Genomic DNA, 112,984 nt, shown 5'->3' with positions numbered 1-112,984 from the left:
GCAATGTCATGTGATCCAGTACATGGGTGTCGTTAGTGAAGAATCCTTCATCAAACATTCTCTCACCCGTGTCTGCTTCAGGAAAACATCCTTTGATGTAAGTGACTTTCCTAAGAAACCATAAGTTTCCATTTCACAAACACGGGCCTTTGCCATGGACAGTCTCTTCTCACCTTCCAACCCTAGAGGACTCAGGCAATCTGGAGGCACAGGAACCAATTAGTATGTGATAAGAAAGCAAAAGCAAGAACTACCTGGAAGAAGAAGGGAAATCACTCTGAGGGTAGGGTATTGTCTTAGGGTTTCTATTGCTTAAACACCATGACCAAATCAGGGAGGAAAAGGTTTATTTGTCAGAGCAGGAACTTAAATAAGGCAGGAACCTGAAGACAGGAGCAGATTCAGAGGTCATGGACGGGTGCAGCTTACTGGCTTGTTCCTCATGGCTTTGCTCAGACTGTTTTCTGGTAGAATCCAGAACCACCAGACCAGGGATGGCCCCACCCACAATGGGCTGGGCTTCTCAGTATCAATGACTAATTAAGAAAACACCCTACAGATTTATCTGCAGACTGATCTTATGGAGGCATTTTCTCAAATGAGGCTTTTTCCTCTCTGAAGATTCTAGCTTATGTCAGGTTGATATAAAAATGTCCAGTATATGGGGATTTTCTTAGACCCTCCAGCGGGATAATTAATGACAAGGAGGCTTCTGTTATAGTTTAAAGCTGAGGTCTTTTACTTGGGTAGTCTCCTGTCTACGCTAAACTTAACCTGACTAACTAGCCGAGGACCCACCACATGGCTAGCTCTATACCTTTCTCTGCTCCCTCCACGTCCTTCTTGAATCTCCCCCTTCTGCTTTCTCCCCCTGAACCATTCTCTCTGCCTGCAAGTTCTACCTTCCATTTTCTTCTCCAACTATTGGCTGTCAGATTTTTTATTAGAACCAATCAGCCTCAAAATAATTTCTGATACAATTCTCGTTTGCCTCTAGAATTAGGCACTTGGCACTTGGAGAAAGAACTTGGAACTTGGAGGCACTAGGAACTAGGAACTAGGGACTAGGAACTCAAGACTTGGGACTTGGAGAAAAGAAGAGAGACTGAAGAATAAATGGGATTGAATCACACTCTGTCTGGTCTCCATTCTTCGAGTCCGTCCTCACTCTCTCTCTTGCTGAACCCCAACCCGTGGACCAGAGCTGCTTGGGGCAGTGCAGGCTAACAAGTTAGTCCCCAAGGCTTTTGGCAGTGCAGGTTCCAACATTGACAGACCCCAAACGTGGGATAGAGTAGTTCACAACATTTTGGTCCCTAAACGTGGGGCAGCTCGGGCCGCAACAGTTTCTGACTATTAGAAAAAGGGTATATTTTGGAGAGTGTAGGATATTATCCTATCTTTCATGTTTACTAAACTGAGATTCTTCTTCTTTTTGAAAATTTATTCACTTTACAAATTAATATTGGCCTTTCTTCTCCTCCCAGGACCCCATCACACTAGTCCTCCCCCCATTTCATTCTACTTTCTACTTCTCTTTTGAGAAGACAAAGCCTTTCTCTGGGTGTACCCCCAGTCCCCCATACACATATCAAGTCACTGGGGGGACTAGGTTGATCCTCTCCCACTAAAGCCAGACAAGGCATCTGTTTAGGGGCATGGAATCCACAGGCAGGCAGGCAGGCAGGCAACAGGCTCAGGCAACAGCCTTTGCTCCAGTTTTGGGGGACCTGTATGAAGATCAGCTGTTCATCTACTACATATGTTCAGGGGACAAGGTCCAGCCTGTGCTTGCTCTTTGGTTGGTGGTTCAGTCTCTGAAAGTACCCGAGGGTACAGGTTAGTTGACTCTGTGGAGTTCCTGTATATTTTTGGGTCCCTCAATCTTTCTCTCTACTCTTCCGTAAGTCTCCCTGAGCTCCCTCTAACATTTGAGTGTGGGTCTCTGCATCTCTTTCCATTGGCTGCTGTGTGGAGCCTCTCAGAGGACAGTTATACTAGCTTCCGGTCTGCAAGCATAACAGAGTATCATTAATATCGTCATGGATTGGTTCTTGCCCATGGGTTGGGTCTTATGTTGGGTCAGTTATTGGTTGGGCATTCCTGCTGTCCCTGCTCCATCTTTGTTCCTGAACATCTTGTAGGCAAGACACATTTTAGGTTGAAGGTTTTGTGGATGGGTTGCTATCCTTATCCCTCTAGTGGGGGTCCTGCCTGGCTATAGGAAGTGACCCCTTCAGGATCCATATCCCTCACTGTTAGAAGTCTCAGCTAGCCGGGCGGTGGTGTTGCACGCCTTTAATCCCAGCACTTGAGAGGCAGAGGCAGGCAGATTTCTGAGTTCGAGGCCAGCCTGGTCTACAGAGTGAGTTCTAGGACAGCCAGAACTATACAGAGAAACCCTGTCTCGAAAAACCATAAAAAAAGAAAAAGAAGAAGAAGAAGAAGAAGAAGAAGAAGAAGAAGAAGAAGAAGAAGAAGAAGAAGAAGAAGAAGAAGAAGAAGAAGAAGAAGAAGAAGAAGAAGTCTCAGCTAGAGTTGCCCCCATTCGACCCTCTGGGGCTGCCCCCATCTCAGGTCTCTGACATGTTCTAAAGACTGCCCACTCCCACTGCAGATCTCTCTCCCTCGCTCTCCCTATATCTGATCTCCACCTACCACCCCTCTCCCCTTCCTATTTCCTTTTCAAACCAGTTCCCTCCTTCCATTGATGTCCAATATCTATTTTGTTTCCCCTTCTGAGAAAAAGTCAACCATCTTTCCTTGGGCCCTTCTTGTTATTTGGCTTCTTTGGGCCCATTGGTTATAGACAGCATGGTTATCCTGTACTTTATGACTAATATCCACTTATAAGTGAATACATATCATACGTTGCTGGAGCCTCCTGGCCTGGAGAGGGTAGTGGCGGAGGCACAGAGTAGGAATCTGGTGATGGCTTTAAAGTCTGAGGGTCTCAGGACATTCTAGTTCTCTAACTATACTGAAATGCTGATGATAACATCTAAAAAGTCCTAAAAAAACAAAAACAAAAACAAAAACAAAAACAAAACAACGTTCTTTCTCTTTCTGAGGATAAAAGACTGCTGGCTTAGGTGACTAACACCTGTAGCCTAACAGCAGAGGATCAAGTAATGTGGCCTTTGTTCTATCTCAGCAGGAACTGCTGGGCTCTAACTTTCAGCCTGCTAGTCAGAAGTGGCAGGAAGAAAATGGGACACTTAGAAAAATGATTACAGCGTTTATTACTAAGTTGTAAAAAGTTTCCTATGAAAGTATCTGAAGGGAAAAGTGGAAAGATCCTAAGTGGGGAAAGGGAAAAATTTCTTTATCTCTTCTCTTTGTCCTCAGTACTTATACATTTTTCAGAATACATGATCCATTATGATCTGATAAAATGCATGGGGTTATTTTAGTCTTCTTGTATTGTTGAGGCTTGCTGTGTGACCAATTAGAAAGTTAATTTTTGAGAAGGTTTCACAACATGCTGAGAAGAAGATACATTCTTTTGTGTTTGGGCGAAATGTTCTGTAGATATGTTAGGTCCATTTGAATCATAACCTTTGGTAGTTTCATTATTTCTCTGTTTACATTTTGTCTCGATGACTTGTCCATTGGTGAGAATTCTGTTGGTGATGCTTATGTTTTGTAGTTACTGTTCGCTTTCTCAGGTTTTCCACTGCCAGGATTACCTCATTTATATTTATATTTTTCACTATTGCTTCTATTTCCCTTTTCAATTCTTGGATAGTTTTATTCGTATCCTTCACCTGTTTGATTATATTTTCCCTGTATTTCTTTATATTTATTTGCTTCCTCTTTTAATGCTTCTATCTGTTTGAATGTATTTTCCTGTATTTCCTTAAGGTATTTATTCATGTCCTCTTTAAATGCCTTTATTGTCTTTATTAGATTTGTTTTAAGACCCTCTTCTTGTGCTCCAGTTTCATTAGGATATCCAGGGTCTGTTGTAGGAGGATAGCTGGTCTCTGGTGGTACCATATTGCACTGGGTCTTGTTGACTGTGTTCTTATGCTGTCCTTTAGGCATCTAGTTTTCCCTGGTGTTGGTTGAATGATCCTGGTGGCAGCAGGACTTCTCAGGAAGGTGGGGGGAGCTGTGGACCAGACCATGGAGGTCAGGGTACCTGACTCTTCTGGCTGTGTCTCAGGCATCCCCCCCCCCCCCGCACTGTGTAGGCTGAGTCCTCCGTGGACCCTACTCTGTAGGCTGTGTCCCAGTCTGATCCAACTGGCATGGTGGGTAGATCCAACTGGGATAGTGTTGGTAAAACAGGGTTCCAAGCTGGTTAGTTTTGGGGCCTCCAAAGGTTTCCACAGGAAAGCAAGGCACCCTTGTGGTTCCTCAAGGGTCCATTGGACTGAAGCGCAAGCCCAGAGCTAGACACTGGGGCTCAGGAGACTGCATGCAATTCACCTCTGGATGCTGTGTTTCCAGCAGACCAACTGGGATGGGATTCACCAGGCAGGGTTTTAAGCTGGTTAGTTTTGGGGCCCGTGAAGATTTCCATGGAGAGGAAGGATGCTTTTGGGGTCCTGCAAGGCTCCACCAGACCAAAGAGCAAGCTCAGAGATAGACAATGGAGCTCAGGGGACTTCGCACAACTCACCTCTATAGGCTGTCCCAGACGGAACAATTAGGATGGTGGGCAGCTCTTACTGGGATGGAATTGGTCAGGCAGGGTTCCAAGATGGTTAGTTTTGGGGTCCCTGAAGGTTTTCACAGGGAAGTAGGATTCTTTTGGTTTCCCATAAGACTCCTCTGGACCAAAGAGTGGGTCCAGAGCTAGACCATGTAGCTTAGGGGAACACAGGCAACTCCCTGAGATTGTTCTTTAGAGGTGAAAAGTATCAAAAGACTTTGTGTTATTGGAGAATGACTAGACACAAAGATATCACATCACATCCATCAGGTTAACTACTACCCAAACCAACCAAACAAATAGAAGATAACGTGTTGGTAAAGTTTTAGAGAAAATGGAGCACTGGTCCATTGTTAGTAACATTGTAAAATGTATAAAAATATAGAAAAAAAGTATGGAGTTTCCTTTAAAAACTTGAACATAGAACTGCCAAATGATTTAGCAATTTCACTTCTGGACATAGATCCAAAAGAGTCAGAAGCAGAACATTAAAGAAATCCCAGCATACTCTTCACTGAGACATCATTCCCAGTAGACAAGAGACTTAGTGTTCCCTACAGGCTCGGGTACTGGAATGCTTGGATGCCAGCTGGTGGGGAATGGTGCAACCCTTAAGATGTGGATCTAACTGAGGGAAACAGTCACTGGGAGAAGGGTGCAGATTGTAAAATCACTACTTGGGGAATATCAGATAGTTTAGTCTGGAGAAAAATATGATTGAACAACTTGAGAACACAGACTTAGGTTACCCCCCCCCCCCAATCACATACCAATGTGTCAACAGTTTCAAGAATTTTTATGGTAATCAAATCAAATTAAATCAGAAATTAAGGCAATTTTCCAAAATTGGTGGGAATGTTGGCTAGGTGGTTACAGCAAAATGGGGGAACCCTCTATCAGTCTCAGATGATATCAGATGACAGTCTTACCCTTTGGGTTGGTGGAAGCTAGGGAACTGTTAGTATCTTCCAAAAGGACTTTAGCTCATGTCATGGGCTACTAGGTCAAACACACAGGTGGGTGATGCATGGCTCTGAATAAGGCATAAGATACTCTAACTTTTCCCTAGACTTGGAATATTCCAGATCTTCATCACCATGGAAACTCTACCAGTCAGTCATCATTACAGAATCTTTAACACAGGTGCAGCTTTTTTCTTCCCTAGGAACTTCAGGTCACAGGACCTTACAATTTGTAGTTTAATATTATTTCCTGGTCCACTGAGATGTAAACAAGTGTCTTCATGCTTCTGCCACCAAAGTGGTGAGCTGCCCCTGAGCCATGCCTACCCTGCCATGATGCACTGTACTCTCAAGCAAAGAGGCAAAGCAAATGTGTCCTCCTTTACATTTCTTCTTGTCAGGTGTGTCACCACAGAAAACTGGCACTAGAAAGTGAGGTCCCTGATGTCATTACTTGACCAGGTGGTTTACACACATTAAGAAGACGCCTATGGAAGAAATGGCAAGAGTTGGCAGTGTAGGCTAGAGCAGCCCTAGAGTTCAATAGGCTGTTCTAGCAGGAGATTAAAGGTTGAGACTATCAACCAGGTTCAGGAAGTTTCAGAAACTCTAACGGGAACTAGAGTAGAGGTCACTTATGTTACAGTTGGCATAGAGTCTGCCTATTATACAGCCTGCATTCTAAAAATCTGAGTGAGACTGAATTTTAAAATATTTAAACTTGATTTACCTTTAAAATATTTAAAATATAAAAATAACTTGTTTAGTGAAGACAATTTCAAGACAGTGTATCACCTGGGCTATGGAATGGTTATTGCGCACTGCATTTCTCCAGATTGACAGTGAATAAAGGCGAGAAGTCAGGGGAAATTATAATTTGGAGAAAAGGGACTATAAACTGGCCAAAGCTGTGACAGGAATGTGAAACTTGATGAGCAAAGGGCCCCGAGGCTTGGGACACTGAGGACAGGGATGGGACAGGTAAAACAAATGCAACTGCTAAAAGATTTCCAACACTAAGGAGACACCTCAGACTTTGCACAAGGACAACAGGAAAGATACTTTGAGGATAAGAACCTACTGATGGAAAGCTTCAGAATATAACAATGTAAATCCATTTGAAGTGAGAGAGTGTCTAAAAGTGACAGAGCCTTAAGGGACACAGCCTGTTGAAAAGTGGCTGCCTGTCTTTTCAGTTCAGTTATGAAGTCACAGAAAGACTGTGGTAGTTGTTCAAGGGGGACAGGCTGCATCCTGAGCTGACAGCAGCTGTGCACGAACTGTCTGTATGGTACTGATGCTGCAAGGTTCAAAATGCCGGAGCAAGGGAGTCATGAAAGCTTGCAGCAAGGCTCCAGGAAGCCACTGACGCCAGGCAATGTGTAGCAGAGTGTCGTGAGCATGTTATGTCTTTCTACAACACAAGGTTTTATTGAATAATAACAAATTCACAAGCAGTGGTTTCACTGGCAGCAATCTGCCAGATAGCCCCACTTTCCTTAATGACCCTGGCCAAGACAAACAGGCGTTCTTCATTCCAACATAATTATTATCAAGTCTTAGATCACACATTAAACATGTATGTGACATATATCTCTATCCCTATATCTATATGTTACAGGCTAGCTACCAAGAGTTAAGTAGGCAAATGCCGGAGAAGCCAAAGTTGGGAGACTGCTGGACCATCATAGGAGTCTGTCGGGTGAGATAACAAAGGATCTGGAGACCTGTGGACAGGCACTGAAGTCATTGTTGGCTTTGACTGCAGGGTCATGGTTGAGCTGTAGAGTTAGGTTCCATTGCAGAGCCAAAAAGGCAAGACTAGGTCCAGATGAATGGATTAGCAGATGCATTGAACAGCAGTGCCAGATGGATCAATAAGAGGATGGTAGATGGCAACTTGAGTAATCTGGGCCAAAAGTGGGGGCCAAGCTGAATCGAAGGCCTTGGGACTTCAGGAATTCTCCACTCGTTGGTCCTTGATGCACACACTGAGTTAGATGATAGGTTGGTGGGGACCATCAGCATCACAATGCCAGATGTCCTCTTTAAAGGGCATAGATGAGGGAGCCACGTGCTTTCTCAGATTGGTGTGTCTGATATCTTGGGTCTGGTTTTCCTGATATAATTTTAATTTGCTTATATGAACCTACATACAGTCCGAGTTCACACTAATAATTTTATATAGAGGTCCTTTTCTATACCCAAGAGTAAGCAACTTATCATTTGTGTTGTGTAGGTAGTGCCAAAGAGATGGTGCTGTTCATACAGTCAGTCAGGTGCAGAGTCATCCTACATCTGCAAACGGAATCTAAAGCTGCTTATAAAACATAGCCTCTCAGCTGGGCAGTGGTGGTGCACACCTTTAATTCCAGCACAGGTGGATCTCTGAGTTCGAGGCCAGCCTAGTCTACAAAGCAAGTTCCAGGACAACTAAGGCCACATAAAGAAACCCTGTCTCAAAAACCCAGACAAACCAAAAACCAAAAAAATACCTCTCATCCCCAGAAGTCTCTAAAGGCAAGAAATATTCTGAAAACAACAACAACCATCAGGACAACAAAAAAACCCCAACACGTTCTTTTACACACTAACATCAGGTCATATTCTCTTCATGGAATATCTGAGTCTGCTGCATGTGAAGGTGTAAAGGTGAAGCCTGTATTACAATGGAGATCAGAAATCCAGGAAGTTTGCCAAGGCAAGCTGCAGTCACTGGGTGGAAATGGCCCAAGAGAGGAACTACAGTGGCTTTGGGCAACAGAGCTGGAGGGACAGAGCTAATCAAGCCCACAGGAGCACAGGTGATGTCATCATCAGTCCTAAATGTGGAACACGGAGCCGCACGGTGTTTTTGCATTTATCCTGCTGGATTTCAGTCTTAATTTGGTCTGATATTTTCTGGCCGTGTTTATTCCTTCCTTTAGTAATGGAAATGTGTGTCCTGTGCCATTGTATACTGGAAAGAAGTAAATCCTCTTTTGATTTAATAGGGGTTAACATAAGAGATTTCCTTGAGTCTCAGAAGAGGCTTTGGACCCTTTGGATAATGTTTAAACCGTTAGGATTCTGGGAATTTTAAGACTTGGGCTGAATGTATTAGCATTATCAGATGACCGTGTACCTATGGAGGCCATGACAGCATGTTATTATTTGGTTGTAAAATGTCTGCCAGTGGCTCACACCAAAGGCATTGAATGCTGGATCTCTAGTTGATAGTGGTGTTTTGGGATGTTATGGAGCCTTTGGGAGGTGAGCCCTAACTGGAGGAAGTGAGTCACTGGGGGATGAGCCTTGAGGTTTACAGGCTGGTCCCACTTCCTGTGTCTCTCTGCTTTCTTGGACCAACAAGATGGGAATAAATGGCTTCAGATTCCTACCACTGCAGCCATGGTTGGCGTCTACTACTTTCCCTTCCCTGCCTTGATTACCTTGGAACTGTGAGTCAGAATAAATCCTTCCTCTCTTAAGTTGCTTCTTGTCAAGTAGCCTGCCATATGGAAAGAAAGTAATACCAGGAGGAAATAACTCAAACATCCACCACAGGGCTGGCAAAAGAGCTCAGTGGGCAAAGGTGCTTGCTGTAAAAACCCGACAGCCCGAGTTCAGTCCTCAGAACCTACATAAAGGTAGATGGAGAGAAATGTCCTCTGATGCCCACATGAACACTGTGGTGTGTGTGTGTGTCCCCCTTAAATAAGCAGACAGCACACAGTGGAATATTATGTAGCCTTAAAGAGCAAAGAACTTCTCAGGCTGGGTATGGGCACAAACTTTCATTCCCAGTAGTGGAGAGCTAGAGACAGAGAGACAGACAGAGAGGCAGAAAGGCAGAGGCAGGTGGATCTTGGGACCTCCAGGCTGGCCTGGGCTGCATAGTGAGAACCTGTCTAAAAAATGTCAGATTCAGTCCTGAAACACTGTATGATCAAAATTGTTTTGTGAGTCCCTAAAGCCACCTGTAATTTGTGGTTTCTCGTGGAATCCTTGTCCTTAGCTTCCCCAAGTAAACCGAAGCGGTTCTGGGGATGGGAAGGTCCAGCATACATGTGTGAGCCAGCTGTGGGATGTTTAGCCTGGACCTGCTACCAGACCCAACCTGGTTAGATAAGAAATGAGACTACACAGGTCTCTTCCAGCTCACAACATAGAGTACATCTCAGCCATTTCATCACACTGGCTGATAGACTTTAAATGTGTGGCCAACAGCAAGAGACCTTTTGCCCTCTTAAGGAGCCCTTCCATTCATGTGCCTAAGCAAGACCATTGGGTTTGTTGTTCTTTGTCACTCTTAATTCTCAGATAAACTTACTTCTTCTGTTCTTGGTTGGCCCTCATGTTGCTAGTGTTTGATGACAGCCATTGAGAGCATCCCTGCCTCCCTGAAAGACTTCACTAGTTCCTTTTAGCTTACTTTGAAACCGAATTCCAGTGTTAAGAGGGACCCACAGTGCTCTCTAGTGGTAGGTAAGTGTTATGCAGTCTTGGGCAGCACTCTAGGGTTTTAACTTCTTATACAGACTAGCCATGTCTCCAGAATTTTGCCTCCGGTTTAAATTAGACATCTGTTTAAATTAGAAGGAATCCGTACCTACTTGTGACCATCTGAGGGACATACAGGAGCATGGCTTGAGGACTGGGCCATCGCTGGGTGAGTGGGTGGGAGAAGGGAACTTGCCAAGGTGATAGGGCCAGTAATTCTGTGCCCAAGGCCACCTCTGCCTTCAGGAGAAGCCTGTTCTTCTGCAACATACTCAGTGGTTTGCTCTATCGCCTAACTGCTGGACCACTTTCCTTCCCAGGTCCTTCTCCTCCTCCACATGCAAAGGATAAAATTCTTCAGGTTTCCATCCTTAGCTACAGTCTGTCCAAATGATCAGAGTCACTCTCCAGCTGCAGCTTCCATCTGTGTCCTCAGCTTCATGGCGTCTCACCTCTCCTCAGCGCCTCGTGTTCTAATGCTCAGCCACGTCTCCTCTAGGGATCCCTAGTTGCACCTCAAACTCATCCAGTTAAACTGTAACTCATCTTCCAACTGCACCGTGCTTCTCCTTTGGAACTTCCATTTTATATAACACGCTCCATACACCACCGTCCTGGGATTCCATCCTGCCTTGTCTCTTACCTCCCAAATCCATCCTCAGTCCTATGGATACTCATTTTAAATCTATTTTTTTTCTGCTCCAGTAAGGTCTACCAAATATACCAAATAGATGTATTAGACTGTTGGTCACTTAAAAAAAAATGGTCCTATATGAGGAAGTGCTAAAGGCCGCCATTCAGCTCCATGAAGATCCTTAAAGCAGGAGGGAAAAGCTGCTGTCTCGTGGAAAACATGGACCTACTTTTTTTTTCTCCTGTAAGAAGGAACCAAATTAAAGCCATTTGAGTAAAGCTTCCATATTGAATAGTGGCCAGATAAAGTTTAAGTTCCCAAGACCTCCTTGGGTAACCGACACCCTGCTTGACAGAGAGAGACATCTACATGCATAACTGACATTCTGGTTGGCAAATCGAGACATGAATGCAGGTTGTCCCGCTGCATTTGAGTAAACCAACCAATGAGAACAGGAGAAGTATTCCACAAAGTTTCTAGGAAAGTGCCCTATCCCTAAATCCTGATGGATGGAAAACGTAACTGTAACTTGGCACAGGTATGTGCAGATCTCAAGCTTAAAAGCTCTGTGACACCCTGGCTTGGGGTCACAGTTCAGCTCTAGAGTCTGTTCTGTATCCCTGATCAATCAAGAGATGCTCAATTACAATAATTTTTTTGTTATCGCCATAGACCTGGTATTTGAGTTGTGTTGGATCTAAGCAGACCCCTTAACCCTTCTCATCAAACAGAGGCTAACAAGCAATCAGCATTACTGTTAAGAAAGTGCTGACCGCCCTCCCCACCCCTCAGAACAAGAGAGTAAAGGAAAGAAATGCCTGAAAGTCTTACATCTCTATGGTGGTTAATGTTAGCTCTGTAGTCACCTAGGAGATTAACCATGAGGTACATCTGTGAGGCTTATTTAACTCAGGCCATGCCTGTGAGGGATTATGTTGATTAGTTTAATTAAGGTGGGAAGGCCTAACCTCTGAGAGCATCAGTCCCTGGGCTGGGGTCCTGTATTGAATAGAGAAGGGCTGAGCTTGAACTGATGCTCCTGCTTCCGTCTTCCATATGTTCTTCATGTCAGGAAATCAGTTTGTTTGTTTTTAAATTGGTTCTTTGCAAGTTTCTAGTTGTTTGCTCCCACTTACGAATGAGGGTCTAAGCCCCCGGCTGCAGCTCCCTCAGTGCTGGGATGGTAGGTGTGAGGTGCTGTTAGGAGCCACGTGAGCGTGACAACATTCACCATTACAAGATGGTGCGGGCATCCTGTGCTCCCACAAGTAAACAACTAACTGCGCAGGTGCAAAAGGCAAAAAACGCGCCAAAGTCACTGCCCATCCCGGGGCGTATTATGGGTAATGAGTGAACAGCCAATCAGAAGTGAACATGCCACTCTAGGGTACATATAGCAGTGCCTTTTCCGGGCTTGGGGTCTTCCGCTTCTGCTGATACAAGAATAAAGCCTCGCTGTGGTAACCACCCAAACACTGCCTCATGTGTCTCTTTTGCGGGCGAAAGGGACACCGAGGGGCTTGGAACATCTGGCATCGAAACCCGGAATCTTCAAGGCACTGCGGAAGACACCCCCCCCCCCCCGAGACTTGGGGCGGGTTAAAAGACTACAGGATCGAGGTACATCTCTGAGAGATATGTTTGGGGTGGAAGCTTTCATTGCAGGCGGATATTCACCCATTGCCGCCGCAGCAATAGTTGGCCTCTTGCTTGCATTGCTTTCGCTTTTAGCTTATTTATGTTGTAAAGATCCAGCTCGCAACACAGCTATTAGTGCAAGTCAAGAGGTTTCAGAAAAGGTCCACTCCAGAGTATCAGAAACAGGGCGTGTTAGCCGGCATCAGGCCAAAGAGCCTGGAAAGGAGAAGCAGGCAAAAAAGCCTGGGCAACAGAAGCAGGCCAAGGAGCCTGGTCATAGGAAAGAGTACTCAAAAGGAACAGGGGCCACTGCAGGGCCTGTTAAGGTTAAGGACCCTTCACCAGCTGGTGAAGAGAGAGTGGAGTTCGGGGGGACCCCCCTGTACCCCATTAAGGAGCCTGCTTCCATAGACCTTAGCAGCTCCGAGGAAGACCTAACGCAAGGAGAGGAGGAGAGCCTAGAGCAGGAAGCAGCCACCTATGCAAAAAATAGCCGTTCTGGGATAAGACTAAGAAAGACCTTGAATCCCTCGGCCCCGCCCTTGCCTCTGGCCTATACCTCGGGCAGCGCCTCTAATTCATTTCTCAGCCCAGGAGATCGGAGACAACTACAGCTTGCATTTCCGGTCTTTGAAGTGGCAGAAGGCGCTCGTGTCCATGCCCTAGTAGAGTATAGACAGGTCAAAGAATTAGCTGAGGCAGTACGTGCATATGGAATTGGGGCTAATTTTACTATATCCCAAGTGGAGAGATTTAAGTACAGCTGCTATGACGCCAGGAGACTGGCAGGACACAGTGAAGGCAGTACTTAACAATATGGGCCAATACCTAGAGTGGAAGGCCTTGTGGCACGAGGCACTACAAGCACAAGCCAGGATTAATGCAGACACCGAGGGACAACAATTATGGACTTTTGACATGCTGGCTGGAGTTGGCGTACATGCGAACGACCAGACCGCTCATCCCTGCCAGGTCTACGTACAGATAGCATCAGCTGCAATAAAGGCATGGAAGTCCCTCCCTAGGAAGGAAAGCAGTAACCTTTATTTGTCCAAGATAATTCAGACATCTAATGAGTCTTTCTCTAACTTTGTGGCCCGCATGACTGAGGCAGCTGGCAGAATCTTTGGGGAACCAGAGCAGGCAATGCCGTTGATAGAACAGATGATCTTTGAAAATGCCACAGCTGAATGCCGTGCAGCCATTGCTCCTTGGAGAGCCAAGGGGCTACAAGACTGGTTAAGAGTCTGTCACGGCTTGGGAGGTCCCCTTACTAATGCCGGACTTGCAGCAGCAAACTTAGAAATTGCTGCAGTCCTCCTTAAAGGTCAGAATCGTGGAAAATTCCCTTCAAAACATATGGCCCGATGCTTTGCCTGTGGGAAGGCGGGACATATGAAGAAAGAGTGCCCAAATAATCAAATACCATCAAAACTGTGCACCAGGTGTGGAAAGGGTTATCATCTGGCTCGAGATTGCCGCTCTGTTAGAGATATAAGAGGTCAGATCCTCCCTCCAAATCCCTCAGCCATTAAGGAAGAAAATTTTTCAAAAAATGGATATACAGGCCCAAGATCCCAGGGCCCCAAAAGATATGGGACACTGTTGAACACTCAGGGGACTCTTTTCGCTGCAGAGCCACAAGGGGTTCCACAGGAGTGGACCTCCGTTCCACCTCCCGAGTCCTACTAATGCCACACATGGGGGTGCAGCCGATCCCGGTTGATTATAGAGGCCCCCTGCTAGGGGGAAGTGTCGGCCTTATTTTAGGCCGCTCCTCTCTTACCTTAAAAGGGCTCGTGGTACACCCCGGTGTAATAGATCAGGATTATACCGGAGAACTTCAAGTTCTCTGTTCTAGCCCACAAGGTGTATTCTCCATCTCCCCTGGGGACAGGATTGCTCAATTGGTTGTCCTTCCAAGCTTGCATGACTGTTTTCCATCCACCGAGAAGCTTAGAGGTGCTCACGGGCTTGGTTCCTCAGGAACTGACTTCACTCATCTGGTGGTTGACCGTAAATCTAGACCCACCTTACAGTTAGCAATAGAGGGGAAGAACTTTACTGGAATTCTGGATTCGGGAGCGGATAAAAGTATTATTTCTTCTAATTGGTGGCCTAAGGCATGGCCTGTAAAAAGATCGTCCCACTCCCTACAAGGATTGGGATATGAGGCCAGTCCCGCAGTCAGTTCTCGCTCATTGACTTGGCAGGCACCAGAGGGTCAAACAGGAAGTTTTATTATACCTTATGTGCTTCCTCTCCCTGTCAATCTCTGGGGAAGAGAAATTTTACAAGACCTAGGGTTAGTTCTGACTAGTGAATACTCCCCACAAGCTATAAACATTATGAAGAACATGAGATTTAAAGAAGGGAAGGGTCTCGGCAGGAGCGAACAAGGAAGGTTAGATGCTGTCTCACAAGAATCAAACACAGGTAGACAAGGCCTGGGTTTTCCCTAGTTGCCATTGAGGGTTCTATGCCCATACCCTGGCTCACAGAGGAGGCCGTGTGGGTTCCTCAGTGGTCCCTATCCTCTGAAAAATTGGAAGCTGCTACAAAACTAATTAAAGAACAAGTGCAGCTCGGTCATCTAGAACCTTCTACCTCTCCCTGGAATACACCCATATTTGTCATTAAAAAGAAATCCGGAAAGTGGAGACTTTTACATGATTTAAGAGCCGTCAATGCACAGATGTGACTATTTGGCTCTGTGCAACGAGGCTTGCCTTTACTCTCTGCCTTGCCTAAGCAGTGGAAAATCATAATTATAGATATTAAAGATTGTTTTTCTCTATTCCTTTGTGTCCACAAGATAGACCAAGATTTGCATTTACACTACCTACTATTAATCATTTTGAACCTGATAAAAGATATCAGTGGAAAGTTCTGCCTCAGGGCATGGCCAACAGCCCCACTATATGTCAGCTGTATGTACAAATGGCCCTCGAGCCAATTAAGAAACAATTCCCCTCGCTGCTGCTGGCCCATTACACAGATGACATTATTATGTATCATAAGGATTTAAGTACTTTACAGACCTCATACCCCTTATTATTAAACACCTTGGAACAGTGGGGTCTACATGTTGCTACTGAGAAAGTTCAATTTTCAGAAATTGGCTCCTTTTTAGGGACGGTTATCTATCCAGAAAAGATAATTCCTCAGAAATTAGAGATTCGTAGAGACCATTTACATACTTTGAATGATTTTCAGAAATTATTAGGTGATATAAATTGGTTAAGACCATTTTTAAAAATTCCCTCGGCCAAGCTGAAACCTTTATTTGATATTTTGGAAGGGGATGCTAATATTTCCTCACCGAGGGCCTTAACACCGGCTGCGAGCCGTGCTATGCAAGTAGTAGAAAATGCTTTACAAGATGCCCAGTTAAAACGCATAGATGAAACCAAAACCTTTGACTTATGTGTTTTTAAAACTAGACACTTACCAACTGCTGTATTATGGCAGGAGGGGCCCTTGTTATGGATTCATCCAAATGCTTCTCCCGCAAAGATTATTGAAAGGTATCCAGATTCAGTCACTCAGCTTGCCCTTCATGGACTAAAAGCAGCCGTTACTCATTTTGGAAGGGAGCCTAAGGTTTTGATAGTGCCTTATATTGCCCATCAAGTCCAAATATTAACGGCGACCTCTGATGTTTGGGCAGTGCTGGTTACTTCCTTCAATGGTCAAATAGATAATCATTATCCTAAGCATCCCATCTTACAATTTGCCTTAACTCAAGCTATCATATTTCCACATATTGTGTCTCAGGAGCCACTCCCAGATGGAATGGTAGTTTATACGGACGGGTCAAAAACAGGAGTGGGTGCCTATGTGGTTAATGATAAGGTTACATCCAAACAATACCATGAAACCTCACCTCAAATTGTGGAATGCTTAGTAGTGTCAGAGGTTCTGGAAATCTTTCCAGGTCCCTTAAATATTGTTTCAGATTCCTTCTATGTGGTTAATGCAGTAAAAGCATTAGAAGTTGCTGGGTTAATTAAGACATCTAGCAGACTTGTAGAAGTTTTTCAAAAGATTCAGCTTACCCTGGCTAAGCGAAGATTCCCTGTTTTTATAACTCATATCAGGGCTCACTCAGGCTTACCGGGACCTATGTCCTGTGGAAATGACGTGGCAGATCGAGCCACAAAGTTGATTGCAATTGCCCTTTCGCCAAAATTAGATTTGGCTAAAGCCTTTCATAAAAGGTTTCATGTGACAACTGAGACACTACGATGTCGGTTTAACATCTCTAGAAAGGAGGCCAGAGATATTGTGACTCAATGCCAAAACTGCTGTCGATTCCTACCTGTTCCCCATACCGGAATTAACCCTCGGGGAATTAGGCCATTACAGATCTGGCAAATGGATGTTACTCACATCCCATCCTTTAGCAAATTACAATATTTGCATGTCTCCATTGATACCTGTTCTGGAGTTATGTTTGCCTCTCCATTGACCGGAGAAAAGGCGGCCCATGTTATTCAACATTGTCTCGAGGCTTGGAGTGCCTGGGGAAAGCCTAAAATCCTTAAAACTGACAATGGACCAGCCTACACTTCTCAAAAATTTCAACAATTTTGTCGCCATATGGAGGTGACACACCTGACGGGTCTTCCTTACAACCCTCAGGGACAGGGCATCATTGAGCGTGCTCATCGTACCCTTAAAACTTATTTGATAAAACAAAAAGGAGAAGTTGAGGAAGCTCTGCCCACGGTGCCACAAGCTACTGTTTCTCTGGCACTTTTTACCCTCAACTTTTTGAATTTGGACAGTCAGGGCAACACAGCGGCTGATTGCCATTGCCTAGAACCAACTAGGCCAAAAGAAATGATAAAATGGAAAGATGTTTTGACTGGTCAATGGAAAGGCCCAGATCCTATTTTAATAAGATCCCGGGGAGTGGTTTGTGTTTTTCCACAGGAAGAAGACAACCCATTTTGGCTGCCAGAGCAACTGACACGGCGGCTTGAGGTTCCTGAAAATGACCCCCGAAGGATCCATCTGCAGACACTCTCTGCTAACTTGTACCAATGTAACTTGCTTTATGTCCCAGTGCTGGTCTGCTCTTGTCTATAAGCAGGCCCTAATAGCCAGTATACCACTATGGATCCCTATCCTCGTTCAGACATCTGGGACCTTGACTTTATTTCAACAGAAGAGAGATTTTGATATAACTGCAGCCATTATCACTGCTATTACCATCTCTGCAGCTGCAGCTGTGACAGCCGGCACAGCCTTGGCTAATCAAGTTACAGCAGCTACTATTGTTAATCAAATTTCAGAAAGGACTTCTGAGGCTTTGACCACTCCACAGAAAGTGGATGTACACCTGGCATCAGACATTCTGTTGGTCAATCAGAGTTGATTTGCTCCAAGCCCATGTGGAGCAGCTCACGGATGTGGTTCAAATGAGCTGAGTGTCAGCAACCCCACATCTATGTATTACACCTCTGAGATTTATGAATGATACATTTATTCAAAGCTATAATCTTTCTGCTTATTTACAAGGGAAGTGGACTAGGGAGCTGGACCAGATGCAGCAGCAATTGCAGATCCGGATTTCGAGCCTTAATGGAACACGAGTGGACCCCGTTACCCCTGGCGATTTTACTTCTTGGCTTACCTCTAACTTTTCTTTCTTTCTTAAAGGGTGGGGATAGGCCTGCTTGGTGCAGCCCTATGTTGTGGATTAGTGTTCATGTTATGATTGGTCTGCAAGCTCAGAGCCCAACAAAAACGTGACAAGGTCGCTATCGCCCAAGCACTCATAGCCTTGAGCAAGCATCTTCCCCTGAAATTTGGCTATCTAGGCTAAGAAAGTAGCTGATGACTGAGACCCTCAATCGATGCACCCCAAGGGTTCAGCCCATTGCACTGGGTCGATGAGAGGTCTAAGTCTAGCCAGCCCTTGCCTGAATAACTGTGGTACCTGAATATTTAGAGGTGTTGTGAGTTTGTACTCAACAGGGAATGTTCCGAGAGTGTGGATAGATTTCCTGAAAGTATGCCTGATTGCACAAAGATTTGATGCCAAGAAACCTCCTCCCCTGGTGGCGCCCCAGGGTGGAGGCTCCCTTTCCCCCCGACAAAAGGCATTGAGATGGGTATGGGAAGTATTACTCATTGTACGACAACAAGAGAAGAAACCCATTACAATATCTCATTTTGCACAGGGGATCAGGCCTCTGCTTTCTCTCACTGAGTTGGTGCTGCGCTTGATAGGCAAAAGGCTGTTCCATCTTAATAAAATTGATAGGGGGAGATGTTAGGAGCCGCGTGAGCGTGACAACATTCGCCATTACAAGATGGCTCGGGCATCCTGTGCTCCCACAAGTAAACAACTAACTGCACAGGTGCAAAAGGCAAAAAGCGCACCAAAGAAACTGCCCATCCCGGGGCGTATTATGGGTAATGAGTGAACAGCCAATCAGAAGTGAACACGCCACTCTAGGGTACATATAGCAGTGCCTTTTCCGAGCTTGGGGTCTTTCCACTTCTGCTGATACAAGAATAAAGCCTCGCTGTGGTAACCACCCAAACACTGCCTCACGTGTCTCTTTCGCAGGTGAAGGGGACACGGAGGGGCTTGGAACAAGGTGCCAACCTGGCTTTACTCTTTTGTCTTATACAGGCACAGTCCTAGGGAATGAGGGCTCTCTCTACCTTAATGGCCTCACTATGCTCCGCTACCTCCTAAGTCTCACCTCCAAATACCACATGGTTCCCAACCTTCCTCATGCTGTGGTGACCTCCAACCATAAAACTATCTTTGTTGCTACTTCATAACTATCATTCTGCTACCACTATGAATTGTAATATAAACATCTGATGTTTCTGATGATTTTAGGTGACCCCTGAGAAAGGGTCATTTGACTCCCAAAGGGATCTCGACCCACAGGTGAGAACCACTGCCATAAATGGAATAAGCTTCTCTCCTACTAATTCATGATAGAGATTCAATTTCAACATAGATCTTGACAGGAAACATTAAGACTATAGCAATGGCTACGGAATTTTATATGTGTTTTAAAAGTTTACCCAGTACCTGTATTAATATATTTTATAATATCAATGGAATTTGGTAGCAACCGCACCCTAAGCATTCTTGATCCCAGAGTCTTTCAATCAGCACGATAAAGGGTGGTTTCCATTTTAAGTGACACTGGGGGGAAATCTTTGGTTTAAACTTTGAATGAAACTGGCCAAGGGTCAGGCCTGTCCCATGAGCAAGGAGACACAGCATTGTTTCTGCTAGAAGTTCTCATTTGAGAGGAGCTCACGGGTAGGACCATGCCTGGAGAACACACCTAAGAAGTAAGGAAAGCGGATAGTGCCACTGACAGGTGGTTACCATTTGCCCTGGATGGGGAGGGGGTGTCTGCAGAAAAAGCTTGGTTGGATCACCTTAATCACAAGCACTAAGTGTGTGTCACTGAACAATTCTTGGTGCCATGCTTGCTTCTTGCACTAAAGCCTTCTCCTTCTGACCCCTTTAGTTTATATTCATGTTAATATCAAGATATTTTTCTAAGGCACATAGATACCAACAGCTTTATCTTTACTTTCTAAGATTCATGCACTTTTTCATTGCAAGTCAGCTGTGAACAAAGGCATCGTGAGAGTGGACCCCAGTGCTGGGTCGGCTGTGATGAGTTGCTTTGCAGGAACATGAAGGTCCTCAGAGCTGGGGCACTCAGAGGCTCGAAGGCAAAGTTCAGATATGGAGAGAGGGTGAGCACACTGCAGCTGAGCATACACCAGAAGTTCATCCGCTAGGCACCCTTTTTGTGAGGTTTACTTTTGGAGGTATAGAACCAAAGTCCTTTCTGAAAGAGACGAGGTTGACAAGGAAGATTATTCTGGAAGTTTCTTCTCTTGTGGATATTGATGTTTCCCCCCTTTAGGAAATACCTGTATCTAGATATCAGACTAGGTATGAAACCTTGGTGTGGGGAGAGACATGAGTTTCCCCTAACTGCTCCCTTTTTAAGTTTTCCCTTAGTGATAAAGTAACTTTCCCCTTTACTTAAACCTAAGACCTAAGCTCTCCTTTCTCAGTCCCTTCCCTATTTTCTTTCTCTATTCTTTCTCTCCAGGTAAAACCCATACATGGCCATCCCTGTGATGTCTGAAGTTTATTTAGAAAGAAACGTTATTATAATGGGGCCAGGCACACGCCACACTGCACATATGGAGGTCAGAGGTCAACTTTGTGCAGTCAGTTTTCTCCTTCCATATTTACTTGGATCCTGGAGATAGAACTCAGGTTTCAAAGCTCGAACAGAATGCACCTTTACCCATGATGCCATATTGCTGGAGCCCCTGTTGTGGCGCCAGGGAGCCATGCAACTGGTGGAAGTGGGGAAGACCAGAATAAGAGTAAGGTCGAGGCGTATCCAAACTCCGAAAATATCATTTTGAGACCAGTAGGAATAGGACTGTTTCCTTCCTTCCCTGGGCCTGCATGTCCAGGTGCACATAGCCTTACACCTCCCCCCCCCCAACCTCTGCCAACCCCAAGGCGGCCCTTTAACTGGCAGCTAGGTTACAGGTTCAACTTCCTCTCTCCTTATAAGGTCACATCTGGCAAGCACCTGGAATTCCTCTTTATGCAAATAAGGCTTTATTGCAGAACCCCGGCCCTGGTCAATGATGTACATTCACCTCCAATGCCTCTACCCACTCCCCAGAAGTTTAAATAGCCTTTGTTCCACCCCAATTAAAGGAGCTGTCTCCTGAGCAATCTGTTTCTTGTGCTCTCACCACCAACCAAGATCCTGTATTGCATCCACCTGCCCTGGCTAAGCTTCTCTCCCTCCATTCTAACTTGGTGTGTAATAAGCCTAGATTCCAGGAGGAGAAAACACACTGGTGGCACCCTGTCATATAATGTTTTGCCTGTTATTGGGATGCTGTGTCCAGGGATTGCAACAACCTATGCCTTCTGCAACTGTTACAAGTAAGAGAGTGTCACAAGGTGTAGAGGGGAGATTGCCACAGTTGAGGTGGCTGAAAACATCTCACAGGGGCCACATGAACCCGGCTTTCAGTAAAGGCTTATCAGACTAGGGACACAAGGAATTCTTGGACTGCAGCTAGTTTCCCTCCAACCTACCTATTCAAGCTTACCAGGCCAAGCTTCTTAAATCTTACGTGACCACAAACACCTTGGCCCCCATCACTCTTAGCCCATTCTGCTTGCACTAGCTCTTCCTCAAGTGCATTTATCTGTGTTTCTTAACTTTGTCACCTACAACCTTTTCTGTTTGAACGTCCGGTTCTTTGTAAGTCATGCAGTCTACATTTCAGCTATTGAAATTCCACCCACTCTTCCAGGATATGAACCCATCACCCTTGGTCATTACAATACCTGCTCCAGAAATCTTAATGTCTTCCCAGCACAACATATAGCCCTCTTCCAGTCTTTTGACCTGGCCCTTCCCCCTTCTTTTAAAAATTCCTTTACAGTGAACCAAGCTCCTGCCTCATTCTGAATGCACTTCTTTGAGGATCCTGTAAGAAAAAGACAGGCTTTTCCAGGATCCACCCGGGTCTTCTGTGACCTTTCCACAAACCTTTGAGCCTCCCCACTTCCACCTTCCCAGCCCAAGAGGGGATGCTTCTGGGGTGGTAGCAAAAGCTCCCTCTCTCAGCTTCAGGGGACCATAATCCCTACAAGGCGTTGAGGGAGCAGGGCAGATTCTTGTAGTAAGGACAGTGTTCACTTCATAGAGCTCACAGACGGGCGGCTCATGTGGTTTCCAGATGCATCTCCATGGAAAAGTCTGGAAACTCCTTCTTGGGAAGTCTTTTCGTCATAACTTTTTTTTTTTTTTTTTTTTTTTTCTTGCAGCCTGGCTCACAGGGTCTGTTTCCTGACAAGTTTCCCAACGGGCACACTGCACACTCTTCCCTTCCAGCCCACCCATCATCCCCAGGCCAGAGCATCAGAAGGGCAGGCACTCACCTTGATTCAGTTTCTCTAGGAACAAAGTCCCTTTGGCCTTACCACAGGTGACAGAGAGTGTAGGAGACAGAAAATCCACAGTGTCATCGTCTTTGGACTTTTCTGGAACTGGGAGAACAAACACTCAGATAAATGAAGTGATCTGCACTGAGAGATGAGGTCCAATGCCCTCACCTGCCGACACAGCCCAACTCTGGATGGCTCAGGATGAGTCTGCCTATTGCATCTGCAAAGATCTGGTAGCTCAGAACCTCAGCAGGAACCTCAGGTTAAGAGTCAATCAAAAACATTTGTGAAAGGGTTTACAAATAGCTGTTGGTAGTTCCTGCTTCCTTCCCCTCCAACCTCATGGGGGAGGCAGGGAGAATTCATGCAGGGCTGTCTCTTGGAGACAGAGGAAAGTGCTGTAAATGAGTGTTGAGTTTGAGGTTGATGTAAGAGAAGAGCATTGCACCCAATTCTCTCTTACACTAACTAAAAGAGTAAAAGGATATATATATATATACACACATATATGTATATGTATATATATATATACACATATATGTGTATATATATATATATATATACACACACACACACACACACATATGGAAACAGGAAGAATGGTGTTGATATAAAGATGCTAATTACCATTACTTTGGAAAGATGGAGCCAGGAGCGTTATGCCATGGGAGGAGGAGCTTCCAGGAACTGAGGGCATGGATCTAAAGAGCCCCAAAGGATGCCCAGTTTAGGAGGAGCCAGGCTGGCATCCAGCCTAGCATGTGGAAAAAGGAAGGTGTAGACTGATTTGTCCCACCACCTGTCTCCAGCATCCTTTCAAATACGGTACAGTAGATGAGAATCCAGCCAGAGGCCGACTCTTGACTCTGCGGTTTCCTAGAAGGACCACTGAGGTTGCAATGCTGTTATCCAATTTGAGTAAGAGGTTTGCTGCTATCAGCTCCTAATTTGAGGGAGAAGCAGAGTCACAGGTAACCCTGAACTACCATTATAAACCCTGTGGGGTGGGCAGACTAGCACAGTGTGGGGATCTTCCACGGTTCTCTGTCTCCATGGAAACATCCTTGCTAATTCCCTATAGTTAGTATAACTGTAAAGAAGACAGATGTCCTGAATGTGCTTGCAACAGACGAAGGGGCAGTGGGGACTTGGGGGTGCTGTGAGAGATACATTAGCATGCAGGGCCAGGCCACGAGCATCACCCCTCTTTTGCCTGTTGCAGATACCCCTTGTATCCCAAATGCAAAGGGCTTTTAGTTCCAAGGACTTCTAAAGCCATGTACCTTACCAGCAAGGGCAGTCTTCTGGTGAGTTCTCACGAGTGCTGAGGTTGGCCTAGCCTCATTTGCCCATTTCAGTACAAGGCATTTAATGATGGAACCTGAGGGGCAGCCTGTGTGTGATCCTTCAGCATCAGCCAGCCCTAGTCTAAGGGAGCTGCAGCAGCTGGACAAGGCCCTCATTAGCGTGAGCAAACAACCGGGGGCCAGTAAGCAAGCAATTAAAGATAAAAAACAATTTCCTGGTGTGAAGAGCTTCTATGGAGGAAGCCTGATAAGAAAGGGGAGAAATGGAATGGAAAAAAACCTAATTAGCAACCCAAAGGCCAGCTCGTGGATGCTTCTAGAACACAGGGGGAACTGCTAAGGTAATGGTACACCCGAGAAGATGGAACGCCTAGGGATGACCTGTGCACTTCATGACCCGTGGACCAGGGGCCTGGGCGACGGGGAAGGGTGGAAATGGGGTGGCTGGAGATGTCCGAGACAGATCAAGAACATGAAGAATCGCATCATTCATTCCAACAAAAAGAAGGCAAGGGTCATCCACTTAACAGAAGGTGTGAATGGCTCAGGCGTGGAAACCTCGAGGAACAGTGACAATGTGTGAGAGAGCTGGCCCTGGGAAGCAGATGGGCCAGAGCTCTTTGTCATCCAAAATGTCTCAGCAAGAGGAACTTGCCAGTTGATGGGGGGTGTGGCATCTCCTAGGTTGCCCTTGCTTCCGGGGAGAGCTCCACACCCAGAATTAATTGGATTCATTGAGAATCCAATGGGGCGTGTGCTGGAAGACAGGGAGAGTTGTGGGAGAAAGAGGAAGTGGGCTTGATCAAGGCAGATTGTATATATGTTTGACTTTTTCGAGACGGGGTCTCTCTGTCCTGGAACTTACTATGTAGACTATGCTGGCCTCCAACTCAAAGAGATCCGCCTGCCTCTGCATGTATGACATCTTTAAAGGATAAAGGGACGTATGATTTTTTTTTTTTAAAGCCAAAATGGCTCAGTAGGACTCCTAATAGCACAGGCACCCTAGGCCAACCCTGAAGTTGTAGCCCAGGGTAGATGCTAAGCCAAGGGACAACAACACTCAGCATGGATCTGGGTTCCTGCTTCCTCAAGTGTTTCATAAAAAAGGCAAAAGAGGCATCTGGGAATATTAGCTTTTTCATTGAAAAGGGAAAAGCATTCAGAAGCACCTAAGTGGGTTTTAGCTCCTTTGAGTCTTTTATCTTTTACCTGAGTTCGATCATGAGGATCAAATGACAGCATGATGGACTTAGCTCGTCCAATCAAGTCTCTTTGCATAAGGTCCTGGAGAAACAATCCATACTATGTGCAGTACAAGGACATTCCAGCAGAGGGCAGCATAGGCTCTGCTATGGGCATTCATAGGGCCCTGGCTTCCTTTGTGTTCTGATTTGTTAGTTAAGTATCAACAGAGGCACGGAGGAGGAGCACAGGACAGAAAACAAGACTGATTCACCTCCGGCTCCCCCCAAACCTCCTCCCCCTGCCACTCACACATTAAACAGGAGGCACACAGACAACTAACCAAAACTCTGAAAGAGCCATGAAGAGAACTCCCTGGGAGTAAGGCACATTTGGAGACCCACGCCCCTGGCCCTGGACAGAGGACATTTCCTGGTGGAGGCGATACTTATTTCAGGTGGCTTTTATGGGTGTGGGGCAGAGAGGGAGCAGGAAGGTGGGATTTGATTTGGGTGAGTATGAGGAAGAGGTGGTGGTGGCGGGGGGGTGGGGTGGGGGAGCACACAGTGTGCTCTGCCCTCAGTGGGGATTAGTCTGCCATCTATCTTATAAAAGGACAATTATACTGTTGACTAAGAAAAACCAACCGGAAGGACTGGAATTTGCAAAGTAGTGAAGCGCTGGCTGCTATTGGGAGCTGGGAGAGTGTCCGTGTTCTATGAAGGCACAGAACACAGAAGGGAATCCCCAGTGATCTGCATAATCCCGGCTGTTCAAATAAAAATAAAAAAAAAAAATAAAGAAGAGGAGGAGGAGGAGGAGGAGGAAGACAAAGATGGAGAAGAAGACAAAGACAACAGAGGGAGGGAAAAGGGAGGAGAGAGGCTGTGTGGGAGGAAGAGAAGACTCCAGAGCTATGTAGGTACTCATTTCTTAAGGTAAGCAGTAGTTTTTGTGCACCAGAGATGTGTGGTGGGGCCAAAAGTTGGCTCCACTAGTAGTGGGTTTGCTATGTAAGCCTGGCAACCTGAATCTGATCCCAGGAGCCCAGATAAAGGTGCGATGGGAGACCAAACTCCACAAAACTCATTCTCTGACCTCCACACGCATCCTCTGGCCCACAAGTCCTTTCGTAATGGTGCAGGTTGCCTATGCATAGTGTTATGTGTGTATGTGGGTGTTTTAGCTTTGCTTACATGTATAGCTATGAACCACGATCACGCCTGGTGCTCCTGGAGGCCAGAGGAAGTCACTGGATCCCCTAGAGCTGGAGTTAAAGATAGTTCCGAGCCACCATGTGGATGCTGGCAATCAAAACATCTTAACCTCTGAGCCGTCTGTCCAGATTTCTAGAAACAATCCTGACTCAAAAGCTGGAGACTTTCAGTGTAGGGCAAACACATATTCTCAAACACAGATTCTTGGCAGCGGCGATACTATTCTCAGTGGGGGCAAACAATCTTTCAGGAGGGAAAAAGATGACCAACACCACACACACTCCGTGCATGTCTATATACTAATAGCCTTAAGTTATCATGGGAAGGTTGTGGTGAGAAAATAAAATACCCAAAGGGCTCCTTAGGGCAGTGAAAGCCTGGCTTAGAGAGTTCCGCTCTGACTGTGGGTGATGACCCGCTGGCTGCATCCTGAGACCCACGGTGCCCCATCCTCACCGTGTGTGGTTTTTCTTGCTGTTCGAGGCCTCTTCCCAGGCCTCTTCCTACGACTTCTTTTTGATGTCTCCTTGCTGATCTCTAGAAGAAACAAGAAGAAAGAAATGCTATTCCTTCCGTGTGGACGCTCCGTGGGGAGTCTCCCAACCTTGAAGGGCCTCACATACTTCAGAGCTGAGGACTGCAGACTCCGAGTCGCCTCCTCTCCCAAGGGTGGGAAACGTGGGAAGTTCAGTATAAAATACTTCTGTCCCATCTGCAAATCCCACAGTTATCCCAAGGAGAACGTGTATGTGCCTGTGTTGCTGGCTCAACACTTTCCAAATGTCTGAGACACTCTAAAGTGTTGTATGAGTAGAAGATCTGTCAGAGATGGGGAGCCAGGTGTGGAGGTTCACACGTTTAATCTGAGTACTTGGTAGGCAGAGGCAAGTGCATCTCTCTGGGTTTGAGGCCAGCTAGGATTACATAAAAACAAAACAAAACAATAACACTGTCTCAAAAAAAAAAAAGTAAGATGGCTAACATTTTTTGTTTGTTTGCCTTTGGGAGACACGTGTATGGTCTTACTATGTAGCTCTGACTGGCCTAAAACCAGGCATTATAGATGAGGCTGACCTCAAAGAGACTGGACACAAAGAGATGCACCTGCCTCTGTCTCCTACATGCTGGGATTACAGGCATGGGCTACCACACGCAACTGGCATAACAGTTTATTTTAACAGAGAACAACACTGTCAGAGAGATGGATTCAGAGTCTAGCTGACAGATAATGAGACTGGTTAAGAGCATGTAGTGCCCTTGCGGAGGACTGGAGTCCCGTGTGAGGCTACATCTTCTCCCTGTCCTCAGCCACGGCAACTCGTCAGGTGCCTGAGTTCAGAAGCAACTCTTAAGACTCTACCTGCTTCTCATGAAGCCCGACATCGCTGAGAACCGTCGGAACATGCATTGACACCTGTCTTCTAATTTTGTTTTTGCTTCAGAAATAATCTGCTCTTACACGGTTATGTGACCAAATTATTTCACTTTAAACAAAGATTTTTTAAATTATGGTTTTTAAATTGTGAATAATGGAGAAATAGGTAGGCAAAAACAACATAGTTGTAGGCCTTGGGAAATTCTTAGTAATCTTTAAGGCTGTAAAATCTAAAGGGTTGACACCCTCTGCCTTAGGTCTCAACTGAGATGACCTGTAGCTGTTTATGATAAATAAACTTCTCGGCTGCAGCAGATATTGCCTTTCTTTGCCTCTCTCCTGTTCTCTGAACATCTCTCTGCTAACAATGAGGTCATGTATCCTCCACCCCAACCCTGTGCCAGCTCTAAGAGACCCTGCCATACTGAGCCTTTCCAATGAGGTGCCACCCTCAGCCTTACCTTGCAAACCGGATGTCTGGGCACAGCTCCTCCTTGCCCTCAGAGTCCTGGTCACCTCCTTCACGTTCCTAGTTGAGTCACCCTTCCTCAGAGTCCTCTGAGCCACCACCTTGCGCTTCTCTTGAACTCCATGTCCAGGTGAGGCCGTTCCTGGTGAGACAGACTCATGAGTGGGGGTTTCTGGGACACCCTTTCCTTCCTTCACAGGCTCCCCATTCCACCCTCCCTTCCAGATTGCTGTACCTCACTTTTACTGTTTTCTCTTATGTGTACTATGCTTCCCCCCCCCCCACCAGATCTCCGAATGCTCCCACCCCAGGGAGCTCTAAGAAGAATTAACCAGCTAGCTGGGCAGTGGTGGTGCACACATTTAATCCTAGCACTTGGGAGGCAGAGGCAGGCAGATTTCTAGAGTTTTGATTTCTTGAGGCCAGCTTGGTCTACAGAGCTAGACAGCCAAGGCTACACAAAGAAACCCTGTCTTGAAAAACAAAACATAACCAAAAAAACAAAACCCAAAACAAACAAACAAACAAACGAAGAATTAACCAAATAAATAAATATGGAGGGATTGGGGTTGGGGGAGGGAGCATGCTTTCTGATTCCTGTTTTTAAGACTCATGAACCATGAGGCACAGGCCTGGGATTCTTCAGGCAGTGAGGAAAGGCCTTCCATGTAGCACCCATGTGCAGACAGGCAACAGTCAAAGGCCACCAGGCACCTCTTGGGGGTGAAATGTCCGAAAGCACAGAAGGGACAGCCCTATGCCTGCCACGAAGGCAGCTTCTGAGCATGTCACTGAAGAGGTGGCCAAGGCCCAGACGCTCTGCAGTAGACAGGATTTTTGGATTAGTGACCTTCACCGAGGAGGGGAAGACATGGCACTTTTTCCTGTTGGGGTTTTGGAAGCTGCCTCCCCCAGGACAGCCACGCTCCACTGGCATGAGAACCTCTCCAAAGTTTTTCTGGGGCTTTTCCCATGAACTGCCTCTCAAGGCTAGAACCCAGGCTCTTTTGAACTTTATCTCAAAGTAGCAAAGTTTATTTACTCTCCCTTTAGTTCAGAAGGACGGTTGCCATCCTGACATTCTCCACCCTTCACCTTGGACTGTAACCTGCCATCAGATTCTATCATGAACAGGATTCTAGCATGAACAGGATTCTAGCATGAACAGGATTCTAGCATGCTCCAGTTCACCATTTACTCAGTGGCAAAACAGGTCTGGTGACATTTGCAGCCAGTTCACTGTGCTGACCAGAATTCCTGTGTGCCTGCCGACCCAGTGGGTTCAGAACAAACCGGAGCCTCCCTCAGCATCCTCTTACCCATCATCTCATCCTGAGGGGGCTTTTTTTCCCGCCGTCTTCTTTTGGAATTTGACCAGATGCAACTTTTTCTTTTTCTCGCTTAGAAGAAAAGAAAAGAAAACAAAACAAAGTCTTTTATAGTCACACAGAGCTATCAATCTTTTTTTAATTTAAAGAATTAAATTATATTTTTGAACATTAATTGTGCGAGCACTTGCATGTGTGTATCCATCTGAGTGTGTGTGTGTGTGTGCACGCGTGTGTGTTTTAACTCTGGGTCATCTCTCTGACCTCAACCCTAACCTTTTTAAAGGATCAGCTGGGAAGGAAGGAAAGATCAGAGGTTAAACTAGAAGAAGCAAACTTCAAGGACAAGTGTTAAAATGAGAATTCTTTGAATCAGTTCTTGGGAAATTAAGCTAGGGTCAGATAATGGCAGGGCCTATGGATGGCTTTTGGACATGAGAAACCAAGAATTTGTGAAGGGAAAAAGGTAACCAGATGTGAGGAGATAAAGACTTGAGCAGTTGGAGTATTGGATGGATTGCCTGCTATCCATGATGCCATGAAGGCATCCAGGACCATGGCAAGATCTGAGGTGGGAGAAAACAGACTTGGAATGCTTCCAGGAAGCAACAGGGAAGCCAATGGATGACAGTAACAGAGAGGTCACAGTGTTTTTATCATCATCATCATCATCATCATCATCACTATCACCACCATCATCACCACATTTACTGGTATGTGGAGGTTGGGCACATGCTCCATGGTCCACATGCAGAGGTCAAGAGACAACTTGTATGAGTTGGTTCTGTTCTTCCGCCATATGAGTTTCAAGGATTGAATTCAGATCACCAGGCTTGGTGGCAGAAACCTCTAGCCAACGAACCATTTTGCTAGGTCAATAACACATTTTTACTGAATGGTGACACCTCAGAGTAGAAGATGGGAGAGCCAAAGGTGAGATGGGAGTAGGTTGCCAGGTGGACATCCAACCTGCTTGTCACCATGAAGTTTAAGTGACAGATGACAGATGTTGCCTGCACATGACTTACCAGGAAGTAGTGTTCTCCTGGGGAAAGGCTGGCGTACCAGTCACACTAAGCAGTTGTGAATAGGAGTTCAGTGAATTTGGCAATGCTTGGTTCAATATGTCTAAGTGCCTCTGGTTACCTATAATTTTTGCAAGGCCTCTGAGGAAGGCGGAGTGAGAAGAAATCGAGAAAACACTGTGTAATTGCAGAAACAATGGTTGCATCATGAAGATGCAGCAGCTAGAAGAACAGGAAGCATCACATCACATGGGAAAGGATGTCTGTACCTTTCTTGTTTGCAGGTGTGCAGGGTGGTGCTTCCTGGGGCATTTCCAGGTTATTTGGTGCTGGAGAATCATCTTGTACCACTAGCAAAAGAAACAGAATTCCCATCAGCGGTCAGAATGGACCGAAGAGAAAATGCAGAAGAAAGTCAGCCGGAGAAATCAAATAGCAGGGAGGGATCTGCCAGCCCATAGGGTTCCACCTTTATCCGATCTCCCTGTTATCATTTTTAAAGTTTTATGTCTATGGGTGTTGTGCCTGTATGTGTGTCAGTGTACCACATGTATGCCTGGCTCCTGCAAAGGCCAGAAGAGGGTGGCAGATACCTTGAGATTAGAATTACAGATGACTGTGAGCTACCATTATAGGTGGTAGGAATTGAACTCAGGTCCTCTGGAAGAGCAGCCAGTGCTCTTAGGCACTGAGCCACCTCTCCAGCCCTGACCACCTTATTATTGTTACCTCTGCATCTGGTAATAGCAAATACATTACGAAATTCTGCTTGCCTTGATGAAATAAGAAAAACAGAGGGGCTTGAAACCATAACAGATAAAAAGGTCCATCTCCTTAAGACTGTCTGTTGTTTATACAATGTTATGAAAATGGTCTTAAATTCTGGCTTCTTTAGGGTTGGGTACCTGAGCCACATTGTAAACTGCCTTCAGACTTTTGAAGTCATTTCTTTCTTTTCCTATCATTTTAATATTTTTTTTTTTACTCTGTATGATGTAGAATCGACCAGCACTGAAGGACGGTTCCCACAGGCAGGTGAAGTCAAGGAAGGAGAGCCAACCACATCAGCTACATCACCCATCACTGGGGACAAACGGGGTTTTGTTAGCCTGTCTTGTATTCTGTTGGGGCTGTCTGAGCATCACCCATTGCTGTAACTCCAGCACAGCCTCAAGGTCACACAGTCCAGCCCTGCCTTGTCCTCTGCTCTCCTGGAGCCCACTACAGTCTCTTGTGGCCGAGGAATTGTCTCTCTGTTTGTTGACACCATAATCATTTAGAGTCTAAGTCTAGTAGATGTGAGGGGACTTGGTGACGCTGTGATTGGTGGATCCAGAAGTCTACTTTTCTAGTCCTGCCTCCTTGTCCTCCCCACAACTCTACCTCCCAAGCTTGGGTGGGGGCAGAAGCTGGGCTGAGAAGGAGACAAGAGTAGAAACAACAGACAACCTCATACCAAGAGGACTCAAATGCTTTTCTTTTCGGTAGGTAAGTGGTGAGCTTAAGCTATCCCAAGCAAGACTGCTAAGAGTTAAGTCAGCCTTAACCAGTGTTACCATGCTTGGTGGCAGGGGAATGCAGAGGCTGTGCTCCTGAGTCATCTTGCTTGTTAGTCTTGGATGTTAAATTGTCTTTGACAACTGGAGGAGGAAGGAAAAGGTTGGGTTACCAGACTGTCTGTCAGGGAGGAGAGTGCATGGTGTACATGCCCAGAGAAGAAGGACACGAAGACCAGAGGCAGATTACCTGACTCAGGTCCTGAGGAACTGTGGGGCATCTCTCTAGAGTCTTCCTTATTTTCTCTCTGGTGATCTCTGGAGGACACTGAGCAGAGGGAAGAAAAAGAAATGAGGCTTTCAGGATGAGCAAGTAGTGGGCAGAGCGGTAGAGAGAACAGGGATCCTAACCAGTAAGGAAGGCAGGGGACCCGTGTATGGTAGGGTAGAGAAGGGACTGAATAGAATAGCAGGAAGATTATTTCTTCTTCCTCTTCTTCTTCCTCCTTCTCCTCCTCCTCCAACACCTCCTTCTCCTTTTCTTTTGAAAATGTAAATAATGAAATCTTCTATTGACCTTAGCTTTCCGACTATGTCAAACTTATTTGAATGACAAGTATCAGAGAAGTAGAGGAAAAGTTACTGAGTTCAGACTCCTTTATTCTCAGCCCCGGAGAGCAATGAGTCCAGAATATGTATCTTCAGCAGTATCAGTAACAGTTAATGTAACTAAACTTTATTTTTATAATGGTTTAGGGAAGGCAAGTGGCATAAGTCTGGAAGCTCAATTAGGTCCAATAGACATAGTTTTTTGATATTTTCTAATAATGTTAATAACATATGTATGTCTTTGAATCTGAGCCATCTAAAAATAAGCAAAGGGGCCGGGGGTGTAGTTCAGTGGTGGCTGCTTATTCAGCATGCAATAGGCCCTGGGTTCTACTCTTGACACACAATGGAACAGAAAGGAATGAATTAGGCTGAGACTCAGAGGCTTCTGTATTCTGTAGCCAGGGAAGAATCATCATTGTAAATGTGTAACAAGCTACGTGTCAACTCAGAACAGGAGGAGAGGGGAGGGAAAGCGAGAGATGGAGAGAGAGAGAGACAGAGAGAAACAGAGAGACAGACAGACAGACAGACACACACACACACACAGAGAGAGAGAGAGAGACAGAGAGAGAGAGAGAGAGAGAGAGAGAGAGAGAGAGAGCGCCTTGCATTTACCAGGGAAATGATCTTCCACTGAGCTACACCCCAGACCCACGCCAGCATTTCTGACTATTGGTTTGCACTGTGAGTCTAAGGATAGCCCTCTCTGCTTCTCTTCTTTCTTCTGAGGTTCCAACCACAGACTCTTGTCTGGCATGTGCATGGTCTCCCTCCACAGCCCAGTCAGTGTTACTTTGCACAGTGCCCGTGGAAGGGCTGGGCATCCTTTGCAAGTCTTCTTTCTGACCTTATCAGTTGTAGCTGTTGAATTGTTCCTGGCAGCTGAAGGAGGAGGGAAAAAAAAACCTACAGGGTCCAGGGAGGAGAGTGAATGGTCTAGAGCAGCGGTTCTCAACCTGTGGGTCCCGACTCCTTTAGCAAACCTCTGTGTCCAAAAATACATTCCGATACGTAACAGCAGTGAAATTACATTTATGAAGCAGCAACGAAAATAATTTTATGGCCGAGGGTCATCACAACATAAGGAATTGCATTGAAGTGTAGTGGCATTAGAAAGGTTGAGAACCACTGGCCTAAAGGCTCAGGAAAGGTGAAATACCAAGGGCAAGGACAGAAGCTGGAGTGTCCAGATGTAAGAAGAAGTAGTTCCGGGATCTGGGCCTCCTAGGCCACTGGCAATGCTTGTGATTTTCTTAGAAACTGCTGTATGGAGGTGGATGCATAGAAAGGAACAGATCAACAAAAGACAGGTAATCGCGGTTCTTACTGGCAGGGGGCAAACCTCCTAGGTAGGGTTACAGGTTGTAGGACAGACAGGATGGGTTTGTTTCTTACCTGAAGTGGTTGTTCCTTCCTGAATGCAGCCAGGAAGAGGCGTGGCTTGGGGAGAAGGGCTAGGTTGCTCATCCAGGATCTCAGTGATTGGCTGTGAGGTTGCTCCGGGGTTACAGACTCTCCGTGCAGAGGACAGAAGACTTGGCGATGGCTGGGGTGGGGGCGGTGGCAGCAGAGTGTGAAGGGAGCACCCTTCTGCTGGGTTGGCTGGGGCTTCAAGTAGGGTCGGTGTGGGTCTGTTTCTCCCTTCATAGGCATAGCCAACTGGAATTAGCAAAGGAGCACACATCAGGATCCTGGAGATTCAGATGTTATCTGGATTACCTAGTGCATCTTTCCCCACAGAATTGGTGGCAGAGCTACTGATTTTCCCAGGAGCACAGAACAGGTCATCACTACACGTGTCCATCTGTGGCCCCTTCTGACTTTTATTTATTCAGGCACTCAGTGCCTTTTTAGACTTCAATCCATCACCAAAAATGGGTTGACCACATAGAAACCTACTACTGTAGAAGGTCCTTAAAATATATACATATATAAATGGAATTTAAATGGAGTTATCATATAATGAAGGAGACAATGGCCTGGTAAGATACCATACGATACCAAGTACCAGGAATGTAAAATGGTCCAGCTTTTCAGGTCATTGGCCAAAGGAATCCCAGAGATTGCTCCTACTCCTAAACACTACAGGCCAATGTTATTGATTACCTTCCACAACCTGCTGGTAAAACTCTATTGCTGAGGGGGGAACAGACATGAAGTAATCAAGCTGTTGCTCAGTTAGAAGCTTCATCCCTACTGACTAGCATTCATAGTGTTGGGAGGTCCTATGTACACTACCAGAGGCGACGTTATCATCAGTATCACCCAGCTGGGAATGCTGTGGGCTACAACAGCGCCCTGCTTACCCCATGTACTCGTTAGTGCAATGCTGGCACACGTGTTATGGGAGTGACCAATCACCTTTTGATTGGATGTGAGGACTGTTTCATGAAATGGGACCCACACTCAACACTGTTAATGTGGCCAACAACAGGCGACTACATAGGTCGTGGGCTCTAGGGTAAAACCTACTACAGTTAATCTAAGTGAATGTAATGCAATGACTCCTGAGGATGATTTGCTACACCCGAGGCTCTTCTTGGTTGTCAACTTGACTACATCTGGAATTAAAAAAAAAACCCTCAAGTGGCTGGATACACCTGTGAGGGAGTTTTCTTTTCTTTTCTTTCTTTCTTTCTTTTTTTTTTTTTTGAGTTTTCTTTACTACATCATTTGAGGTGGGAAAGCCCACCCTAACTTTAGATCTTTTGAGGTAGGAGGATCCACCTTTAATCTGGGACACACTATCTGCTGGCACCATAAATAACATTCCACTCCCAACAAAGCTATTTGCAATTAATATTTGACAGGACAGGGAAAGTCCGTTTTCTTCAATGGTGTGAAGCTGGGTATATCAATCATACTCCCATGTGCAGGAATAGCTGGCCAACACAGAATGGGCTCCACCTTTCTTGTTTGGTTGGTTTCTTTTTCTGTTTTATTTGGTTTGGTTACATTTGGGTATTTTAAAGATAGAAAGACTATGAAGTGTGTGGGTAGGTCAGGAGGATCTGAGAGAAGGTGAGGGAAGGAGAGGATATGGCCAATATATGGAAAATACTTTGAAAAATGACTGCAAAAAATAAATAAATTAATGGAAAAGAGCTAATCAAAACTGGGTTTTAATACATAAAATTGGATATTTTGAACCCAGGGATTAAATTTTCTCTAATTTTGGTTTTATGGAAGTTTGTCCTGTGAAAGTTTTAATTTTTATAAAGGTCTCTATTTTTTATTATTATTTTATAATTCACTTATTTTTATTATTTTTTAGTAAATAAACATATCTCCCTGGACCAAACAAAACAAAACTTCCTTACCAGCTTCTATTGGACCTTGATCTTCTGGTTTCTGCTCACTTCTGAGGTACCATTGCACCCTAAGATCTGGCCACCTCTATCTGACTGCCCTAGAATCTTCCTCCTCATCCCCAAACCAGGCCCTTGACTTTCCACACACTGTTCCCTTGAATAGACTGTGGTTGGTTTCTACTAAGATCGGTTCTTTGTCATTTATTTCAGAGGTAAAGATACCTTGACCCACAAATAGGAACTGTCACAAATACCAACAAAGGCTCAGGGGAAAAAAAGCCACAGAACTGCACAGCCAGGGAGACACTTGAGCCCTGCAAGGGCTCAGATGAACTTAGCATATTCTTGAAGTCTGGGTTCTCCTGGCCCTGATGCAAGGCTTAGAGGTGAAGGTGCCCCTCAGCTGCTCTCTTACCCTAAGGAATCCCCTGCCCCCTGGGGAGGAGCCTCTTGGTGGTGACATGTCAATAGTGAGCCCACCAATGACAATGTCACAGTGCAGTGTGGCTGGTGTCTCTTCTTTCACTATTCTCAAGTAAACTAACTCTCTGCTGGGTCTGTGTTCTCCCATCTCAGGTGGCTTTATTGCCTGGTCCTCTTACTCTCACAGAACCCCCAGTCCTGTGGCTGCCGCTCTCTGTGCTCCTTTATCCAGTTCTGTAGTATAGATGTTGACTGTCCCCTCAAAACTTAGGTCCCCAGAGTGACACTACAGGGAGATGTGGATGACTTGAAGAGCTAGGGACAAGAGGAGGTGTTAGGTCACTAGGGAGCAGCGCTAGTGGGGAGGGCAGGATCCAAGTCTCTCCATCCTCCATTTTCAGAACACACAGTGAACACTTTTACTTGGTCACACATCCCTGCGGTGATACACTCACTGTCTTGCTACAAGCTCAAACTATATGACAGGTCAGAGCCCCCTAACATTTTCTCATGTAAGTTAATTATCATAGGCATTTCGTGACCGAGATAGAAATCTGACTAACGAAGTTCTGCATCTAAAACAAGTGACTGGGGGAGTTACCTCTGAACTTCTCTGTCAGGAGCAGCTAACAATGATGCCACAGGTGGTTTTAAGGTCAATGTGAAATGATCATATAAATTATGTGGGACACCCACACTGTCACAAAGAGATAGACGTTGAATCCATCCCTCCCCATCTTTTTTCTTCATATCAGGTCCTGACATTTCTGTTGCCTTATGTGTTCCCTGGAGATGGCCCAGTACTTTATCTTTTCAAGATGGATGTATGTGATGGCCCACTTCTGTAACACCAGCACTTGGAAATGGCTGAGACAGAATGATTACATTTTAGGCCATCCTGGGCTACATCATGAGACTCTGTCACATACAAACAGTTTTACTTGCACTAAAATTCATTGACTAGCTGAATGAAAACCACCTGCGTCCTATAGAAATTCATCTTGGGGAAACTAAGGTCAGAGTTAGTCAGGTCTACCCCTCCAGCAGCTCTTGTGAGCGAGTGTGGTCTATACCTTTACACAGGAAAAGCAAGCATTGGAATGCATAGTTCACACTGGGAACAAACCCAGACTTTTACTGTAGCAATACTACACATGTAACAAGGATTGGAGAAACTACATTACCATTTCTGAAGCTTCTGAAAATTGCCACCAGGCTGGGGTATTCCCGTAGGTTGACCTGGCTGAACAATGTCAGCAGCATGGATGGGTGGAAAGTCTGCTCCAGACTGGTGAGAACATTGTGCACCACTCTGGACAGAGGGACCAGATTTTTACAGGCTTCCAAAGATTCCTTCAAAGAGTGGAACAGAGGGTTAGTTTAAATGAGTATTCATTGAGCTGAGAGCTCTACATTAGTGGTTTTCTATTTGTAAGAAAGCTACTTTTGGGCTGCTGAGGATGGCCAAGTGGGTGCAGATATTGGCCATCAATCCTGATGACAGGAGTTTAATCCCTAGGATCCATAGGGTGGAAGGAGAGAACAGATTCTACAAGGTGTCCTTCAACCTCATCTGCACACCATGGACATGTGCACCTCACTCCCAAATAAGTAAATTATAGTACTTAAAAAATATAAAAGCCAGGCTTGGTGACACATGCCTTTAATTCCAGCTTTCAGGGGACAGGCACTCAGATCGTTGATGTTTTCTAGTTGAGGGCATCCTGGTCTACAAAGTGAGTTCCAGGACAGTCAGGGCTGTACAGAGAAATCTTGTCTTAAACCAAACCAAACCAAACAACCCCCAAATTTAAGAAATCTTTTTTTTTATTTAAGAGGAATTATAGTATAAAATGTAGAGTTAAATCTTCAGGACAGAAGCAAGAAAGAGAGAACTGGCTGCTAAATTCTCCCAACATCTCCTAAGCCTGGTTAGCTAGTCCTTGTTTTCCCACCAACAAGATGGACCCAGTGGTGGGGTGGGTGGTACCCTCCCCAGGTGGAGCCCTGTCCAAGTAGGTCCCTGCCCAGGTGGGAGTGCTACCCTGGTGAGATCCTGCCCAGGTAGAAGTGCTGCTTAGGTAGAGACCCTGCCCCAGTGGTGGAAGAAGGCATCCATCCCTGAAAAGAAAGTTAGTAAATAACCAGTTGCAACTGAGAACAGTGTCAGAGTGGAAAGCATAGCTTGTTATAAGGAAAACATGAGTCGCAGTGAGTGAGTGAGTACCCTCATTGGGCAGTGCATTGTGGGCTGCGATCTGATAAAGGAGCTGGAGCTGTGTCAGACTTGGAAAAGGCTGATGCAATTTTCTTTGTAGAGGAATTTTAATCCAGCAACAAGGCTGCTCTGGCAAGTGATCTCACATCCAAAGACCTTCTAGGTCTCTGTGATCTGGCTGGAATACAGACACACCTTTAATCCCAGGAGACAGAGGATCTCCGAGTTGAAGGTCAGCCTGGCACAGAACATGTTGTTAGTAAAGAAAAGCACAGGTCCAGGCTTGGTAGTGCTAGCCTTTAATCCCAGCACTCAGGAGACAGAGTCATGCAGGTCTCTGAGTCAGTCAGTTGAATTCGGTCAATCAGTGGAATTGAGTCAGTGAGTTAGGAGTCGGTGCAGTGGGTGCAGTGCAGTGGAGCTGAGTCAGTGAGTTGGGAGTCAGTGCAGTGGGTGCAGTGCAGTGGAACTGAGTCAATGAGTTGGGAGTCAGTGTAGTGGGTGCAGTGGAGCTGAGTCAGTGAGTTGGGAGTCAGTGCAGTGAGTGCAGTGGGTGCAGTGGAGCTGAGTCAGTGAGCTGGGAGTCAGTGCAGTGGAACTGAGTCAGTGAGTTGGGAGTCAGTGTAGTGGGTGCAGTGGAGCTGAGTCAGTGAGTTGGGAGTCAGTGCAGTGAGTGCAGTGGGTGCAGTGGAGCTGAGTCAGTGAGTTGGAAGTCAGTGCAATGAGTGCAGTGGAGCTGATTCAGTGAGTTGGGAGTCAGTGCAGTGAGTGCAGTGCCATGGAACTGAGTTCATTTGTGAATTCATGCAGTTCAGTGCAGGTCAGCAAAGGCAGTTGAAGCCAGAGAATAAGGTACCAGAAGATTAAAACAATTTACCAGAGTTAGTTTGAGGCCAAACAGAAAATTTCAGTGAGAAGCTGAGAGAAGCTAGATTGAATCAGTCAGCTTGGAGAGGAGTTTGAGCCAGAACTGCTGAGTTGAACCAGCCAGCAAGATTTTAGAAAGAACTAGAAAGGGAGAGTTTATTCAGCAGAAAGCTTCCAAGATGACAATTACATATAATTGTAAAAGTTATTGTAAATGTTACGTTTTACATTTCTGAACCTGGAATTCAAAAATCCAATAAATAAATAAATAATAAAAATAAAAAACCAAAACCCAAACTGAAAAACAACAACCAAAACACACCCAAACCATCACCAAGCATTTGTACACATAGCCATGTCTTCCAGTGCCTGCCTTACATCAGGATGAACTAGGAGCTCACAAGATGGTGCATCAGGTGCTTGCTGTCAAGTTTGATAACTAACCCAAGTTCAATCTTCAAGACCCACATGGCAGAAAGAGAAAACCAACTCCCACAAGTTCTCCTCCGACCTTTACACCCAAGCCCCGGCCGATGTGCACACACTCATACTCACACGGACGCCATCACAACAAATGTAATGTGATGTTTTGTTTTAGAATGAGCTGGGCCCCACCTGTTCTTATACAGTGGGACGATGCCTGAACACTGGGTTGAGCAGCATCTTGGTGCCAAACAACATACAACATTTGGAGGCTGTGACTGTGAACTTATTTGGAAGAAAGTCTTTGCAGATGTAATTGAGGATGCTGAGACAGGCTATCCTGGGTTAGAACAGTGCCCAAACGCAAGTGTTCTTGTCAAAGGAAGAAAGAGGAGAAGACAAAAGAGAGAAGACGACACAGAGATGGAAAGGGATTGCAGCAGACTCTTAGTCTAAGAACTCCAAGAGCTCCCAGCAGCCACCAGAAGCTGAACAGAGGCAAGAAACAGACCCATCTCCAAACTTATAGCACCTACAATATACCCTACCACTAATACAGCCTCAAGACATCCTTTCTCCCAACCATCCCTTCCTACAATAATGATCATGGTCAAGTTGGGTCTTCCATGTTCTAGGAGCCCTGATGGGTTGTGGTCAGAGATCTCAATACTGGAATGTACGTAATGACGACTGGGTTGCTCTGTGGAGGGTCCACAGGCCTCACCTTGTACATTCTCTCAGTGATGAAGGAATTGTCCCGGAGCGCTTCGAAGAAGGGGAACGGCTTGTTGATGGCATAGGCGATGTCCAGCTTCGTGTATATGAAGTGCTGGAGAAGAGCCTTTTCCAAGGCCTTGGTCAGAGTGAACATCCTATAAAAAGAGGAAGGCTGAGAAGACAGAGGCAAAAGCTCTCAGGAGCATGGGCAGTGGCTCTCTGCATAAAATGGATTCTCAAAGGCAGACATCCTAGTCTTCAAGGATTCCTTAGCAGTCTACAGAGCAGTCTTGCTGAAAGATCCGCTGGTAGAGGAATAAGCAATTACAGAGCTGAGAGGGAGGGGCATGTGATAGCAGACAACCATCCTGAAAGGGACTTTATTTTTAAAACATCTCTTATTCACTGAATATGTGCTATGTCTTTGTTCCAAGGATTCCACAGGTAGTAACTTATTGGAGTTCACGAAGCACTGTATGATGGTCACTTGTCATCACAACTACCTAACTGTGAAGAACTCTAATGCAGACAGAGGTGGAGTAAGTGAACCTCATGCTAGATTATGCAATGTATGTGGAGGGGACTGAAAACTAATCAAATCTTGACTTTCTAGTTGCACCAAACATGAACAATCACTAAAATGAACAACATGGACAATGAATGCATAATCAAGCTGGGAAAAGTCAGACAAGTGGGAAGGACCTGACGGTGCATATTCATATCTAAGTGACCAGGAGAGAAAACAATAGCCGGTGTCTGATACGGTAGAAATAAAAGTATTTCAAATTCTGTGGCTCATTTGGTAATGAGGGTCACCAGCTATAAAAGTTAAATTCCCTTGAATTTTCATGCGCAGTAATGTATTTCAGCGAAATGACGATGGATTAAAAACAAACCAAAACAAACATACAAAAACCATCCATAACATGCAAGAGAGACGTAAGGACGCTCCTTACTTTCTCTTTCCCAATAGCTTCATAATTAGGCAAGTGTTGGAAGATGATGACGGCACTGCCCACCGTAGGCGTAGGTGCATGCAAGGTCTAACCTCGGGGACACGCACTGGACACTGTCCCCAAAGCCTCTAACTTTCAGAATGAGCTGTGTGTATCAGCCCTCACTGCTCTCCCCTCCCCTTTATCCACCTCCACTTAAGGATCAGAGCCAGGGTCGGAGCCATGCTAGCCATGCTCGAGAGTCTCTGGAAAAGATTACTTAGCAAAGAGAGAAGCTGGGGACTCTAGGGGACAGCAGATCAAAGCTGACCCCAGGAGCCAGGAATCCGAGCTGCAGAGCCCAAGAGCAGAACGTACCTGGACGCTGGGCTGCCGCTGATCTCCCAGGTTCTCCCTGGTCACTGCCAGGATTAGTAAGGGGTTCCTGGATCCCGCCTGGAAAAGCCTGCCAGCCCAGTCTGGACCATAAGTTCTGCTGCCCTGGAAGCACCGCAAGGAGTCAGGCTTCAAGAAAAGAAAACCGAAACTGATTTCAGAACAGAGCAGGAAGCAGGACGCGCGCCAATCCCGGCCTCCACCCTCCTCCCCTTCACCCCATCCCCTGCCTTGTGTGGCTCCCCAGCATGGTTAGCATTAAGGTTTCAGTGGCCCTGCTGGGAATCCAGATTTGCCTGGACTGAAGTGACAAGCAGGGAGGCTCAGGACCAGCACTGGAGAACATGAGAAGGGGGTGTCCACTGTCCCCTCCCCACACTGGGGCTCTATCCCCCTAGTGGCCTCGTTGTAACCTTTTTGGAGGAATGAAATGTTCTCAAACTGGATTAGGGTGAAGGTTACCCTGAAAAACTTTGCTAGAAATCATTAAATTAAGAACAACCACCACCACCACCACCACTATCAAAGCCGGCATCTTTGAAATGTCTAGAATTCGTCAGGGTCACTATGTGAGAAAATTGAAATAAAACAAAAGGCAACCAGATGACTCCCTAACGAGCCTGAGCTAGGGTCTCTGAGAAGTCTTCAACTGAGAAGAGTTCTGTGTAACCCTGTCTAATATTTACCTAGTGTATTTGATCATTGAGATACTCCCATCCCCGCCCCCACCCAGGACCCCCTGAGGCCTCTGAGGCTTTAGATTTGAACCAACCACACAGGACAGAGCTTTTTGTACTTCCTATGGAGACACCAACAGTAGAATTTGCAGCCAAATGTATCCCAGGGACAGGGACTGAGGGAGGAAGGAAACAAGGCAAGTCTAATTAATACAGTGTGTGTGTGTGTGTGTGTGTAGGCACACACACATGCACATGCACCTGCACAAGAATCACAAGCATGCTTATGTGCTAGAAAATTACCCCACCCTCAAGAAACCTTTAAAGCAAGAAAAATTATTATATCAGACAGATATCAATAAGGGCAAAATTTTTATTCAGAGCTGCACATACTAAGAATACAGTAATGATGGTAAAGCCTCACCTGGTAATTCACACCAAGTGAGAGCCTATTAGAATTATATCATCTTAGCACAGTTTTATAGATATGTAAAATGCATTCATTTAAAGTGATGTTTTGGTGAACTTTACCAAATAGAATCATGTCGCAGTGATCACACAGGTCAAGTCCTCTGCCCCCCAACATCCCCTTGTTCTTGGCAGAAACCCCTGTTTCAGATTCCAGCCTCAGGGAAATCAGATCATCAGTTACACAGCTAAGTTTGGCTGGTGCAGAAATGTCATATAAATGAAGACATAAAATGTACTTTTTGGGTGTATGGCTTTGTTTGCATCCCTGCACTTTTTGGGACCTGTTGCTGCAGGTCAGTAATTTGTTCCTCTTCAGCAGAGATCTGAGCCTGGAGCCCTGCACAGGCCCTCGTCCCTAGTCACCTCGTCTCTGACTCTGTTTTGCCTGCATTTCCAGTCTTCTGTGTGTTGTTTTTGTTTTATTTGCATCTTTACTCCTGTTTCTTTACCTTTCCACTTCAAGCTAGTTTCGAACTTACAGATTGAGAATGTGGGTTAGGAGTACGTGCAAAAGTTGTGCAGAATAAATATAAGGCACCCGTTCTTCAAAACTGTGCTGTCCCTGACTGGCTATAGCCTCGGCTGTGGCCCACTTCCGAATTCCATGAGATGCATCTTGTTTTCAAGACCATGGTGAAATTGCTGAAGCCTTGTGTGGCCTCGGCATCACACCTGTGTAAGGCTCTCTGCCTGGCTTCTGTGTTCTTGCCTTTGGTTGGTGGAGGTGTGTGGGCGGAGTTGGGGGAGGTCTTTTACTCTAGCTACCTTTAGAAGCATCAAACACCATGCGAAGCCACACCTTCTGGCTTTTCCTACTCTGCTGCTCAAATATCAGGTCCCAGCTCCTCTGGTTCTGACGCACTAGGATGCCAGAACATCTACAGATCTGAGAGACTGCAGACAACCTGACTCTTCCTGGTCCTTCCGGCACCGCCGCCCGCCCCCCTCCCTCCCGAACCCCCCCTCCCCCTTTAGGGCTAAGGAGTCACTTCCTTCCTATCCTAAACAGACAGCTGGCCTCAGACAGCTCTGAGCCCTTAGCTGAAACAGACCCTTCCTTCTTTTCTTGGAGGGCAGCGGGGGTCCCAGGTTTCTGGGGTCTTGGGCTATCTTTGCTCCTCCCTTTGCTCTCCCTTGGGAGCAGAGACTGTGCGTTAGTGCAGTGATGTCATAGCTGAACAATTTCACTTTCCTTTTTCTCCTCTTTGGAGGCCCCTGAAGGAGTTCTCTCTGGACTTCCCAGAGATTCAGAGGGGGGTTCGGTCTGCCCTGAGCCAAATTCAGGGTTCTTTGGGGTCTGGCAGAGGGGATGGCAGGAGGAGACAATGGACTCAGCAGCAGGTAAGTCTCATTCTCTTGTCCCTTGTCTCTCCTAAGATCTGTGTTTAAGTGGGTTACTAGGGCTGCCCAGGCTGGGTCCAAGGCCCACTGATGTTTGAGACAGTGAGCTCATAAGGAAATGAAGAACTGGGCAGAGCAGCCTTCACTGCAGTAGGCTAGCTGTCAGTCCCATGGTTACCTCCAACTCACCCCACTTCGTTTCCTTGCTCCTGTCTCAGCTTGTCTGGTGCTGTGTGGACTTCCTGGGAGCGCCTGTAGTAATGGCTGGCTCATTGTGACTTCTGATCTCTCTTCTCTTTCTAACCCTCACTCTAAAGGACAGCTCTGTTCAAGAAAGATCATTTAGAGTAAGTCCAAACCTGATCTTGTCCGTTGCCGATATCCCCAGTCTTGTCGTTGAGGCTACTTAGGTCAGGTCTGGAGTTGGAGTTTCCTCGCTCAGATGGAGGAAGTGAAAGCTGAGCAGGTGGGCAGTGGGTGTTGCTCTTAACTCTTTCTATTCCTGCCGGTTACATAGCTGGTTAGAAATGGATGCAAATCCCCACCCCCTCTCCCCCCTTTCTCTCTCTCTCTCTCTCTCTCTCTCTCTCTCTCTCTCTCTCTCTCTCTCTCTCTCTCTCTCTCTCTCACACACACACACACACACACACACACACACACACACACGATAGGAGACATGACCCAGGTTTAAGCACTCATACTGCTTTAGTAGTGGGCATGGGTTGGGTCCCCAGCACCTATCCTAGGGCTTCCAACTGCCTCTAATGCCAACTCCAGATCAGACACCCTCTTCTGCCTTCCATGGGCACTGCACTTACATGCAGGAAACACACTGAGACAGACACATACGTACATAATTCAAAATAGAGATAGAAAAGATGGGACGAAGGTGTGTGAAGCTAATTGTCCTCTGACAGGGACTCAGTCAGGGCTACTTCTGGTCCTGCAGATGTCCTAAGAAAGCATCCTTTCTCCTATGACATTTGGTCAAGTCCACTAATGATACCAACAGCATGCTGTGACTTTTGGGAGTGCGTAGGGCAGTTAATCACTGACTCAATGTCTCTCACATAAGCCGGTTGAGGTGATGTGTCTCTCAGAGTGTGGGTGGCTGCGTTAGACTTTCTGCCTCTCTGCCTCTCTGCCTCTCTGCCTCTCTGCCTCTCTGCCTCTCTGCCTCTCTGCCTCTCTGCCTCTCTGCCTCTCTGCCTCTCTGCCTCTCTGCCTCTCTGCCTCTCTCTGCCTCTCTTTTAAATTTATATATATAAATTATATATAATTTATATATATAATTTATATGTTTATATATAAATTATATATATAAATATATATAAATTTATATATATTTATATATACATATAAATTATATATAAATATAAATTTAAAAGGCAAACATGTGCCCTAATTTATTTATTATTTAGGTTAGCATACAAAACAGTGGGTGTCAGCATGGCATCTTCATAGTTACATACTATATTTTTGCTCATCCCTTCCCCTCTTGCAGGGGTTGGTTCTCTCCTACACTGTGGGTCCTAGGATGGAACTCAGGCCATTAAACTATAGGACAAGGATATTTGTCCACTGAACCTTCTCACCAGCCCTCCTTCCCTCCTTTGTTTGTATTAGAAATTTATTTATTTCTTCATTATTTGAGACAAGGTTTTACTATATAGCTCAGGTGAGTCTTGAAGTCACTAGGTAAGGGCCAACAGGATACCTCAGTGGATAAAGGTCCTGCCAGGCACCAGGACCTGAGTTTGATACCCAGAACTCATACAAGAGTGAAAAGAGAGAACCAACCCCTCATTGTTGTCCTCTTATGTCTACATATGCAGATATTATAACAGAACTAACACTAGGTAAAATTGAAAAGAGGAAATTGCTATGTCGGCCATGAAGGTAGGATGCTGTGACTACAGGCATTGGACCGTGCCCTGATGATTTCTCACTTCTCTCATTGAACTATACATCATAATTTGTTTCCATTTGCCACCCAGAATGGAGTTAATTACAGAACAAACATGCCCATGTCTCATTAGGCTTCTGGTCCTTTCTTTCCCAGAGGTTCCTCTCCCTAAACACTGTCTCTGGATAGAGAGAACTGGCCACCTGAGATGCCAGTCGCTATAGCAGAGAGCAGCGTGGTTAGTAAGTGCTGGTTCTAAGCTGCCATAGAGACCCCGTCACTGCACGAGATGGGGAACCAGGAGGAGAGAAGAAAGCATGTAGAACCATGGATGAGCCACACACGTCTCAGTCCTGGGTCAATTGTTTTGCCTTTACAAATGAATTGGAAGAAGAAGGTCTGCTTTTTATTTTTTTTTTAGTCATTTGCATTTTCCCAGAAGTCTATAGAGTGTGTTATAGTTTCATTTCTGTTGCTGTGATAACATACTCTGACACAAAGCAATTTAGGGGAAAAAGGACTTATTAGCCCACAGGTCCAGGTTATAGGCCATCATTGCAGGAAAGTCTAGACAGGAACTTGAAGCAGTTGGTCATGTCCAGACAAGAGCAGAGAGCAATGAATATAAGTGTGCCTGTCAGTGCTCAACTTGCTCCCTACACTTAATGCCGCCCAGGATGCCCTGCCTAGGGATTGGTGCTGCTCACAGTGGACTGGAACTTTCCATATCAACTAGCATAATGAGGATAACCCTGGACAGATGTACCCATAGACCATACTAATCTGGACAATTCTTTATTAAGAGTCGCACAATACAAGATTATTATAAATTATGTCAGGTTGACAATTAAAACTAATCACGGTATTGGACATGATGGAACATGATTTGAATCTGAACACTCAGGAGGCAGAGGCAGGTGAAGTCTCTGTGTGAGGCTAGCCTTGCCTACATAGTAACTTCCAGGCAAGCCAGACTTACAGATGTTACCCTGTCCCAAAGCATCACAACGTGTGTCACTATATTAGATGTTTAATTTTTTTTTAAATTTTATATTAGCGAACCATTCTTCATGCCAGAAATTATCCAGCCATTGGTGGCATCTTATAAACCAATATCTACTTCTGCATGGAATCTATCCCTTAGGACAATTCCAGAGGACCAGAATGAAGAGGAGTCGGATGACTATCAGCTCATGTTCAAGCACTTCAAAGAAAACAAGGTGGAGATAGCAAGTGCCATCACCAGGCCATTTCCTTTCCTCATGAGCCTTCGAGACCGAGACTTCATCTCTGAACAGAAGTTTCAGGTAAATGTGGAGAATAACTCAGTCCTGACAGCAAGCCTGCCCCAGGCTGTATCATGCTGAAACTGGGTGCAGCCAACAGGCTGAAGCACCTCCAGGGAGGAGGGGACTTCACTTCTTGTAAGTCAGAAGGTAACTGGAGAGGCAGACATCACAGGAACCACTTACATCCACCTCTGCAGTAACAGAGGCTGAAGCACACGGTGACAGTGATGGATAGCAAGCAGAAATGCTCCAAAGTATGCTCCAGACCATCCCAGGGCCACTTGTGCAATGTAACGACAGAAACTAGGATGCAAGTAGACACACCTAAGCAGCACTGCCTTACAAAGCCTACTTACTCCAAATCCTGGAACCTGAGGGTTTTGGAAGTCACAGGCAGTTGGGTCATGTGAGGATAAAACTTAGGGAGTCCTGTTTGCTTCTCTCTCTTCAAGTTGTTCCTAGTTCTTTAGGCACCTCTGAAGCCCTAGAAAATGGTAAAAATCAGTGATGGGATCCCCTGGTGATAACCAAGGCCTTCTCTTCTTTATGCATTCTCTTTGCCCTGTGGTTGGAATGCTCGCTTGGTTACCTCCAGCCCTTCAGACCAGCTCAGTCTTCAGGGAGTTAATTGTCTGGCCCCCAAGGCCACCATTCATGGTCTGTTAGGGTCTGGCTCTTACAGACATATCATTTGATTCTTCTTCAAACCCTCTCTTCCCTGTCTACTGTTTGTCAGCATCAGAGCTGCTTTCAGATGAGCAGGGGTCCATTAGTACGGAGGCCACGCAAGACGCTACCTTGATATTTGCAAAACTCAGACATTTTACAAGAAAAGAAATGGTACTTGAACCAATCCAAGTCTCATATAACCCATAAATCCATCATGACATAATTCTGCATTCAATATTTTAAGGAATGTGAAGAAGCATTTAAGAACCTGGTCCCAGTGGAAAAAGTGGTATATGACATCCTCAGTGAAGTACAGAAGAAGTTTAGCCGCAATCTTCTGAAAGTGATATTCAGCAAAACACATCTGAAGGCCTACCCCGACTTAAAGGAGACTCTAAAATACTTCTTCCAAAATGGTAACTATAGCTCTCACTTGCTTTAGGGAATGAAAGACAATTTCATTCATTTATTCATCCACCCATTCATTCATTTTTTTCATTGACAGTTGACTTATAATTTAACGAGAGACTATGTCAAGTCTCTCAAGCGCAGGGGGGGAGGGGGATATAGGAAACACATATGGCCCATGTAGTCAGGAGCTTACACATAGGCCAAGTGACACAGCCAGCCAGCTCAGCCAGGACCTGATTTTCATGCTATAAAACACAGTATGAAGGATGAGTTTCCTTAGACAGAAGGCACCTCTCACTGATGCTTGCAGACATTTGCAATGGTAAACATGCAACATTTATCATTCAGCAGAATAGAGAAATCACAAGAGGAGCCCAGGTTGGGCCCAGACACTCGAGGGCAGCGTGTGTAAGCCTAGAGTGTAAGAACAGGCTGGGCTTTTAGAACCAAGGTGCTGGCACATGGCATGAACATGGAGTCACAGGTCCTGAGTAGAGACCAGCCTCTGTTATTCCCGTTCATTCCCTGTAGCTTCAGTTCTGCAGCTCCCCTACCTCCAGAGGACTCACCCTTGCAGAAGGTACAGCTCATCAGTCAGCTCTTGCGAAGACTGTTTCTGCAGGATCTGGGTGTGGTTCTATTCTGTTGCTGGGTCAGCTTGAAATGCAGCTCTGAGGGTTGAGAGCGGGTGCTTCACTCCTCACTTGCCACCCGAGGATCACTGATAGCTAAGCCGCTGCCTGCGCTGCTTGAAGAAAGCAATTTTTCAGTTTCTCCTTACTCATCCTGCCATGGAAGCACTGCTTCCTCTTCAGGGCTGTGCTTCTCTGTAACCAGAACAACTTCCCAGACTCAGTTCAAGCAGAGTCTCTTTATTTCTCTCCCTCCATCCCTCTATTTCTTCTTCTTTCTTGCATCCTTGAAAGATAGTAGCTTTTCCCTTTCCCTTCCCTCCCCTCTTGCTCCCTTCCCTTCTCCTCTCTCCCCCCTTCACTTCTCCTCTATCCCTCCCTCCCCTCCTCCCTCTTTTCCCTCCATTCCTCCCTTTCCCTCCTTTCTTCCTCCCCCTCTCTTCCTTCTCCCTCCTTCCCTTTCCTCTCCCTCCCTTCCCCTCCCTTCCTCCTTTACTTCTGTCTCTCTAAGCCTTCCTTTCCCCCTACAGAAGTCTCTCCCTCCCTCCTTCCCTCTCCCTCCCTCCTTCTTTCCTTCACTCCTGTCTCTCTAAGCCTTCTTTTTCCCCTACAGAAGCCCCTCCCTCCCTCCTTCCCCTTCCCTCCCTCCTTCTTTCCTTCACTACTGTCTCTCTAAGCTTTCCTTTCCCCCTACAGAAGCCCCCTGCCCTTCCTGTCATAGTTGAGTCACTTGTAAATGTCTTCTGCCTTTACTTTAAGTCATAATTGGCCTTCACTCTCCTCTGATCGTTTTGAAGAGATATAAACCATGATGTAAATGTTCCCACTGCCTGTCTGTCTCTAACCTTCCTGGGTACCAGAAGGGTTAGAAGGCTGAACAGAAACACCGGAGTCCAGTGTGCACCCGGATGTATAACTGAGATGCAGCTCGGCTCACAGTTGAAACCCCTAATATCTTTCTTTCTCTTCTCCTTGTTCATGTCTACTTCTTGTTACCTGATCCCCAGAGAAATGGCAGCCAAGACCTGAGGTTCAGCACCCACTCAAGCCTTGAGCAGGCCAGTTATCCCTCCACAGAATCTTGTTTTTACATCAAATGGTTATTCAGAAAGTTTCTGCAAATCTTATCATTTATCTACAAAAGCTTGCAAATTTAGAAGGACAGACTCTGTGTCATTTCACAATGCTTTATGCCATAGAAGAAAAGCACTAGGGACCAAAGATGAGAAGAAAGTAACAGAAGTGAGCAGAAAGAAAACAGACAAAGCAAGGCTTTGGGTGGGTGGGGCCGAGCATCTCAGATGAGGTGAAGTAACTCACCTGTGTGCTGAGTGCCAGAACCTAGAGAGAGTGCTCGGAGGTCTTTGCTCCATCACTGTCTGATTTGGTCATTTGTCTTGTCTCTCCTCAGTTTCTGACAATCATAGGACTCATTCGAGTATGAATGGAAGAGATGTTGAAGAGAGGCCCAGATTGCCACCAGTCATTAGGGAAGGTGATTATGTTTTTAGAACACCAATTAACTCACTGATACTATTTTCCTGCCTTAATCCGTCTCTAATGACCATTCCCAACACACACACACACACAGACGCCCTCCGACATCTAAGCATGTAGCCATCCATCTATCTACTAGTCTATCCAGCTATACACCTATCCACTGACTCACCCACATACAAATACAAGCATCTGTTATCCATATATCTGCCAGTCTGTCTGTCTGTCTGTCTATCTATCTATCTATCTATCTATCTATCTATCTATCTATTCATGCATCTGTCCATGCATCCATCTATCCATCCATGCATCCAAGCACCCATTCGTTTTACTTCTCCTGATCCTCTCCATAGATGGATAGAATAAGCTCAATATTTGAACTTTCTCAGGAGACACAAGCAGTATAGGAGCCTCATGTCAAGCTGTTTGAGAGCTGTCTTGAGTATAGACCATACACAAGAGAAGGACATTGAGAACTGTAGATGCAGCCAAGGATCTTGAGTTATGAGTGACAAGTGTATCAGCTAACTAGACATGTCACCATTTGGGGTACACTACCAAGGAGCACTGATCTCCTCGAGCCACTTTCCCTATGGTTGGGCCAGGAGTGTGGACATGATGAATACAACGGAAACCGAGAAGACTCCTGGGAAAGACTTCTGAAGAGGACTTGGGAAGGAGTCTGCTCTTTGTCCACAGTGAACAGAGACTTTTTATGGTATGAAAGGATGATTAGCAGAACATACAGAAAGGGAGGCGATGAGATGTTCAAATTCAATTTTGTGGGAAAAACCAAGAAACAGCAAGCTAACCAAAAAGGCCAGACTGAGCTGGGGAAGTGAACACTATGGGCAAAGGGCTACTACACTCACTTACAAAATGAGGTGCAGAGTTTAAAATGAGATGCTAATAAATAGCACAGAGGAATTATCAGCCCTACACACAAAGAAAAAATAAAGAAGAATGAATTAAAAGCCAGTAGGAGTCCTGTTAAATGACACTGGCTGCCAAGTCCGATGACCTGAGTTTGCTCTTAGGGACTCACATCTATACAGGAGAGGACTGATTCCCATCATTGGTCCCCTGACCTCTACATATGTGTCCTGGTATGTGAGACACTCTCCCACCCCCAAATCAATATCAACAGCATCAGCAGCAACAACACCAACAATAAAAATAACAATAAGTTGAGAGCAAAACTTACCTTCTGTGAAGGGAGGAAACAGTTTGAGACTTTGGAGGGACTGAGTTAGGAGTTGAATACAACTTCTGCCCTAAGGTGAGTACATCAGATGTGAGTTTTCAGATTGTGGTGTCCCCAACTTTCAAAATGGCATTGGAAAATGTGCATGGGCAATAAGCCTCTTCCAATCATTCTTCCCTGCTCCCATCTGTAAGTTAATGGTCCCCAAACAAGAACCTTCACACTTGCCTGTCAGCTTCATCTGCAGGCCTGACTGTCTTCATGTGGCTCCTCCACAGACTTCTCCATCTGCATGCTTCAAGAACATCAGTATGAGGCACTTGCACAGTTCCACATGATATCTGTATCCACAGAGGACCTTCCTCCTGTGCTGGTGTCTCTGTTCCAGCATGGGACACTATTTCTCCATTCTGAAGCAGGGTTGTTACTGACTGCCCCTCCCTAATATAAAACAGTCTTCCACTAACTACAATCTGTCCATTTTTTTTTCTAACAGAAAAGGCAAATCAGATTTCTTTAATTTTAATACACACATATACATATACATATACATATACATATACATATACATATACATATACATATACATGATGGTTTTGCTTGCCCACACTTGCCTGGCATCCAAAGAAGTCTCAATAGGATGTCAAATCCTCTGCAACTAGAGTTGCAGAGAGTTGTGAGCTGCCATGTGGTGCTGGGAATTGACTCTGGATTCCCTGGAAGAAGAAAAAGTGCTCTTAACCACTAGACCATCTTTCCAGCCCCACAAATCAGACTTCTTATTTCATTTTAAGACTAAACAAACAGCTCTTGATCTCAAATGCCTTTTCTAATTTCATCTTGCTCCATCGAACTTACTCTCCCTAACTCAACCAGACACTCAGAAAAATGCAGTTGGCAAAGCTTACACTCTCCATGAGTTCAACAACTTCCTGGTGTCAGCAGAATTGATTCCTTTCCTCCCTGAACATTGCAACTTCCTGTCTGCCTCCATTATAGAGAATGTGTGTGAAACTTTCTTAGTTATTTTGGTTTCTTGGTTCTTCTTTGATCCTTTGTTTGTTGTGGGAAATAGGGAGAAATACTTGTGACTGCTGCTTGAAACAACCCAATGCTTATGGGTAGAAATACTTGCGACTGCTGCTTGAAACAACCTAATGCTTATGGGTAGAAGATGTGGGTCCTTTATGCATGTCAAAGTATTAGTTATTGGGGAAGGACTGTGTCTTGGTCTACTGGCTATTAGTGATACACAGTCAATTTTGTCATTTGGATTGCTTGTACTCCTGATTTTCTTATATTCCCTGAACTTCCTGGTTCCACTTGAGCACACTGAGGTATTATCTGGTCCCTCTGCATGGTTCATTGACTCCTTGTTTTCTTCAGCATCTTGTAGTCCTGGAAATTCAATCATGGATGATGAACAAGCAGAGGAGATGCCCAGCCTTCCACAATGCAATGGTGGAGGTGAGTGAGCCTTCACTTGCCAGTTAGCTAGTGAGTCTGCCAGAGAGAAAGACCTCACGCCTTTTCTCATCCTACCCTGTTCTTACATGCACACAGAGAAGAAATCATAGACGTAGCATGAAGGGTCAAAATAATGGGCTATGGGATGTGTAAGGAGGGAACAGATGGGTGACCAATCCTCTGTCTGTGGTGACAGACAAGGAGTCATGTTAGCCTCCACTTCAGAGTCTCAAAATATGGCCTTTTACTGCAGGAGAAACTAAGGCCCCTTTATAACTTTCTGCTTGTCAGAGGCAGCTCTCCTGAAGCCATTTTCCTTGGCTATTTTGAGTCAACTGAGCCATTCTTTTCTACAGAGAGAAGTAGTTCTTGTGAACAAACGTGTGATGGACAGGAGCCCCAGGATGAACTATCCTTACCACTGAGCTGTGAAGCAGGTGAGCAAGGGGAGCACTGTGTGGTCTGCAGGGTTCTGGAGGCTGAATTCTGAGCTGGGGTTTCCTGCTGTGTTTTCTCTCTTCACACTTCAAAAGAATGGATGGTCATATGTTCCCATGGCATTCTGGGAAATTTCAGAGAGGAAAAAAATGTCTTGAGAAACATGAAGGAATATTGTTGTTTTTATTACAAAGAACAAGAGATTAAGCAGATGTGAGTTCATCTAAAACATCTGGTTTATATATAGTCATGTATCACTTATGCTGGGATGAAATTCTGTGAAAATGCATTATGAACTGACTTCTGTATTATATAGATACCATAGAGTGCCCTGCCAGTAAATATTCTAGCTAGCCAGCTTCTGGCCATATCAGCCTAGGTGATGTCTGTCATATATGAGGCTCTTCCTTGCCTAAAATGTTACCATGTGTCACATGAGTGTACTCTCATGATGGCGTTTGAGAAGAAAGTGAAAATTTTAAACATACCTGCCAGAAATCATGTAGGAATAATAAAATGTGGCGTTAGAAGTGTCAAAGAGGGGGAAAATAAGAATACATAGCTGACTGTAAAAGAGGAAAGTCCTTGTATATAGAGAAAAAGTTGAAAACACAGAGATATGTCTAAAATCAGAAGGGGAATGTCAAATCAGTAAGCTCCATATGTAGCTACATACCATAGAGACAGCAGTGAGGGAAGAGATGGGCAGGACAAGCTGCTCAAAGAGGATGGCAAATCTCAGTTGGTTCTACCATGCTCACTCTTAGGTAGCAGTGTGACACTATGTCACTGAGTTCAGACTATGAACATCAGGTATGCATTCAGGTCTTTCTCATCTGTCTTTTATGTTTCCCTCTTTTGATGACCCAAGAATCATCTTTACAAATGATTAAAGGAAGAAAACCAGAAGTATAGAAGATGATACAGATTTCAATGTCCTGTTTTCTAAGTGGTTTTATTTCACTGTCAGCAGAGAAGAACCTCCATTCTTTTTGCCTTCTTTCCTGCTCACCAATCCATCCATCCTGGGTCCACTCACCCATATAACTGTATATCCATCCCTGTTTCCACTCACTAATGTGCCAATCCATCCATTCATGTGTCCCCTCACCCATGGAGCAATACATTTATCTAGTTGTTCATCTATGTTCCAATCTGCATATCTATCCACCAATCCATTTACTCACCCATGGATCAGTATAACCATCTAGTTACCTGTCTGTCTATCTATCTATCTATCTATCTATCTATCTATCTATCTATCTATCTATCCATTCATTCACCCATGCACAGTACAACCATCTAGTGATCTATCTACCTGCCAGTCAATGCATCTATCCATTCAATTATCCATCCATCCATCCATCCATCCATCCATCCATCCATCCATCCATCCATCCACTTATGCAAATACTAACATAACCATCCATCTGTCTGGCAATTGACCCACCTATCTATCTAGCTGTCCTTCCAACCATCCATTCGTTTCTGTTCTCCTGATCCTCCCCAGAGATGGCTGGATTATGTCCAGCTTTTGGATTTTCTCAGGAGACACAAGCAGTATAGAAGCCTGACTTCAGGCTGTTTGAGATTTTTCTCACGTACAAACCATACACCAAGAGAGGGCAGTTGTGAACCCTAGATGGAGCCATCAAATCTAGAGTTCTGAGTGATTGCCAGTCTTAACAGACTAGAAATGAAGTTCTAATGTTACCATTTGGGGTACACTACTGAGGAGTACCGATCTCCTTCAACCAATTCACCTGGGGTTGGGCCAGGAGTGTGGACATGATGAAAAAACGGATACTGAGAAACTCCTGAAAGACTTTTGAGGAGGACTTGGGAAGGGAATCTCCCCTTTGTCCACAGTGAACAGAGACTTTTATGATATGAAAGGACAATGAGCAGAACATACAGAAAGGGAGGAGATGAGATGTTTAGATTCAATGTTGTCAGAAATATCAGAAACTACAAGCTAACCAAAGAGAACAGACTGGGCTGGGAAATGAATGCAATAGGGGAAAAGGGCTAGGTTCACTTATAAAGTGAGTTGCAGAGTTGAAAACGTAGAGAAAATTCTATAAAGGCAAGATGCCGACAGACAGTGTAAAGCACTCATCATCCCTACACACTGAGAGCAAAAAAGGAGAATGAACTAAAAACTAGTAGGAGTCCTGTTAAACGACACTTGCTGCCAACCCTGATGACCTGATCTTGATCCCTGTGACTCACATCTATAAAGAGGCATGATTCCTATAATAAGCTTTTTCTGAACTCTACCCATGTGTTATGGTATATGAGACACACTCTTACCCCAAAATGAGTATATCAATAACAACAACATTTCAATTCAGGTGAGAGCCAAACTTAACCTTCTGTGAAGGGAGGAAACAGTTTGAGACTTTGGAGGGACTGAGTTAGGAGCTGAATCCAACTTCTGCCCTAAGGTGAATACATCAGCTATTTTCAGATTGTGGTGTCCCCAACTCTCAAAGTGTCATTGGAAAATGTGCATGGGCAGTCAGTCTCTCCCAGTCATTCTTCTCTGCTCCCATCTGTAAGTTAATGGTCCCCCAAACAAGAACCTTCACACTTGCCTGTCAGCCTCATCTGCAGGCCTGACTGTCTTCATGTGGCTCCTCCACAGACTTCTCCATCTGCATGCTTCAAGAATATCTGCATATTTGCAAAGTCACACATGATAGCTGTATCCATGGAGGCCTTGCCTCCTCTGCCTCATCATGGGACACTATTACTTCACTCTGTGACAGGGTATGAGTGAATGCTTCTTCCCAATGTAACCAGTCTTCCACATATCAACCCTGTGCATTTTTTTCTTTTCCAAGAAAAAAATTAAATAACATCCCCCTCTCTATCTGTCTCTGCCTCTGTATCTGTCTCTGTGTCTCTCTCAACTTACATGTATGAGGGTTTTGTCTACATGTGCATATGTATACTACATACTTGCTTTGTGTCCAGAAAAGACACAATAGCCTGTCTAATTTCCTGGAACTGGAAATGCAGACACTTGTGAGCTGTCACATGGTTCTAGAAATTGAACCTGGATCCCTGAGAAGTGCTCTTATCTACTGAACCATCTTTCCAGCACCATAAAACAGATCTTTTGTTTTTAACTTAAGACTACACAAAACCGCCTAGACTCAGATTCCTTTGCTCATTCAGTCTCGCTCCATCAAATTCATTCTCTCCAACTCAGTGAGACACTCAGCAAAATGCAGTTGGCAGACTTTACTCTCTCCTTGACTCCCAACAACTTCCTTTTGTCATAATGATTGAGTTCTTTTCCCCTTGAAGTTTCCAAATTCCTTTCTGTCTCTCTTGTCCCTCAAGAGAAGTGTGTGTGTGTGTGTGTGTGTGTGTGTGTGTGTGTGTGTGTGTGTGTGTGTGTGAGAAATTTCCTTAGTTACTTTGATTTTTTGGTACTTCTTTGATCCTTTGCCTGTTTTGGGAAACAGGGAGAAATACTTGTGACTGCTGTTTGGAACAACCTAATGCTTATGGGTAGAATATGTGGGTCCTTTATGCATGTCGAAGTATTAGTTATTGGGGAAGGACTGTGTCTTGGTCTTTTGGCTATTTGTGATACACAGTTAATTTTGTCATTTGGATTGCTTGTACTCCTGATTTTCTTATATTCCCTCAACTTTCTGGTTCCACTTGAGCACACTGAGGTATTATCTGGTCCCTCTGCATGGTTATTGACTCCTTGTTTCTCTTCAGCATCTTGTAGTCCTGGAAATTCAATCATGGATGATGAACAAGCAGAGGAGATGCCCAGCCTTCCACAATGCAATGGTGGAGGTGAGTGAGCCTTCACTTGCCAGTTAGCTAGTGAGTCTGCCAGAGAGAAAGACCCCACGCCTTTTTTCATCTGACTTACTTCTTTATATACTCACAAGAAGTCATTGAGGCAGTACCAAGGATCAAAATAATGGAAAATGAGATATGTAAGGAGGAAACAGATGGGTGGCCAATCTTTCTCTTGTGATAGAGAAAAAGCCATGTTAATCTTCACTTTAGTCCTAAAACATGCCATTCTTGCAAGAGACACTAAGCTCTGTATTTTTTCCACTTTTCTCAGGCAGCTCTCTTGCTGTGGTTGTCCTTGGTCATTCTTAGTCATTCTTTTCTACAGAGGGAAGTAGTTCTTGTGAACAAACATGTGATGGACAAGACCCCGAGTACCACCTTTCCTCATCACTGAGACATGAAGCAGGTGAGCCAGGGGAGCACTGTGTGGTCTGCAGGGTTGTGGTGGCTGGATTCTGAGCTGGGGTTTCCTGCTGTGCTTGCTCTGTGCACATCATCATGAAGTAGAGGACCATGCCCTGTCTACTGTTCTTTTAATTGCCTATGGCATTCTGGGTAATTTCTGTGTGGTGAAATGTCTTGAAAAACATCATGAAAGAATATCATTTATTGGGTGCTCACAGGTCACCTTCATAGGAATCTGGTGGGTAGGACAACACTCTTTGCTTTGTCTTTTCGCAGCTACTAAGGACATAATAAATTGAACAAACTATAGGATAACTTCTTGCTCTAATTTCTTGATTTCCATGGAAACCAAGTAAGGTAGCATTCCTATGCCGATTAATCATTCTTCTTATTTTTTCCATGAACCTGTGAAAAATGCTTAAAGAGGAACTATTGTATCATTTATCTGATACAATTCAATAAAACCCAAAGCTATTTTACCCATATATTTCATGTTATCTGGGCCATATGCTTTCCGTGCATTCTTTGATACATATGTCATCCCTTCATTTTTAAATCTCTTAAGACTTTGTCAGGGGAAATTGTTACAGACTTAAGGCTCTAGATACATAGAAGTGAATAAGAGGCTGGCATGTTTCAGAACTTGAAAAGGACAAGGAGATCAGAGGTCAAGTTTCCAGAAGATTCAACATGGGCTCTACATTCTGTGAGACAGGTGGTTAGGTTCCTGTGATCTGAACCCAATGTGGAAGTTCAAAGGTCTTTTGATACTCAAGGTAGCCCACAAGGGCCCAGGGTAAAGAAGTTTTACTTATCAAATAAGAATGCTTAGGGAGAGAAGAAGAAAAAAAATATCACAGAGAAAGCATGGGAATGTAGTATTAGATGAGTTAGAGGAGCCTCAGCAGAATAGAGGCAGAAAATATTAACACAGAGGCAATGTAAAATGTAGTGTGTACTACAGAGGTAAAGACAGATGATGAAGAAGACAGCAGATGCCAGGGAGAGAAAATCTAATGTTAGCAAGAGGTACAGAGACCTTTCCAAGTGCCGTCTTCAGCTGGTATTAACCAAGTTTCTTTAAATTTAGGAAGAGCTATGTTTGTTAGTTCCATTCTTCCAGAACGAACACTTGAATTGTGCTTATATGTGCATGCATTGAACTGAGCAATTAGTGAAGCTTTGTATGGTTATGGGGTGGGGGTGAGGCGCTGGTTGATTTCTAGTGGGCAAATAGAGTATGACTGTTATTGATTGGTAGCTGTCCAGAAGCATGACTATATGAATCATTGGTTCATTTGTACAAATCTATCGGCTGGACTTTAAGCTCAGTGGTTAATTAGGATTATTCTGGTTGCTGCTTCTTTATATAATCAAAGAATAATGCATTTCCTTAGGTGTATAGGAACCTTTAAAGATTTGTTTTTTTTTTTTTTTTAATTCTGTGTATGCATGTGTGTCCAAGTGTGGTTTGCGCATGTACATATGAGGAACTCCTAGCGGACAGAAGAAGGTGTGGTAACCAGAGTAGAGTTATGGTGGTTGTGATCCACCTGATAGTGGTGCTGGGAATCGAACTAAGGTCGTCTGGAAGCTCAGTACGAACTCTTCACTGCTAAGCCATCCTCTAGGTCCAGTACAGGAACCTTCCCATTCTTGGTTTCTCCTTTGGGAAGTCCATCATTTGAAGCTTACAAGAGAGACAATTAAGTATAGTCTATATTGAAAATGTCTGTTTTGTAACAGGACACTGAATACAAACTCCTAAGCCTACTTCATTAAGAAGATCAATGGTTTGAAAGAATTGTGTCTGTGGATAGGGAGAGAAAAGGGAATTTATGATATTAAAAAAAATTCTTGGCTTAAAATATTCCTATACAATGGCTTTTGATAATATTCTTTTCCCATTTCCAACTCATCCTCTCCAAATTCTCTTCTCTCTCTGTATTTGTGTGACTCTTGCTTTCTCTAAAAAAATCAAAACAAACAAACCAAAAGGTCAAAAAAAAAACAAAACAAAACAAGAGAAGCCCTTTCCCGCTACAAACAACAAAGTTTGTGTGGTCAACTACTCCTGAGTGTGGGGCCCACCCTGGATGGGGTGGACTAACCTAGTGACATTCTAGAGCTCAAGACAGCACATGGCAAATAAATGCCTAGATGAGCCCCTGATCTTTTCAAGCAAGTAACATTACATGGGTCATCAAGCAAAAGTAGAACATGAATGTACTAAGATAATGAGTTTAGGAGATGGAGAAACTGCTATGATTAGGCAAGGCACTTCAGGGAAGGGACAAGGGCTTTCATCATACCTAGTCAGGTCCTGGTGGCTGAGACAGATTGATTATATAGAGACAAGCACTGGTAAAACTTTCAGGACCTCTGAAACACATCTGTGTCCACATACTCTGGCAGTTCCATCTGCAGAAAGATTTCAACTTCAAGGTTGAGGAGTTTTGTTAAAGAAAGCAACATTCCCCAGAGAATAGTCTAGAATGACAAATACTAGGGGCGTGGAAACACTGGAGAACATCCTCTCTTGTTTTACAGAGCTACTTAACAAACATGTGAAGCCTCCCCCACCACCATTGTGAAGAGGAATCATTAGTTATATTAGTTAATCATTAGTTAATAATCTGGCGATTATTAGATGCAGGACTTAGAATCATTGTGAGAGCACAAGGAGGAACTGCAGGTTCTATCATGGGACACCAGTTTTGAGAGAGCAACCCCATGACAAATGGAAGAAGGATGTGTGGTTATAAGTGTGAACAGTGTTGCCATGGGTGGACTACCAGGCTCTCAAGAGAAGCAGAAGCTAAAAGGGGGACATGTAATTAATGACCTGGCAGTAGTTGACTCAAGATTACATCCATAGTGACTTATTCTCACAGACTGGCAAGCCACCATGTGCCTTTGTGAATGGTCCATGATAAAGTAGGACCAATCTTCTCTGCAGTTTGGCTACCGACTGGGGGGGTCCACATCCATTAGTTTATGAGGCTGGCTTGGCTTGGGAACTTGTCAGACTTTCATGTCCATCCATTTGTTTTGTGTCATTATCTTCTAATATTCAGAAAGATGGGAGAATCAGGGGCAGACACAAGGAAAAACACGCTTAAAAAGTTTCTGAGGCTAAAGTAGCAAGAATAAATACAGAGACAGAATATTTGCTACATGCTGTACCCACAAATTAAGATAGAAATTTCTTTATGTTGATTTCTACATGCATGTTTAACTAACCTAACTCAGGAATAAACACACAATGAAACAAGTTCCAGTTGAGACAGTCACTTCGCCTGGTAGTTCAGGAACACTATCTGAATTGTGCACGAGAGGTCTAGAATTTATATCTGCAGGACACTCCCAGCAAGGCTTCAGATGATCTTGTCAAGAACAGCACACATAGAAGCTGGAGGCCATCATTCCCATATCTGAAGCTGGAAGCTTGCTGAGTGAAGGCCCTGGTGGGGGTGGGAGGAAACTCTGTGCTCAAACATATGGCTTCTACAAAAAAAGGCCACAGCTGGTGTGCCTAGAGCTTCGAGAAGTTCAGGACCTGTAGACTTTGCAAAGCAGAAGTACTTACCCTGAAACCATTATTCAAGTGTTTGGAGGGTGACTGCTGCTGATTGGCTGGATTTCAAATTTGTATGGCCGCTTCTGATTGGGTAGATTTCAGATGCAAGGTTAATGAGCAGGTAGCCATTGGCCAAATGGGAAGGGTTTGGAATTGGTAAAAGCAACAAAGGTTACCTTTGACTGTTTTCAAATAACAGTTTTGTTCTTCCTTGTGGAAGATAGGAACATTAAATCATTCTTTACGGCTACCTGTGGTAAATTAAAGGTGGAAGAAAAATGAGAAATAGTGTAGTTGTGGAAAGAAAATGGCTCCATTTGATCTTGGGTGTGGTTGCTAGACCAGGCGTTCTATTTGTTTCTTAGTTTTTGTTGTTGTTGGTTTTATTTTTCCAGAAAGCAGCTCCTCTTTAATTCAGACTACCTGTGCAGTCAAACAGCAGTGGGGACTCTTCTCTGTACAACAATTTTCTTAGTTGGGATTAGTATCCAGGGTGCTAGATCACAACTGAATAAAGAGGGGATGGAAGAGCTTACTTCTGACCTGCTGTTCTATGAGAAACAAGGTGACTGTGCCCTAAAATAATCAAACAGATACAGTTCTGACAAAGGGGCAAGACAGGAGAGGAAAAATTAAAAACAGGAACTGAAAGACAGAGGAAAAATGTAAAAATATTTCAGAGGAAGAAGAGAAAGGGGTGGAACCAATAAACTTACAAAATGGTCATGTGTCACCGTTTGGGTGGGGGGACAATAGAAGATCAATGTTAAGGCTAGCTTGGGCTAGAGTGAGAATGTCAAGGCCAAACAGGAAAGTTAGGTGACACCCTGTCTAAAAATGATACATTAAAAAAAAAAATCTGAGGATCTAGCTTGAGGTAGACTGCTTGCCTCACACAAATGAGGCCCTGTGCTTGATCCCCAGTATTAGAAAATTAGATAACAAACCTATGTATACCCACAATTTTGGCCCAGGAGCACAGCAACCCACCAGTGAAGAGAAATGTCCCTGTGTCATGTGTTCTCCAACATTTGTGACAGAAGACCTGGGAGCAAGGATGGGAGGCAGCCAAGGAGGTAAGGAATGGATAAGCCCGCCCAGGGATCATGGGTTAGGGATGGCTTGGTGAGTACCCAGCTCCAGATAAAGTAGTAACTTCTGGTCCAGTCCATCCAGGAATCTAGTCCTCTGCATTTTCTTGTTGGGAGCTGGAGAAGAGCAAGAAACCTTTACAGAGCCACGTGGGAGGAGACGGAGTCAGTTGGTCACATGTAGATGAAGTAGAAGAAATGCACTCTTTTTAAATTCATTAATTCATTCGTTCATTCACATCCCAAACGCTGTCCCCCTAGTTCCAGTCCCCTACTCAGAGAGTCTTTCCCTTCATCCCCCTCTCCTTTGTCTTTGAGAAGGTGGGAACCCCCCTCACCCCCCCCCCTGTAGTATATCAAGTCTCTGTAGGATTAGGTATGTCTTCTCCTCCTGAGGCCAGACAAGGTAGCCCTCTACTACATTTGTCCTGGGAGCCCTGGTCCAGCCCCTATATGTCCTTTGGTTGGTGGCTCAGTCTCTGAGAGCTCTCAGGGCTCTGGGTTAGTTTATACTGTTGGTCTTCCTGTGGAGTTTCTATCCCCTTCAGGGCCTTCAATCCTTCCCCAAACTCTTCCATAAGGGTCCCTGAGCTCTGTCCAATGTTTAGCTGTGGGTATCTGCATCTGTTTCAGTCAGCTGCTGGGTAGAGCCTCTCAGAGGACAGTTATTCTAGGTTCTTGTCTGCAAGCAAAGCAGAGAATCATTAATAGTGTCAGAGATTGGTGCTTGCCCATAGGATAGATCTCAGGTTGGGCCAGTTATAGGTTGGTCATTCCTGTGGTTTCTGCCCCGTCTTTACCCCTATATTTCTTTTAGAGAGAACAAATTTTGAGTAGAAAGTTTTGTAGGTAGGGTTGGTGTCCTTACTCCTCCACTGGGGTTTCTGCCTGGCTACAGGAGGTAGCATCTTCTGGTTCCATATCCCCAGTGTTAGGTAGGCATCTCAGATAAGGGCACCCGAAAAATTAAACTCTTAAAACCATCACTTATCTTGTCTGCTGCTCTGAGGAACTGAGTCACACCCATTCTTCCCTGCCACCCAGGGCAGAGGAGTTAACTTTTGCAGCTAGATAATAAAGTTGCTGTGCTATAATAAGGCCATGATGAAGGTCCCTACTGGGTATAAGCCTGCTGCTTCTGAGGAGGAAAGAATTCAGGTCAAGTATTCTCCATCCAGTGTTCATTCCCAACCAAAGTCCTTAAGTGTGTCAAAGAACCAATTAGGGCTTCCTAGAACACTTCCTACCAAATTCTCATTTTATTTGTACAAAAATGTGTTAACATATAAAATGTCTCATAGTGAGGTTGGGGGGTGGTGGTGGAAATGTCCAAGGTCCTCCCTGGATTCCCAGTTGTCAGTTCACTGGACTTAGATTCTACTAGAGGGAGGAAAGGAATGGCAATTCAAGCATTGCTGTAAGCAAGGCCTCTGCAATGTGAATGGCCCTAAGGCTTATAACTTCTGTTCATTATTTCTTTCCTCATTGCCACTTACTGTCTTCTAGAAGCCATGGACACTGGGAGGAACATTCCTGCAAGAAAACCCAAGAAGAGAAGTAAGGAAACAGTGACTGTTTATATGCTTTTGATGTTCCTGATTAGCTATTTACCCCAGAATTACTACTGTTACTATGTATGATAATGGAGTAGACTTCGGTGACCTCCTCTGAGGTCCTACTTGCCCTTGGACCTGTTAGATTAATGATGAGGACACTCTCTACATGTGTGATTAAGCTAGAAACCTTGGTGGGGAGTATGGTTGTTTTTGACAGTTGATGTAGGGGTGGTCTTAAGAAGGGGAGGGCCTTTCTTAGGTGCTGGAAAAGAAAATGGCTGTGAAGGAATAGTCAGAGGGATGCAGGCCTGGTGGGTCTGAAGGTGCAGGAAAGGACCAAGGACCCTGGTGACCTTGAGAACCTGGGTCAGGCAAGGCAATAGGTTGTCTCCTAGAGACTCCAGGAACAGGTGAAGTGCTGTGGACAGCTGGACTTCAGCCACAGCAGGCATCTAACTGATACAATGCTTTCATAAACTTGTGCTGCTTTAAGCTACTGAACTTGGGTGACTTGCCCTGAGAGCAATACAGGCTGGTGCATATTTTGGAATAGCCAGGAACTGCATAACAATGGCCATGACAGTGACAGCCCCCACATGGATGTGTGTGGCCCCATAAGATGGTATTGTTCTGTGGGGTTTCAAAATCACCTAATGACGCATTTCTCAGAATGCATCCCATTGGTAAGCAATGAATGAGTCTGCTGAAAGTAGTGTGTGGTTCCAGCACATTCCTAAAAATCAGAAGTAGCCTTGAAATTGTCCAGTGAAGAGAGACTGAAGATGTGTTTGTGATTTGCTCTATTTTATTTTTTTTATTTTATTTCTGAGACTGGCTCTCACTGTATAGTCCTGGCAGGTCTGGAGCTTGCTTTGTAGACCATGGTGACCTTGAACTTACAGAGATCTGCTTGCCTCTTGCCTCCTGAATATTGGGATTAGAGGACCACCCAGCCACTGGGACCTTGAGGAAGAATTTCAGATACCATTGTGGAAAAAGCTTGTCGTGTTCCGAGGAGTAATTTAAAAGACCCAGTGAGGACTCAGCAGGAAGTGAGGAACTCTCTGGAGAGAAGCTACATTCCTTCAGTCTCCACCCTTCTATTTGAACACATGACCATGAAGAAGGGCCCAGTGTCTTTGCAATTCTTATTTTAGATGAAATGTGTAGTGGAAGCCACACCTCCTAAGCACACCCTTTGAAGGAGCCTGCTAATGGCATGTAAACTCTTGTGGAGACACCGGACATGACCTTGAACCTGGCAAGGTTTTCTGTATCTTCCGTTGCCCCCCATTCATCAAAGAAGACATTTATTTTTCAAGGATAACTTAGTTTAGGTTGTTTGTAAGTGCTTTATAAGTAAGATTTCCCAGTGTGTTCTTCAGTGTAACGCTTGCTCCCTCCACAGAATGAGTCTGCAGGAAACTTATGTGGAGGAATGCAATGGCAGAAAACTTCTTTTTATTGCTAAAAAGTCTACTTTGTCTGAGTGGCCCATTTTTTTTTTTTTTGGTACGTTCTCCTTATGGTAGAGCCTCAACATTTCCAGCTTGGGACGTGACAAAGCTGTTAGGAGCACCCTTGGAGACATCTTCGGTGGCTCTGTGTTTTCAAATTCGTACAGAAACATCTAGGGGTGACATGCTGGTATATAGGGTAGATTTCTTCTTGTCCCTCTGCCAAGATCCACAAAGACTGTGATGTGGAACAAGCCAGAGAGATGTTGCACACAAAGGCCTATGTGGGGACTAATGAGGAATGCACAGGAATGCTCATGTTTTACAAGGCAGTACTGGCTCTTGGACCTTTCCCTGCACCATTTAACCAAGTCTATAAAATATAATTCCTGGCTGTCTCTGATGGCCCTCGATAAAATTCAGCTCACTGGTTTTGCATGAGGGGTTTTATCACGAGAAGTTCTTTGGTGCATTTCTCTCTATGAAGTCACTTCTTGACTGACAAGTGAACATCAACAAATGCCTGGCTTTCACACAGCTCCTAAGAAAACATATCCCTAGAAAAGAAATGTTGATAATAGTTGAGCTTGCCTGGGTAGGGCATTCTTTAGTCACCGTGATGGTGGATGGTATCTCATGACCAGGGTATGCTGTGAATCTGGGTTCCCACTCCATGCATCATACCTAGTCTGTAGTTGAGGAAGGGTTACTAACTGTGAGTCCTGCATCCTGTCCATTATCTGACTGTGTCCTTAACGGAGTGGCATCACCTCAGCCTTCTCAGTGGGGCAGAGACCACCAGAGTGAGGGTCTGGTAATTCTGAAAGGAGGGTGTCATCAAGGCTTCTCTTGTCCTCAGACCTCCTAAATGTGAGGTATCCCCTCAGGTGCTTGGGGTTCTGCTCTTATATCCTGCCATGTCATTCCAGAGGCTGTACCCTCACCTGTGGGCTTATATTTTTTCAAAACCTATGTTTATAAGGGTTCTTAAATGTTCCGACCTCCCTTACCAATCAAAGGTAGGGGAGGAAGAAAGGTTAATAGGATGAGGGGGACATGGACCTGTTTAGAAGTAGTTTTTTGGGGGAAATTCCAGTCTTTGTTGTCTGCAGTTCAGTCCACTAGCAAAACACCAGACATGAATCAGAAGCAAGGTTCGATCCAGAAAAAAAAAAACACAAATCTCTGCTGATCAATCTGCATGAGACCGCAGAAGGGGCCAGAAGCCAACAGAATATCACGAGAAGTTCTTTGGTGCATTTCTCTCTATGAAGTCACTTCTTGACTGACGAGCGAAGATCAACAAAGAAAGCAAGGCGAACCAATGCCAGAGCGTCGTCCACTGTCTGTTGGGTTATACTTACACTCTTTCCAAATATTACGTTTCCTCTCAGTCATCTCCTCCAGCTAAACATCACACACCCTTTCACAAGACAGCTTCCAGAAAAACACCATGCATCTGTTTTTAGGAAAGCAACCTCTCATATGTCTGCTTCAGCAAAACATACTCTCTCATAAGAGAGCTTCCAGAAAAACAGTACATGACACAACTGAGTCCCCAAAGAAACCAAAAATTTCTCCTTTCCCTCATCTTTCATTCAGACCATCTTCTTTGCTCACCCAGTCTCAGGCCATCAGGGCCTGAAAGTAAGGCAAAAAATTCCCATAGAAGGAACCAGAATTAGACTGGAAGCCCTGCATACCAGAATTGAAGCCTGCATTTCAGAGTGTGTGTCACCTGTAACTCCCTTCCAGCTTCAGTCCTGACCATTATCCCAGAAGGTCTAGAGTTCTCCAGGTGTGTGTGTGTGTGTGTGTGTGTGTGTGTGTGTGTGTGTGTGTGTGCAGGGCATGAAGGTCAAAGAATTAGCACTGGCACGTGTTTCCTATTAAAAAAAGGAGTGTTATCATACTGCAAATGGTCCCAACAGCCAAGTGTGTGGCAGTGATGTTCCTAGGATCACAACAGTGCTGCCAGACTCCACTGATCCAGAGATGTGGCTCAGCAGACTTAAGGCATCGCCTAAACCCTCAAGAGGGTTTCAAAGTTCTACTCAATGTGCCAGGGAAAACTGCTCTGTGGTAGGTCTTGGTCCCCGAGGGAAGGTGGGTCATGGCTCAGCAGGAGATAGCAGGCTAGTGTGCAGCAGTAGTGTCTGCAGGAGAAACCCAGTGCCAGTGTCTATTAGTAGAGACCAGTGCTACTCAGTCAGAGCATGTTTCCGTAGCCCCTGGGAAAGGTAGCATAGCCTGCCAGTCTTGGCTTCTCACAGGACTGAAGAACGATTCAACCCATTTGGTGGAGTTCTGCCAGAGTGAGCAATGGCCATATCTGCTTTCAGTTCTGTGTAGCTGGCTTGGGCAGAACACCTTTGGCATCAGCCAATGTGGGCGTCAGCTTAGCTGAGCTCACAAGTTTACGAGCCATGCCCAGGTGAGTCTTGATGGAATTTTTCAGAAACTGGTTCTAGCTTGAAGTAGCCTGGACCTCAGAAGTACCATGGGGTTAGGATATCCTTTAGTATGCCATCCTCTTTGGAAGACCGCAGCAGTTTTGGTGCTTCCTCAATTGTCAGTTTCAGGGTCCCTTGTTGATTCTGTCCAAGATGGACGTCTCAAGTGGGAAAATCACAAAGCCTCCCTCTGTGCTTCAGGCCTTCACTTCCACTAGTTAAGCTATTGTCACTGGCTGTTCCCAGCCAGTAACAATCAGTTAACATCCAGAGGGACCGTGTCCCAAATGAAGTTCTAGGCAAGGATAGATATGTGACATTGTCTTCTGACCTTTGAATGCCTGCACTCAACACACACATATGAACACGCACATACATATATCCTGTTTCAGCACAAACAGATTGATAAATAACAGTGCTCCATCACTGTCACCACTAGAAAGACTTTCCACTTCTCCAGAGCTGTGGGCACATGAGTTTGGCTAATTCAAGAGAAAACCCAGCAAAAGATCCTACTAGGCTTCTTTAAAGTCCCTCCATCCCCACCCTGGCCCTTCTAGTGCAGTTGAAATGTGTGAGGGGGGTTTATGTTACAACTTGAAGAGAATAGAGACCATTTAAGAAAAGGGTTCCACATGGAAATTGAGAGCATCCCTTGACTTCCAGGGTAGCATGGTCTCTGGGTTGGATTTGCATGGTAGGTACACGATCCGACCCTTATCATTCCATCAATAATTAAGGCAAGAGCAGGAATTAGCCTCCACAGCTGTTCAAAGGGAGGTGCTCTCCTATAGGCTCCCAAGGCCACAGCCCAAGACACAGGAAGAACCGAAATGTAACTCTGGCATCAAGCTGCACATGACTAAACTGTTAAGAATTGTGCCTGATTTCTAGGATCTGAAGTTTGAAAACAGTATCTGAATGCTGATTTCATATAAGGCCCAGAGAATTACATTATATCTCAAATTATTGATTTTATTCTTTTTGTTTTGTTTTGAAGGAAAAAAGAAAGGTCACAACTGGTCAAAACCAAAACGGGGAAAGCCAATGAGGAGTGTACGGAGAAAACGTAAGCAAACCGAGGGGCTGTTACAGCTGTCGAGTTTATTAAGGTGTTGCCCATTGCACACTTGAGGGCCTGTGAGTTTCTGAGCCATGATAGTGTGTGTGTGTGTGTGTGTGTGTGTGTGTGTGTGTGTGTGTTGTATTCACACAGGTGCATATGGGTGCGCAGTATTGCCCCCATGTGTATAGGCCTGAGGAGGATGTTGAATATTCTGCTCTCTGTCTCTCTACCATTCTCTTGATAATTGACAGTCAGCAAGCCCCCATAATCCTCTTGTCTGCAGTCCCTTAACACTAACCCTATAGGCACATACCTATGTACTTTTTACGTAGACGCTGGTATCTGAACCCATAGCCTCATTCTTACACATTCATTGCTCTTAAGCACTGTGCAATCTCCACCTTCCCACAACGTTTTATCGCCACACTAAAGTATGGGTTAAGATGCTGTAACAAAGTGTCCTAGTGCTACAATGTCTCTTTCAAATGGTTTGTTTCTGGTACTTGGGATGGTCCATATGTGCTGTTATGTTTGATAAACCTGCAAAAGCACTTATTTTTGCCTGTAAATTCAGGTCTCTTAATGTAAGTATTTATCTGTCTAGAGAGAGAAAGATGTACTTACAGAGAGAAATAACTGACAGTCCATGTTTATAAGTGTGGTCATTGAAGGGATGGTGGGATGGTTCAGTGGGTATAAGCGTGAGGACTTGATTTTGGATCCCTACCACCCACATTAAAAAGTTGGGCATAACAGACACATCTGTAATCCCTCACCGGGGAGGTACAACCTCACTGGTTGACCACTAAGCCTAGTCAGATCAATGAGTCCCAGATTTAGTGTCAGACCTGTGTCAACGGCTAAGGTGGAGAGCTGTTGAGAAAGACTCCAAACATTGACTTCTGGCCTCCATGCACATTCAGGCACACCCACATATACATATGTAGGAACAAATGCATGTGCACATATATGCAAAAATGTACACATTGGTTATTTTTGGTTATTGGAATAGATGTGATGTCTATAGTTTTGTTTTTTAAAATATTGAATATGATCAGCCTTTGTCATGAAAGGTATTCTTTAGGGATACACACATACACACAAACATAGATATAGATAGATAGATAGATAGATAGATAGATAGATAGATAGACAGACAGATCAATTGACCTTAGAATATTTTTGAACAATTTAATCACAAATATATCTACATGGTGATGTTTCCAATAATCTTATTTCTATATCGTGTATATATATTTATAACCAGCCCCGCCAGCTGATTTTAGTAATGGTCTAAGGGATTCTTTCTTCCTAAACAAAAGCTAAAAGACGTTTTCCAAATGATTATCAGTTTTGCATCAGGTCCATGAAGCAGGCATTGGATTCCGACTTGATATTAATTCCACCAGCTAAGAGTCTTATGCCCTTGACAATGACCTGGCTGTGCTGTTGACTGATGAGTACAGTTTTTGTTTGAAAAGGAGAAAAAGGTGGTTGCATCCATTTTTTTTGAATGCATATTATGGGAACCACATTATTTGGGCTGAGTTTTTGAAAACACTTCCATCAGTTATCTTCATGTGTAAACAAGTAGATTTCCTTCCAACATGTTAATACAAGTGAATCCTGCACGTGCTTTACCCCCGACTTCTGCCTGGAAGACCACAGCCCCTTGTTGTGAGCTCTTATCTGCAGTGTGTGGAGAAACACCCTGATGCAGCAGGATGCCGCCCTTGCTCCTTCCATTTTCCCCTGTAGTTTGGCTCAACTCTGCATTTACCTGTGTCCCTCCTAGGTGGCAGAATAGCTGCTGGCCAGGCAGCTTTCAGGAGAAAGAAAATGAAAAAGAACCCAGGACTCTCTGCTAAGATCAGAGGTAAGACAGCTTCTGTGGCTCTTTCCCTTCACCCTCGTCTGGTAAGGTTTGGGGGAAATCTAAAGATTAAAAACAAAAGAAAGCAAAACCAAAAAACTACTCAAGCTTACTTGTCAATTTGAGAGTAAAGCTGTTGGGAACAAGAGTGTACGTTGTATTTATATCATCAATTTGTCCATCTCATTATCTTCCTTCTGGATTTTTATGGAAATACTTTTCTCTACATATTGGTTACTTAAATGGCTAGATGTGGAGAATTGGAAGCGGAAAGCAGATCTACTCAGTCCTTTCCTCCCCCCCCCCTTTCAGTGAGTTCTTTCTCATCTTGGCCAGGCCCTACAGCGTTCCAGGTCCATTTCTGTAGCAGCATCTTTCCACAGGAGAAGCTGAGAGCCGTTTCTGACCTGATACCTAATTTTTGAGACAGTCAGACCATGTCGGAGAGAACAAACAGCAAAGAAATGAAACTTCATGCTTTCTCCAATTTAAAGCACTTCCCCTCCGTCAGCCTGGGCAAGCCTTAGACTATGCAAGCAGGGCTGGTACCATCCTGTTTTTAGTGTTCCCATGTGGCTCTGCCTCTCTTCTCTAGCAATTGGTGTGGAGCCATTGGGTTGGGGAGATGGAAGAGAACAGAGATGACTGTGTGCTTGAGCAGGTGTCTTGTCTAATGGAAGACGCTGGAAGTATAGAATGCTCTCTCTCCCAAGATTTGTTCCCATCACTTCCACAGTAGGGAAAGATGAGGGGCAAGACATCAGGTTCACCTTGTTCAAAGAAATTTAGCTTTCATTTTGGAGCCTGGTGTAAGGAGCCCTGCTGCCACGACTCAATCCCACTGATGTGTTCTACGGTCACACTGTGGTTTGACATTTTGCCTTAGGATGTTCAGGGCCCCAGGAGACCACCTCAACCAACTCAACTGGAAAAAAAGACTTTCTGTTTTCCTCCCACAGAAACTCTTATGTCATTAGTGACATGAGCATACTAACAGGTCGCTTTATTTGCCATTTACTAAACTGATCCCAATTATTGAGCCTTCTATAAAATTTTTGAATAAACAACAGAGAATTGACAAATCTGTTATTCTAAAGTTTAAGACTGACCATAACAACTATTTTTAAATTACTTTAAACTATATTCAGCCCACAATTGTATTAATGGGGTTAGTGATTTCAATTTATTAAACTATATTCAGCCCACAATTGTATTAATGGGGTTAGTAATTTCAATTTATTACATGGGCAGAATGCCTCTAGATGCAATAAAAACCCAATCTTGCCTTGCTCAGTTATTCTCCTTGGAAATAAAGTGTTGTAGGAGAAAATGTATCTAGATCTAAATCCAGATCTCCCTATACCAGCTTCTTCTCCATTGGCTAAAATAGACATCAGTGTTTCCTTTATCTCTTCAAAAATATGAGCCTTAAATATGTTCAATAAAAGGTAATTCAGTAGACCTTCTAGTCCTACAATGAAAAACACCACACAGGGTTAGGGAGAAAAGGTCTCTGAATTTGCTGTGCTGACTGATGTTGTTGCCAAAACTTTGACACCAAGTCCTGCTGGAATAGAGTAGGGATAGATGCTGGAATGAATCAGGTGGAAATCTTCCCAGTGGGCTATGAGCATGGGACCTCAGAAGGAGGAGGAATGGGCTATTCCCAAGCACGACATAGCCTTCTAGCGTCTTGGTGGCATCTTGGACCAGAAGGAGGAGAGTTCCTTTGAAAGCCACTTTGAGTGGAAGACCTTATGTTGCCTGGTGGTCCCACCATCCACAGAGAGAAACAAGAGTATTTGTTTCTCTAACAGTGTATGTAGCTGAATTACCCACTGAGACACTTCCTGTTTACTCACTGTCTGAGATAGTAACAAGAATTTTGATGACACAGCTGAAACAAGGTCAAGAACCCTGGGCCACTACAGTGCTGCCTGCATTGACCTGCAAACTCTCAAGAGTGGATACAATCTCTGCCATACATGGGGTGTCACCCAGCAGTGATTGTACATGAAGGTGGCCCAGAGTGTTGGACAAAGACCTGGGTCCAATTTTTCTTTTCCTTTAACCGCAATGGACTTGGACAAGCCCTTTGTCTCTCATCTCAGATTCTTCGTTTCTAATGTAAGGTCATACATGTCAACCCTCCCAGTCCATTGCAGTCTTGATCACAAACAGTCTCAGCACCATGGACAGTCCACTGCGCCCCACACCTCCTGTCTCCCACTCCATCAAAGTCTCTGCACTGATGACAGGGAGAGCAAACTTACCTTCTCAACTTTCAGGAATTTCCTTGAGGAATTTTCATCTCTGCTTTTGTGGAGTTGCATTTCTCCACCTCCTGTATTGTGTTCAGATTGTTCTAGAGCTCTCTGGGTTTCTCTATCAGCTCCAGACACAAAGCACTGTTGTGAGGGAGAAATGAAGCAGAGCAGACATACAGACAAATTCGAGGTGATCCCACCCAGCTCTGTCCATTATCTCTTCTCCCTGCTTTCCAAGTCAGTGCTAAAATGGGGAGATAAGAGTACCATCTCTGGCTGCCACCTTTAGTAAATAGCACACCTGGGCAGCTCCTGCTATAACCTGAAAACTGCTGTGTGTTTCATGTAACAATCAGTGGTGCTAACCAGAGTGGGAGTCAGGACAGTTTTATTGATTCCAAATTTCTCTGCAAAAGCCTTCTGTTTTTTTTTGTTTTGTTTTGTTTTTATAAATTAGGGGTAAAGTGTTTTGTCACTATGTATCCACCAATATGCCACTTGCAAGAAAGATTTAGAAGCTAGGGATGTGAGGGTCAAAATGTCCCAAGTGTTACAGAAATGACCCCAAGAGGGAGAAGGGTAATTGAGCAACTGCAAAGTGAGATGCAAGAAGAAATCCTCTTTTCAGGTCCAAGAAGGCGCAGAAAGGAAAATGCCAATTTTAGCGCTGAGTTGCTTCCTGTGACGTGTGGTGACTTGAAGGGAGTGTTACACAAGGATAAATTCAAGCAAGGTGGGTTTCATGGTTTTAAATCTGCAACTGCTAACTTTAAAAATCACACGCAATAATGCAATTACTTGAGGGACTGTGGAGTAGGCATGGCTTGACATCAGGAAGGGATCCTGACAAACTGTTCTCACACTTGAAGAAACCATTCGTAATAGATGCTCACGCCAACGTGGTAGATGTAGCTGCGTGATGCTCAGAGAACCAGAGGAAGCCCATGAACTTTCATCCATAGATGGAAACTGTTGTGTAGTTTCATCCTGGTCAGACACAAGTGGGAAGAGGCTGTGAGCCTCTGTCTTCGCATCCCTGGGTCATTAGCACCAGGACATGACACTTGTCATGGGGAGACCATCACAGGACTGAGAATCAGAGAACCCAAGTTCAAACCCCAGATTTGCCAAATGTGGTGTTCTCATTCTATAGAGGGAGGGGGCTTTCTGAGCCTGAAATTTCTCATTTTGAAATAGAGGACAATGATTTAAAGCCTGACCCATGAGGATTAATTATTATTATTAATTATTGTTGATATAGCATATTCTTCAATAATATGCCATAAAGGTTTGCAAGAAATAAAGTCTCAGTATGATGGGCTTCATCTCAGAGCTCTCTATGGATGATAGTTAACAGAAAGGATTACATTGTCTCTATTTTTCATGGTTTTAGTGGGTTATAATTCATACACTATAATTTGGCATTTAGAGTCTGCAGATAAATGGGATTTTCCCTTTTGGTACATCAGAAACAATTACCATGAGAATATATTTGTGTCCCCTTGTGAGTAGCCAATGCCCCTTCCCACTCCACACTACTAACCAATCACACACCTAACTTCTGTTCTATAAATCTGCCCAGTGTACACATTTCATAAAACAACATCGGTAATGTGGGCCACTTGTGACTGCCTGCTTTCACTTACTGTGAAAAAAACCACATCTTTGTGGTTTATGCACTATGTAGTTTTAATTGCCAGATAAGGTGCTATTCACTTGTTACATATTACGTTTTTATCATTCACTCACCAGTTTGGATTATTTCTACTTTGGGATGTAATAAATAATGTTGTCTTGAGACTTCAGGGGCAATGTGTGTAGGAGTATTCATACTCAGTCTGAGGCACACAGAAGTGGAGTTGCTGGGTCATATGGTGATTATATGTTGAACTCAGTAAGGACTCACCAGAATATTTTTGGTGGTGGCTACACTGTTCTGTATTCCCACCAGTAATGCAGGAGGCCTCCAACTTCCCTCCATCAAAAGCTGCTGTTTCTCTTTGTTTTCTATTATGGTCATCCTGATGGGTGTGGAATAGTGTGGTAGGAATGGTAGGAATTTGTTCACTTTTTCATAATAAAGAAGATGCCAAACATATCATTAGCTTTTTTTTTTTTTTAAATCATAATCTCTATTTCCATGGATTAAGATTTATGTTTGGTGGTGTCTACCTATGACTGTAGGAATAGACAAACTTCTGTTCAATATTCCCTTTAAATTGGATAGAACACAGTGTCACCTAATCCTGAGCTGCAGTGGCAGTCTTTGTCGTGGTTGAGGATTTCTTCTCCACCTTTCCTGGGGCACCTGAGACTCTCATTGTTCTCCAGCCTAAGAGCTCAGCATTGGGTTGGACCCCAGTCACACTGTGGAGTCAGTCACTTGCTTGTCTGTTTCTTGGTGACCCTGAAGTAGTTTTAAAAGGTGGTGATTATCATTTTTTTTCATGCATGAAAATAAAAGAAATATGCAAGTTTTCATGAAAGCACTTGAGGGAACCCCGGGTTAAGCTGGGACACCTGATGCCAGGCAGGAGGCCTGACTCTTCAGCTATTGACTTTCAGCATAGCTTTGGTAACTCTAGATCCAGTGTGGTGAGCAATCACGAATCTAGGGATAAAGCTGGCCCAAAACTAACCTATCATGATCTTACAGGGACATCTGTGATGTCCATACAGTGTCAGGATGGAAACTGGTTCACACCCTCTGAATTTGAAATCATGGGAGGCCATGCAAGATCAAAGAACTGGAAATTGAGTCTGCGCTGCTATAATTGGCCCCTGAAATTCCTGATCCAGGTATTGCAATTAAGGGGAGGGAGGTCAGTGCTTCTTATTGCACTGTTTACAGATCAAGTAAGTATTGAGTTATGGGAAGCCCTAATACCAGTTAGGTTTTCCTGTCACTCAGGAGTGAGGCATCCCTCATTCACAGCCTCATGGAAGGTACACCCTGGTGATATTAACAAATGTGAGACACAGAACCTCTGAGGAGGGAATGACCATTCTGAATAGGAGTTTTTGCAGAGAAATTTCTGCCTGAAGCCAAAGAAAGAGTTGACTGTCAAACACGTGGAACACAGTCTAGAGCAAGAAGGGCATCTGAACAGAGTTCTAACTAGGGCACCTGTGTGGAATAGTGGTGTGCTGTGTGTTTGGCATAACCCATCCTTTGAGGTTTGTAAATGTAGCTTTTATTCACCCGAAGTAATTGTAATTTCCGAGGTTTACTGCCTCTGATGCTAACCTAGGCCTAGACCTGGAAGTTTCTAGCCACTGTACAGTCTTATCTAGGCGTAGAATGTTTTCAGCTTCTGAGACTTACTGCTGATTTAAGCTCACACTTTCTAGTGCTTTCTGAACTCTGGCTGGCTGGTTCAATTCAGCTGATCTGGCTCAAACTCCTTTCCTAGCTGGTTGATTCAATCTGGCTTCTCTCTACTTCTCTTGAGTTCTGTTTGGCCTCATACGAACTCTGGCAATCTGTTCTAATCTTCTGGCTCCTTCTCATTCTCTGGCTCATTCTTTCTGTCTTCACCTGTGCCTAGTTTGTTGTCTCTTCAACTGGTTTCTGTGTAACTCTTCTGGTAAAACTGCCTCCTTCTCTTTTTTCCTCTTCCTGCACTGCCCCTTACGTAGCTTCCCTTTCCTCTCTTCTCCTGAGAGCTGAGCATATCCTATTCTGTCAAATCTTTTCCTGATTTGTCACTTTGTATGCCCCTCAATTAGACAATACTTTCAAACACTGGTGTTTCCTTCTATAAACTAACTTCACCTTCATTGTTTGGGATTAAAAGTGTGTACTAAGGGTGTGTCTGTATTCTAGCCAGAAGGATTAAAGTAAGTCCTAAAAGCTGAGCCACACTACAACTAGAAACAGGTTTTTTTTTTTTCAGTAAATAGCACAATTTTAGGGTTCACTGTGTTATCAAGTATCTTGTAATAGAAGTTGTTAGTACAGGGATTTTAAGCCATCCTAATTACCTGAAATTCAAAATTTAGACAAGAAATCAGTGATGGCCTTGAAGTTAGAAATGTCAGTTGAAGACAAGGTATGTTGGCACAAGCCTTTAATCTCAACGCTTGGGAGTCAGAGATAGGAAGATTTCTGTGTTTTCAAGGCTAGCCTGGTCTAAATAGCAAGTTTCAAGACAACCAGGGCTATGCAGAGAGATCCTGTTTCAAAAGAAAAAAAGAAAAAGAAGTGGAAGTTGAAATATATGATCATCATCTCCATCATTATTTGGTGTACAGGGTTGAACCTAGGGCTTCAAGTAAACTAAAGAAGACTTCAGCTCTAAGCTAAGCCCAGCCTTCTTGTTTTACTTTGCTTCCTGTGCGGCTATGAGAAACACCATGACCAAAATCAACCTGTTGAAGGAAAGTGATTATTTGGCTTACAGATACAGTCCATTATAGTGGGAAGCCAAGGCAGGAACTCAAAGCAGAAATATGGACGCACAAACTGAAGCAGAAACCACTGCTTAAGGCTTGCTCCTTGGCTCCTAAAGTTCCATGTTCAACTGCCTTTCTTATTCAACTTTGGTATACCTTTCTAGGGATAGTACCACCCATAGTGGGCTTAGACTTCTTATCATTTCTCAATCAAGAAAATGCTCCCACAGAATTGCCTATAGTCTATCTGAGATAGACAATTCTTCAACTGATGTATGCCAAGTTGACAACCAAACTAGCTAGGGCACATCTACAGTTCTCTCAGAAAGAGCTAGTCTCAGATATGATTTCATCATCTCCCTATTCAGCAAGCCTGTGTATTTATCTTAGAATTCTTAGTTCAAATATCTTTCCCAGCACTGACTGTCCTAGTCCCTCAGCTTCAAGACACCCTTCTTAAACTGTGTGGGATTGGTTCTCTATGCTGGCAGTGATAGCACATGCTTTATTCAAAACACTTCAGAGGCATAGGCAGGTGAATCTCTTGAGTTTGAGGCCTCTGCAGTGCAATTAAGATAGCCAGGGCACAGAGAAACCCTGTCTCAAGAAGATGGAGGAGGTGGGGAGCAGAAGGATGAGAAACAGGAGGAGAAGAGGAGGAAGAAGGAGGAAGAAGAAGAGGAGGAGGAAGGAGGAAGAAAAGAAGAAAAAAAGAAAAAAGAGAGATTTTTTCTTTCATGAGCTTTTTCCTCATCCACCCTCCTAAGCCAAGTTTTCTGTCTTTGTGTGCTCCAAATTCATCAGAGTCTGTGACACCCTATATGCAAGCAACAACTGGGTGTTGACTGGCTAGTCTTGGTATGGAAAGTCAAGCTGAAGTGGGTCAGATGGAACAGAGATGTAAAGGTTGCATCAGTGATTATGGGGGGAACGTCTCAGGACTTAAGGAAGATACACCAGAGAAAGATGGATGTAAGGTGGGTCTCTCTAGCTGTCACAGGCTAGTGTCTGTAGGTAACAAGAAGGAAATGGAGTCAGACAATGGGTCTGAACCAGGCAGAACTTTTGGAAGAAGGTTGAAAATGCAAGACTCATACTGCTGAAATATGGATACCTACATATTCGGGTCCTTTTATCTTGCAGAGAAAATTTCTACCCAACCCTCCACGGATATATCACAAGAGGAAAAAGGTGAGTGCTCACCATGTGAGTTTTACACACATAGCATCTTACTGATGGCGCCCCAGTTCGGCTGTTACACTTAGTCACCTCTCATTTCCTCCGTTACTGCTTTCTTTAATGTGCCTTCCCCCATGCTTCTGTATTGGGTGTAAAGTCGTCTTCCTTGAATGTTGATTGCTTTAAGTTGGAGATGTTAGAGAGCCACCGGCATAGACTTCAACAGGCCACATATCACTGACACTGACTTCATAGTTCACTGAGAATCTGAACTCCAGGCGAGCGTATAATTTGTCATTGGCATTATTGTCTATCTTGCTTGAACTCTGAATCCTCAGGATGTTTCATCCATTCTGTTTTCTAGAAGAAAGCTATGATTTAACCTGTTCAACAATTACTTTAAAAGCCAGTGCCTCTACCTTCCCCCATATGCTAAGAGTATCTCAGTCTGGATCACTCAAACAAGCTAGAAATGTCCAGGCCACAAAACCATCCTTAATTCTTGGGTGCAATATTTCATAGCAACAAAGGGCAGTTGCCTCTTATTTTGTATCTCTGGTTATAAGAACAGAATTCCCAGTGAAACAGAATCCAAGATCCATTTCCATTTCCATAAGTCTCCCAGGCCTCTTTATCTGTTCAGAGGTGTGGGCTCTGGAAATTTCCATGTCACAGTCAGCATCACATGCCAGCTTCTCAGCTCAGGACATGACTGTTTAAACTTGCTGGTGATAACTGGTTTGTGTCAGGAAGTCTTGGATTCCCTTCATAACCATCATTTCAGTATGATGACATCTGCATTGAGATACCCAGAGTCTCTTTTCCCAAGCGAAGCCTTTACTTGTCTGTGTGATGCCTAATTACAAAGTACACACAAAAGGACACATGCCCAAGGACTGGAAGAGACGATCGTAACAATAGCCCTGACTGACCCCAAGTATTTTGTCAAAGTCACTGTCTACATTAAACAATGAGCAATAGGGTAACGTGGGGGATTCTAGAACAGTGAGCAGCGGCAGGACCACCTCTCTGGTGAGTGTATCCTAGATCATGCTTGTCTCCAGCTCTCGGTCCAGGACTGGAGTTAAGAGCTGTGACTTCCTGTATCACAGAAGGGAAGAATGAAAAGTCACCACAGTGGATGTTCCAAAGCAATGTGAATTCTACTGTTGCCTCTTACCATTGCAGCCAGCATGGCATCCCTTTGAGTTTTGAATATAGAGGAGGGAGGCTAGCAAGGGGAAGAGCTGTGGCCCTGAGAGCCTTGGTTTCACTTGGTTTTCAGAGGGAGCTACAGAAGGTGATGGAGTTTTCTCTCTGGGGTCACTTAGACTCTAGGACTCTGAGCCTTATGATTGGCACATCTTCAGCCTCGTTCTCATGGCAGCTACTCTGCAGAAAGGTGCTGGTGGTCATGGTGGACACATCCTGGGTTGGCAAATTGAAAGAAAATGGCCTAGAGCCTTAAATGTTCGAGAAGAAGTAGAATTATTCATTTAGAAACCAGACCCTGCCTCCTTGCATGACTTCACAAAGGCTCCTCGGGGACTAGAGCCAGCAAGGGGACCTTGCTTTAATCAGAACAATAGTCCGATGATCCTCTTTTTCTCCTACTAGATGCATAGGTCCATAAAAATAGATATGGGGGGAAAAGTAGATTTTCGAAGAAAAACACTTTAGGCAAAATTAATTTTTGCCTAAATCAAACCAGTATTTTAAATCAAAGAGTTCAAGAAAATAGACTCTGTCAACAGTTCCTGGGAACTCCCTGCAGGTGCACGAGGCCATGACTTCCACAGGCTTGGGTCAAAGTAAGATTGAGAAACAGGTGTGACTCAGGATGGAAAGTCCTTAGTGAGAGATCAGGAGGCCTTATGTGACTACAGTGTCTCCTTTGGTCTTGCTGTTTGCTTTATTCTCTAATTTATTTAGGTGGGAACTAAACAAGCCCAGCACTTGAGCTGTTTTTACCTACAAGCCTCTAAATAATATAACAAATTTTATAGGCAAGATGGCACATGGCTGGAATCCCAGCACATAAAATGCAGAAGCAGAAGGATCAGGAGTTCAAGTCCAGCCTTGGCTGTATAGTGAGTCCAAGGCCAGCCTGGGTTAAAGTGTGATGTATCTCAGAAGTCAGATCAATGCTGGTCATGACAAAACAAATGTAAACAACTGTCATTTGGCTACTTGAATAAATAATCAGATCTTATACTTAATACTGTCACTCAAATTTTCTCTTTCATAAGAGAACACAGAACTTGGATTGTTCTCCAGTTGACCCTAGTGTAAGTACTGACTCCTAGCTACAATCCCTGAAAGGCTCCAGCCTTCTCCTTGATGCTTTGTCTGTGACTTGGTTGCCTCTCTCTCAAATGGACTCAACTGTCAGTTTAGGTAAGCTGCTGTGGGTGAAGAGCCATCATTACCAAACCTGTCCCACAGTCAAGGCAGGAGGAGCCACTCTGGGTGTTTGGGTCAGAAGCATCCTACTATGTGGTTCACTATGGGTTCTCATATCCTTATTTACCCTGAAGATGGGAGACAGAGTTCTAGATCACTGGAATCCCTGGGACAGAGCCTGACATGGCAGTGGGCCTGGCTGGCTTTGGGTAAAGAGTGAAGAGCAAATACAGGAGGAGACACCATTTGCAAAGGGCAGTGTTTGGAAAGAAAAAAAAAAAACCTAGCATATAGGCCTCCTGTGCAAGTTCTAGGTCTGGAGTTGTCATGCAGAAAGTTGTCTATAGAGCAAGTGGGTTTTCATACAAACCATGGGGCCAGTCCGAAGAGAGCCATGGGGGTGGGGGGCCCACAGCTGCCTGGAAGCAAAACCATCACACTGAGCAAATCACTGTTTTTCTTGTGTCAGCTTGGCTGTTATTTGGGTATAAGCAAACCGTCCTAACACCTAAAACCCTGTCCATTCTCTGCTCACCTGTATCCTTGTACTTTGAACCCACATGCCTGGTCATCTGTACTCATATCCTGCCATCTCTGAGGCCCTACCACCAGCTGTGGGCCCCCTAGGTACAGGAGCCACAGTCAGAAATCTCCTCTGCAGATTCTTTCTTCAATTTATGGCATGCTAATGGCTTAATTTACAGGAGGTGGTCTTGTCTTAGTTTATCCCATTAAATTAAATTCCTAGTACATCTCCCTTAGATGAGTCAATAGCATCATTGTTATAGAGGCAAGTGGACTTAATATTTTATTTCAGAAACTCCTTTTATCTACATGCTAGGGACATTAGTCAGATTATATAAAGTCATGTTTTGTTGCCAGTTGTCTTAGTAGGGTTTTATTGCTGTGAAGACAAACCATGACCAGAGCAATTCTTATTAAAAAACAAAACAAACAAACAAACAAACCACATTTCATTGGGGCTGGCTTACAGTTCAGAGGTTTAGTCCATTATCATTATAGCAGGAAGCAAGGCAGTATGCAGGCTGACACAGTGCTGGAGCAGTAGCCGGGACTTTTACCTCTGGATCGAAAGGCAGCAGGAAGTGACTGTGAGCCACTAGGCCTGGTTTCAAGTACCAAGACCTCAAAGTCTGCCCCTTAGTGGTGAACTTCTTCCAACAAAGCCATAGCTGTCTCAAGAAGGTCACACTCTCTGTGGTCCTTTGGGCCAATTTTACTCAAACCACCACACAAGCATTCTGTGTCAGGATCTTTGGTTTTACAGGGAAAATGGTATGAGGTCTGCTTCATACCTCCCTTCTCCCAGACTTCACTAAAGATCAGGTAGTCTTGTTTTGCAAATTGTGTTCCATGATTTTCCTAAATATCCCAGGTGGAAGCATCAATGTCCTTGTAGACTCATGCAAAGGCCATCTAGGGAGGATTGCCACAGTAGTGGCTTTATGAGTCTCACCATCTCCCAATGATATAGATGTTCTGTTTTCTAGATTCAGAACTCAGATGAATGTGAGGTGTGTCGGAATGTAGGAACACTCTTCTGCTGTGATACTTGTTACAGATCCTTCCATGAAGAGTGTCATATCCCAACAGTGGAAGCTGAGATGTGAGTGGAATGTGGTCCCTTATCTGTCTCCTAAATACCCTTGCCTTGTTGTACACATCATCTTTATGGAGTGGGAGCCTGGGTCTTGAGGTGGGAAACACAAGGCCTCTTAACAGATACCATACAGGAAGACCCAGAGAGCTGTTTCAAGATGCTGTCAGCAAAAGGTTAATGTTCTTTGTGTTAGGGAGCCATCTCTCCTTATATAAAGGCTGAGTCTTTTGCCTACACATCAACAGAGCTTTTTCTCAAAGTTGTGCACCAAAGCCTCTTGTCCAAAAGATTGGGGGTAGAATACACTACTTACTTGTGTTTTCTATGAACTTGTGAAAGAAAAAAAAGCATGATCAACTACTTCCCACATTTCACCAGGTTGTAATGAACTCTTGGAAGTTTAAGGTTCCCAGAACTTTTTTGAAGACCAATTTATTGTACTCAGATCTGATAGCCTAGTCTCCTTTTGCTCTCAGTAACCTGTCAGGAAATGGGGACCCACCACTTCTCATAAAGCCCACTTTCTAAGGACCAGCTCCTGCCATGACAATGCTAGGAGGCTGGCAACTTAAGATCAAAGTGGGGACCTTCAGAGTCTAGGAACCTTGCCCCAGATGGGACTCTCAGCCATTCCTAAAAGCATAATGGCAAGTGTAGGAACGGTGGCTGTTTTCAATGGTCTAGTCCTCTGCTCACTTCATGTCCCACCCTTCAGAACACCATGGAGTTGCATCTTCTGTAGGATGCAGTCCTTAGGAAGTCAACAGAGTCTTCCAGAATCTGAGATACTGCAGAGAGAGATGGTGCCCCAGGAACAGTTGGTGAGTCACTGTGAACCTCATATATTCCCCCTTTCCCCTGGATGAGGACAGACAGGCTTGGAGCCAGAAGAATAGCATCCGAAGAGAGCTTGCTCCTCCAAGGCACACTCCGTCCATCATGCTGCTGTCGCAGCATAACTTCTTGGTATAAAAACTCAGTGATACAAATTTATAACCAAGAGGCACTCATGTTGGGCAAATTTGCAGATGGGTTTGAGCGGTGCCTTTCCCCTGGGTATGTGTATAGACTTTGCCTTTTCAAGTTACTTTGACTGAGTCCCTTTATCTTGCAGAAGTGTGAGTTTGTTCTCTTGAGAGTCTATTGCTGTTCTGAGAGCTCCTTTTTTTCCAAGATGCCATATTATTATTATGTAAGTAATGGTGGTGAACCCCTGGTCACTGGCTTCCATGATGTCTCATGACTGAGAGGCCAGTTTGGGGGATTGTGATCTTAGTCCCCGAGGAGCACTCTGTTGTTTCTGTGGAGTTTCTAGGACCCCGTGGAAGGTAAATGCTGAGTTGTGGCATTCACTCTCCTATGGCTGTTTCTCTCACCAGTTTAGAGAGGTGACTGTGGGTGTTCAAGAGCCTATGTGGTTGGAAATAATCAAGAAAAAGCTGAGTGACCAGGCTTACTGCCAAGTAGAAGACTTTGTGCAAGACATGAGGCTCATCTTCCGGAATCACAGAATCACATTCAAGGTCAGCAACACCGACACACACACACACACACACACACACACACACACAAAAGAAAATAATTTTTAAAAATATATGTATGTCAAATGTGGGCATGGTGGCACAGGATTTTAATCCCAGCATATAGGAGGCAGATGTAGGCAAATCTCTGAATCTGAGGCTAGCCTGGTCTATACAACAAGTTCAAGGACAGCCAGGCTACACAGAGAAATCCTGTCTGGAAAAAAAAAAACTCGTGTGTGTGTGTGTGTGTGTGTGTGTGTGTGTGTGTGTGTGTGTGCATGTGAATGTAGATGCCTGTAGAGTCCAGAGGCATCAGTCCGGAGAATTGAATTGGGTCTTTTGCAAGAGTATGATATGCTCTTGATCACCACTCCATCTCTCTAGATCCTAGCTTAAATATTTGTGTGTGTGTGTGTGTGTGTGTGTGTGTGTGAGATGTGCATGTACTCATGAGTGTGTGCATGTTTATGTGTGAGTTCAGTTGGTTTATGTGTGTGTGCATATCATAATATTCATGACAATCAAGGTAGAAGGCAAAGTTGTGTGCAGTTTTCTTACATTTCAGCTTCTTTGAGACAGAACAACTGTCAACTACAGTGGACACCACATGCTCCTTTCCACAGAGTTTGGGAATCTAAACTCAGGTCCTCTTACTTGTGTGGCAAACACTGACCCACTGAATCAAGTCCTCAGCCTGATAAGTTTCTGTGTCTAACTCCCCTTAGGCAGGATTCTCAGAAATACCAAATCTAAGGTTCTTTACATGTGAATGAACCATGCAGCTAATGGGGTCCCCCAGAGGATAGAAGTACCAAGAGAGAGGAGGTGTTTCTGTCACTGATAATGACCACCATCATTCTTGCCTGCATTGTTTTTTTTTCTAGGACCCTAAGTTTGGCGAAATGGGACTTAGATTGGAGTCTAAGTTTGAGAAGATTTTCAAGGAAGTGTTTGCTATTCAGGATACAAATGAAAAGAGTTGACTGAAATCAGAGTTGTGGCTGGTGTCCTGATACAATCTGCACATCTAGTCAGGTCTGCCCACCTGCAGCAGCAATGAGTGTTCTTTATAGACTCCATCATTCCCAGACAATTGTTCTGGGTCACATGGAGACAGATGCAGCTGGGAGTCACACCTTCTGGCCTGGGAGTCCAAACCCTGCCTCCCCATAAAACCAAGAGTATGGAACATTGCTCCTCTCTCCATTCCAAGGGTCTAGGCTGGAGCCTGTCTCCAGCTGGCTTTGCTCTGCCCCCACCCCCTCCCACACACTCACATACATGTTGCTTTCCTTGTCTCCTACTCTCCTGAGAGCAATCCACAATAAACCCTGAGCTTCCAAGACTTCAAACCATGTGGTGGCTCATTCCTGCAATACCAGTCCTTGAGAAGCTAAGGCAGGAGGATAGCTGCAAGTGTGATGACAGCCTGGGCTACATTGTGACTCTCAGCTACCCTGGCTTATAAAGGTCTCATTTCTGAAAAAAAAATGCACCAAATATGATAAAAAAAAAAAAAAAAAAGGTCTCAATTCAGGATCTTTGTCCAGAAGACTCACTGTAAGATAATGACCAAAACGCCAAGCCTCAGGGTGGGGTTCTAGAGTTGGGTCACTGTCCAACCAAAGGTTATTGGTGGAGTATCCATAGGTCCTCATGTGTTAAGCCTGTACTGGGGCCAAATTTTACCCTGTAGAAAGGCATTACACACCATGTGAGCTACACACAGAGTGGCATATTTGCTTGTGGACAGAAAGAAGGTCACTGCAAGACAGATGGGGTCTGCTGACACTTGCTACATTGCATTCATAGATGGATATGAGTTACTTAGATCTAACAATCCCAAGTAACCATGAAGAAAGAGTCACTCATTTCTGCAGCTATAAGTCAGACAGTAGCAAAGGCATGTGCCTGGCCCTTGTGTTCAGAAAGATGGAGCTCCAGAGAAGACTGTGTCCTAGGTTCAGGAAGTGACTTGTGCCAAAGTCAAAGTCCTGAGACTCAGAGTGGGGCCATGAAACAGACATGTGTGGGGACTTTAAACCTGTTTCCCTGAACTCAATTGTCTATGAGGGAATCCGTTTACTCTTTCTTAGAAGAAAGAGCCATCTGTGCCCCCATCTTGCTTGAATGAAGACTATATGGGGGCCTCCCAGATTGACTCAGTGGTCAAACCAAGTATGGGGCTGGAAGGCACATGAGAGGGGCCACACATTAACGGAGTGACAAGCCCAGCAGATAGGAGAGGATAGGAGATTTTGTTTGGGTTTAGATATTGGATGAAGAAGGCTGGAAAACTAAACTTGCTGACAGAGTTACCAATAGTTTAAATTTATTTTATTGATTCTTGGTGAATTTCCCATCATGCACCACAATCCCACTCATCTTCCCATCCCTTCCTATCTCTTTCCACTTTTGCAACCTCTCTCCCCAAAGAAAACAGAACAATGAAAAAAATGACAACAAAAAGCATCTTGCCATGAAAGCTGCAGTGTGTCCCAGTGTGTCTGTCACACAGTATACACATTTTCCAAAGAGCTTTTCTTGCAAATGTTCATTGTGATGAGTCATTGGTCTGGTTCAAAGCCTCTGGCTTTGCTCCATCATCAATACTGGATCCTCCCCAGGACACACCACAGATATTTTGTTGTTGCCTTGTGTCATGGAGATCCTGCAGCTTTGGAAGAGCAGGACTGGTCTCTTCACATGGTCCAGGAAGTTATAGCTGGGGTAGATGATGGAGTGGATCAGGTCAAAGTTCTGTATCTGGCCCTGGGTAGTAGCTGAATTGGTCAGCCTGCCAGCTTGCCTGTACCCATGATTCACCAACACTTCAACGTTCTTCTGTGTTGTAGAATCTAATCAATCTGGTGATGGCAAGGGTCATGAATCTAGACTGTCCCTGGGCAGCTCCTATATGGAGCGCTGCTTCATTAATGGAACCATGGTCACAGATTCAGGGGTACAAACCTAACTAAAGTGGTGAGATGACTCTACCCTCTAGGACTGGAATATGGGTCTGTGAGGTGCTACTCAGGGCCACTCAGAGGCATGAACTCAATGAAGTGATCAGGAACACACTGCCGGGGTCATGAGCATCTTGGATCAGCTCTTCACTGGCTGCTCTCTAAAGGACGAAATAGTGGTGGGACCATCTCCCAATTCCTACTTCCATAGCAGAGATTAGGTTCCAGATAACCAGAATCACTCAACTGTTGAGGCCACATAAAGTGATTTCTGTGGAGAGACAAGCGGAGACCTAGTTTGTAGGTATCTGTGGAGACCTAATGCTACTGAAGCCAGGACAATGGGGCAGCCTATAAATGTACTGCTTCATACATAGCATCAAAAGAGTGGTGGGGAAAGAGGGCACATGGTGGAAGTCAGCTATCCTAATAAGAGCTGGATGCAGAGGAAAGGCTGTGACCGGAATCCCTTGGAAAGTCGACTACTTAACAGGTGTCTAAAACAGAATCTGGACCTGATGCTATCCCTACAGCAGCGTGTAGGTGATGCTATCTCCTTCAGCAAAGAAAAGGAACTCTCAGGCTTCTTAGAACACCTCTGACATCTATACTGTCTAAAAGGCTGCTACCAACTCCAACAGAGTATGGAGAACATCCATGTCCTTTCCACAGGGGTGTTTTGCACTTTGCTGAAACTAGCTCATTCCTGCGAGCAGGAAATCACAGGGGTGTTTGCTTCTGAGCTGTGTCTCTCCTCTCAAAGGCATGGGTCATGGCTGTGCTGATCAGCAAAGGGCATGTCACCCCTGAGTGGGCAGAAAGCTCAGAGGACTTTGTCTGGATCCTCTCATGCCTCCAGAATCAAGCTGACTATGGGAGTGACCAGGACTCCTTTGCTGCTACTTGGTGAGGAATGAAGAAGCCTGTCTTAACTGTTGGTGAGGAAGCTCCTGCCCATAAACTGTTACTCAGGCTGTGACTTTCAAAGCAGAAAACCCAAACAACCTGAGGCTTCTACAAAAGGAAGAACTCAGACAGGATTTGGGAGAGAAGTCAAAAGTTGGGAGGCAGCTAGGCAAGAATTAACTTCCTGCTTCCCTTTGCCTGAACTTGGGAGCAAACACAGCCCTGTTTAGGGCAGAAAAAAAAAAAAAAAACTTTGGCAGAAGGCTTTCTGGTGGGTATACTCACGGAAAAACAAACAAACAAGCAAACAAAACACAAAACAACCAGGGTCTGGAGAGTGAAGAGGAAATCTCCAAAAAGTGAAAGCCCTGGGCTTGTCTGATGCCCAGGTGAACAGAACTCTGTCTGAACTGAAAGCTGAGCCTTGCCCTTCATGCACAGATTGCTTGTAACCCGAGCCATTACAATCACAGGTACCATCTGCTGCAACAATAACCTAAATTCTGGCATAAGCAAGAGTTGGTCGGTAGCTGCCACACCAATCAATCTTGACCATGAATGATCCTGCAGAACCCGAGAACACTTCTATCCTGCCAAGTGCCATCCAAACCATCTGTCCCATGATGCTTCTGTTCATATCTTTAGTCTTCCATTTGACACGCAACCTCTTTCAGGATTGCCTGAAAATTGAAGTTTCCTGCTTCTGAAACCTTCATTCCACCTTGTTTCGAAGCCGTGTTGTGTGGTTTTCCCAAGCGTGGTAGCCAAAATTATGCTTTCAGTTTTAATTACTGTGTCAAAGAGATCTGTGAAACAAGAATGCCTCTGTGAAACTAGACACATCTTTTCACTCCCCTACACAGGTTTGTTTTGCCCTGATTTCGTGTTGGCCTTATGGGACCAGCCATTTAAGCCTCTGTGAAATTTGCCATTTTTTTGTGAACCCAGGAATAGACCTGGCCCAAGTACATCATTTTGGAGAATAACAAAGCTTGCTTCTAATTTGGTTCGAAATTATGGTAGTTGTCTTATGCTCACCCAGGGGAATTAACACAAGGCCAGATGCTCTAGACTTCTGTATCAACAATTTTACCAAGACGGAAACTAGGGTGTGGGGTGTTCAGGGAAGGGAGAGATGCTGTAATAGCACTCTTCTGGAGCTGTTTTGGGGTAAGTCGGTGTAGCAACATTCTGTTCCCTGTGCACCTCACCTCCCAGGAGTTACACTTGACTGAGGAGTTTGGACTTAGGGTCTCAGGAGAGCCAGTCAGACACAGGACAATATAGTGTTAGTTCTGCTTTCTCTGTGTGCACTCCTTTCAGTCTCTAAGAAGAGACTGAACCAGCAACATGTAGACATTGGATTCACATGGACACGTTAGCTTTGAGATGCTTTTGCAAAGTCTTGTTACTTAGAGTCCTGCAAAGTCATCTAAAAATATTTTATTCCTGATCGAAGTAGAGATGGAGACATGGCTAACATGTGGGCACTAAAAGGACCCCAAAGTCTAACCTCAGGCATGGATGGCCTCAGGCTGCTCTTGTCAGTCACACCCCCTCCAGCTCCACACCAGCCTGTCCCTGTGCATGTGAGCTGAGGGATGAGAAAGAGCCAATGTCCGTGCAGGCAAGAGCACTGCTGGGAGACCTGTCAGGGTAGAGGCTTACCTCAGTCCACCAAGTCCCTCAGACAAAGTCCTCCCAGAAGGAGAAACCTTTGTTAAGAAGGGACTTGATAGATCCTGATGATCCCTGAGGGGCCTCCTAGAAAGACTCACTGGAGGTGACAGCTCATCACTACTTATCACATCTGCACCTCAGAAGGGTGGACCAGGTCTTTGTCCTCACGCCTTGGTGGCCAGTGTGGCAGCTTCCTCCTGCCTTGACTTGTAGGCTGGGATGACAAGTCCTCAGAAACAGTGCTCTGACCCAATGTGTCTATGGAGTTTAGGGATCTCCTCAGTCCTCCTTCCCTGCTGTCTCCTTTCCCAAGTCACTTCAGCCAGGGACATGACAAAAGAGGGATCACCACCAACCCTGGGGAATGCATGCTCCCCTCCTAGACATGGGAGCAAGATGGAACAGTTTGAGTTTATGTGGGGTTTTCATTGGTTTGTTTGGTTGGTTGGTTTGGTTTTCCCTTCTTTGCATAAAGAAGGCACTCTCAGGAACTGGCTTAGCTTGTCCTGGTGTACCCTTTTGCAATCCTTTCAGTCCCCTTTCTCCTTATTCCGCCCCTCTATAACATTCCAAAAATAAGGATGGGACAGTGTTCCACAGCAGTACCCTTGAGATTCGAGAAACACTCTTTCGTTTCTCTTTTCTTCATCAGGGCGGAGCCCTCTCTGATGAGTTACTACTCAGGCTTGCTTCCTGGTCTCAGCTATCGGCCAGAGATGAGAGTCTGGAAGACTGTAGAAGCCACAGGATCAGAGCTCACTGTCCCAGGCCCCAGGCAGGTGTTGGAAGATGGAAGGGAGCAGCCTCAGCCCCAGGTGAGTCTTTCTCCCTCTGTAACCTTTCCCTCTGACAACATGGTTGATTTATATCTTGAGTTAGTGGCCGATGCTTCAGTCAGTCCAGACCACCTGACATGAAGATGCTTTGGCCTAAGTGTGAGTGGACAGATTTGGGTGAGGGGGGAGAGAGAGGGAGAGAGAGGAAGAGAGAGAGAGAAAGAGAGAGAGAGAGCGCAAGTGAGAGAGAGAGCAAGTGAGAGAGAGCGAAAGAGATCCATCATGGGTCTGTCCCTTCCTCTTACTTATGGGAAGATGGTAGGTGGTCTCTGAGTATGGTAGAACTGGACTCCTGTTGACTGTCACCCTGCATGGCTCTGTGGCCAAATACCTATAGAAGTAGTTAGACTCAAGTTACTGATCCTGAAAATGTAAAAAAAAAAAAAAAAAAAAAAAAAAATGGCTCAAGTATTCTTCTTTTTAAAGTATAAAGTGTGTATTTAAATGAGATTTGTTTTGTTTTTTTTTGTATCAGTGTTTTGCCTGCATATATGTACCATGTATGTGCTGGTTGCTGTATACACCTTATGTGCTTGTTACCCATAGATGTCAGACGAGGGTACCAGATATCCAGGAACAGAAGTTATGGGTGGTATTGAACCACCGTGTGAGTAATGGAAATCCAACCCAGACCTTCTGCAAGAGTTAAGAAGTGATTAACAATGGATTTATCTTAACAGCACCTGACTCAGGTGTCTTGACCCTTAAGTCTCATGCTACCCTGTCCCCTCTTCCTTTGTGACCGATTGTATTTTCACTTCCTCTTCTTCTTTTATTTGTGGGGTGGGGGAAGTGTCAAGAAAGTGTTTCTCTGTGTATCCCTGGCTGTCCTGGAACTTGCTCTATAGACCAGGATAGTCTTGAACTCAGAGATGTGCTTGCCTCTGCCATGAAAGCCCAGTATTCTCTGGGATAGAGAGATAGTTTAGCGGTTAAGTGTACTCAGAGGACACTGGTTCAATTCCCAGCACCAACATGGTGGTTCACAGCCATCTATAACTCAAGTACCAAGGGAATCTGTCATCCATGGACACCAAGCTCACATGTAGTACACTAATATACATGCAGGTATTACAATCATATATATAAATTAAAAATAATAAGTCATTTTTTAGAAGAAAAGAAAGATGTTCTGCAAGACAACGAATGAAGGAAGGAGGAAGGGCAGAGGTAAGGAGAAAGAAAGACACAGAAATAGAGGGAATAAGAGAGTAATATGTGAAGAAATGACAACTGGTGATTTTCCAGATGGATAAATGATATCAGCTCATAACTTAGCAAAGTCTCAATGGGATGAATAAAAACAAAATTTTTGTGAGGTTTATTTTTATAATGAAGGCATTCTGAGTTTTCCTGATGCCTTTTCTGCATCTGTTGGGGTGATATGATTTATGACCTGTATTCCATTCATGTGATGTAGTCCACTTATCTATTTGCAAGTGTTGAAGAAGTTTTGCTTTGCCCCACCTCAGTGAGGTGACAGGTCATGCCCAACATTTGTGGAAGGTCTTCTGGCTTGGTTCTCTGTAGACGAATAATATAAAGGAAGCTCAGAGGCCAGACAAGTTAACAAGTTATGTTCCTTAGTCACAAGGGCCAAAAGCTATCCTTCCCAGTTAGGACAGGCTGTCAGCTGGGTTACTCATTATGTCTATGATACCAACTGGCTTCTGAGCATGGACAGGGTGGTTATTTGGGATCCTTGGTCTACCAAGTCTAGAAGGTATGCTCTGAAGTTAGACAGGTTACCTGGTTGGCTATTTGCTAGGTGAGGCCATGGGTAGGATCTGAGCCAGACGGGGTTACTTTCTGCTTAGTTAGGTAGAGTCAAATACTACACTGCTATGAGGTAGAGACAACACACTGTCATGGGGAGTAGACAGGCAGGCACTGTGGCCACACTGGCCTGCTGGCTAGGTAGGAATGGTAAGTGTGTTCCTTGGACGGATGGACTGCCTTGGCAGGGCAGAGCAGCTGACTGGGCTCTCCCACCAAGAGTGCCACTGACAGTGGAGACACAGCTGTAGCCCCATCTTATCATCCTGCCCTGTTTGCTGTTTTCCAGTGGTCTTTTGAGTCCTTCAGTGTTCTTCATTGAAGAAGACAGAGGGAGACCTCCTCCAGGGCACCTCAGAGTTCTGGGGAGCTCTATGATTGTTTCTGGTTCCCTGGTACAGAGAGACCTTAGGTCCAGGGTCCCCATCCTGGTAAGGCTAATCTTAGACTGAGGAGGGACAATGTATTCAAAGCAAATGCTTCTTTTCCCATCACACATGGCTTTGGTGGCCCATGGGAAAGGTTAGTCTCATCTTCCAGTTGTTTTGTTTGAGTCAGGGGGAGGTAGTTACTGGTTGGTCATTCTGTGTTGGGGACTAAGTCATAGACATCCTGACATCAACAAAGATGCCTTTTTAACATAATGTTAACATAATGTTTAACATAATGTCACCTCCTGGCATTCCTATTCAGACTGTGGAAACAACACTCAGGTAATCTCTTAGCTTGGTTTCTATGGCAGCGATGAAACACCATGAGCAAAAACAAGTTGGGAAGGAAAGGGTTTATTTGGCTTATAGTTCCACATCATAGTCCATCCTTGAAGTCAGGGCAGGAACTCAGGCAGAAACCTGGAGTCGGGAACTGAAGCAGACACTGTGCTGGCACAGCTCACTGGCTTGGTCAGTTTGCTTTCTTATACATCTGAGAACAACAGGTCCTGAGGTGGTGGTGCCCACAGTGAGCTGGGCCCTCCCACATCAACCATCAATCAAGAAAATGCCACACAGACATGCCTAACAGGCCATAGTTATGGAGGTATTCTTTTTCAACTGAACTTCCTCTTTTTAAAGACTTTAGCTTGTATCAAGTTGACAGAAATCAAACAAAACAAACAAATAAAAAAGAAAGCCAAACCAATCAAGACAATGTTACTGGGCGGTGGTGGCACATGCCTTTAATCCCAGCACTTGGGAGGCAGAGGCAGGCAGATTTCTGAGTTCAAGGCCAGCCTGATCTACAGAGTGAGTTCCAGGACAGCCAGGGCTACACAGAGAAATCCTGTTTCAAAAAACAAAACAAAACAAAAAAAGACACAATGTGTGTTCGTTATTCAATTTTCATCTTTTGCTTAAAAGTGTATCTTGTCAACTTTCTCACTTTGTTCAGTCCTTTGAGTGTCCACTATCATTTTTGACAGCTTTTATAGTGCAATTTATTTGCAATGAAATTTATGCATTTGAATATAAATCTAATGAGTTCTTACAGAGCTGTGCACCCAGCACCACAGTATGAGTGTAGGACATAGACTTCCCCTCTCCCTAAAAGAATTCCTTGCAACTATGGACAGTCCATTCTTGTCCCCCTTAGTCTGAGCAACCACTAATACATCTGTCTGTCTGCATAGATTTCACTTCTGGGCAGTTTGTAGAAATGGAATTATACATCACATAGCCTTCTGTGTTTGGCTTCTTTCATTAAAAAACAAATATTTTTGAGATTCATTCACATTGTAGAATGTACTAGCATCTTGTCCCTTTTTATTGCATAATAATATTTCTTTGCACAGACTGCCCAGTGTTATCTCTCTACTCACCAATTAAAGACCATTTCAATGGCTTCTAATTTTTGGCTACCAGCAATACCTCCAGAAATATTTCCATATAATTTGGTGAGAACATTACTTTTCATCAATCCTGTATGAGAACAACTAGTAGTTGAATTTTCAAATCATAATTAGCATTGTGTTTAATTTAATTTTTTATATGACAGTGGTCTGCAATGTTGGGAGCCGACTTTTAGCAGAAAGTGGCTATCAGCTTTGCAGCCATCTTGAGCCATATACCCTGATAAGAGATGTGATTACAATAGCCTACAACAGCTGAGCACACTCTGATAACATCATGGTTTAGGTACCCAGGATCTTTCCTTGGGTGTGTGAGATTAAAGGTGTGTGAGATTAAAGGTGTGTGACTTAAAGGTGTGACTTAGAGATCAGATTTAGAGACAAGACCTAAGGGCATGATTTAAAGGCATGACCTAAAGGCATGGCTTAGAAGTGAGACATATAAAGGCGAGAGGCAGACAGAAGAGAGATCAGAGAATCAGACACTTTAGACAGTACAACTTAGAGAACAATTTGGAGTAACAGAGATTCAGACACTAGGAGTAGGAGTAGACAGACATTAGACACTCGGAAGAGAACACAGGAGTACAACTAGGAACTAGGAACTAGGAATTAGGAACTCAAGACTTGGGCTTAGGACTTGGAAGAGAGACTGAAGAATAAACGGGATTTGAATCACACTCTGTCTGGTCTCCATTCTTCGAGTCCGTCCTCACTCTCTCTCTTGCTGAACCCTGACCCGCAGACTGGAGCAGCAGCTTGGGCCGGGAAATGGTGGCCGCCAAGCGTGGAGTGGAGAGGGCCACAACATTTTTGGCTGCCCAAAGTGGGGCAGCTCCGGCCTCAACATTTTTGGCGCCCGAACGTGGGCTAGTGCGGTTCTCAACACTGCAGTATATATGTATGTATACACAAACATTCCCATGTGTGAGAGCTTATGTATGTGCAGATGCACATGGCTGTGTGCACACATGTGTGAGGAAGCCAGAGTCAATGCTGAGCTTCCCTTTCCATCAGTCTCCATCTTATAGAATGAGGCAGCGTCTCTCTCACTTGAACCCAGAGCTTCCAGGTTAGCTGTTGATGCATTGGGGTTAACTCAAGACATTTGTCCTGTGTGTGTTAGTTCCACAAAGTCTTTCTTTCATGTATAAAACCTTATAGTTTCCGCAAGCATCTATTGTACTGATAACCATTTTCCCATGGTATTTTCCCCTCTAGGATGTCCAGCGAACATGAGAACACAGACAGGTTTCCCCCAAAATGTATATTCAAGCACTTCAAGAGACAGAAAGTGGCAATTTCTAATGCGATAAAAACTACATTTCCTTTTCTTGAGGGCCTCCGAGACCATGAACTTATCACTGGTAAAATGTATGATGTAAGTGAAATTTACCTCATCATAATCTAGTAAACAAGCTCAAAATTAAGTTATACTTTGATATCCTGGATCCAAACTTCAAAGTGATGACCAAGAGGTTTTTAAAATTGGACTTAATTTTTAAAAAAGATTTCATTTCTTAGGTTCATGTGTGTATTTATGTGTTCCTGTATGTGTGTGAGTTTGTGAGTGTGTGTGTGTATGCATGTGTGTATGTATGCATGCATATGTGTGCATGTTCACATAGGAGCTAATGCCCAAAGAGCTCAGAAAAGGGCTCCAGATTCTCTGAAACTGGAGTTACAGGTCATTGTGAGCCACCTGATATAGGTGTTGGGAATGGAACCCAGGTTCTCTGCCAGAGCTATACATGCTCTGAATCACTTAGCATCTCTCCAGCCCCAGGACTAAATTTTGACCAAGAAAGCTCATGGACTCTCATAGCACTTTGTAGAAGTATCAGTTACAATATTAAATTCATCAATTATGAATCAGAATTATCACCTCAGATTTAAAATCTTGGTTTCCTGTAAGTGATACCTGTCATGAAAATATTTCTGAGTATGTTCTTTGTGGGTATTAAGGAAGAGGAGAAGCAGAGGCCCCAGGAGATGGGCCTGCTTCTGTCTGAGAGAACACTGTCCCATGGCACGTTCTGGCATCAGTGAGTATTGCTGAAGTCCAGCTTGATCAGAATGGGAGTTCTCCATGGATGAGCAATGGCTCGCACATGTCACACCATGTAATATATGCAATCTAAATGAAGCTAAACTAAGGAAATGAACTAAAACTCAAAGGTGATTTTAATTAACTGTTCAATTATTTTATCAAACTGACTTCATAAAATTTCAGTTAGTACATTCTAGTGTCAGAAATGTTTATTTTAAAAACCTAGATTTGAGAACATTAAAACCTACAGTGTTTAATATTTTTTAAAATTATTTTTATTTTATATGTATGAGTGTTTTGTCTGCATGTATATCTGTGCACCAACTGTGCCCCTGGTGCCTTTGGTAGTTAGAAGAGAATGCCCTAGATCCTCTGGAACTGGAGTTATACAAATGGTTATGAACTACCATGGGGGTACTGGGAATTGAACTCAGGACCTCTGGAAGAGAAGCCACTGTTCTTAATCACTAAGCCATCTCTCTAGCCCCTCTAGTGTTTCTTTTACCTAATGAATGTGCCACTCTCCAGTAGGATTCAAAATCAGAGGGAATGGACATCTTATTTCCTTTGTGATAAATCAGTGTTAAATAGGAGGCCAGGACTTGTCCTGTTAATAGAACACCATTGGACACCTGCCAAATATACTCCAAAATTAGCCTTGCTATGAGATATACAGTAGTTTGCCTTTTTAAAAAAAATGTATTTATCTTTATTCTTTTATGTACACCTATTCTGCCTGCATCTACGTGTGCATAACACTTGTGTGCCTGGTACCCATGGAGGCCAGAAACGAACACCGAATCATCACATGGAACTGGATTTACAGATGTTTGTGATCTCTTGCACTGGTGCTGGGAACTGAACTTGGGTCCTCTGCAGAGCAGCAGGTGCTGTCAACCACCCAGCCATCTCTTCAGCCCCTCTACACACTTAAAAAACTATTAAATTTATTGTTAATTTACTTTTGAGCATGTGTGTGTGTGTGTATGTGTGTGTGTGTGTTGTATTGTCATATATGTATGAGTCAGCTGCTGAGCACATGGAGAAGTAAGAAACCAACTGTGGCTGGTTGGTTCCTGCTTCCACCATCTGATTCCCAGGGATTGAATTCAGACTATCAGGATTGGTGGCAAGTGCTTCTGCTCACTGAGTGATCTCACCAGCCACATTGTTGACTTTTAACCCATGTTTCCCTTTCAAAGGTGGCCCTTCTCACATATCATAGAAATGAGGATGGTAGCCCAAAGGTACCAGTGATTACTTTCAAAGAGACAATATTTACTTGTTATATGAAATAGTCATGCAAACATAAAGCTTCCCCCTAGAAGATATGTTTGGAGGAGATGGGGTTACCCTTAGTATAATTGTTTTTCAGGGATCTTCTGTGACTCAGAAGCCTGCACTGAAATTTTCTCTATTCTATATTTTTATTTAAGGATTTGCAAGAGTCTCTTAGAGCACTGGTCCCTGTAGACAAAGTGATCTACAGAGCCCTGGAAGAACTGGAGAAGAACTTTAAAAGGGAGGTCCTGAATGTATTGTTCAATGAAGTCAACATGGAGAAGTACCCTGATTTGAAACTCATTCATAAAAGCTTTAAAAATGGTAATTGGGTTTAACATCGCCCCTTGAGAGCACAGTCTTTTTGCTGTTGACAAACATATATTAATTTTTTTTATCATCTGCCATATATCATACAGGCCAGTTGAGGATATAGCAGTACAAAACTAATGTGTCATGCGTCATCTGAAAACTTATGACTAATGGCTACAGTGGACACCCTCCAGAGCTCTGCTGCTGGGCGTTTAGGCTCTCAGGACGATGGGAGGCATACCATCATCAGCTTATGTGCAAGAGGACAGGACTAGACGTGCTGATTGTCAGTAGGGTAGCACTGTTGTGTCTCTTCAGTGGGAACCCTTAGAATGATATACATGGCAGTCCATCAAATTGGTTACCACCCACCTGAGTGACAGCTCAGCTGTGAGTGCAGGACCCATCTTAGTATAGCACCTCAGGCTCATAGAAACCAATAATCTGTGAGCCAGCTTTTCAACCCCATCTTGCCCATCTTCAAAGCTGCCTGGGACTTCCCTTTGGTATGTGCCAGATCCTAGACCTTTGATCCATGCAAACCTCCTGTTTCTTCATACCATTGTGATACCCTGGGAGCCATGTTTTGCTTCTATTTTTTCTGTTCTGATGTATTCCTTCACTGCCCTCTGAACACTGGAAGAGGAACACAGCTCACAGAGTTTCTTTTTCTTTTTTTTATTCTTGACCTTGAGTGTTTCATTTCTGTGTGGGCAGCATAAAGTCAATTCTGGGAGAATTCTGTCTCCCAGGGCATGATGGGTGAACCTTGTCATAGGAAACCCATTGAACTTGGAGTGACTGGAAAGCTAGAAATTCCTAAATGTGTAATTGTGAGACACAGTCCCTATTCCCTGTTAGAGATGTCTAATGGCTGTCTCCTCTTCTTCCCTCTCCCTCTCCTCCTACTTCAGAGTTCCCGAATGAATTGTGTTTCCAAGGAAGTGATGGAGAGGATCCCAACTCCCAGCTAAGTCTTGAACAAGGTAATTACAGCTGCAGAAAGTTTCTTATCTCCTCTGAGAATAGGAAATAAAGGTGACCATTAGAAGAGTGTGAATCAGAAGAAATAAAGACAGCAAGGCAGGTAGTGGGTATGAGCCTGGTGTTAACTTTCCAGTACTGGGACAAATTACCCAAGAGGAGCTGGACATGCAAAACCCTGAGGCCCGAGAATTGTGAGTTTGAGGCCAGCAATTTACATAGGAAAACTCTCTCAAAAACAAAACAGAACCTGGCCAGTCAATTTCTTTGGGTTCATGGATTTAGAGACTTTAGTCCAGATGGTTTGACCTCACCATTTAAGGCCTATGTTGGGGCAGAACTTCAAAGTAACAGAATTGTTGAAGCAAAGCTGTTCACTTCATGGGGTTCTGGAAGAAAGGCAAGAGAGGAGGTGCCTGTGGCCCTTCAAAGGTAGACCCTTGGTGATCCACCTTCCTTCTACTGGGCTCTGCTGATTGTTGTTATCACCAGAATCCATTAGTGCTATTCTGAAGGGCAGACCTTTAATATATGAGCCTTGGAAGGAAGAGGCATCTGAGAATCAATATTTGACCAGTCTTTATTTGGAAGTAGGATAATGGTAGAGCAACTATGATATCAGGTGGTCTTCCTGATACCCATGATGAAGGAATCTGGGCCCAGTGTCAGGAATCCAGATTGAAATAGACTGAGAACTCAGAAGTCACTGCAATTTAGAAAAGCCTCTGAAGGAGATAATCCATTTTGAACTGTGAATGGTGAAGCACTGTGGTCCATGATAGCTTCCATGATGCTTTGTAAGAGAGGTGTTTCTGTTCTTTGTGAGCCCTTACATCTCTGGAACCAGATGTGTGATGGGTGGGATTTTCCCACCCCAATCAAGCCTGCAGACACCAGCAGGGTGTCTTATGGTTTAATTAAATTCAGATAAGGTGCTCAGTGTCATAAGGTGCTCCAACTCCTGAAATAAATGTCTGCTTTCCTTTTTCTCCTTAGGACCTAGTGGCAGCTGTTCTCAAGGAAGCCTGACCTGGTCACCCTTAGATCCGTCCTCATCTGAGGGTCTGTTCTTGTTGACTCTATAAACATTCCTGCCTCATCCCATGGTTCCCAGTTTGCCTTTGTTGCTGTGATAAAGCACCATGACCAAAAGCAACTTGGGGAGGAAAGGGTGTAGTTCACCTTACAGAATGCTGCTTACCTGCTTGCTCCCCATGACTTGCTCAGCCTGCGTTCTTCCATATCTGAGGACCATGGACACTTGGTGACACTGCTTGCAGTTGATTTCTGATGGCCATACACATGCTGTGGTGCGCATGTGCTAAGCAAACAAGTGTAAAAAGTATAGAGGGGAAAAAGTATGAGCAGAGAAATAAAGGTAAACCCATATCAAGAAATAGGGCCAGACGGGGTTGATGCAGAGAGACGTTGAAGGGAGAGGCAGAGTGGGCTGTGAGAAATGACAGAAATGAGCACATGCCTTCCACTGAGAAGGGTAAGATGTCCCCTTAGCACGATGTACCTGTGATCCCCCAGATATAGGAGACCCTACTTTTCTCAGGCTTCATCACTGTGAAAAGTCCTAAACACACTGCACAGGCCTGTCCTTTTTCTTGGCTTATTTTTGCAAGTGTCTAAAGACCTATTGAAGACCTGAAGGATGTCTCTCTGTGGTGGCTTTTTTGGTGTCTTCTGCTCAATAATGTAAGAGATGACCCCTCAACTTAGTGGCTTAAAGCTTCTCCTACCACATATGGCACTGATTTAATTATAATTTTCTTGGGTCTCCGGCCTGCCCATGTGTGTGCACCCCAGGGAATCCAAACTCAGGTCCTCCCGCTTGTATTGCAAACACTGACCCACGGAGTCATCTCCTCAGCCTGATGATTTTTCTGCTCCTAACTCCTCCTGGGCAGAATTATCAGAAATACCAAGGTCTAAGGTTCTGCATGTGAATGAACCATCCAGCTAACGGGGTCACCCAGAGGATAGAAGTACCAAGAGAGAGGAGGTGTTTCTGTCACTGATAATGACCACCATCATTCTTGCCTGCATTATGTTTTTTCTAGGACCCTAAATTTGGCAAAATGGGACTTAGACTGGAGTCTAAGTCTGAGAAGAGTTTCAAGGAAGTGTTTGCTACTCAGGAAACAAATGAAAAGAGTTGACTGAAATCAAAGATCCTGCTGGTGTCCTGCACGATACTCTCATCTAGCCTGATCTGTCCACCCAGAGCAGCAATGTGTGTGCTCTAAAATTCAGTTATTCCCAAAGGATTGTCCTGGGTCATCAGGAAACCAGTGCAGCTGGGAGTTACATACACCTCCTGGCCTGGGATCCATCTCCCTGTATCCCCATAAAATCAAAAGTATACTATATTGCTGTTCTCTGCTCTCCAAGGGTCTAGGCTGGAGCCTGTCTCCAGCTGGCTTTGCTCCACACACACACACACCACTCATACATATGTTGCTTTCCTTGTCTCCTACTCTCCTGAGAGCAATCCACAATAAACCCTGAGCTTCCAAGACTTCAAACCATGAGGTTGTCCCAGTCCTTGAGAGGCTGAGACAGGAGGTTAGTGGCAAGTGTGATGCCAACCTGGGCTACATAGTGACTCTAAGCTACCCTGGCTTATAAAGGTTTTGATTCTGGAAAAAACAATCCACTTACCAAGTAAGAAAAAAAGGTCCCAACTCAGGATCTTTGTTCAGAAGACTCACTGTAAGACAATGTCCAAGATGCCAAGCCTCAGAGTGGGGTTCTAGAGTTGGGTCACTGTCCAACCAAAGGTGATGGGTAGAGTATCCATAGGTCCTCATGTGTTAAGCCTGTACTGGGGGCAATTTTTTTTACCCTGTAGAAAGGCATTACACACCATGTGAGCTACACACAGAGTGGCATATTTGCTTGTGGACAGAAAGAAGGTCACTGCAAGACAGATGGGGTCTGCTGACACTTGCTACATTGCATTCACAGATGGTTATGAGTTACTTAGATCTAACAATCCCAAGTAACCATGAAGAAAGAGTCACTCATTCCTGCAGCCATAAGTCAGACAGTAGCAAAGGCATGTGCCTGGCCCTTGTGTTCAGAAAGATGGAGCTCCAGAGAAAACTGTGTCCTAGGTTCAGGAAGTGACTTGTGCCAATGTCAGAGTCCTGAGACTCTGACCATGAAACAGACATGTGTGAGGACTTTAAACCTGTTTCCCTGAACTCAATTGTCTGTGAGGGAATCCGTTTAATCTTTCTTAGAAGAAAGAGCCATCTGTGCCCCCATCTTGCTTAAATAAAGACTATACAGGGTCTTCCCAGATTGACTCAGTGGTCAAACCAAGTATGGGGCTGGAAGGCACATGAGAGGGGCCACACATTAAAGGAGCGACAAGCCCAGCAGATAGGAGAGGATAGGAGATTGTGTTTGGGTTTAGATATTGGATGAAGAAGGCTGGAAAACTAAACTTGCTGACCGAGTTACCGATAGTTTAAATTTATTTTATTGATTCTTGGTGAATTTCCCATCATGCACTACAATCCCACTCATCTTCCCATCCCTTCCTATCCCCCTCCACCCTTTCAACCTCCTCCCCAAAGAAAAAAAAGAATAATGAAAAAAATAAAAGACAACAAAAAGCATCTTGCCATGAAAGTTTCAGTGTGTCACAGTGTGTCACACAGTATACACATTTTCCAAAGAGCTTTTCTTGCAAATGTTCATTGCGATGAGTCATTGGTCTGGTTCAAAGCCTCTGGCTCTGCTCCATCATCAATACTGGATCCTCCCCAGGACATACCACAGATATTTTGTTGTTGCCTTGTGTCATCGAGATCCTGCAGCTTTGAAAGAGCAGGACTGGTCTCTTCACATGGTCCAAGAGTTCATAGCTGGGGTAGATGACGGGGTGGATCAGGTCAAAGCTCTGTATCTGGCCCTGGGTAGTAGCTGAGTTGGTCAGCCTGACAGCTTGCCTGCACCCATGATTCACCAACACTTCAACGTTCTTCTGTGTTGTAGAATCTAATCAATCTGGTGATGGCCAAGGGTCATGAATCTGGACTGTCCCTGGGCAGCTCCTATATGTTTCTCATAGCTCCAGCACACATTAATGGAGTGCTGCTTCATTAATGGAACCATGATCACAGATTCAGGGGTACAAACCTAACTAAAGTGGTGAGATGACTCTACTCTCTAGTACTAGAGAATCGGTCCCTGAGATGACTGTATGTTGCCTGTGCCCAGGACTGCTCGCAGCCTGATCCTCCTGTCCTTGGGGGTTGGAAGTGATGTGGCACAGAGTCAGCAACACAGACTCCAGGAGCAGGTGAGAAATCCTGCTGCAAATTCATCTGAACACTGCAGCAAGTTCCTTTAATACCCTCCACCTGAACCCCATTGGTCTCACAAAAGTGTCTCTTCTAAACAGCAGTTCCTGATTGGCTGGCTTTGTGTGCACCAGCAATCCTTGGTCTCAGGTAGTCCTCAATTAGGTCCTCCTGCAGGAGATGCTTTTTCAGCTACACAGGCCTTGGTGTTTACATAGAGGTGGGTCCACTGTTCCTGCTACATATCTATCCTTTTGTTTTTAAATTTTGACAGCCTAGTGGAAGCTGGGGTGCCATTACCTCAACATTGTTGATGCCACCTTGAAGGATTTCCAGAACACTGGACCGTGAGTGTCTTAGGTTGTCCTGTCTTCCAGGATATTACCCATCATTGACTACCAGCCCTCAAAGAGATATCACTCCAAAGGCATGTTACACAAGGGAGAGATGAGGAGCAGCCTACATTGTGGTCTCATGGATCTCTGCCATCCATGCTTTGATCACTTCCTCAGGTGGCACACAATCAGGAGTTTCGAGAGCTATCAGCACTTAGAGGGTCACCTTGTTTATGGAATGCTGCCTAGAGATATGCTGTGTGAGACACTTAAACAAAATAATTATTAGTAGGACAATTCCTCTCATCATAGCATAAGTGGCTATTAATGAGGGCTCAAACAGTCTCTTAATACTGTCCTCCACTTCTCCCAAGAATCCAGCATCTAGGGAGAGCACTGATACCCTGATCCATTTGAGGTTGGTGACGTTCTCTCTTAGCAGCACAGAATAGTTAAAGAATTTGTCTGATCAGGTACCTTTAAGATATTGAGCCAACTGTTTTTAGGCTTCAATGGTGTTATGGGTAGCAATTAGGCAGATTGAGTAAAACCTGGGGTCACATGCCAATTGAGACATGTCCCTTAACAAAGGCCAACTCTTCTGCCAGTAAGTCAATCTGTTGTTGTAAACTGTGGATGACTTGATAAATACGTTGATTTATTACTTCCTGTGCCTGCAGAGCCTCAGCTGACTTAGAGACTGAAGCATTGACAGTCTCCACCATAGTGGTTGTCTGGGTCAAGGCAGCAGCAGCTGTTGTTGCCCCAGCAATGCCTGTAATTATGGCTGCAATGATGGCAGCTGTAATGCCAAAATCTCTCTTTCCCCAGTGTAGGGGTTGTAAGTGAGTCTGGGCCATCAGAGTGATGGCGTGAAAGTGGATGATATTTGTAGGCATTGAAATAGCTGCTGGTTCCCTCATCAGGATAGCTATTGTTGAATACCCCATCCAGCAGGCAGTAAGCAGACATTTCTCATTAGAGCAGTTATGGCTGTCTCTGACAATGGAGGCATTGGCGACCAGAAAGGGGGGGCTTGGACACAGACTGGGGTGGCTTTCCAGCCAACTTGGCTGCCAGTGGTAATATTCACGGGCATTGCCCCAGTCCACATTTTTGATGACCAGTTTATGTGGAAATATGTCCCATTAAAGAGACGGCCACCCTTAGGAGAATAAGGGGACAAAAGTCAAGACAAGTATAGGGGCCACATGAATCCTAATTGCTCATAATGCGGTCATATCAGAATCTAATGGAATCACTGTTAACATAGGGTATAATATTGGAAGCATCATGTGAGGTAAACTTCCACATGCCAAGTGTAAGGTTAGATGATTTCAGGTAGTCCCTGGTGAATTTTAAACCTAGTACAGGCTGTCAGTGCTTCCAAGGGACAGGAAGTTTCATGAAAGTGGGCATTTGAGGGACCCTTGGATAGTGGTGCTAGAGGATGGCTTAGAGCCTGACTGCTGGAGCAGAGGTGACCTCATCCTCATCGCTAAAATCAACCTGTTTGCCCAAAGAAAGTAGGATGGAGTCAGTAATGGAAAGGTGAATATTAGCCTGATCCTGGCAGTATTTTTAATGGGTGGCCACCACTTCCTCTGGGGAAGAATTCTTAAGACTGGTGATGACTGCAAGGAATATGGAGGGAAAGAACAAGGGAGGGATAATCCCAGACTGTACTCCATGCTTGTGGGCAAGGGGGATAACATGCATCTAGAGGTCAGGTTCTTTGGTGATATACAGGGGGCCAAAATAGCAGCCTCCTCCCAAAATTGATCCAGGTCGTGAGTCTTAACCTTGAGATCACAAGTAACCAGAAGGGTTTTCAGAGCCCTAATCTGGGATGCCTTGATGGCAGAGGGGAGGGAACCCATGATGACGAGCACAAAGGAAACAAGTGATGAACAGATATGACATATATGACAGATGAGGCAATAAAAGTCAAGGTGTACTAAGCAAGGGACTCCCTCAGGTGTAGCTAGCTCAAAGACCTTATGCCTGGACAGTGTTCCCAGGATGGAAAGGCATTCAGGAGCCGATCCCCAGTACCACTGCCTGGGAGACTAGCCCCTATGTCAGGTACCGGGATGAATCCAGACTAAAAGTGAAAATGAAACAAAGACAAAGAAGAAAGAAAAGATGGCCACTGCAGGCTCACTGCAGCACTGCTGACTCAAAGACAAAGAAAAACAAAAAGATGGCCACAGCGTGTTCACCTAGACAAAGAAGAAAGAAAAGATGGCTGTTGCATACTAACCCTCAAATCAAACCAAGTCCAAAAGCAAGGTCACTGGGACAGACAGAAAAGACAAGGCAGAGATGAGGTCCACACGCTCACCGTCGAGGGACCCACAACATAAAACACTAAGGGGCCAATTCACTGAAAAAGCAACCAAGGACGACACAACAGCAGCACCATGAGGAGAAGAAGAACAGATTAGGTAGAACCGTGAGCATAGTCTTTGCAGCAAAAGGCAAAAAACGAACCCTCAGAAAAGGAAGTTTGCAAGCAGCCACAAAATGAGGATGATGAAGTAATCCATCGACCACGCTGGACACCAGATGTTGCCTGTGCCCTGGGCTACTAGCTGCCTGACCCTACCTGCCCTTGAGGGTTGGAGGTGAGGTGGTACAGAGTTAACAACACAGACTCTGGGAGCAGGTGAGAAACACAGCAGCAAGCTCATCTGAACACTGCTGTAAGCTCCTTTAATACTCTTCACCCACGCTCCATTGGTCCCAAGAAAGTGTCTCTTTTAAATAGCAGTTCCTGATTGGCTGGCATTGTCTGCACCAGAGTCCTTGGTCTCTCAGGCAGTCCTCAGTTAGGTCCTCCTGCAGGAAATGCTTTTGCAGCTTTGATGTCCCCTAGCATTTACATAAAGGTGCCTTGAAGTTCCTGCTACAACCTTGCTCCTTGGGGCCACTCAGAGGTGTGAACTTAATGAGGTGATCAGGAACACACTGCTGGGGTCATGAGCATCCTGGATCAGCTCAGCACTGGCTGCTCTCTGAAGGATGGAATAATGGTAGGGCCATTTTCCAATTCCTACTTCCATACTAGCAATAGAAAGATTAAGTTCCAAATACCAAGAATCACTCAACTGTTGTGGCCAGATAAAGTAATCCTTAGAGAGGCAGCTGGAGCCTTTGTAGGTATCTGTGGAGACAGCTAATAGGCTGTTCCTAGCTAATGCTACTGAAGTCAGGACAGCTGGACAACACATAAGGATACTGTTTCATATATATCCTCAAAAGGGTGGTGGGAAGAAAATGGTGGAAGTTGGCTCTCCTAATAAAAGTCTAGATCCTTTCCCTAGTCTCCAATTAGGTCCATTTCTCAGTAGGACTCAGAATCCATCTAAGGAATGAGGCCAGTTTCCCAGCAGAATGAACCTTGGAAATGTTTATATGTTGATTCTCAGATCTTCCCACGGATGGATCTATGGACATCTATACCTTTTGGATCATGCCTGGAAAAAGCTCTTTCATGGAATGTGGGACACAGCATATGTAATTTGGGAGCCCAAGGCTCCATCATTGTTGCCTGTTAATGGAGGCTCAGTGGAGGTCATGTCATGTCCCTGTCACAATGAGTCTGCTGGATCTCAGAGTCACCTGGCAACATTTTCCTGGTTGCTAAATGTATGATCAGGGTAAATGCAGCAGTTAGTTGGGATGGTTTCTTTAACCATGAAATGACAAATATTGTCTTAGAAATACCAAGCAAGAAAGAGGTGGATATTGAAATGTCCCAGGGGACAAATAGTGGGAAGCCGAATCCCAGCACAATCCCCGTAATGACAAAGGTGGTGTGCTTGCAAAGACTGGAAAGTTGCAAGGTTGGTTCTCCCCGTTGCATCTCCATTCATTTCAGCAGTCAGCAGTCTGCAAAAACTAAGCCATTCAGAATGGCTAGCAAACTGCTAGAAAGATGCACAATAAGGAGAATCCCCAACTGTACTTGCACGAGATGGGCTGTTTGCTTGCTTTGCATGTATGGGTGTTTGGCCCTTAAATATACTTGTGCACCACATTTGTGCCTGGCACCATGGCTGGAGGCCAGAGGAGAGTGTTGGATCCCGGAAGTGGAGTTATAGATAGATGTGAGCCACCATGTGCTGAGAACTGAACCCGGGTCCTTTGGAAGAGCAGCCGGTGCTCTCAACCTCTACGCCATGTCTTCTGTCCTAGAAAATGTATCTTTATTATAGCCCCTGTGAAAGAGATGTACAGCTACTAATATAAAAAAAAATCTACCAAAAGGTGGTAAGTTAAATAGAATTGTTAGCTGTATGGATTGGACAACGGTGTACATGTATAGTCTTAGCTTAGTGCAAAGTGAACTCTCTTGCATTCTGTTAAATTATAGCCTGTCTGCTAAGTCTGTGGGTACACTCTTGTAATCCCAGCACCAAGGACAAAATGTAGGTGGATCTCTGTGAGTTCAAGGCCAGCCTGGTCTATGCATACAAAGTTGCTGGATAGTCAGAGCAATGTAATAATAGATGCTCGCTGTCTGTCTGTCTGTCTGTCTGTCTGTCTCTGTCTCTGTCTCTGTCTGTCTGTCTGTCTCTCTTTTACACACACACAGAGAGAGAGAGAGAGAGAGAGAGAGAGAGAGAGAGAGAGAGAGAGAGAGAGAGAGAGAGCTTGTCTGGATACTATACATTATTATAGCCTTCTGCATTGGTACCTGTATGTTCATTGAATCTGATACACAAGTTCTCTGAGTATTTTGAGTACCTTGTTAAGACAGAGGCTCTTCAGGTGTTAAGAGGTAAACCTTACAAAGACTCAAATGTCTGGTATATAGGTAAGTATGCAGGGATGAACAGGACAGGGAGCCTGCCAGACTCTTCCCTTCATAGTTACAAGCCCTTGTACTGTGCATCTCCTACAACTAAGAAGCACCAATTATCAAAGTGTACTGTTGCCCAGTAGAGGAACCAGGCAACTCCAGGCCAGTCAGAAGGACAAAGGGCCAGGAGCTCGGCTCCTTGAGTCTGCTGGAGCTGATGAGAACAATGGTTGTGATTGGTATTATGATGGAAACCGTTCAAGGCCCTGAGGATCATGTACAGGCTGGTTTTGTGTGTCCCCTTGACACAGGCCAGTGTCATCAGAGAGAAAGGAGCCTCAGTTGAGGAAATGCCTCCATGAGATACAAGCAGAGACTCGGAAGTCAGCCCATGTTGATGGACACCCAGGGTCTCCATCACTGTCTGTGTGCCCTTGGGCAAGTTACTCAACCATGTCCTTGACTCCTCTGTATCAGGAAGATGCTAGATGTTTGTTGTTATGAGGCACATTGATGGGTTCATGTCAATCATGTGTTTACAAAGAGCTTGGCCCTGCATGTCATCCACAAAACCCAAGATTCCTTTGATGAATCAAGATTCATTAAAGGCCACAGAAACTTGATTTATATATGTTAGACAGAAGGGGGTATCACTGATGAAGTCCATAGTGGTGCAGAGGATATAGGGAGCCTGGGGTGCTGAGCTAGCAAACAGCTAGGAACCATGACAGCTCTGGCAGTTGACACCAGAAATACTTGGAATTTCTTGTTAAGGGGCCTGATGATCACCCCCAAGCCTTTTTTTGTTTAGACAAAAATTAAAAGTCCAGACAAGAAAAGTCTATCCTTTTTATAACTTTTCAGTGGCTGGGAATTCCCCCCCCCCCGCAGCCCCCAAGACTGTAGAATTATATGGAATAATTCACACGTGTTGGCCAATGATCTCTCTTTACCCATATACCAAAGGAGAAGAGAAAGTTCACTCAAAGATGCCAACTACCACTAGGAAATGAGCACATGGGAGTCTGGAAAAGTGAGGAAGACATGGATGCTGGTCAGCACCAACCTGAGAAACATCCAGGTTGGACCACAGCTGCCCAGTACAGGAATGGCCAACTCCAGGCAAGTCTGAAGGGCAAAGAGCAAGCAGCTAAGCTCTTTGAGTGCTGGAACAGAACTGCTGTTTCCACTGCCCTGTGGTGTGGAGGCAAAGGCTGAGCTGGAAAGTGTTCTAGGAGGGATGTCTACCCCACCCTACGGGACATCCATGAGTAACGTAGGAGACTAAAGCTGTCAGTCAAAGCTGTCAGCTGTCTTTTCTGAACTCAGGGGTGCAGGTGTTTGCTGCAAGGTTTCAGAGTCTAGCTGTTTGTGAGGTCCTTGGAGCTGCTGGAGAATCTGTCTGACTTGAGATGAAAAGTCAAAGACTCTTAGTAATGACCCTTAGTCTGAATTTCCCATGATCACTTCTCAGGGTATCAGGTGCAGTTCGGATATGCACTTACCTTCCTTAAGGAGGAGAAGCGACAGGACTCTCTAGTTCAGAGGGTTGAACAACCCTTGCAAAGGAGTTGCATATCAGGCATCCTGCCCATTAGATATTTACATTATGATTAATAGATTCATAACCAGCAAAGCTACAGTTATGAAGGAGCAATGACATAATTTTACGGTTGGGGGTCAGAACAATATGAGGAGCTGTATTAAAGGCTGGCAGCATTAGGAAGGTTGAGGACCACTGCTCTATTTTTTCCATGGAATACAGCTGTGGAGATGGCCCTGTGCATCTTGCCAATACTCTGGAGCCCAAAAGTATTAGGTCAAGCTCTCTAGTGTGCTTGGAGGGCCACCATTTCTTACCTAGTTATGTGCTCAGGAGGAGGGAGGAGGTAAAGGGAAGACTGTGGTCTGAATCCCCTGGAGAGTAAAGACTAATTAGATGTCTAAAGCAAGAACCAGCCAGTTCTGATGCTATCTCTCCATCTCCTTCAGCAAAGAAAACAAATTCTTGGGCTTCTTAGAACATCGCCTACATCATTCCTGTCAAGATGGTTGCTACTAACTCCAACATAAAGTCTAAAATAATCCATGTGTTTTCCACAAGTGTACTTTGCTGAAACTGGCTCGTTCCTGAAAGCAGAAAAGTACAGGAGTGTGTGGTTCTGGGATGTGTCTCTCCTCTCAGAGGCATGCTTCACATCTGAGGCTGCTGGGGAGAGGGCATGTCACCCCCGAGTGGGCAGAAAGCTCAGAGGGCTTTGTCTGGATCCACTCATGCCTGCAGAATCAGGCTGGCTATGGGAGTGACCAGGACTCCTTAGCTGCTATTTGGTGAGGAATGAAGAAGCTTGGCTTGAGTACTCATTAAGATGCACCTGCCCACAGCTTGTAACTCTGGTGGTAACTCTGGAAGCAAAACCCAGCAACCTGAGGTTTCTGCCAAAGGAAAACAGGATTTGGGAGAGAAGTCAAAAGTTGGGAGTTAGCTAGCCCAGAATTAATTTCCTGCTTCCCCTTGCCTGACCTTGAGAGCAGCTACAGTTTTATCAGGGCAGACATAACTTGGGTAGGATGCTTTGTGGTAGGTATAGTCATGAAAAAACAAACAAAACACAAAACAACCAGGGTCTGGAGAGTGAAGAGGAAATCTCCAAAAAGTGAAAGCCCTGGGCTTGTCTGATACCCTGGTGAACAGAATTCTGTCTGAACTGAAAGCTGAGCCTTGCCCTTCATGCACAGATTGCTTGTAACCAGAGCCATTACAATCACAGGTACCAACCTCCAAACAACTGGGGATTCTGGAGAGTGAAGAGGAAGTCTCAGAAAAGAGAAAGCCTTTGGTCCTGTCTGATGTCCATATGAACACAATTCTGTCTGAACTGAGGACCGAGTCTTGTCTTTCACACATGGATTGCTTACAATCTGAGCCATTATAATCACGAGCACGATCTGCTGAAACAAACACTTCAGCTCTGGCTTAAGCAGGAGTTGGTTTGTAGCTGCGGACCCAATCAGTTTTGACCAAGAATGGGCCCTCGGAACCCAAAGACATGTTTATCCCACCCAGTGCCTGTCAGACCATTCGTGCCAGGATGTTTCTGTTCATATCTTCTTCAGTCTTCCATCTGACATGCAACCTCTTCCAGGATTGCCTTAAAATTGGAGTCCCCCCACCCCCCAACCTTCATTCCACACTCTCTCAAAGCCCTGCTGAGTGTTAGACTGAAGAAACATTTGCTGGTTTTGGCAAGTGTGAGAGCCAAAGTTATATATTCAGTTTTGATTACTGTGTCAAAGAGATCCACGAAACAAGAATGTCTCTAACCTTTGCCCAAGGACAGATACTTCCTGAAATGCAGGAGGCTATTGTTTATGGGATGTAGACACAAGTTTCCACTCTCCTACACAGGTTTGTTTGACCCAGCTGCACAGGATGTGCTTGATCATATGTAGGTGGAAGGTATGCATGCAGGAAATATTTCAAGATGTATGTTTGTCCCTGATTGGATTCAGACAGGAAGAATACCAGAATAAATACTTGCCCCTGATTGGACTTGATGGGAAATATGTTGGCCTTATGGGGCTGCCCTTTTAAATCTGTGCAAAATGTGACTCCGTGCCGTGTGTGTGTGTGTGTGTGTGTGTGTGTGTGTGTGAACTGAGAAACAGACCTGGCCTGAGTCCATCATTTGGGCCACTATCAAAGCTTGCTTCCAATTTGGTTCAAAATTATGGTAGTCATCTTATTCTCATCCAGGGGCATTAACACAAGGCCAGAATGTTCTAGATATCTGTTTTAACAATTCTGCCAATATTGTAGATGGAAACTAGGGTGTGGGGTGTTCAGGGAAGGGAGAGATGCTGTAATAGCACTCTTCTGGAGCTGCTTTGGGGTAAGTAGGTGTAGCAACATTCTGTTCCCTGTGCACCTCACCTTCCAGGAGTTACACTTGACTGAGGAGCTTGGTCTTAGGGTCTCAGGAGAGCCAGTCAGACACAGGACAATATAGTGTTAGTTCTGCTTTCTCTGTGTGCACTCCTTTCAGTCTCTAAGAAGAGACTGAACCAGCAACATGTAGACATTGGATTCACATGGACACATTAGCTTTGAGATGCTTTTGCAAAGTCTTGTTACTTAGAGTCCTGCAAAGTCATCTAAAAATATTTTATTCCTGATCGAAGTAGAGATGGAGACATGGCTAACATGTGGGCACTAAAAGGACCCCAAAGTCTAACCTCAGGCATGGATGGCCTCAGGCTGCTCTTGTCAGTCACACCCCCTCCAGCTCCACACCAGCCTGTCCCTGTGCATGTGAGCTGAGGGATGAGAAAGAGCCAATGTCCGTGCAGGCAAGAGCACTGCTGGGAGACCTGTCAGGGTAGAGGCTTACCTCAGTCCACCAAGTCCCTCAGACAAAGTCCTCCCAGAAGGAGGAACCTCTGTTAAGAAGGGACTTGATAGATCCTGATGATCCCTGAGAGGCCGCCTAGAAAGACTCACTGGAAGTGA

At 44.6% G+C, this 112,984-nt stretch overlaps 2 protein-coding genes across 6 annotated transcripts; one reads left to right on the top strand and one right to left on the bottom strand.

Annotated features, from left to right (window-relative positions):
• Nucleotides 1–19,931: 19,931 nt before the first annotated feature.
• LOC117722332 (sp110 nuclear body protein) lies at nucleotides 19,932–44,659 on the bottom strand. 4 transcript variants are annotated; one of them, XM_034521383.2, is made up of 14 exons: nucleotides 44,520–44,659; nucleotides 41,654–41,800; nucleotides 40,348–40,495; nucleotides 37,300–37,468; nucleotides 33,777–34,040; nucleotides 32,020–32,097; nucleotides 31,830–31,913; nucleotides 30,543–30,623; nucleotides 29,240–29,320; nucleotides 27,913–28,062; nucleotides 26,533–26,613; nucleotides 22,362–22,469; nucleotides 21,765–21,907; nucleotides 19,932–20,220 (listed from the first exon to the last, which is right to left on the bottom strand). In XM_034521383.2, exons 3-14 carry the CDS (start codon nucleotides 40,492–40,494, stop codon nucleotides 20,167–20,169), a joined length of 1,440 nt encoding a protein of 479 aa, XP_034377274.1. In that variant the 5' UTR covers nucleotide 40,495; nucleotides 41,654–41,800; nucleotides 44,520–44,659; the 3' UTR covers nucleotides 19,932–20,166. The 4 variants fall into 4 exon arrangements, with proteins under 4 accessions (XP_034377274.1, XP_076771000.1, XP_076770999.1 ...); XM_076914885.1 differs by lacking the exon at nucleotides 44,520–44,659 and adding an exon at nucleotides 44,350–44,461; XM_076914884.1 differs by lacking the exon at nucleotides 44,520–44,659 and adding an exon at nucleotides 41,902–41,996.
• On the top strand, nucleotides 43,802–85,725 carry LOC117722330 (nuclear body protein SP140-like protein). Of its 2 annotated transcripts, XM_034521379.2 has the most exons (21): nucleotides 43,802–44,160; nucleotides 47,211–47,373; nucleotides 48,269–48,440; nucleotides 50,479–50,562; nucleotides 53,155–53,235; nucleotides 53,592–53,672; nucleotides 57,415–57,495; nucleotides 57,830–57,910; nucleotides 62,464–62,565; nucleotides 64,087–64,137; nucleotides 69,047–69,115; nucleotides 70,908–70,988; nucleotides 73,881–73,985; nucleotides 75,909–76,051; nucleotides 78,791–78,838; nucleotides 81,076–81,114; nucleotides 82,741–82,856; nucleotides 83,566–83,671; nucleotides 83,965–84,042; nucleotides 84,230–84,373; nucleotides 85,258–85,725. In XM_034521379.2, exons 1-21 carry the CDS (start codon nucleotides 44,129–44,131, stop codon nucleotides 85,354–85,356), a joined length of 1,956 nt encoding a protein of 651 aa, XP_034377270.1. In that variant the 5' UTR covers nucleotides 43,802–44,128; the 3' UTR covers nucleotides 85,357–85,725. The 2 variants fall into 2 exon arrangements, with proteins under 2 accessions (XP_034377270.1, XP_034377271.1); XM_034521380.2 differs by lacking the exon at nucleotides 81,076–81,114.
• Nucleotides 85,726–112,984: the final 27,259 nt, after the last annotated feature.

The sequence above is a fragment of the Arvicanthis niloticus genome, chromosome 17 (genome assembly GCF_011762505.2).
Source record: "Arvicanthis niloticus isolate mArvNil1 chromosome 17, mArvNil1.pat.X, whole genome shotgun sequence".
Lineage (NCBI taxonomy): Eukaryota > Metazoa > Chordata > Mammalia > Rodentia > Muridae > Arvicanthis > Arvicanthis niloticus.
Note: the sequence above shows the minus strand (reverse complement) of the source record. Positions and strands in the feature narration are given on the sequence as shown.

Bases quoted from the DNA above. Each gene is read 5' to 3' on its own strand.
- LOC117722332 (XM_034521383.2), bottom strand. From the start codon at position 40,494: ATGTTCACTCTGACCAAGGCCTTGGAAAAGGCTCTTCTCCAGCACTTC. The intron at 31,914-32,019 runs GTAATCTGCCTC...TTCCTCCTCCAG, and splicing joins TTCCTCAGGACCTGAGTCAG to TTGTCAAAGACAATTTAACA. The intron at 29,321-30,542 runs GTACAGACATCC...TTTTCTTCTAAG, and splicing joins CACACCTGCAAACAAGAAAG to CGAGAAAAAGAAAAAGTTGC.
- LOC117722330 (XM_034521379.2), top strand. From the start codon at position 44,129: ATGGCAGGAGGAGACAATGGACTCAGCAGCAG. The intron at 53,236-53,591 runs GTGAGTGAGCCT...TCTTTTCTACAG, and splicing joins TCCACAATGCAATGGTGGAG to AGAGAAGTAGTTCTTGTGAA. The intron at 53,673-57,414 runs GTGAGCAAGGGG...GTTTCTCTTCAG, and splicing joins ACCACTGAGCTGTGAAGCAG to CATCTTGTAGTCCTGGAAAT.